At 35.8% G+C, this 111,552-nt stretch overlaps 5 protein-coding genes across 5 annotated transcripts; 3 read left to right on the plus strand and 2 right to left on the minus strand.

The window, feature by feature from the left end:
• Positions 1–5,816: 5,816 nt before the first annotated feature.
• Positions 5,817–17,210, minus strand: LOC133519509 (tyrosine-protein phosphatase non-receptor type 9-like). The gene is made up of 2 exons (XM_061853514.1): positions 16,614–17,210; positions 5,817–6,071 (listed from the first exon to the last, which is right to left on the minus strand). The coding sequence occupies exons 1-2, from the start codon at positions 17,208–17,210 to the stop codon at positions 5,817–5,819; spliced, it is 852 nt and encodes a 283-aa protein (XP_061709498.1).
• A 4,959-nt stretch (positions 17,211–22,169) lies between these two features.
• LOC133519592 (tyrosine-protein phosphatase non-receptor type 9-like) lies at positions 22,170–23,066 on the plus strand. The gene has a single exon (XM_061853618.1). It carries the CDS (start codon positions 22,170–22,172, stop codon positions 23,064–23,066), a length of 897 nt encoding a protein of 298 aa, XP_061709602.1.
• A 4,158-nt stretch (positions 23,067–27,224) lies between these two features.
• LOC133519510 (tyrosine-protein phosphatase non-receptor type 9-like) lies at positions 27,225–28,160 on the plus strand. Its single transcript, XM_061853515.1, has one exon. It carries the CDS (start codon positions 27,225–27,227, stop codon positions 28,158–28,160), a length of 936 nt encoding a protein of 311 aa, XP_061709499.1.
• Positions 28,161–29,191: 1,031 nt separating this feature from the next.
• LOC133519511 (tyrosine-protein phosphatase non-receptor type 9-like) lies at positions 29,192–29,926 on the minus strand. The gene has a single exon (XM_061853516.1). The coding sequence runs from the start codon at positions 29,924–29,926 to the stop codon at positions 29,192–29,194; it is 735 nt and encodes a 244-aa protein (XP_061709500.1).
• Positions 29,927–36,853: 6,927 nt separating this feature from the next.
• On the plus strand, positions 36,854–104,254 carry LOC133519512 (neuromedin-K receptor-like). The gene is made up of 11 exons (XM_061853518.1): positions 36,854–37,053; positions 39,421–39,515; positions 47,433–47,635; positions 53,704–53,852; positions 82,193–82,314; positions 85,456–85,550; positions 86,929–87,054; positions 93,286–93,386; positions 94,353–94,443; positions 98,373–98,444; positions 101,202–104,254. Exons 1-11 carry the CDS (start codon positions 36,854–36,856, stop codon positions 101,553–101,555), a joined length of 1,608 nt encoding a protein of 535 aa, XP_061709502.1. The 3' UTR covers positions 101,556–104,254.
• Positions 104,255–111,552: the final 7,298 nt, after the last annotated feature.

Below are 111,552 nucleotides of genomic sequence, written 5' to 3' on the forward strand. Positions count from 1 at the left end.
AAACGCAGTAATGTTTAATTTTTTTTTTTTTTTGGTTTTCATATTTAGTGGTTTTAAGTAAAGCTAATTTTATCCAAAGTTTAGTATAATTCATTATTTAATCGAAACTGATGAGGGTTAAGTAATTTAAAAATAAATACTTAAAGTAATGCAGTTAATTTATTTTATGTCCATTTTGTATCAATATCATTGTTTTTCAAAAAATATAGTACAAAGATCGCTGTTTCATACATTTTTGTAAAAATTAAGTAACTAACTTTAAGTTGTTTAATTTTATCGTAATATTAAAGGTTTTTTTTTATTATTAATATTCTTCTCTAATTTGGGCCCAAAATGTACAACGAAAAGTAGAATGAACCAATTTGTGTTTTGATTTTAGTAAAGTTTATTCTAAGATCCAATGTATTTTGTTATGTTTAAAGCGTGAGAAGCAACGTTAATTACACAAAGATGATAGCGTACATTGAAGATAATAATTAATTTGTTTTAAAAATAGAAAGTCTAGAAACTTCATCATTTTTAAAATTTGTTATACTAATGTTTTATCGTTTGATGAGTAGTATACACGTGTTTTTTTTTATTTGCGTTAACTTCGAGGGTGCATTCCTGAGCTTAAATTAAGTAACTTTCTCAAAGACACCGATATTCTAATTAACTCCATTTCGGAGATAATCAATAATTAATTTTTATCTTATAAGGCCCTTACGAGCGTGTACACTTGCCCTAGGGCCTGTTTACTTATTGATTAGTGTTAAGTGCGAGTTCATACATTTGCTACTAAACGTAAGTACTATCTCGGACGATCGACGTTCGAAATGACATTGATATGCCACAGTTTTCAATTGTTTGGTTGAGTTAAATGTAATGCCCGTGTTACAACAACGCTATATGCAACATTTAGTTACTTTTTATAAAAATAAAAATAGTAAAAATAAACAAAAAACAATTTTTTTTGAAAATTAACTATGCCATTTAGTTTCCTTAATAGTACTTACCGATACCCCGAAGTTAACGAAATTCAATAAAAACGCGGTGTATATACTACACCGTGTTTTTTTTATTTCCGTTAATATCAAGGGTGCATCCCTGAGCTTAAATAAAGTAACTTTCTCAAAGACACCGATATTCTAATTAACTCCATGTCGGAGATAATCAATCATTCATTTTTATCTTATAAGGCACTTACGAACATGTACACTTGCCTTAGGGCCTGTTTTGATTCGTGTTTAGTTCATACATTTGCTACTAAACGTAAGTGCTATCTCGGACGATCGATGTTCAAAATGACATTGATGTCACAATTGTCAATTGTTTGGTTGAAATAAATGTAATGCTCGTATTACAACACCGCTTTATAATAATAATAAATAATAAATTATTTATTCACGACCAACTTGGATCATTATGTGTTAGTGACAATTTTTATCTTAATGCTAATGTTAATATATACATATGTATTTAATTATAGCAAACTATATACTATATTTGAGTTTCTTATAATTCAAGAAAATCCGCCTAGGTACTCACTTATTCCTGCGCACATGAGTCATGCAGCAGTTATTTAAATATAGGCCATCAACCATCAGGATGCTGTTGGAGCTGGCCCGTACTCTACGCACCAGGGGTGTAGCTCGCTTGCGCATTATGGTGTAAAAGCAGTCTACCCGCGCTTCCGCGAACATCCCTGACGCGCTACAGAATCTAGACAACCCCATCAGCACCCTGTACGCGTTATTATATTGAACGCGCAGAGCATTGTACCGTTTATACGTGTAGTCTGCCCACAGGCTGCTTGTGTAAAAACTAGTACAGTAGGCTCTGAATAAACTGACTTTAACTTCTTTTGAGCAATGAGCAAACCTGCGGGCTATCATATTCGCTCTGACGGACAACGCTCTGCGCTCGCGCTCAATACCCGCATCGTCTTTAAGGTCAGCGCTCACCACATGTCCTAAATATGCAACATTTTATTACTTTAAAAAAGTGAAAATACAAAAAAAAATTTTTTTTTTAATTAACAATGTCATGTAGTTTCTTTGAACGTACATACCGATACCCCGAAGTTAACGGAATTTAATAAAAACACGGTGTATATGCTTAAATTATTTTCGTATGTTTTTTTATTTATTTATTACATACACACAACCATCGTTACAGGCTATCCTAAATCGACAGTATGGAATTTGACACACAGAAGAATAGAATTACATAGGTATGTAAATTGATTATTACTAACTACAGTAACACAATACAGCGTGGCCCTTGTGAATTCGCTGAAGTCGCGCAATGTTACAGGACGCACCCGTTAAAGAAATAATAACTGGACAATGGACATTATTACAATAACTTCTATCTTTAAAATGCCATATATTGTATAATTATTATAAGCGCCAACTGTATTATCTGTACGGTCACGTCTGAAAATATCGATACGAAAAAAAGTGCCAAAAATATGTATTCTTACACGACTTATTGCCCAAGGTAGTGTATACAATTTTTGGCACATTTTTCGTACCTATATTTTCAGACGCTACTGTACCCTTAGTGTAAATTTATTCGATAGCGTGACGTGACGTACCTACGCGTTTGCGTTAAGTCTCATTTTGCATGGGATTTTGAGTCTCCAAAACGTCCCATTTGGCGCGCTGTTTCTAAATCCTATACAAAATGAGACTTAACGCAAACGCGTACGTCGATGAGTTTAACCACAGAACAGAACCCCTAGTGTACATTTATTCACGTCACGCTATCGAATAAATTTACACTAGGGGTTCTGTTCTGTGGTTAAACTCATGGCCTTACCGATGCGTTAATATCAAAACAAACATGACCAACATTTACTTACATTTACATTTTATTTTCACCCAAAATAGAATGTAAATGCATTTCCCTTTCATTTTCAGAAGTGAGTTTAAGAATTTATTTGTGAATCCGGCGGCATTGCTTTATTGATTTGTATTCATTGCCAGAGCCCGGTGTGGAAAAATCAGTATTCAATTTGCATTTGAGGAAGGAGATTACTGAAGGCTACAAATTGTGTTACTTACTTCCTCACAACTTTTTACTGAAATGAATAAAAAACAAACATCGTCACGCCGAATATTCGTTACACTTCACATTTTTTTGTTTAAGTGTCAAAATACATTTTTAAAGAAAGGTTGTATTATTACATTGTCGTATTTTATGTTAGATTTACTAAAATCATAAACAATTAGATAATCACGATAGCCGACGAAACCTTACTTATGGGCAAGTCCCAATAGTCATATTCTAATACACAAAGCAAATACTATTTGTCAATTTAGAACTCAAACGCAAGCGCCAAAAATAAACTATGACTCAAAACTGTTAAAAAAAACAGATTAAGAATAACTGACCAATAAAATAAATAACACTGTTTGAAAGCCACATTTTACTGTATTAGTATTAAATATGGTTTCCTCGAGTACTTTGTACGTCTGTGTATATGAGCAAATAATCTACAACGGCATGAAAAGTTCAAAGGAATGCATTTTGACTTCTTCGCGGTAAATGAAAGCATTCAGACATTCAATTTATTGTATTTTTACAACTTCAGAATTAGCTGTACCATTTAACATGTATAAATGTTCTGAACCTCATTCACATAGGAATTTGAATGTGCTAAAGTAATAACTTATTGCCAGGTAGTGAAGGTAAAGCAACGAGTTAAGATATAGATATGACTTACAACTTTTTCTTTTAATTTAAATTGTATTTTATGTTTATTTCCCCTTGTTCCTCGTACATAACCGAGTTACATTACCAGCAATGTACAAGGAAAAAATATTCTTCGCACAAAACCGGGTAATGTATTAAGAAATATTTTTTCTTTGCACATTACCGATAACATTACCAGTTTTGTACGAGGATGTAAATATTCTTCCTATATTACTTGGTTTTGCTCAAAGAAACCTTTATTCCATATACAAAACCAAGGAGGTTCTGCGAGTAAACAATAAATAAATAAATTGGCCAAGAGCATGTCGGGCCATGCTCAGTGTAGGGTCCTGTAGTTGCCCAATGAACTTAATCTATATATATTATTATTTAAATACATAAAACAAAATCGATCGATTTTTATTGATTTATATATCCATACCAAATTTCAGCTTCCTAGCACTAACAATCACAGAGCAAAGCCTCGGACAGACAGACGGACGGACGGACGGGCGGACAGACATAGCGAAACTATAAGGGTTCCTAGTTGACTACGGAACCCTAATAAAAACCTAGTTACTGCTGCAGTTTAAAAACATTCACAAAACCTGAGTTGTCGATGTGAAACCGTGGACGCACCATACGCTTATATATTGACAAAACTTTCATGGACTGTTAATTTTATGTCCTATTTAGTAACAATTTTTAAAACAATTACATGTACACGGAATAAAGATTTCTTTGAGCAAAACCAAGTAATGTAGGAAGAATATTTACATCCTCGTACAAAACTGGAAATGTTAACGGTAATGTACAAAGCAAAAATATTTCTTAATACATTACCCGGTTTTGTGCGAAGAATATTTTTTCCTTGTACATTGCTGGTAATGTAACTCGGTTATGTACGAGGAACAAGGGTTTATTTCCTATATTTCTATTTGTTCTTAGGATGAGGTTTTTAACAATATGGATATAAAAGTAAAATATAAAAACACATTAAAAAAACAATACAAAACACATATATACATATTGTAAAATATCTAATCTAGGGTGCCGTTTTATGTTTGTTATTATTATATTTATTTATTTTCGATCTCAAGTTAGGTAGGTACTTTATAATATGAATATAAAAATTGAATACAAAAAAATCATTATTATTATTGTTGATGTTGTTTGTCATGTACTTATGGGTTTTACCTAAATTAAACGATTCATGCGAAAACAGAAAAAATTATCTTATTCTTTTATCGACTGGTTAGACATAAAACTGATTGCTGAAGCTATGGAAATTACGAGCTGTTTTTTTTTTGGATTTAGATTGATGCTTTGCTGTAATAATACGAATATTTGTTGAAATAATTATTATTTTATTATAATTAAATTATTTTGAGTTATTTAATGCATCATCAATATATTTGAATACACGGTTTTAAGGCCGTTAATTTGAAACGTGCATTCCTGAGCTTAAATTAAGTAACTTTTTCAAAGACACCGATATTCAAATTAACTCAATTTTGGCGATAATATATGATTTATTTTTATCTGATCAGGCCCCTACAAGCGTGTACACTTGCCTTAGGGCCTGTTTACATGTTGATTATTTGATTAGTGTTTAGTATGAGTTTATACATTTGCCACTAAACGCAAGTACTATCTCGGACGATCGATATGTATTCTAAATGTCGTTGATATATCATAGTTTTCAATTGTTTGGAGGATTTAAGTTTTATGTCCGTATAACAACAACGCTTTTAAACAGTTTTTACGAAAAAAAAGCTTTTTGTAAAGATGCAGGTGGGGTTGGGAGCGACGTGGCATTCAATGAGTCATAGGATTTAATAATTTCATATGGGAAAACACCGTTCCTTATTAGCCTTTCAAAGTCATCTTGGTGCGGAAAGTGCTGTAAGTATACACATACACCCATGTAACAATACCCTCAATCGACAATGGCCACAAGGAGTCAGAGTTTTCTCCTCAACAACAGTAAGATGCCCTTTATTGTACGAGTATTTACCCTGTTGAAGTGTTCTGGAATCACATCATTGATGGCCAAATGCTAACTTGAGGTAGTGACATAAAATTAATTTAACTTGACTTCCCATAAAAGTTCTACTTTCTAGTGTCCATTGTTTGTTTCAGCTTGACAGCAGCTGTTTGTGGAGATGCTGGTGTCCGTTCCGGTGCTGATATTCTTGTTCGCGCTGTGCCTGCTTATCAACTCGTTGATGCTCGTGATGCGCGGCAACACCCCTGAGGCTGCTGAATCTTGGGTTGGCAGCACTCGTCACCAGCGCGATGGTGTGTAGGACTAAGCTATCTTTCTCACACGCCGCTTTCTTGGTTTCGTTACTACTTAAGTTCGTTTTGTCACATTGATGTTGGGTTGAGAGCTGTGAACGGATTTCACAAAAGGTCTGGCGTTGTGCCACAATGATCTAACAGTCGCATTACAACTTAGAACGCAATTTGGTAGAAATCTACATCACGTTTACGGAATTCCAAATATCAGTTTCTATATATACAACTTCCGACCAACTCTCAGTGAGCTTCGGTCCCTAGGCCCTTTCTTTATCATTCCACTAGTCGTATATAGTGCAGCGAATAATAAATAAACAAATAATAAATAAATGATCGTTTTAACCATGGACGCCTGCAGTTTCAGGGGTGTTTACATGCGCGTTGTAGCCGCTTTAAAAACCTGTACATTATTTTTTTGAAGAACCTCAACTGTAGTCCCTCGAGGAAACCTCGGCATAGCACATTAATTATAGTAGCTTTTGCTCGCGACTTTGTGTAGAATAGAAGTTGGTACACGTCCGCACTCTCCCAATTAGTACTTCCTGTAGTATGGAAGTAAAACTTAGTATAACTTTTACCTCCATACACTCACTTCAGAGGATTATTCCTGTAACAAACAATATCCTAAATGGATAATCCGGGTTATAAGCTGTTTTTAAGTAATAAACGCGATAAGAACGAAATAAGTAATCGAAATATCCGTACATACAAACTCACTTTGCACTTTTACGAAGGATCCGTAGAATATGTAGAACTCTTTTGTACAGAACACACGATGACACAAATGTGGCACTATAACGGTATGCTTATATTTATTTAAAAGTGAAAAATTGCCATCTTATTTTATAAAATAAATAAATAAACAATGAATCAGAATGGTGTGCCACGTAAAACATTTAATTATTTTGGTAATTGTTATTCCATAAGTACCTACGCATCATATAACTACTCTATCCTTATAATTACTGTTAGTAATTAGTCAATGTAAAAGGTATTCCACTAAGTCACTCCTTTTATACAAATATTTTAGTAAAAATAATTAACTCTATTTACAAACTTAAATAGATGTCATACATTAAAGAAAAAGTGACGATGCCCTCCATTGGTGAAGCCCGCATTCGAACCGGCATTTTCAGCTATCCAACGCCATGAACCCCTAGGCCACCTTTTCATGGCATGGGTTTAATTTAAAAAACTAAAAAATTACACTTTTTAAGCTCAGCAGAATTCTCTGACACCTCTTTCATTCTACTCTAGTGTGCAGTAATGACTTTCCTCCTGGAGAAATGTTTTGTGAGCACCGATGTTTGCTAGGGTGGGTGTAATATGAAGCGAGCAGCGGCAGTCGCGGCTAGCCAAGCGACGCGGCACATCGCTTGTGCCGTCGACGACGAGCGTCCACAAACTTTCAGCCGCTTCCCGCCCAAACCACATACGATATTACGTTTTCAGTAAATTGTTGGTACTTAGCATATTAAAAAAACTTGGGGAAAAAAGTATATGCAAAACCTTTTTGCAACTTACCTGTTGTTATATAGGTACGAAATATTAGTTAAATTATTTTTAAATGGGGTGAGCTTAGTTAGAAGATAAATGATTTAAATTTCCAATAGCTAGCATGATAATAGTGAAATGTATAAGTGTATAAACACGTCAAACGCTAGGTGTTTTAAGTGTACATATCTGAGTGATAAATAATATCACAGTTTGCAGAAATAATTTCTTTCAGAAGTGGCAAGGTTGAAAAATCTGTGCAATGTCAACTTTGGTTGTGAGTTTAACGGTGTTAATCATAGTGTAAATACCGCGTAGCCTGTGCTCTGTGTGTGTGTTGAGTGTTATCACGGTAGGCCGCGAAAGGCCTCGCTGCAAGAACAAAGGACCTACCTGTTATCAGCAACGATCCAGCTCTCCGCCGTGACCTCTTATCTCAACATGGATTCAAGGCAAGTGATGTTAAACTGTATAAGTTTCCGAAGTTAATATGTTTCCGAAGTTAAAAAGATCAATCTAACAAATACACTCGAAAAGTAACATCCGGAATCGTCTTGGGCACCTGACGGAGGTCACAATCGAAATCATATTTTTGAGGTCGTGAACTTATGAAACTTCATCTGTGGTAGGATAAATAACTCAATATATATTATACATTTATATTTTTTCCAATTATACCTACAAATATTCGAAAGCTTAATTACTTTGCATTAATTACTTTAGAATCTGTCATAAAATTCAACGTTTGCTTTTACTTGCAATTGATGATTTCTCAGTGCCTGTTTGAGCTAAAGTTTGGTAAGCTTCCGTAATTTCGATTACAATACATTAATAATAGCAAAATGGAGTTTATCTAACAATACATACAGTCAAAAGGTGATGATTGATGAAGGCCCTTCCCGACGTCAAAAGAGTAGTTAAGTACGTTAGAGTAATAAGAAAGGTCTATGTGCAATGGGTATGAGGTAGACATCAATAAAAAACATGTATCAGAAAACTTAAAGGTTGCTTGTTGGCTATGGAACCCTTGAAAATAAATTTTTGACAGTAGCTTATTTTACGTAAGGTAAGTTCTGCACTCTGATATAATTCGCTGCTGTATCTTAATGATTATGCATGGCAGTCAGAGTTTTGCGACACTGCGAAATAAAAATGATGTTTAATAAAATGTGCTGAAATCGTTAGTATCATGTAAACAAAACAGTTGTTGTACATGTATATAAGACGAGTCTGAGGACTATTTTCTGGGCTTTTATTTTTTGATACGCAAGAGATAATATACGAGACATTTTAACTAAGCATTCCTGGTAATATTTAGAAACTAAAATGTCATAAAATTTTCTGGATTAGGCCTAGTTTCAGAGATAATTAAATGTTTTTCGAAATCATTCTTTCGCCGTAAGTCGGTACAAAACACATTTTTGACTGCGGTATTGCCACTTTGAGGTCTAGTCTGGACATACCTATTGATTGACATCGAAAAATTAATAAAATGTATTGGAGAGGCTACCCCCAAATAAAAAAAACTTTTTAGCTAATTTTAGGTTATGTGTTTATCAATAAAAATTACGTTTTATATAAAAAATGTTCAAAAAATTTAAAAAAAAAGCGAAAAAATATTTTTTTGTCGAATTTCACAAAAAGTCATATAACATTTTTTGCTTCTGTTGCCATCAGGAATGCACCGTTAAAATCTCTCGCAATGCTCACGGGCACCTTGTATAATGTAAGATGTAGAAAACGACGCGGATAAGTTTTATCTATTCTTTAAAATAAAATATTTCATACATAAATATTTTGTTTAAGAGTCCGTAGCAAGCTCGGTTCTCCATATAAAAGTAGTTATGCTCTCATATTATAACAATAAAGAAATGTGAAGTACAAAGTTTTAAGAGGAGAGGAGGAGGAGGGAGGTTTTTAATTAGTTTATGTCGCTTCAGGTACCAAATTAAACAAATACAGTGAATTTAACTTTTTCATACAAAAATTTGTTCTTGCTCTATTTCGTGTGTTTTATAAGCTGGAGCTATATAAACTAATTACAGGCATAGATATACCTCATGTCATTGTATGTGGAAAGTTTAATTATAATCTGACAGATAGTTTTAAATTGAGAACCAAACTCCATGGTGAAAAAAGGTGAAATTCAGCCGAGCTTGCTGCTGACTCTAAAGCCAATCTACAGAATGAACTTACATAGATTACGTATTTAAGGGACTCATTACTCTTATTAGATTAAAATGTACATAATATTTCATTAATATTCAAATTTAAATTAAAAAATACATATTTTTGTAGTTTTACATGTATATAAAATGTATAATTGTTGGTGCAATAAAGAATATTTACTTATTGTCCACACTCCACACAACAGAACTCCAGGTTCCGTCTCACTTACTCGTACCTACCGTATATTTATTTATGGCGAAAAAAGGTCTTAGGTAAAAAAAATACGTTTCAATTTTGGGGCTTACTAAATTGAAACATAATATCCATTGACAATGGATATTATGTTTCACGTACGTGCTTGGGTAAGAACGTATGCCCACATTCTGTGCAGTTTCAGGGGAATTTCCTTCCGCAAGTGACCCGGACTCGGAATGAACTCCCTGTCGAGGTTTTCTCAACATATTATAGTATGGGGTTCTTCAAAAAAAGAAGTGTACATATACAGGGCACGTGGAATGAATAGGCACTGGGCCATTGGTTTGAAACTTAATATAAAAGAAGCACCGCTACCATATTTGGCTGCTAATAGTGGTAATTAACATTAGAGCTCAATATTAATTGCCACTATTAACAGCCAAATATGGCAGCGGATCACAATTCCAGGCAATGTGTAACTTTTCTCACGTTTTCCTTGTTTGCTTCAACAAAGAATCCTTTAATATGTTACTCTGACAGTTATAATTACTCGGTGAATGTGTGTAAGCAAAATCTAATCTTCTAATCTCATCTACGAAATTTGTACATACATTATTAGGATATGGACTCAGACAGTAAACCATGTAAACAGCAATTAAGTGCATCTATAAATTCAGCTACGTTTATTTTAATTATACTGAAGTAAATAGAAAACGTAGCTAAATCGTGCCGTAAATATTCAAAGATATCGTCTGCCGCGATATCTAAGGTAAACATTAACTGTACATACTCAGTTGTTTCTTTAGCTGTTCCATTTATTTACATTTCTAATGCGTGGTTAGAGGAATCAGGAGATCGATTCAAATTTAACGTTTTTTTATGGTTTTGATCAGGTTTTGTTACGATCTTGACGATCGTCTTGCTGATTGGCGCGCATCTTACGCTTAAATTTCATTTCATTTTTCAAGCGTGAGCGATTTTAAGTCGTATCTAAATTAGACCAAAACCGTGATAAGTTGTTCAATTTGAATCGGGCTCTAGTGCCCAGTATAGAGGTATCAGCTGCTATTACGTAGTTCCTGGCTGACATCCTAATTAGATACATATAAATCGTGTCATTCCCGACGACGTGATGCATTGGCTCGTATTGTCCTGATATTAAAGGTTAGATTTGACAACTCTGCGCGTCATCGTGGATGACACGAACTATATCAATGTACTTGTGAGACCAACGGCTCTTTCATGTAAGCCTTATTCAAACACCACTTTTCTTTATCTTCTACTAAAAGTGTTGTTTATGGAAATCATAACACACAAATACCTATTATTTTTAGGAAAAACCTTCAAATGTTATTTTATTTCTTTTAACGTGTTGCTGTACTTTTTTAATATGTTTTTTTTCATTCTAGTTGACGAGCGTTAACGACCCGCTAACTATAAAAGGTGTAAGAAAAATAGTGGGGATCCATTTAAAGGCGTATTTGCAATCGTGTTTTGATTGAGTAAAAGTAAAAAAAAAAAAAAAAAAACTGTGGAGCAGATCGTCCAAGTTCGCCAACCCTACATACAAAGGTCAAACATCATTCGAGTATAAAAAGACATATAACGAAAATTCACGTGATCATTTCTATACATTAATTCATCTTTCTAACAACGATTGTGACTGAGCTAGGCCATGTGATCGGGAAAAAATTTGGTCTCTCACCATAATTACATTGCATCCGCGAAAGCTTTAGCAAATTTAATCAGCGTTTGAAACATTAGTTTAAGATATATGATAACAGCTCTAATATATATATATATATATAGAATATATATATATTAGAGCTGTTATCATGCTGTTCAAGCTACATCGAGAGATTGGCCGGAAGAAGCTTGCGCATATAACTACTACGTTTATCAGAAATATGGAAGATCGAGCCGTTCTGATTAATGCTTTTATAGCCACCAAAACGTTGTCTCCTGTTAAATCTAACTAGCCGTTGATAATAGTTTGTTCCTATCCTGTGTTAGGTAGAAAGAGATAAAAACAGAGATAGCAAAGTTTTATTAATAATTCATTTGTAACACACTAACACACTCAAAGTTTACTGTAATATGAAAATATTTCCCAATTCGGCTCATAAGTTTGTACCACAGAAACATTTCACTATGTCCTTCTCTCCAAAACCCAGGTTTGATATAGGTATTTGATAGTCATATTCCGTTACGCCACCGCAAATCTATAAATAGGCTATAATTAAATAGCGGCGAACTACCTATCCCTTGTAGGTTTGTTCATTAGGTTATGAGTGTTATGACTTTGCTAGCTTTATGGGGTGCGGTTTTTACCGCGTTTTTATATGCCTGAGGGCGAGCCGCTACTTGAGTTGGCTTTAGCCATATATCAATATCACTTGAAGTACCTACTGAGTACATAATGCGACATCAGTCAAAAGTTTGGCAGACGGGGTTTGTGAAAGCTAGCTAATGAGTTTATTTAGCAGAATGATTAATGTTAACGACCGGTCTGGCCTATAAGTCGGTAGTGATTGTGACGTAGGAAGCAGATGATCCTGGGTTCGAATCCCGGTAAGCGCATTTATTTGTGTGTTGAGCACAGATATTTGTTCCTATGTATGTTATGTTTTCTATGTATTTAAGTATTTGTATATTATATATATATATATATATATATCGTCGTCTAAGTACCCATAATACAAGCCTTCTTGAGCTTACTGTGAGGGGTTAGTCAATTTGTAAAAAAGTAGGGTAAACAATTAATATAAAACAAGGCTATATAATTTTGAAAAAACGGTTTATTTTACTTTGAAATATAGATGAGTAGGTTTTTACTGACTACATACATCACATATCAGTAAAAAGGTGCGGTATACAGTATACTCGTACTTCATAGTTCCCACGCTGTGTTTACATTGCTCTGCCACCGATTGCTGTTTTAAACCCATTATGCCCTAAACCAACGATGTGGAATGGATTCTATTAATTGGGAATCCACAGATTTTTGCTTCTCTGAAATGCAATTTATACATCCATTGTACCTATTTTAATTTATCATATAATTGTGCTTGTTGAAAGTTCATGCATACACATGGAACTTCAAGCGTTTTTTACCGGCTGGTTATACAAATTACTTATTAAACTGAAAGCGTATATCGATGAATACAATATTCAGGTATAAGACGGTGTACTTAATTAGCGTCTGTTTTTTTTTATACCACGACGGTGGCAAACAAGCATACAGCCTTTGGACTGAGTCAAAGGGTCCAAGCTGGCATGCAGGTGCTTCTGCCCAAAGGTGACAGCAATACTCCATATGGGGTCTGACTTGCGATTTATATAGCAGCAGTCTTTGCCCCGGAGTAAAGTTTCGCCTCGCTTTATTGAGCACACCGAGTTTTTGGATGCCAGCGCAGCCTTCCCTTCCAGGTGGCTACGGCTGTCTTTATATAGTATAGATAGGTCCCGAACATTAAGGATTCCACTAATACCAGTTTACTGTATAAACCCAAGCTGCCAAAGTTTATAAAAAAGTAGAGGTGGGTCTGTGTCCTAACGTCACAGTAGGTACTAGAATTAAATATCATAACCTACATAATAATTCAGTACTTACCCGTATGTCTGAACAACAAAACATACCTACGTAATTTGAGTTCTAAGTTTGTATTAGGTACCATAGAACTACGTGCGGAACTACGAAACCTAATGGGCGTTCCCCAGAGCTCGTGCCTTTCCAACACCTTGTTCAGTGTTCTTTTAAACGACTTGCCAAAAGCGATAAAAGGTGCGGAGATATTTATGTACGTTGACGACGTCACGGCAGTCGTAACCGCATCCGCTGAACATGAGTTGGAGGGAGCGATAAATGACATCATGGATCAACTACACCAATGGTTCCAGTCTAGCGGCCTGGCCATGAACAAAGAAAAAACATGCTTCATGAAGTTAAACGGTCACCCGAGCCCCCCTGAAGGTGTATGCGGGCGATGCCCTTATACAGCAAGTTTCCTGCACACGCCTCCGGGGTTTCCAGCTTGAGGCCGGCGCCCCACTGCAGCGCACGCTATGTACACGACCCACGTTCCTATACAAAATTTCGTGGGCTTGCCCACGGTTTGTATTAAAACGTGGGCCGTGGATGTAGCGTGCGCAGCAGTGGGGCGCAGCGAATTAACGTGGGAGTCCCATATCGATGATCTGTGTGGCTGGTGTGGGCGGGCATGCTATGCGCTACGGCACCTAGCGAGCACCGCCGGGCTGTGCACGGTGCGCGAGTGCTATTACGCAACTATGCACTCCTCACCTATGGCGTGGAGTTATGGGCCCGCGCTTCAGACTGGAATCGCGTATTTGTTATGCAGAAGCGTGCCGTCCGCATTATCTTCCGGGATCTCAACATATTGCCCCTACCTTGCCTTTACCTATACCAAGTGGCGGTGTTTACATACGAAAATCTAAACAAGTTCAAACTCAATGGAATGAATGATAACTACCCTCTCCGTAGCAATGTGCACAGACTGATCGCTGAACCGCACAGACTCGCTAAGTCCCAGGACCGTCTGTTTACAATCGCTTACCTGATAGTATCAGAAACGCAGCTAAAAATGTGGCTCATGAGCGAAGTTTTCTACGATTACGCGAAATACTTTAACCTACCTATTACGACATAAATAATATTATTGTTCTGATTATATAAATAATATTGTTGTTACTCTTATACCTAATTTGAACGTTTATACATTGATTTTATAGTTAATAATTAATTAATTTAACACTATCTGTGATTTTATAATCGTAATTATAAGACGAAATGTACAGAATGTACCCACTACCAAGAAACGACTTGTAACTTTTTGTACAGGGAAGACTTTGATCTAGAAAGTTAGTGGACTTAGCAGAAAATCAGCCAGACAAATCGACGACGTCACAACAAATTGATGACTCTCATGGTGTGACGTTTGAAGTTACCATGAAATTATAATGAAAGTGAATTTACTAGGTGAAGGAATTATTTATTACGAGCGTAAAAAGAAAGAATATGATACGAATAATATGTAAAGTATATAGCTTTTAAAAACCGGAATTTAAATTTTGAACAAATCTTCTCATATAGTAACAACCGAAAATTAAGTATTTGGCAATTATTTAAGCTGTGATGTAGGTGAAATTTTTACAAACTAAGAATGGAGAGTTATTCATGATATGATGATTCATAACAATGGTGTAGGCAAGGAAAAAATTATTTTTATAAGGGTTAAAAAAACAGGAAAACTATATCAGCCCTACGACAAAGATAATGCGGAACTATGAGTAACTTTGGATAGGTACTAATTAGAGAAAAAATAGAAACCGCAGTTTTATTTATCAGCAACTTCCGAAAAAAACCATATTTCAATTGGCCACGTGGTTGTACCTGTTCGATTATTTGAAAATTTCTAATTTGAACGAAGGATCTTATGTGATAGTGACTCATGTGACGTAAGAATCCAGCGGGATGAAAATGGTGTATACATTAGCACGGAGTAATATCTGGTGAACTTAAATCTGATAATCGACTTTCGCTGATAAAAATCAGATCATTGGATTCACCATAAAATTTTAAAGTAATGACTAAAGTTTGTGTCCGTTTCGATGTTTCGAGTTGGAAAATCTACTCATGGTATTCTACAGCAGCATCAGATCCTAGATCAGATCTAGCGTTTGCTGTAAACTGAACAATCCTGATCTGATTCAGCGATCGAACATCGTTTCTTTCATTTCTCCACTTGATGATTTTTCAGATTTGGGACGAGAAATAACAACGAAAATAGTTACTGATTACATCCTTAAGTTTATTGAAAGTTTAAAAGTATTTGGATATGTTGTATACACAATTATTAATCTTAATGACTGCTGACAATATAAAAATACTTAATTGATACATCAATATTAGCCTAATTCATTTACAACTAAAAATTTGGTTCATATTGATAATAATTACAATAAAATACATTGGAATTGAATAGAGATCTATTCTAGCTTTAAGTCAATTACAATGGTGGAGATTTACGACTAGTTTCAACAAAATATTTCTGCATGTAGCTTGCATTCATGATGGATTTTTAACATTCCCCTAATAAAATTGAATAATTTTTAAAAATCTTTTTCTTATCAAATATTTTATTTTTTAAAATTTTCTTATTAATCGTCTAAATGTAATTACAACTGCTAAGTAGTGATTGATAATGTTACTTATAAAGATTTACGCGAGCTAAACCCTCATGAATATAAGCAAAATAATTCTGTAAGATTAAAATATGTTGGAACAATTGGTAACTTTGGATAGGTACTGATTGAAGAATTAATTGAAACCGCAGTTTTATTTATCAGCAACTTCCTTGAAAATAATAAAAATTTTAATTGGCAACATGTCTTCAATTAAACATTTGGTACTTATTCATGAGAACTACAATAAATACATTGAAATTTCATTAAGTTTCATCACAGACTTACATCAATTACAATGCTGAAGATCCATTAACAAAATAATTATGCAATGTATAATAGCAGAAAAAGAAATTACGCTTGGTGGACAAGCATTTGAGTCTTTCTTCCCTAAATCGTAACACTGTGGGAAATATTTTCACTTTCTGTGTTTTGAAATATTCTGAAATCGAGACATCAATTGTACAAAAAATCATCGTTCGTTCTAGTCCATCACTGCAGTGGACCAGGATTGGGCTCATTTTTCTGAAATAGCCCTTAGAACGTTCTACCTCTTCAATGCGTTTTCTAACCGTGAACAGGAATCTCAGAAAATCATATGTAGGAGGCAACTCACAGTGAACTGGCCACTTGAAGTACAGAAAGTGATAAACAGTCAACGAATCTCCTTTTTCATTAGAAACCTCAAGCTTTGTGATTTCCAGTGTTGGTAGAAGCGCTTCAATTTCAACAGTGCTGACCTTGAGCTTTCCAAATTGAAGTGATAATCCGGCTCCAGGGCCCCAGTAGCAATAGCCTCTCTCCTCTTTCTCAGGTTTGTTTAGCATCACTATAACCTTGGTTCGATGCTGCCAAACTGTTTCCCAAAAGGCCTGGGCTCCCTTTGCAGACTGTGGCGTCTCGGTGGCAATGTACGCTTTGGGTCGCTCGAAGCCTCTAATGTAACTGGCATTGATGATGGTTGAATCTTCTCCAGATAGCTCAACGCGGCTATGCTTGAAGACAGGCCTTTTTTCGGGTCCAGCGTAAGTGTACGTGCCGCGTGTTAGTGGAACTCCAGTCTCCAAAACTTGCTTATGCTCTTCAAGAAGACGATCGATGAAATAAGGTTTATCTACATCGCTGATGAAGTCTCCAAAGGTCAGTGATTTTGATTTTGGATTCGACATTTTGGTGAATTAGTATAAAGTTTTCGAGACTACTAGACTCAAGCACAATACAGAGCTGACTGAAGTATGAAGTATTTCAGGGGTTTGTACTTATATCATTCTGTTTCCCTTGCAGTATGAATCATAGCTGATAATGAATGCCAAGGAAATGATTCAAGTGGAATAGAACTATTAGAATTATTAGAAAACCTGCTTTCTGATAATAACACAAACGTTCTAGCTTATTTATGAGGTTTTAATGCATAGTATTTATAAATAGACTTATGAAGAATAGTTTGATATTGGCTGCTACGATATAATCATAGGGTATGAGAGTTTCTTATCAATCGTCTAAATGTAATTACTATTGCTGAATAGTGACTGATAGTATTACCTTTAAAGATACGCTCGAGCTCAATCTTAGTACATAGAAACAAAATAATATTGTAGGCATTTTAATAAAAATATGACCGCACGAGTTAATCACCACTAGAAGCTTGATAACACCGGAAACATGTAAACATACATGAAAAACCCATGTAATTAGTTGTTCGAAAAAAGGTCGCGACCTAAAGAAACGATAGCAGCACAAAGATAACGGTCCATTATTCACAAATGAGGTAATTATTTTAATATAAAGCTACAAATGGCTCAAAGGTCATGAGTCATTCTAGTAAAGACTAATTTTACTTGGCAACGTTTTAGGGATTTCTATTTTCTCGTGACCTGACAATCAAGGACTATTTTTGGGCTTCTGCGTATGTAAATGGAGTCGATGCGAGTGTACTACAGCTCATATTCTAGTCACAGTACAGGAATCCTTTCGAAAGTTGAGCATCACTGGTCTTTGGGATCGTTCTTAAAGTTTTTGTCTTCTGGTGCTGGTTTGATCTACTCTCTAGGGTTGTGTAAAGTATATCTACTAGGAATTGTATACTACAAAGCAATTAAAACTAAGACAGAGTAATTTAAGAACACTTTATTTAAAACTTAAAATAATATTACAACCTATGAGTGTACAAATGACTATATTTAAGCCTCAAAGATTTAATCAGTCTAAGTAATTTTGATTGAAACATAACTTAAGAATCTACTGAGGAAGAAAAGCACGATGTAGTAATGGACCGAGATCGTTTCAAACGCTCATAACACTTCAATTCCCATTGGTCATCGGTAATTTTCTTGACTGATACGAAAGGATGCCCCTTAGCCTGAGGCTTGATGAATTTTTGTGGGCCAGGTCTGAAAAATGAAAAGTGTTGAGTTACTGAAAAAGTAATAGACTTTTGCGGGCTTATAATCTTCGACTGAACAAGGTAAAAATTATTTATGCCTCATATCCTCGTGGACTATTTTTATACTTACTCTAAGCCCTTGTGAGTTTTGTAAATGGTCTCTAAGGCATAGTTGTGCATCTCTTCGGGCTTAATGCCATGTGACTTGAAAATTCTGTAAAGAAAAATCATAATTTAAAAATCCGCGCAATTATTCGTAAACTGAAGTAATTGATAAACTGCTTACTCTTTTATATCGGGTACAGCCGTCACAATAATGTGTTTATCAAATCTCAAGTCAAACAGTTCCGAAAATGGATGATCTTGCGTTTGATATATTATCATATCGGATCTGAAAGTATGAGAAGTAAATAATTAGTACAATCGCACGCTTTTCTATTTGATGCATAGTTCAGTCATTTAAATAATTTGGGAATACGTACACTTCTTTACTTTGTGAATAGACAGGCCTGCCATATTTGAGCTTTATTATCGAAGCTCTCTCCGGTAGCAGAAAATCAATGATGTGAGTGTAGTTATCATCTCTGAAAATAGAAAAAAAATATAAAGATCTCAAGATCTAAACAAAACCCTCAATACTACACTAGCAAAAACAAACAGTACTTACATTTCTTCAATCTTCTCAAACGAAAATGATAACTCGTGTTTAACAATCATTGCCGAAGCACCTCTTATAGTTACAACAACTTTATCACCTGCTCGATAATGTTTGACGGCGTTCTTTAACAGGTTGTGGATCATTGTTGAATCTTTTTCCATCCACTCTTCGGGTACGTTGACGATACTACTAAGACGTGCATAGTAACTCATGTTATATAGCTGAAAGTTTATTCTCAGTTGTTAAAACAATACGCAAACTTGGACGCACTGGAATAACTGTGAGTTATTGTCAACAAACAATTAAAACCGCGATACTATTCTTCTCATAAATGTCCAGCTGGAGCGACCAGAGTTCACTGTTACGAGCTTAGGTTTTTACTGATTATATATGGCTCTGGATATTATTATTCCTTCAGAAGAATAACATGAAATGACCTCACGATGATGAAATAACTTGAGGAAAAATTGGAATTTTTTTATCGGTGGATGTAGGTAATAGTGATTCTAGTCCCTTTGAAGTAAGTCATAAAAGCGTAAGTTACTTCTGAAAGTGTGAAGGACATTTTTGATATCCTGTAGAATTACAAAGCCTTCATGAAACTTGTGCTAACTCTAAGTAATGGTTCAGCATCACTCTCAAAAATTGACTTGACTTATGTTTTAACGAGATACAAGCTGTGGACATGTAGATAGTGGTTGCCAAATTCTACGGATGAGTAATACCAATAAGCTTGATAACCTGAAATTGTTAATTTTGAACTCTGGCTTTTAGACTGTAGAACTCTGTTGTTAATAGTTCAAGTATAGAGATCTGTGCAAGGGTGCAATGTAGGTAACAACTAAGAATGGAGAGTTATTAATGATTCATAATGATTCTGTAGGCAAAGAAAAATATTATTTTTATAAGAATTAAAAAAACAGCAAAACCACATCAGTCTTTCTGCTAAAAAGATAAGGGGGAACTATGAGTAACTTTGGATAGGTACTAATTAGAGAAAAAATAGAAACCGCAGTTTTATTTATCAGCAACTTCCGTAAAAAAACCATATTTTAATTGGCCACGTGGTTATACTTGTTCGATTATTTGAAATTTTCTAATTTGAACGAAGGATCTTATGTGATAGTGACTCATGCGACGTAAGAATCCAGCGGGATGAAAATGGCGTATACATTAGCGCGAAGTAATATCTGGTGAACTTAAATCTGATAATCGACTTTCGCTGATAAAAATCAGACCATTGGATTCGCCGTCGCATTTTAACCTAATGACTGCAGTTTGTGTCCGTTTCGATGTTTCGAGTTGGAAAATCTACTCATGGTATTCTACAGCAGCATCAGATCCTAGATCAGATCTAGCGTTTGCTGTAAACTGAACAATCCTGATCTGATTCAGCGATCGAACATCGTTTCTTTCATTTCTCCACTTGATGATTTTTCAGATTTGGGACGAGAAATAACAACAAAAATAGTTACTTATTACATCCTTAAGTTTATTGAAAGTTTAAAAGTATTTGGATATGTTGTATACATGATTATTAATCTTAATGACTGTTGACAATATAAGAATACTTAATTTATACATCAATATTAGCCTAATTTATACACATTCACAAAATCTATAATAAGATACATTGAACTTCCATTGAATTCCATTTCAGACAGCGGGACGACAGTTGTCGCTTTTAGCCCGGAGGTATGAAAAATAATTATATAAAATGGCATAACAAAAAAGGTATGGTTTTCCGTCTAACAAGCAGTTAAAACCTTTTTTTCTCAATCCTAATACTGTGAAAAATATATTTACTTTCTTTGTCCGGACATATTGCTGAAGGATCCTTTCGATTGCGCAGTAGAACATCATTCGATTTAATCCATTACGGCAGTGGACCAGGATTAAGCTCAAATGGCCTTCACAACTCTCTATACTTTCACTGTATTTACTAACCGTGAGCAGCAACTTCCAAAAGTTATCACTAGATGGCAACTTGTAGTGAACTGGCCACTGCAAATACAGAATGTGGTAAACAGTCAACCAATGGCCATTTTCGTCAGTTATCCTGAGGTTCGTGACCTCAATTTCAAGAGTTTGTAGAACTGTCTGAATTTTAACAGTGCTGACTGTTAACCTTCCGAATTTGAGCGATGTCCCGATGGTAGGGCTCCAGTAGCGATAGCTTCTTTCTTCCTCCGGTTCGTTGAGCAACACTACAACTTTGCTTTTATGCTTCCAAACTGTTTCCCATAATGCCTGGGCTTCTTTTGCAGACTGCGGCATTTCGGTGGCAATTCGTGCGTTGGGTTGATCGTTTTCTTGCATGTAGCTGGCATTGATGATGGTTGAGTCTCCGTTTTCAAAAAGATCAACGCTGTGCTCGAAGAGGGGCTTGTCTTCTGATCGATGAGTGAATACGTTGAGTGCTGGTGGTACGTTAGTCTTCATAACTTTCTTATACTCATTGGAAAGACGTTTAACGCAATTCGGATGATTCATCAGCTCGATAAGGTCCTTCGAGCTCAATGATTTTGGGTATAAATTCCACATTACGGTGAATTAGCACAAAGCTAGCAGCTATGGACGTACAGAGATGACTGAAGTACTATGCTTCATATAACATCCTATTTATATTATCCTATTGACAGATGACGTGAATAAATTCCCGTTTGACGTGACGGAAAACCGCAACTATCGTCGAGTAGTGAGATGGGAACATGTATTTTGTTTGTTAAGCAACGAATTGTGCTGTCAATGTCACAGTTAATTAATTAATTTATGCATGCTCAGCGGGACGTCAATTAATTCGGATACTTTCGAAGTAAAACAAAGTCGTAAAAAAATTAACGAGTGCTCAGCGGGTGAGTTTCCCAAAGCACTAAAATTCAGTTAACTTTAATGGTAATAAAAGTCTTACTCATAAAGATGTGAATGCCGCTGCAGGGTCATCATAATTTAAATTAATTAATAAACTACCGGTGTGTCATCACATTCAATGATTATAAAACAGGAGCCACTGAGAGACTTCTTCAAAAAGTAATACTTTGCGTTAGGAAGCGGACCTATTCCTACAGCAGAGATTCGTAAACCAACATGACTACAGAATTCCCATATATTTCGGCCATGGACTTTTTGACCCGTATGGATGATCCATACTGTCTCGACCTCATCCATGAAGAATACAATACCATTGAGCTGACCCGGAGAAGTTTCGCAGAACCTGACAATGGGGCTGGCCGCAGTGGATGCTCAATGGTAGCGCACCAATTTTTTCGCTGCCTGAAGACAGAAGAGAGGTACCACGGCGCCAGTTTTGTAGATGGCTTCGACTCATGCAATGGACAACGGAAGTATATCTGCGTCAGCAACCCGGAAGAAGAAGACTGCGAGAAGTTTTGGCAATTAGCGTGGCGTCATGAAGTCACAACTATCGTTAAGGCATCCCGAAGAGCTGAGGCAGAAAGCTACCAGTATTGGAGTTCAACTGAAGGCAGTGAGATAGAGTGTGGAGGGTTTAGAGTGAAGACTCTGAAGATCTCCGAGAAGCCTCGTTTTACTCTAACAGTGTTGCGCCTGTCAGACCGTGCGGATCGTGAGCGTGAGATTCAGCATTACCAGTACACTGCCTGGCATAATAGCTTTGAAGATGATCCGCTTGTGTTCTTGTCCTTTGTGTGCAGTTTGAACGAAACATATACCATTTCTGAAAAGAAACAACGGGGTGGCAAGAAGCCTGGAGCTGTTATGGTCCACTGCAGTGATGGACTTAGCTGCTCGGCAGTGTACTGTATCCTCGATATTTGTGTTACCCAGTTCAAGAGCACAGGTACGTTGTCTGTGGCCAACACTCTACAGAAACTAAGACGGCAAAAGTATAGTTGCTTGAACCGTATAGAAGATTACACTTTCTGCTATCAAGCCATGCATGTGTTTGTCTTAGGAGAAATGGGATGGAGCCAAAGATATCTAAATGAAAGACAATCTACTTAAATTGACACACTTTGAAATGTATCGAAAGCTCAAACACATGGTTAGTGAGTGTTCAAATTTGTATATTTTGACTATCAAAATTTACCATCTATGACTGTGTAATGTGCTTTTTATAAAGTTGTAAGTTGAAAGGCAAATAAATAAAATATACAATTTTTGTAATACTTTTATTTCAAAATTACAAGTTAGATACTACAAAATTTTGCTTACTCTAAGAACTAAAATGATGAGGGCTATCAATGCAAGCGATAGCGTAGGATAAAATATCCAAGGAAACTTCACTGTCCAGTCGCACCACAAATTTCTGTAACAAAAGTACGACATTACTATTGTTTGTCAGATTAAACATCGGACCTTGACTTCTTTCTCCATATTCTTAAAGCTCCAAATTTCGATAATATAAGAATATAATAAGTGGTTTGAAAGCTTACCGTGAAGGCAATAGGCGGTCGCGACTCGTAATATCCCATTCCCAGGGAGTGACAGGATTCACAAAGACATAAGTGTCTCCCACAGCCGCAGGTGGGATGTATTTTCCGTTGGGTCTGAAAGAAGAGAAAAATTTAAATAACGTGCCAAAATCTTGAATTTCAATTCGCTCAAGAATGAGTGGAATAAATCTGAAGAACGACAATCTGAAGAACTTACATTAAGCCTTCAGGATTTCTGTATACGGTCTCAAGAGACCAACTGTATCTGTCCATGCCTCTTATGCCCTTGGATCTAAGTACCCTGAAAGCAAAGATTTGAGTCAAAAATGAACTTGAAACGATTATTCTAAAATAATAGATGGAATACTTACTTTTTGATGTCCGGCACAGCAATTATAATACTGTGTCTCTCAGGCCTGTCCAAGAAAAATTTTGAAATCGGGTGATCATAACTGAAACTCCCTGGCAGGCATTGTCTGAAAGCAAAAAATGAATTAGTTTTTTGAGCCAAGCACTCAATTAATTGAACTATTTTTTAATACTTACACAGGTTCTTTCTCTACTTCATCAGATCCAGGCCTTGATTTTAAAATCGACGTTCTCAGAGGCAAAAGAACATCAATTTTGTAACCATCTTCATTACAACTGGAACCAAAAAGAGATAAGTCAGTTCGAGGACGAAAGATACAATAAAAAATCCTGAAAAAATAAAAACAGAACTCACATTTCAGTACTTTCCGAAGAATTTTTATCATTGTTGTTTATTACAACCGTTAAAAGTTCTCCGAATGCAACGGTGACTTTTGGGCCCATCCGATGCTTTTTAACCACATTAGTAACTAGTTCCGTGACTAATTTTTGGCCAGCTTCCTCCAGCCAGTTCTGCAGTGCTTGCATGTCTGTAGATTGATTTTGGCTCATTATTGCTATTGATAAATTATAATTATAAGTATCGTCACACGTCAGGTCTGTTCACAACGAGGTTGTGAAGACGACTGATTGATCGAGGGACTTATAAACCAATGACAAGTAGGACCAGGAAGTTGGCCTTTTTATTTCGTTTAAATTTGAGGTTAAACATATGAAGTCTCATTTGAACAGCGCGAAATTCCTTGACCTATATGATAAGCTTTATTATCAAAAACTCTTTGATATTATAACATACCAAGGAATGTAGGCATTTTAATAAAAATATGCTCGCAAAGAAACGATAGCAGAATAAAGATAACGGACCATTATTCATAAATGAGGTAATTATTTTAATATAAAGCTACAAATGGCTCAAAGGTCATGAGTCATTCTAGTAAAGACTAATTTTACTTGGCAACGTTTTAGGGATTTCTATTTTCTCGTGACCTGAAAATCAAGGACTATTTTTGGGCTTCTGCGCATGGGAATGGAGTCGATGCGAGTGTACTACAGCTCATATTCTAGTCACAGTACAGAAATCCTTTCGAAAGTTGAGCATCACTGGTCTTTGGGATCGTTCTTAACGTTTTTGTCTTCTGGTGTTGGTTTGATCTACTCTCTAGGGTTGTGTAAAGTACATCTACTAGGGATTGTATAATACAAAGCAATTAAAACTAAGACAGAGTAATTTAAGAAAACTTTATTTAAAACTTAAAATAATATTACAATCTATAAGTAAACAGATGTCTATAAATAGTGATTTCAATACAAGCACAACCTAAAAGTCTGTTAAAAAGGCACAGCACAATGTGACAGCGAACTGACGTCGTTTCAAACGCTCATAACACTTCAATTCCCATCGGTCATCGGTAATTTTCTCCACTGATACGAAAGGATGCCCCTTAGCCTGAGGCTTGATGAATTTTTGTGGGCCAGGTCTGAAAAATGAAAAGTGTTGAGTTACTGAAAAAGTAATAGACTTTTGCGGGCTTATAATCTTCGACTGAACAAGGTAAAAATTATTTATGCCTCATATCCTCGTGGACTATTTTTATACTTACTCTAAGCCCTTGTGAGTTTTGTAAATGGTCTCTAAGGCATAATTGTACATCTCTTCGGGCTTAATGCCATGTGACTCGAAAATTCTGTAAAGAAGAATCATAATTTAAAAATCCGCGCAATTATTCGTAAACTGAAGTAATTGATAAACTGCTTACTTTTTTATATCGGGTACAGCCGTCACAATAATGTGTTTATCAAATCTCAAGTCAAACAGTTCCGAAAATGGATGATCTTGCGTTTGATATATTATCATATCGGATCTGAAAGTATGAGAAGTAAATAATTAGTACAATCGCACCCTTTTCTATTTGATGCATAGTTCAGTCATTTAAATAATTTGGGAATACGTACACTTCTTTCCTTTGTGAATAGACAGGCCTGCCATTTCTGAGCTTTATTATCGAAGCTCTCTCCGGTAGCAGAACATCAATGATGTGAGTATAGTCATCATCTCTGAAAATAGAAAAAAAATATTAAGATCTCAAGGTCTAAACAAGAACTGAAATATTACACTAGCAAAAACAGTACTTACATTTCTTCAATCTTCTCAAACCAAAACTGTGATCCTAGATCAATAACCTTCGCTGGAACACCTTTGACTGTCATCAGAACCTTATCGCTTAATTTATGTCGGCTGGTAATTTTCTTTAACAACTCTTCTAGAATAGGTTGTGCAGAATCTACCGGCCATTCCTCAGGTACGATAAACTTCAAACTTAAGCGGTAGTACCCTTTCATTTTTGTTAAGTTTGTTTGAACACTCAAACCTGAACTTGGACAAAAGTACGTACACAAATATCTGTGTGATGATCAAATGTAATCAATAGGCTGCGATATTTCTGTTAAGCTCACGACCGTCCAGCTTAAACCACCGAAACTTTTTGTACAAAAATTACTTTATTTATGTATTAAATCTCCTTCCCAAATTCAACATACAATGACTCATCATAATTTTATTAATCATCAATTCAATAAATCATCACAATTTTTTTAGTAGCAAAATTACTATGCCCTTATAAAGTTTGGGCTAACTTTTGGTACTATGATTCAGCATTGTTCCCAATTATCGATTCGACCTTTGCCCTAACAAGATGTAAGCTGTAGGCATGTAGATAATCTTTGCTAGACAGTAACAATAGTTACAATACTTATCTAAATGTAAAAAACTGCGTTCATATATGGTTCAACGACTTTTCTCATGATCTATTTTTAGAATTTTCATTGCAATTTCCCGGAAATCTTTTAGTGCGCACTAAAGTCATACGTTGGCGTGCCAGGTCAGAAGTTGTTACTCTACAAATGATAAAGTGCATAGATGCGTTAGCACTTAGCAACAGACGTAGATGTTACGCAATACGATAAAATAATTACGTGGTAGTCAATAAGATGGGTGCTTATTGAATATGTCAGACAGTGATATGACACACCGATAAAAAAGTCGTAAAATTATTGTTTTGCTAGAATAGTTAATAAAATAATCTTAATAGGGACTATAAAAATTTAATTATCTATTAAATGCTTAATTTTACGACTTGTTTTGACTAATGAACATTATTGCGAGCGCTAGTTGTCATCATATATATTTATTTGCGTTCAAGGTCCAATTTCGCACGTCCATTGTCGTTCGAAGAGATGACATGTCCATCGAGGATACGTTCCATGAAGTTATTAATCCAACTAATAGAACTCAGTCTAATACAATCACTCTATGTGACAACAAGTGTGTTCTGTTCTGAATAAAGTTTAAGTTTTCATAATGACTAATAATATCTTTGAAACTTATGAAGCCCGTGATTATTTACAGCGAGTGGCTGCATCAGAATTAAGATACTTTGGAAGGATTACTCTGGAGCACGAAATCATTCTCAAGAAGAGAATATTTGGTACTTGCAAAGAATCTAAGAAGCAGAAAAATCTCAAGAAGTCTCGGTTCCCGGAGATCAAATGCTGTGACAGCTCCCGAGTGCATTTGTCAACAACAAAAGATAATTCGGACTTTATCCATGCAAACTATGTTAATGGATTCGACTATTTTAAAAAATTCATAGTCACTCAAGAACCAATGGACAGCACGCTTGAAGACTTCTGGAACATGGTCTGGCAGGAGAAGACCAGGGTTATTGTGATGCTCAACGACCTCGATACAATTCCAGTGTCTTCAACCACCGACGATTCAAGATTAATCGGCTTCAAATTAGCTGCCAACAATATAGTTGTTCATCAAAATTTCATCATAACGATCATGAATGTTTACAATAAGAGCACCCGACAATCAAGATTAGTGCAGCACTTAAAGTTTCTGAACTGGCCAAAAGGAGGCATTCCTGATGTAACAAGGTTTCTTCACTTCTTGACATTGGTCAACAGGAAGCAGCAGCACTTCTTCAATGAAGCTTTGGCGAATCTACAACTACCTCCAGGACCGATAATTGTTTACAGCAGCACTGGCACTGGAAGAGCTGCATCTTTTTGTGCCATCGATTTCTGTATCTATCGAATAGTGCAAACGGAATTCGTGTCAGTACCATCAGTGACAATGCAGATCAGACAGCAGAGGCATTCAAGCATTGAGTCGTTAGACCAATATTTTTTCATTAACAATGCAGTTGTTCTCTTTCTTACAATAATACAAACGAATCATAGGTTATACCATGAACTTAAATCTCATTTCAGTATCAAATATGATCATTAGTTTTTAAATCAATCATTTCGTGAAAATGGAATAGTATACAATCACTCATGAAAATGACTCACAATTGATCTACGAATACATTTTTTGCCTTAGTACCGAGTCAGTGGCAGAAGCATTTGTTGCGATTGTTCTTGTGCTGTATTTTCATTCCTAACTCTTGAATTTTGTCGATGATGGCTGTCAACCTTTCAGCAGTTTATAGAGCTATACGAAAAAGACATACGTATGTTAGTAGATTATGCTTGATAATTGTAAGTTTGTTATTAAAAGATTGATAATATAAGTTTGATATCTACTGGCGTTGTACTTATTTCATCCCTAGAAACGAATTTGCAATAATGAATTAGCAAACCTCAAACGGGAGTGATTTACGATAACAAAGCAATTGATAGACTATATCTGTCGTTGACTAAATCAGTTGATAATACCCAATATGAAATAACGTTAATTCATTTTGGAATCAGTTTCTTTGCTATGAATAATCGATGGAACCAAATCCCTAGTTTTTCACCTAGTTGATACTTGTTACATTCAGGTTTGAGTACTCATCCGCTGAATTTTTGAGTATCAAGTGACATAATAGTAATCAATGAATGCTTAGAAGGCTAATCCCAAAGCAAACAAAGTTTTGAATTGAAGACAGGGATAGGCACAAGGTCAAGCAGGTAAAATTAGATCTGATCTAATTTCTTCTATTCTTCTACTTGATGATTTTTTAGATTTGGGACGAAAAATAAGAACGAAAGTAGTTACAAATGATATCCTTAAGTTTATTAAAAGTTAATCAATTAATCTTAATGACTGTTGACATAAAAATACTTAATTTATATAAAAATCAGCCTGATTCATCTATAACTAAATATTTGGTACACACTGATAAAACTACAATAAAAATCGATCGCAATACTGAACAACCATTAACAAGATAGTCTTGCAAAGTATCATAACAAGAAAGGTAACGACTCCTGTTAGACAAGCACTTGGACTTAACTTCACAACCCTAATACTTTCAAAAATATGTTCACTTTATGTTACTGCAGATATTTTGAAATTGACATATCAATTGTGCAGAAAATCATTGTTTCTTCTAGTCCATCACTGCAGTGAACCAGGATTGGGTTCAGATCGCAGCAACACCCTTCAGAAACCATTATTTTTTCACTGTATTTTCTTACTATGAGCGAGAACCTCAAAAAGTCATGTGTAGGAATCAAATTGTCGTAAACTTGCCAGGCGAAGTACAAAAAGTGGTAAATAGTCAACGAATCTCCGTTTTCATCAGTTATCTCAAGCTTCGTGATTTCAAGAGTTGGTAGATACATATCAGTTTCAATAGTACTGACAGTTAGCCTTCCAAATTCCAGCGATGTTTCAGGTTCAGGGCTCCAGTAGCAGTAGCCTTTCGCAGTTTCTTCAGATTTTTGAAGCATCACAACGTTGGCTCGATGCTGCCATACTGTTTCCCACAAGGCCTGAGCTTCCTCTGCAGACTGCGGCGTTTCAGTGGTAAAGTACGCTTTGGGTCGCTTGTATCCTTGGACGTAGCTGTGATTGACTTCGGTGGAAGCTTTTTTTGAAAGCTCAACGCAGCTGTGTTCCAAAAGAGACTTGTCGTCGGATTCAGCAGGAGTGTACGCGTTGCATGTTGGTGTTACTTGAATCTTAAAAGTTTTCTTTTGCTCTTCGGTGAAATGTTGGGTGGAATAAGATTCATTTTTCTTGATAAGATCCACAGGGGTCAGTGATTTTGTATTGTTACCCCCCATTTTGGTTAATTAGTACGAGCTTTTTGGGCCTTGCAGATTTAAGCACGATACAAAGTGGAATGAAGCTTAATACCTCGTAATCTCGAATTTATATGGACATTTTTTTCCTTGTACTCTGAATCATAGTTGATAAGGCGGGTCATTATGAATAAGGGTCAGTATGAAATTTGATAAGTAAGGGTCTAAAGCATATAATTTTGATAGTTTACGTTGTAATTAGAAATAAGGGCACTTCCGGGCGAAAATATTTTCCTCTCAAAGGAAATGCCTAAAAAAAGCTCCTTTTGAAAGCTGAGCTCAAAATTCCAATTTTAAAAGGTCCTTTACGCAAATTGAATTTTGGCATATCCTATTAACCACATATATAACAAAATGCATCAGTACGATATTAATACTTTTTCGATGGTAAACTTTTGAATTCACCATGCAATTTTGGTGAAAGTGAATTTACTACGACAGATAAAGTTTCAAATTGACCGGAAATTCTGGACGTAAAAAAATGTATTTCAAAATTAATGAGTTTTTTTGGATTATAATTTTTAAATTTCTACATGAAAATCATTCCTGTTGTTATTAATAAATATTTGTATTTGTATAGATAAATAAGCAAGTTCACCGTTTATACAGTAAAGTGTAACCCTGTATAATCGGTTAACCCCAAGTTAGGCTAACCCTGGAACGCGTAATTGGCCCTGTGTCGTAGAAATTAACGGGTATTGTCCTAAACAATCATTAAAACCCAGTTTATGGAAGTACAACAGCTATGACCCCGCCAAGTTCGGGAGCAATACAAGCACAAACTATATGCTTATATAGTTTGTGCTTGTATTGCTCCGCGGTCAAGCTAGCGCTTTCATCCAGAAATGCGTACTGTATGTCCCTCTATAATAAGTTACCGGACATGTTTAAGGAATGTAATTTTAATAAATTTAAGAACTTAGTTAAACAATGGCTCATACAAAAATGTTATTACAGTATAAACGATTTTCTAAGTTACATGACAAATTTAATTTAATTTATCTATGTTGTTTATAGAATTTTAAAACGATATTATATAATGTGATTGAGTGTGTCATCCTGAAATATTTGGATGCCTGAAAAGCTAGAGTTTGGTGAGACTACTAGAGTAGCAATTTTAGCTAAATATGTAACCCATTCTCCACATGCATTAATTAATTATTTCATTTATTTATTTATTTTGTTTTTATTAAGGAATTAATTAAAAAATCTCAAACTATTTTTGTAGTATCTTAATATAAAGATACTGTGGTATATAAATGGTAGGTTATTAAATGATGCCAATACAAGTATAGGCAAACTTTCTTCCCTTATATAACAAACAATATCCATGCGTGTATGTCCTAAGACGGAACGTGTTACCAATTTGTCATTCTAAATACGAGAATAATATGATGGATATCGCTTGACCTAAAAAAAGTTGACAATAGACCTTGCAAAATATAAGTGTAGTCGATCTCCAGGACTTTATTTCGATTTCTTTCCAAGTATATAATTGAACCGGCATAAATCTGTACTCAAGCTCCGTAACAATTTTTCATGAAAGGCAACCCCTCTATGGTAAACCTAAAAGCGATCGGTACAATAAAACCAAGCTTTTATAAATTTTCTAAGGCTTTGGCTGGATTGTATTTTGTCATTCTCTTTCCTAGTCTATATTATAAAAATCTCTCTGATAAAGTTGAGCATGAAATCATAATGGCAGCTAAAGCTTTTAGCGAACTGAACAATAGCCGATAATGTATTGGTAAATATCTTGCTAGTCTACCTTAAAGTCTTAAACTTTTTGAAGATTTTTTAGAACCGATGTTGAATGTTATAATAAATATCAATAATATGACTCTTAAGGGTCTATTTAGGTATTGTGTCGAATCTGTCTCACGATGATTTAACTGCCCTGTATGCGTCAAATTAGTATCTAAACACGTTAATTTGAGTGTCGTGTTATACATATAAAGGATACAAGGCGTCAAACATTCGCTGCTGAGTGTTGTTTGAAAATTTCATTAACAGCTGTTCTTTAACTTTGAAAGATACGATGTTATTGTTGGAGTTGTTGATGTGTCATATTCATATACGATATATAGTATTAGAAGTTAAATGGTCTGTTTGAGTTAATTTTATTTTTGAGTATAATTACAGTGAGACGCCTCATTGTTCTCGTATGTTTCTTTTATCCTAATGAATGTTTTAATTATACGGAATTTGGACTCTTAGAGACTCTATACATGTCTAAGAATAATATGATAAAAATCATTTAGTTCTGACATTTAGAGAGAGATATTTACACCACTAACTAATTTTAGATCTGTTTATGTTTTTTATTATTATTATTTTTGGGGTTTTTTGTAATTCAAAATTTAGAGACTGTATACATCTCTAAGTAAAAATAATATTTTGCTTACTTTTTCTTTAAACAACTGTAGTTGCATTAATATTTCCAATGAATTGTATTTTATAATTGTTGTTGTGCTTGTTTTTGCTTGTATGTAAATTCCATGTTCTTTTCCATTCCTATTTGCTGAATAAATGTTGAAGTTGAAAAAGTTGAATGGAAATCTACGAACCATTTTTACAAATATTTGAAATTGTATTTCCTACACGAATTATAATTTCAATTTAAAAAAAGCGAAATTTTAATTGACTTATTTAAAAAAAATATACATATAAGTTGGTACGTATTTAATATAAAGGAAAAAAAGCTACTTACATTCACATTGAAACGCCCGAAACAGTGAAATTAATGAAACACCAATTAAATTTAAGAGTTAAAAAAAAGTGAATTAATAAATTGTGACCGTAGTCAGCGAAACGTCCCACTTGTCATGTTATTCGTGTAAAGATACAAGCAAATCTCGTCCTTATGGCCAGCGACAAAGCGGGACGTTTTGCCAGCCGCGGTCACCATTAATGTTACAGCTACAGTCGGCTTTGTATTATTATACCTATTTAGCATTCAGCATTCAGAGGCCAAGCTCCTGCATAAACAACAGGTCCTGCTTAGCCCCCGAGAGAGTAACATTGTGTGTAAATGTTTTTCATCACACTTGCTAAGAAAAAACTAAATTTTAAGCGAAGTAATTCTTAAATACGGTGACATACCAAATATTCGTCCACCATTTCGTAATTTCTTGACAAGTTAGGCATGGAAGACACAACCTATTCGGCATACAGCCTAAATTGAATATGATGTAAAAGTATTTTAAACGGCTGTTAAATTATACAAATTAAATAATTTTAAACATAAACAAAAACATTAAATTATAAACGTCAGTATTTTAAAAGTAAAACTCATTTATGTTACTTGGTTTGTATAAATAACTGACATAATTAAAAAAAACTAGTTACAGCTTTTTTCACAATCCATAACTCCTGCGGGAACAAAATAGGCCTTTGTCCTTCAGTACACCTGTATGAAATAAGATCTTTTTCGAGCAAGTGAGATGAAAAAAATATAATTTGTCACCAATAGAATCGATTATATGGCTTTTGTTGATTTAACCGAGAATCGTAAAAAAAATCGTTTCTAATTTGTCACAATTCTATAATTTCTTTTTGACATGTGTCAGCCTACCCTTCGAGTCCGAAAAAGAGTAAAGTACGTTAGATGCTATAGTTGCTTTTTATTCGTTTCGGTTCCTGCGCCTCCGTTTTGACTTCCTTCTTGCAGTTACGTTATTAGCGATTCCCGGATTTTCGAAATTTGGGATACCCAGATGAGAGTTGCTTACCCAATTAAATTCATGCCTGTTATTATGTATTTGTAAAAAAAATTAAGTACGATTCCCACCGACCGGGCTGGGCCGGGTCGGCTGACACGGACGCTGCAGCACCTCGCAGTATACGACCGCATCCGGCCCAGCGTTCAAACCCAGAGCGACCTCCTTCAATGTCGTAGTCAGTTTTTTATCGAATTAACTACTTAATAGTAACTCTAAGCTGTAGACTCCGCGACAAACTTCACAAGCTTAGATAAAATAACAAATACTTACTTTTTTGAGTCAATATACATATAGCCAGTAGTAGTCAATATAAAAACACAACAGCAAACACAGCAAACTTACAATGGTCTTAAGAGCCATAGAGGGTCTATGTCTACTGTCAACACAGATTAACACTTATACTCTGTATCTTTAGGTATTTAAATTAAAGTAAACAAACAATTTGTACATTTTCAGGTAATTATAACATTTATTGGTTAACTAACCAAACACAAAACCACCGAGCCAAATATATTCAAATATGGGATCTGCCTACTGTGCCGACGCACTAAATTCCTTTGGCAATTAGTAAAATACGCTTGGTCGCGCTCTACAACTCGGCATATTCGGTGATAATCGTACATTAGAACGTTATATTATACTAACACAATCGTAATTATTTTAGATAGTACATAGATAGTTGTACAGTCAGCCAAGAATGCCAAACTAACGGCCATATTAAATTACAACTCAATCAAATTATTGTAAACATTTTTATTTAGTTATTCAAAGTTTAATATCAATCAAATATTTTTATTTTATTTAACTAATACTAATTTTGTACTTGATATGATTTCTGACTTTGTGTAAAAAATGTAGTTTTTTCCCCAAAGCTAAAACTGAACTACTTAAGCACTTTTTATAAACTCACCAAATCTAAATATAATGTTGCTTACCTCAGGGAAAGCGAGATCGTAAAATATTTAAGAACCGATAAAAGAACGAGTGTATTTTTTGGCACGATTTCCTGTAACAAACAGGCAGTACATATTTGTTTGATTCGGACAAAAATTATGTTTATACTTGCGCCTCGTAATTCTTTAAATGATTGCTACGAAATCGTATCTAGTCTTGTTAAAAATATTAACATGATGATAAATACCGATAAAATGTTTATGGTAGTATTTAATTGTAATTTCACTTTTTAGTACTTATTGATAAAGTACTAAAAAGCGTCTTTTTAAAGTGCAAGAATGCTATGCTTTAACTTCCTAGAGATAAGACGTAATTTCAACTTAATATCTGTTGCATCTTTAAATATATTAAGAGAGTCGGACTGCTTGGACTTGGTGCCGAAGACGACTGCCTTATATGTTCCCGACAACTACTTACGTGGTCGTAGCCATCGTCTCCTAGCGAATGAAACCTCTCACACAATGAATGAATTAATTAATTAATGTTTATTTGAATCAAACAAGCATGTATATCCACACAGGTGTTACATTTTTGTTTTTTGAACGATCCTTGTTTTTGTCATGACTGGCGTACAAATATTGTTTTTAAACTAACTAAATAGAGTATGTCCAAGATATAAACCCACACTTCACACTACGATTAAAGTTTACAATTTCATGCAATTCATGCATGAATTCATGCAATCATATACATAGTTAATTTTTAATTAGATTTTCAATAAAATTAATAAATAAGTAATATAAATGGCGGACATATATTATTTCACAATCACATTCTATTAGCTGTTGTAATCGATAGTTACTTGGTCTAAGAATATTGGAAAGTCTATATTTATGAAGACTAGATATTTGACGTATTCGATGACTTTATTACGTTAGGTTAGGTTTAAAAACTGTGACCACCGTGCAGATAAGCGGCTGTTAGTTGGAAATGTGCACCATTAGTTACCCAATAGGAGAGCGTCATCGACATGGCCAAATTAATGGGTGTAATTAGTAATGAGCATCGTTAATAACTGCAACGAGCAATAGAAGAGCGGCATCTTAAACCAAAACCCCGCCCCCTTGTTAACAACAACCAAGACCTGGGGTCGACGGAGTGGCTGCTAAAATGACATCAACCAAAAGCAGGGCAGTATGACCACTGAAGGCTGAGCCTGAGACTCTTTGTCGGGTTTCCTCAGTAAATCGGCCCTTAAATGAACTCTGTTTTTTTTGTGAGGACATCTTAATGTATTGAAGTGATTTGTTTAAGTAATGTTCTTTATTATTTGCGTCACAAGGAATCATAATGGTTTTTATACATAAGGAAAAAGATGAAGCCAATTTTTTTTCTTATAATATGTTTGTGAAGTACCATCAGATTTTTTTTTTACACAAATACCAAAAATTTCCAGGTCTAACGTCCTATCAAAAATCACCAATAATACCGCGTGGAACAGAATGAAGAACTTTTACAAAAACGGGGTATGGTTCACCCTAAGAGCTTTATTTTTTACCAATAAACTATGTTAATATTCTTTACCGTTTACGAGATAAATCTTGTTAAACTTTAGTGCAAAACCCCGCCTGTTTCAACCCTAGCAAGTTGAGCGGGCAATGACCTCATGAAAATAAGTTCAATGACCTTTAGTATCAAAAATAAAAAAATGACAATTACATGTCACTGCAAAGTAAATGACATATTGCCTATACATGTGTAGGAATTGACAGGACGAGATTGCCGATTATGAATAATAAACAAAAAGGTTAAACCAACCAAATTTTGCAATTATAGTTTGGCAAGGAAGTAACTCATTTCAGCTAAAGACAAACAAAATCATACTGTCTCTTTATTTTCTAGTACCATCATTCTAAAAAAAGATATGTTGTTTAGAATGATGGTATTTTTTACGTTCTTATTAATTACTGACATTTGGTTTGCCGGACTACACTTATACTTGCTACTTAATTTTTGTTACAATTTTATAATTTATTGACAAGTTAATCTAATGTTTAAATTGTAAAATATCTTCGTCAAGAATATTTAAAAGAGTAACAAAGCTATCATGTAGCGACGAACCTTTTTAAGACTTAATAATACTGGCCAGTTTTTTGCTTGACGATTGATTGAATACAGTTGACGTTGTCATTGGCAAAATATCTGATATGGTATTAAAAATATCTCAAAATGCCTCAATTGAATGCTAGAGGTTATTTAAATTTGCTTTTTTTGTACGCGGAGTGCAATTACAATGCCGCCGAAGCCTTACGCCAGTACCGAAACAGGTACCCACCACCCCATCCAACAGGGCATATCCCCACCAATAGGAACATCGTACCACGAACAGGGCAGGACGACCAACGCGGTGGACGCGTTGTGCAGCATGCTGTGCGATTTGAAGAGAGGGTACTGCGATACTTCGATCAAAATCCAAGAGCAAGTTCGAGACAGGTGGGCCGACATTTTGAAACGAATGATACAAAAATACTACGAATATTAAAACGTGCCGGCCGTCACCCGTACAAAATTCAAAAGGTTCAGGCTTTGCTTCCTAGAGACTGTCCTGTCCGGGAAGCATATTGTCGGTGGCTTTTGGAAAGGTTGGCTGACGATGGAGAGTTTCTCAAACGCGTAATTTGGACCGACGAAAGTTTGTTCACACGAAACGGAATGTGGAATCGGCGTAACGAGCATGTCTATGCTGAAGAAAACCCGTTCGAATATCGTTATACAGGACACCAATATCATTGGTCAGTGAACGTTTGGGCGGCAATTCACGGAAACACCATTATAGGGCCTGTGTTTTTACCACCAACTCTCAATAGAGTGGGATACATGAACCTCTTAGATACGGAGCTTTATGATTATCTCGAAGATTTGCCATTGGCCGAAAGACAACTTATCTGGTACCAACAAGATGGAGCACCAGGTCATTCCACAAATGAAGTGCGACGTAAACTAACTGAACTTTTCGGGCGTTAGTGGATTGGTCCACGCCGTTGGCCACCTAGGTCTCCGGACCTAACGCCGCTCGATTTCTTTCTGTGGGGTACTTTAAAAGACATGATGTACAAAGAAGAGTGTAACACCGCAGAAGAGATGAAGCATAGGCTTACGGTCGCCTTTGAAATTCTCCGCAGGAGAAATATCCGCACCCAAATTTTGTCGCAAGTACACCGACATACGCGAGCACGAGCAGCAGCTTTCATAATCAGACATGGCGGTACATTTGAACATCGCCTGTAAATTGTGTAAACTGTTTTAGGTATGTGAAGTGATTGACATGTGTCATGTGCAAATGTAAATAGTAACTTTATAGCGGCAGGGTTGTCACCTATAATAAAACGTTTAATTGTTAATGTCTTTTTGTTTTACTTAACCTAGCTTTAAAATGATAATAATTTGATTCAAAATTAATTAGATAACACTATACTTTCAGCAAATACCATAGTTAAGTGCCACCCTGTATATGTCGGCCATTGTATACGATGGGTATTCTTCAATGGCTCAATAATATATACTTTCATTTCGTATAAAATGACGCACATACGTACTTCATAATGATCTCGAAAAAAACCTAGTAGTTTAATAAGACATTGAATAACATCACACAAATGTTTCTATGGCTCCTCTACACGATGTTCCAGCGCTGGACCAGCGAGATGGCTATGCGATGGTTGAGAGCACGCATTATGGAATGGGTCACGTGTAGATACGTACGCACCATCGCTGGCTCATTACCTTTGATGCAAACGAAGAACCGACACCTTGGCCATCCCATCACCATCCCGCCGCATCATAAGCCATCGGACACCACTGCCCTCTCTACACACTGGTCCGTCTTAGTGGGTCAGTATAATAGGCCATCGTATAGAGGAGCCATTAGAGCATTGATTCTAATTCATTCTTATTACGTAGGTCTCTAGATAAGTTTTGCAATAGACAAATATAAAACAATGAGGTGGCCTATCACATATAATTTTTAAAACTATATTTCCATAGACAATGTTAGGCCACCTGTTTGTTTCATATTTGTCTATTGCAAAACTTATCTAGTGACCTATGTATATAGGAAGCGTGCATGAACTGTAGGAGGCAGCACAGGATCCATCAGATTTTTGGCGCGAGGCGTAAATGTGATGTTTATTGTTCCGATGTAGCCCACAAGATGGCAGAACCTACTATGCACAAGAAAACACGTGACGTGTAAATATACATGTTTATGGTTCCGATTCAAGCCACAAGATGGCAGACCCTCCAACGCGCGCGGTCCCTATACCTCGCGCCTCGCGCGTCCAATCATGATCCCTATGACAGTTCATTATTATATGCAGCAACTGTCACATAAAATGTTTGTAGACATTTTTTGGAAGTATAGTGCATAAATTTATTTTGGAATGTAACATGTATGTAATAAAATATGGTAAAAACATATTTCTTCAAATTATTTTTTAAATGAAGCCTATCGAAAAGCGATTTGGAGGAACTGTCATAGGGATCACCATTTGAAGCGTGAAGTATAGTCAGACTTAATTGCACTGAGTATGACGAGTATCCATTAAAAATATATTTACCAAATACAAAGACAATAAATAAAATAAATGGTTGATAACCGACGGTCATATCGTTCAACGATCTCTTGCAGATAACCTTTGGGTAATTATAATATAATTAATTTGTTTGCAAACATATTACAAACAATCTAATAGATACACAACAGGGGAAAAAATATTCCAAAAGATAAAATAACATTTTTTTTAAATGTAAAATTACAAGTTGAATAATTTTCTAGTTTTTAATTCATGGTTTTTCTTACAGTACAACCAGTTCTTCTCAAGATGACGACGCGGACTGGCCGAGAAGCAGTTTATTCGAAGAGTACTTCAGTCAAAATGGCACAAACACTACACTGGGTTAGTACTTTAGTATTTGCTTAAAATAACTAACTTTATGAGGATGCTATATTTATATAACCTTTAACATGAAAGTCATAAATTTTACAACAATGCCAAGATTGTGTTAATGCGTTTTAATATCGCTTCTCTTGTTCCTTGCATGACAGAGCAAATTTATGACGTCACCTAAGCTGCATACTTGTTTAAGGCACGTATTTAACCGGTTAACTAATTAATCGTTTGCAGTAGCTAAAAAAAAAATAGAAATAGGTACTAAAATTAATAGTTTGGCAACTAAAACGGAACCTTAAAATATTTCAATATGAACAGTATTTTCATTCCGTTACAGCTTTTGTTTATTTTAAGGCAAGTACCAATTATTTATTTGGCGACTGAATTATTATATTGGAGACTATTTGTGAAGCACATTTGAAATAGAAAACGCCTTTCTATTAATTTAAAAATAAAGTTCTTTTAAAAAATATTTACATAGCAAATTAAGGTAAATGCACACTTAAAATTTGTGTATCGACGTCATTTTAATATAAAAAAGCGGCCAAGGGCGAGTCGGACTCGCGCATGAAGGGTTCCGTACCATTTAAGACGTATTAAAAAAAAATCTACTTGCTAGATCTTGTTCAACATTTTACCACTTTGGACACACATTTTACCACTTTGGAACTGTCTCTCGCGCAAACTATTCAGTTTAGAAAAAAATGATGTTAGGAACCTAAATATCATTTTTGAAGACCTATCCATAGATACCCCACACGTATGGGTTTGATGAAAAAAATTTTTTTTTTTAATTTTTATGACGTATTAAAAAAAAACTACTTACTAGATCTCGTTCGAACCAATTTTCGGTGGAAGTTTGCATGGCAATGTATATCATATATTTTTTTTAGATTTTTCATTCTGTTATTTTAGAAGTTACGGGGGGGGGGGGGGGGACACTTTTTACCACTTTGGAAGTGTCTCTCGCGCAAACTTTTCAGTTTAGAAAAAAATTATATTAGAAACCTCAATATCATTTTTAAAGACCTATCCATAGATACCCCACACGTATGAGTTTGATGAAAAAAGATTTTTTGAGTTTCAGTTCTAAGTATGGGGAACCCCCAAAATTTATTGTTTTTTTTCTATTTTTGTGTGAACATCATAATGCGGTTCATAGAATACATCTACTTACCAAGTTTGAACAGTATAGCTTTTATGGTTTCGGAAAAAAGTGGCTGTGACAGAATCGGACAGACAGACGGACATGACGAATCTATAAGGGTTCCGTTTTTTGCCATTTGGCTACGGAACCCTAAAAAGGATCCTTAAAAAGTTATTGTGGTCGTATAAACATGGAACCTACCGGTAGAAAACTTAAGCTGTTTGATTATGTCGTCGTTAAGATAATGTTTGTGGAATAATTGCGGAACGTTAGTGTGTACATAAAAACATCACATTTATAATTGTATAAGTTTGTTAGGCTACTATTAGTGCGCCGCAATAGTGTCAAACGCGTGAGATAGACTAGGTAAAGTCGAGTTCATAAATATCGATGCATAAGTATACATACACGATATCCTTAATATTAACACGACTAATTTCGTCTTTTTCTTACTGTATTAATTCAAAGAGGGAGGAATAGACTAGTATGTCATGCGCAAGATATTGTCTATTCAAGCTTACAAGGACACTTCTTAATATTTTTTATTTATTTTTTGTAAGTGTAGGAATAAAAAAAATCCGCACCAATCATTTCTTGTTAAGTCTACAAAAAGCCTTAATAATATTTTTCGCATGTTATAAATGTAAACAGCTATGTAAAGTAGAACTTTTTCAATAATTGTATTAAAAATCGATTTACCTACTTAATAAATACATATGAATGAATGAATGTTTCTTTATTCAGGCAATAGACCCATTACATAATTTTAAAATACAAATTAAAAAAAAGATACAGAAATACAGTAAAAATAAAAATACATAAAAATAAAATAAATAAACACTAAAAACTACTTACAGTTCGGTTGCTGATGCGCGGACAACCAATGCAGAAAGAACACATTTTGGTAAATGTTCTCATTTACTGTCATAATTAGCCTATTATTAGAAATGCCTACCCTGGTCCAGAACGACGCTATTCGGTTGCTAATAATGGCAAAGAAGTCAGGTACCCTGGCTTCAACAAACATCGCTGACGTACTGCAAAACCGTGGTTGTTTGGTGAGAATTCCCAAAGCGTCATTGTACTGTACTCTAAGGATGTTGTAGGCTTTTCGTGTATATTTTGCCCATAGTTGGCAAGTATAAAAACTTTGGCAATATGCCCGAAATAGCACAAGCTTAACTTCCTTAGAGCACTTAGCGAACCTGCACGCAGCATATTGCTACGTATTGCCAGGGCCCTTCGTTCACGCTCCATGTCTAGGTCGTCCTGCATGTTATCGAAGTATAACATATCACACGAAGTATATCATATGATTGAAGTATAACATTTTAAAAACCTTATGATTATTTTAACTATATTACACCCAATAAACGAATTACCTACCTTCCTAAAATAAATTCGTTATCATAACAACAGGTAAGTACCCTGTATAAATAAACTATGGCGGAAATACTTAATTTTGAAAAGTTTAATGGTCGTTATGCCTGAAAATAACCTAATGAACGAATCACTCACGATCACACCTAACGATCACGGTAGTCGATAACCTAACCTATCCCAGGTCTTAAATTTTTAAAATTTCATATTACTCAGAAATATGAATATTTTAAATTTAGAGTACCTTGAAATATTTATGTGTGACGAAGAGTGCAGCGAGGAGAAACGTTTTCGATTTTACTTAAACTTGAATTAGTACCTTTACCCGTACCTCTAGTGTAACTTTGATCGACATTATAACGTGACGAACGCGTTTGCGTTAAGTCTCATTTTGTATAGGATTTTGAGGTTCCAAAACGTCCCGCTTGGCGCGCTCTTTCGAAATCCAATACAAAATGAGACTAAACGCAAACGCGTACGTCACGTTTGGAAATCGAATTTATTTACACTAGGGGTACCGAACCAGGTGCCAAAACTGTGAAAATAGCTGTAAGTAACCATTTAGTTTTAGGTACGAGTAGATAAGTTGGTGATTAAAAATTTGTTGTTTCTTTCATTAGGTAATAGGTACATAATATATATTCGTTTGATGTTAGGTATATCAGTTTTATAGGTATAATGGATAACAATTCATAACAAACGCGATGGTCGACTTAGCTAGAAACGATTATGAACGATGCATGGCGGTTGCTATTAGCCGATAGCTGTGCCATGAAACTACCCGCGGTTTACGCGCAAATAATGACGTTTGCGTTGTTACCCGTTTACATAAACAAACGATGTATTATTACAAAAATTTCAACCAATATTCATTAAATTTAGCTGCTTCAGCAATTAAAATACTACCTGCAACAATGTGCTCAATACGATTACTTAGGTGTGCACAACTATATGACAACAAATATTAAAAATCATACGCTTTACAATAATAGGTGCCAATTTATTATGTAGTCGCCAAGCTATCATTTCAAGCTCCCTATTATTTTTTTTGTGGCTTGAATTTGCTGCCATTATTTTAATAATATGATACTTATATTTGGAGCTAATATATATTTTTAGGCTCTAAAATATGAATACACGGCCAAAATATTTTATTATATGCCCAATGAAAGTTCCTGGTTAATATTTTAGTTGCCCGAATAATACGAGTAATAAGCCCATGTTTAATATTGCAGTATTGTTCTATTTGGTCGTTAGATTACGATACTAACGGCCGATTCGAACTTGAGAAGTGGCGTTTTTGTTTGTCTGACATATCCGATCCAATATCGTATTTTGAATTGGGCCGATTGTCTGAGTTATTAGTTAGTGCATAATTTGAGTCTCAAAAAAGTTCGAATTTATTGTAGCTTTCAGGCTAATAAATCTACGGGTATATTTCTCTCATAAACCTCGGCATTTTAGTTGCTTCGCAAGGACTTCCTTTTGTGGCATTTCTGCATGTAATGAAATACTTCATTTCCGGAAAGTTTGACAATGGTATAACCTCTATGAGCTTAACCTGTATGAGAATAGTTCGCCTTTGCTCGGTTAATTTCTGTTTAAAAAAAAAAGTAACAGAATTATATAACTGAGTTACCAATAAAACTAAATATATCTAGTTCATAAAATAAATATTTAAAAACTATCCCCCTGCGGCATGGTGCCGTTAGATGCTGGCAGCATTTCCTCGTTGTATCGCAATACTTATTCTTGGTGTGAGGAAGCTGCCAGCTCTACGATCACCGGTGGCGTCTGTTATTATTTTAGCTAATTCTTTTCTTTAAATAGTGTAGACGCGTTCGGACCCCACGGGCCAAGGGTCTCGACGCCAAAAGGTACAAAATCGGATTCGGGGCCGAGACCCGTAGTCTTTAATATTGAAATGTCTTTTTCAGTTAATTTGAGAACTCCAACTTAAGTGTTGAGTAATAGGAGTAGTTTGGATATCCTTCAATTAATGATTAATTTGTTTTTCGTTACCCTGGTCATTTGTTTTTATATTAAATAAATAAAGTCATGTGTCGACTTTTAATTTGTCCAGCGGCGTCTGCATGGCCGCCTTTTTGTCGTCTGTCACCATATCTGTCACATTCTAACAGAGTAAGTAAACTCTAAAACGACGCATGACGTGACACGTGATAAAGAGGCGGCTATGCTAACACCGTAGCAATGGACATTTTTTTCCCAAATACGGGCAAACAGGTCTACTTTATAGTCTAATATGTCTATGTATAATTGTATACATTGATGTATTTAAGTGTATTTACGCTCAGGCTAAGCTTTATTTTTATGGTATAGACTTGTATTTTATTTTTAATTACAAACTAATTTACTTCCATTAACGATGTAGGTAATCACGCACTTTTGAAGTAAAACGTGGTCCTATCGTTTATGTCACTGAGGTATAAGTAGAGTCGGCATCTCTATCAAAATGGTCCCGCACCTCAATGAAGCCGGCTTCATTGCGATTAGTACGTCTCCGACTACCGGCGAAATGCCACGCATGTAACAAATATTAAAAAAAAAAATGCCTTTGTGCGTTATGAAAATGTATTCTAATAATATCAAGAAACACAATAAAAGCTATATAATAACAATACACTGCGAAAAAACTATTGTTTTAAGCTCATTTTGATAATTTCGAAACGTTCTGTGTTTAGGTACTAATGATTACCTACCTTATTGTTTGCTAAATATATACACAATAATGATATATTACTCCTTACATCGTAATGGTTTGTAGTGTTTTTTTTTACATTTATTGAGTGTATTACGCTGTAAGCGCGATTTGAATAAAATTGCTACGAGTACGAGAGTCAAATAGACAGAGTTTTATGACCATTTTTATAAATTTTAATGTCGTCAGTGTCACATATGTAAAAAAAATCAATACACTTGTAAGAAGATAAATACATTTTATCAAGTTTCTTTTATACAGCGCGTATTTAGGCAGAAAATGAACAGTTGTCATAACAGTTTCGCCTCTGGCTTATTCGCTTATTCTTTAACTTGTGACAGACGTCAAACGCCGAAAATGGAAGACACAATTTGTTCCCGATAGCGTGTCTAGTACGTAGTACATTTATGTCAGTGGTTTATGTACTTATCTTAAATTTTGTCGCAATATTTGGTAGCAGTTTACCTAACATTCTCCTCCTCACTTCGCTCGTGGTTGCACCGTCGTTTTAAGGGCTTACCCCTTTGTCGAAAACCTCGGCCAATGGGTATTGTTTGGACTGGCGGTCATCTGATTTGCACGTTACATACAAATAGCCATACATTTGACAAGGTGTCTCCAGTTGTTAAATCCTCCAAGCTGTCCAATGATTAGACGATAATGTATTAAATGCATGAATGAATGAAATGCGTTTCTTTGATTATCATTAAGTTCAGATAAGATTGTATTAATAAATATTAAGCCAATTAAATTATTTGGTGGGTAAAATGTAGGTATTTAAATGGTGTATAACTTAACAATAATTCTACAAATTCAACCCTTGTCACAATATTCAACAAAGTGAAACGTTATCAATATCATAATGAAAATTTGCCAAAGTAAATCATCTGCGAAAAGTTGGTTGACAAGTAAAATTTGAACAATAAAACTTCTGAGAAAAGGCAGATTAATAATACCCTGTTAACTATGAAGTAGGTAGGTACTGCCCATATAAAACAGTATGTAACATTTGTTTCATGCACAGAAAATATATTGCGTACTGTATAATTACAAAAAAAAAATACTATAAAATTAAAAATGTGAATGTATGTTTGTTTGGATAATTGTTCCTCCATCCCGTTGGCGACAGCTAAGAAAACTGAAGTCAATGAAATTTTGACACTCACATAGGTTACCTGGAAAAGGATATAGGACGCTTTTAATCCCGAAATTCATTACCGAAAGAGGTACACCCAAGTGGGAAAATAGTGCGACTAGTAATACTAAGGGAAAGAGGGTGGGCGAAGCTTAACGAATTCTACGCCGCAGATGTCGGGAGCAGAGAGCAAAATATGAAAGTCATATATTACCTTGTTAATAAAATCTGTAATGGCTCCGATTACATTAATTTCATATAAAACTGTTCACCTTTTGGCATTAACAAAACAATATAAAAGGTAATCACGGTTTATATCCCGGTCGATTTAAGTCTACCTTTTGGAATTTTTTAAAACCCGCGGATTTTTTTTACATAACGAAATTTGTGAGAAAATTTAATGAAAATAGTGTCATCAAAATAAAAAAATCTGTTGCCAATTCTGATAAAAAGTACGTATATACCATTGATAGAGATGCAGTTTTACTGTCATGAATGATGGTAATGATGGATGATTGGTAGTGATACTACCTAGAGTGATAACGTCCTGTACAAATAATCCGGTGCATGTAGTTTCTATATAGTACGAGTACCTATTGTATGTCGTGAATACAATTAGTATAATGTTAATTATAAGATGTATACTGTTTTGAAAAAGGCCAACCGAGAAACTCAGTGAAGCGCAGATACCAATCTTCTCTGGTCAGAGCTATAGGGTTAAAACGGTGGTAGACGTTTGACGTCGTTCATAAGCGCATTTTAATACCCCTATGAAGACGCTGCGCAGCCGTACATGAAAAGAGGCTAGATATATTTTTAACCACAACGTAATTAAGATTTATTTATTAATTACACGTCAAAATTAGGTACATTAAATTGAATTACATTAGAGTTGCCTGGGGCATCGTCCCCAGAACGCTTGCTGCATTTCCCCGTTGAATTGCCAGACTTAGCCGCTGAGCGAAGTATTCCCCCGCACGAAGGTCGCCGGACACCCACACAAGTTTGTGAGAAATTTCTTTAACGACTTGTTTGGTGTCCGATGACCACGGCCCAAAGGTTTCAACTGCAAGTGCCGCAAATATGTAATTGTTTTTTAAAATGCATATTTGCGGCACTCGTTAAGTTGGGCGTCTTCTGCAGCCGTCCCCGGTTTTCGGGACGAGCCCTGGACGTGGGACGGAGCCAATGTATCGCCACGCAGGTCACATCCCATGCCAAGGGCCGCCCCAAAAACCAAGGTACAAGCGAGCATCCATCGGGTCTTTTCCCGTCCGCCGCTGACAAGCCAACTGGTTCGAGGGTTGCCGGTATATTGACTGTGCCGAAAGCTCTGCGGATCAAATCATTGAGCGCCGCGTGCCTGAAATTTTGGCCCGCACTTGACTGACAGTATAGTCCATGGCTAGATATATTGCTCTGTAATTCTTTATTATGTACTAGTATATTAAGCGAATCGATTCAATTGTTTAGCGATTCGATTAAATTAATGAAGTGTCCCTAACTCGAAAAATGATTTTAACTTTATCTTTATCGTTTCAGAAACGTTGTACGATGTTCCGACGGGCATGATCGTGCTCCTGTCGTTCCTGTACGGCTCGATATCGGTGCTCGCCGTCGTAGGAAACTTCCTAGTGATGTGGGTGGTCGCCACCTCGAGACGGATGCAGAGTGTCACGAACTGCTACATAGCGAACTTGGCGCTTGCTGACATCGTTATTGGACTCTTTGCTGTACCGTTTCAGGTGCGTCAGTAAATTTTGTGCATGATTGAATTTACTCTAAATATGGTACGGAAGATAATCAGAGTAGCCTCAATATGAAAGCTGCTAGAAATCTCAAATTATTGTTGTTATTATTCAAAAATAAAATTAAGGAATTCAATAAATATCATTCAGATCAACTCTTTCAACGCTACGCGTGTCGTGTGCGGCGCGTTATCGTGAACCTTGTCGGCATGCACGAAGATTGATATTATGTAGGTTAGGTTAGGTTAGAACCGCAACCCGACCTTCACGAAAACGAATTGTTGCCAGAAGTTTTAAATTTAATACATTAAATTGTTTCCTCTTCATTTTTTTAGTACTTCTGATTGATATTTAGGAAATGTATACATTTCCTAGGAAATGTGTGTAATGTATTTATTCCACACTTTTCCGGACGATTTTAGAAATTTTATATGTCGTCGGCATTGACATATATATCTAAGCACGGGCCTTACGGACAATAAGAATGGGGCCAGTACAGCGGTGTCACGCACACGAATTCGAGCCAATTGTGCAGTCTAAGGGCTTCTCTACATGATGTGACACCACAGAACTAGCGCCATTCTTAGTGCCACTTGAAAATCATGTTTGGCGGGTGCCCACATTTGTGCAACGCAATTACTGCAATACGATTCTCTTTTACTAACTACCATCTGGCAAAGTATCAAATGGCAGGCGATGACTGATAAAAAAATTTTTTACTTGTTCATGTGGCTAGCTGGCGGTCTCTCAACCGCGATACAACCGGCTAACGATATTTTTTATTCACAATAGCATCTAAACTACCACCTGACAAAGTTTTGATCGACTCGCCCGCGGTCTAGTACTGAGGTTTCGACCATTTTTAGGGTTCCGTAGTCAACTAGGAACCCTTATAGTTTCGCCATGTCCGTCTGTCTGTCTGTCTGTCCGAGGCTTTGCTCCGTGGTCGTTAGTGCTAGAAAGCTGCAATTTGGCATGGATATGTAAATCAATAAAGCCGACAAAGTCGTACAATAAAATCTAAACATTTAATTTTTTTTAGGGTACCTCCCCTACACGTAAAGTGGGGGTGAAATTTTTTTTTTCGCTTCAACCCTAGAGTGTGGGGTATCGTTGGAAAGGTCTTTCAAAACTAATAGGGGTTTTCAAGAAACATTTTTTGATAAAGTGAATATATTCGGAGATAATCGATCCGAAAGGAAAAAAAATTGTGTCCCCCCCCCTCTAACTTTTGAACCATAGGTCCAAAAAATATGAAAAAAATTGTGGAAGTAGAGCTTAAGAAAGACATTAAATGAAAACTATAGCGGATATGATCAGTTTAGCTGTTTTTGAGTTATCGCAAAAAGTTTTCCCTTCATAGTAAAAAGACTTACTTTAATTAGGTACTGATTATGCAAATTTGTCTATTTGTTTAACTCGGGTGAAAGGTACCGTTTCACCCCTTGGTTAACAATTTACTATACTTTAGGCTCCAGCTTAGCTTATTGTGACGGAAGAGTAACTACGGAACCCTACACTGAGCGTGGCCCGACATGCTCTTGGCCGGTTATTATATTTGTAACGGTTTGTTTAGGGATAGAATACCTGGTGAAACAATATAAAGAAACAAGGGTAGATTTTATAAATTGAGATCAAATTTTGAAACTTCGAATGACGCACGAATAAATGAGCGAAGTAGTTAAAGGAGGAGGGAAGTTTATTGAATTTGACTTGTCCTTCGCCTTGAAAGGTATGGCCAATTTTCTGGGATACAATTTTAACCCGCTTTTCCTTATTGGATTTGGGCGGTTGAGATTTCGGGCACGTGTAAATGTGGCGTAAGGGAATGCCTCCGGCAAAACGCCGCATAGCACAATGGAACACTTTCTGGCTTAGTAGCCACGTCAGAGACCTTAGACACTTAAGTAGGTACCTAAAATACCTAAATCACTTGTTTTCATTAAGCAGTGTATATATACTGTAACTGTATTTAAATAGGCATATAGTTAAGTAGGCACTAACATTAGGAACGTAAGTCTACTAACAAGTTGTATGAGCCCATAGTTACTTGAAAATGAATATTATCATTAATTCAGTAATAACATGAAGATAATCCAGTCATTAGAAAATACTTAGGGCGTCAGCTAGCTGGCGCGGCTGCACGGAGCGGGTGGGAAGTTAACAAAAACAGTTCAACGCTAACTGGTACGGACTGTGGACGCGTGCGACGGATTTAACGTACAATTGGCACCCGCGTAGGTGCGTCCGCTCGATGCAATGGCACTAGCTATCGGACGCCCGTAGAAATGCATTATAATAAAATACGTGTAAGAAAACTGTGTGTTTTTCTGATGTGGATACAGTTTAATTCGGATGGCGACTGCGACAGCGTTGTTGTTGCAGCTTTATTGCAGGGCTGACGCGGACGATGTCACTGCCAATTTCTTTGATAAAATAAGTTTATTTAATCGTATGGCATATATATTTTTTAAACAAAATACAGACAGCTATACTTAAATATAGATGATCAGGTCTTCAGGAGGTCCATTGGCATAGCTCGTTATGGGACAATACTCGATAATGTGCTGGATTGTTTGGGCAGCCTCTTCACAAGTGCAGGCCGGGGATTCCACCCATCCACACCGCAGTTTGTATTGAGCACAGCGGTCATGGCCAGTGCGGAGTCTGTTCAAGTTATAACAGTGCCGTCTTGGGAGATCAGACCTTTTAATAATGGTACCTGGATCGATCCCAGAGCCCAACTTTCCCGCCATCAATGAGTTCCACGAATGTGTCTTCTCACGCTTCAGATTGAAGCAACTGTTGAGAAGATCTTTGGAAATACTGTAGAAAGCATTCCTATATCTTAAACGACGGTTGGCTGGTTCCAGAAACTCCGCGTGAATTAGAAGGGCTGGGTTTTTTTGGAGCTTTGCTATTTTTCGCAACAGGGCTTCCTCTGAGTTTTAGAGGTTATTGTCCTGCTTCACAAGGCAAATTTCATCATAAAATGAGGCCCTGTTAGGATTTTTCTTTATGTATGAATACTAATAGTTTACTTGTAAATTTAAGCTTGTTAGGACTTCAGGAAGTACCCTAAAAATTTTGATGATCATCGTGACGAAATCGTTTTTTTAGATATCAATATAATCTTAAGTGTACAAGTTATGCGAGTGAAACTTTATATGTTTAATAAGTCCACTATTAATATTATATCCCGATAATTTTATCTGGTATAATCCAAACCCAAGTTATGAGGGTTCAAAAAACAACGAAATGCTTCGAGAAAAAGTCCGTACCCGTTCGCTTCGTTCGGCTCGTCTTAGCGGGGGCACGGTAGACTGTGAAATCGAATTATACAATGATTTATTTTTAATTTTCTGTTGTCGTCATAATATTTAATATCGTCTCTGTTTATATATATGAGATTAAACACGTCTATAATGGCTTATACCGTGGATATGTTAGTCTATTAACCAGTCCAGCATTAGAAAATTATACCTCTCTTTTTGCGTTGGAGGTTATTAATAAAAAATCAAAATGAATGACGTTGTGTATTGATACAAAAGATGGTTGCCTTGCAGGCCTAAATCCTTCCTTCATAGAGACCTTCAATTTTGGATAGTCCTGTTACAGTCCTCTCGAGCTACTGCGCCCGAAACGAGGCTACTTTGAAGCCTACGAGTATTATAAGGAATTCAACGGCAATATTTCATTGCATGTTTGAGACAAGGAAATATGTAACATCGTCTTTGTCAACGCTCTAGTAGTAATAACGCTGAAACAATAAGGCTGCCTTTAGCAGGGTATAAAATATAATAATAATAAACTACACAAACTTATTATATTATACCTACATATAATTTTCAAAAAGGAGTGTACAGGTTTTTAAAGGGTCGGCAACGCACATGTAACACCTCTGGAGTTGCAGGCGTCCATAGACTACGGTGACGGCTCACCATCAGGTGAGCAGTATGCTTGCTTGCCACCGACGTGGTATTAAAAAAATACACCTTATAAAACAAAGTCCCCCGCCACGCCTATCTGTCTGTATGTCTGTATGTTCGTGATAAACTCAAAAAAAATTGAGGATCGTTTAGGTGTATAATTTGTTAAGGTTTTGTGACTTTTGCGTAACCCGGGAGAAGTGAGAAGCCGGGGCGGGTCGCTAGTCTATTAATAATACCTATTGCTAAAGCGAGAATCAGTGTTGCCACGGCTTTCCAGGCACAATACAGGCGCGATACAGTTATCGCGGCTGTATTGATGCTGAATCGCGTCTGTATCGCGACTGTAGCGATACGTAGCGTGATAGTAGCGATGCCGAATTGTGTTTATTTGTGTGACCAATGACAGCATCGCGGCCTTTTTGCGACTGCATCGCTATTGCTGCAAAAAGTCGCCGTGTACTACGTCCCTAAGAGACAAAGAGATATGCTAATTATAAGTTTATAGATGTGGGTTTTTAGTGCGGGTCGTTGGATGTAAAGTAGGAACATAAACATTTCTGTTTTTCAAACAATCCACTGTAAGCTGCTGTCATTATTTCCGGAGCAAGATAATCGCATTCCTCCCATTCCGGACACTTTGTTTAATAGATGAGCAAAGCTGATCATGAAGTCAATGCAAATATATAAGGTGTTTAAAACTTCTAAAAGTTTAAAGACTCTATTGAAAGATTGAAGGTCTACAAAATATGAAGCTTTGAGTTTCTTTTAATTATTTTTTCGTTTATTTGGGGCATCAACAGCAACACAAACAAAAAATGCTAAACTTAAAAGTATAATACAGAAAGCCAATTAAAGATGTCCACATGAATAAGTTAAATACTATACTTGGTGGAAGTAAAGAACAAAAAAGCTTAAAACACTAAACACTAATGGTACTTACCATTAGCATCAAGAAGAAGCCGTCTACGTATCAAACACTCAATAAGAGTGCACTATTTTGTTTAAAAATAAAAACATTATTTTTTTTGAGTATGTTGTGATATTTATATCACATTATAGTGAACTATTTCGTTTAGGAATAAAAACACGTATTGTTTGAGTAAGTTGTGAAATTTATATTGCATTATTAGGAAGACCTGTTCCGATTATGTATCTGGCATATGGGCTCCACAGCTCTGATGACAGGCTATTACTCTTTTCATGAAATTTTCGATGACTTTTTGACAAAGATTTGGCAATCTCACTGATAATGCGTTGGGTCTCGGCTTTGACCTCAGGAATTGTTTCTGGTTTATTTGGATAAACCCGAGATTTTACAAAATCCCTAAGAAAGAAACCGCACAGCGTTCATTCGCATGATCTTGGTGGCCAGTTGACATCTGAATTTCGTGAGGTAATTCGTTAAGGTTTCACTCCGCCGTATAATATCTTACGAATCAGGTAAATATAATTCTATTCTATTCTATTCTAAGTCATGAAGTTCAAGAGAGGTATAACCATTGTGAATGTCATCTCGCTTTGTGTGGTAGGGCACAGCACAGCGGATGTCATTCCAAATCTAGAGCAGAGCCCAACTAGGGAAGTACCTCCACCTTACAGAAAACCGCAGGCAAATAACACTAGACCCTACTCATACTGACGTGTTCCTGCCGGTGAGTAAGGTTGCCATAGCTCGCTTACCATCAGGCGCGCCGTATGCTTGTTTGCCACCGACGTAGTATATAAAAAACATATATTTATATTGTTCCCTTATAAATACTAGTGAAAACGGGGTATTCAACTTTATGCAAATTCAACATTTTAATGTTCAACTTTCTGGGAATTAACATTTTGGGAATTCAACATTTTAGGAATTCAACTTTCTGTTCCCGAAGGGTTTATTTTAGCGAGTTCCTGATATTTCGGCACAGTTCCACATGTCATCTTCAAAAAGTAACTTCCATGCTACACACACACCATAGCGATCTACCCTCTTTCGGAGCCTCTGCTATCATAGTCCACATTCAGACTTCTAACTAGATCACGTTTATACAACACAGAATACGTTCAATTCACTATTTATTTGAAGAATAATTTATTTTCTCTTCGTAAACTTTGTTAATAATGATTTCTAATTATTTATTTTGTCTCCAGTTCCAAGCTGCGCTGTTGCAGCGATGGCTGCTACCACACTTCATGTGCCCGTTCTGCCCGTTCGTGCAGGCACTGAACGTCAACGTCAGCGTGTTCACGCTCACAGCGATTGCCATTGATCGGCATCGCGCCATCATCACACCACTGAGGTAAACTAATCACTGTCTTTATCAGTCTTGCCATGACCACGAATGCGTGAATGATAAGTTTTACGACCCCGGCCTAGTCGTCGTCGTGATTACATGCTTTATGTGCTGTGAGGCTGTGACTCATTACTAAATATTGCAGTTATCTGACACCGCATATCTCGTACACATTTTTAGAAAAAGTGAATAAAATAAATTTTCAAAGATAATGTTACATATACCTACTACAGTTTTTGAAACTACAGGAAATTTCACTACGCTTAAATCGACCGGGATATAAACCGTAATTACCTTGTATATTGTTTTTATTGAACTCCCGATATTTAGACGCAGTTACATGCATCTTGTTCACGGGTAACTGGAGATAGCGGGTGGGTGTCAAAGTTGTGTAGTGTAGACCGCGCTCGGTCTACCCTCATTCGTGCGTGTCGGTTGCGTTCGCTTTCAACATTACCATTGGTCGCGTGCACACTTGTTAGTCTATCTACGCAGACTACACTGACAGTGTCACTACGCGTGTTTTTTACACAAACAAATCACAGGATTCCACACATTTGACAATTTAAACCCATCTTCACTATTGACATTTTTGTATTTATTAATTTCAATGGCTTCCCTTACCAATCTTGGTATATAGTGGCGTTCTGTCGAAATGACCTTCGGACTATGCAACTCGATCCAGTGATTTGTATCCGACTCAAGGAGATGCTGAGCAATAGTTGACTTGCGAACGTCATTGCTCTTGACCGCAGCGATGTGTTCTTTGATTCTACAGGCAATAGTGCGCTTGGTCTGCCCAATGTACGAACTGCCACAGCTGCATTCAACCTTGTACATACTAGGTTTTTCCAGAGGAAAATTGTATTTAGGCGACCGCAAAACATGTGCAATTTTCCTGTGCGGGGTGATCTTTGAGATCTTATCTGTCAACCCCCTGACGTACGGCATAAATGCTGGCTGTCTCTCAACGCGTTGAGTGAGACGCTTGGTTTTTATGTCCCGCTTGTTAATGTTAACTCGGTAACCATTCATCCTCAGGACTCTCTGAACGTGGTTCAGCTCCTGTTTTAGATGTAGCGAGTCACACAGAGCGTGTGCTCGATTGGTCAGTGATGCCACAACTGTGTTTAACTGTCTGGCATGAGGTTGTGAGCTCGCGTTTAAATAGCGGTCTGTGTGAGGCGGTTTCCTATAGACTAAGTGTCGCAACATTTCACAATCCTTAACATTAAGTCTCACATCAAGAAACGCAATACTCCTTTCTTGTTCCATTTCCAATGTAAAAGACATGGATGGTAATCACGGTTTATATCCCGGTTGATTTAAGTGTAGTGAAACTAACCATGCTGAAAAAAAACTGTTATAGGAAATTTACATGGTTGTATTGACTGTCACCATTATTAACATACCTCGTGAATATTTTAACTTATTGCATTTATTACCGTCATTACAAAATACGCATAAATTACAATGATTCACATTATTCCAAAAAACAATGCATCGATTGGGCATATTCAATAGCTCAACGTGTTAATACCGTTGTGGTAACCTCACTTTACAACATTGATATGTACATCAATGCTTTACAAAAGGTTAATAAAATCAACCATTATTGGTATTGCATATTAATTCACCGATACTGATGTAATGTTTTGTCCATTACAACAACTACATAACAGCTACTTATTTAAAGTCAAAATATGTCTAATATCTATGATTTGCATTTTGCAACGAAGTAAAATAAAATAACTATATAGCTAAGTCTGACTAGAGATCTAAAATAACACCACCAGTATGGTGGAGCCTAGCCAAGGTGACACTCGTTCGTAGACAACGAAACGAAGCACTAAGATTTTTTTAATTTTATTTATTGCAAACATAATTTATACAGAATTACATCTGAAACACTGGTACTGGTAAAGGCACTGTACAATTCAGGTTATATTATAAAACACATAATTCACTATAAAAAATTAGATCACAATCAACTTTCTTCCATCCTCTCACAGTACCGCAGACAAGTCCGATACACAACATCCATCGATTTGCAAACATATCTAAATCATAGCGTTTTGTTACATTTTCTGCAAACGATTGCCACCTTGACTAGGCCCTCAAAGCGCAGTTTGACAACGTTAAATATTGTAATTCATCGCAACTTTTAGTGACCCCAAAAAGAACTTTTTTTTAGCGGCAAATTGTAGATTTGGTAGTATTTAAAGCTGCGGGTTGAGTATTATGGAGAAGGAGAAAACTTTCAGTGATATGCGTCAAATAAGTGTTAGTAATATGCAAGGAGTCTGTCCTTCTTAGAAGTTGTAAAATGAAGCAACCACCCCACAGACATAACAGGTGGAAGCGTGGTGCCAGACATATTACCTGCAGAAGTGGAAAAAGCAATAAAAACACAAAGAAGAGATAAGGCCCCCGGAGCGGATGGTATTAGCAACGAATTTCTGACTGTTAACATAGATATCCTTGTACCACCTCTCACCAACATATTCAATGATGTGCTACATAGTGAAAATATCCCCAATCAATGGACTACTTCGACAATCACACTACTACACAAAAAAGGTGACAAAAACAACATTAACAACTACCGCCCCATTAGCCTGATGTCAAATATATACAAAATCTTCGCCAAAATTATCCTCAATAGAATGACCAAGACCCTAGACGAAAGTCAGCCGAGGGAACAAGCAGGATTTAGGAGCGGATATTCAACCCTGGACCATATATATGTAGTTAAACAACTCTTTGAAAAAGCAAAGGAATTCAATATCACCCTTTACTGCTGTTTTGTGGATTATAGCAAAGCCTTCGTCGACTCACTTAAACATGACAAAATCTGGCAAGCCCTAATAAACCAAGGAGTTGAAATCAAGTACACCAGAATCCTAAAAAACGTCTATGAAAACAGCAAGGCCAAAATTAAGTTGGACAGAGAGGGCGAAGAAATTAAAATAGGAAGAGGAGTTCGTCAAGGCGATCCAGTGTCACCAAAACTCTTCACGGCTGTCCTAGAAGAGGTATTCCGTAGATTAGATTGGGATGAATGCGGATTATCAATCAATGGCGAAAACCTCTCTCATTTAAGATTTGCAGATGATCTGATAATAATCTCACCATCCAAAGACAAACTGAACAAAATGATATGTGACCTAGACACAGAAAGCCAAAAAATAGGGTTGGGTATGAACACTCTGAAGACCAAAGCCATGACCAATGGAAAACAAGAACCCATTTACGTCAATAACCACAGGATCGAATATGTAAACGAATACTTATACCTAGGTCAAATTATATCCCCACGCGACTTGACTACGAAAGAACTAGACAGACGTATTGGAAACGGGTGGAAGCAATATTGGAACCTGAAAGAAGTTATGAAAAATAAGGAAATGAGTATGACCATAAAAAGGAAATTGTTTGATACCTGTATACTTCCTGTTCTAACTTATGGTTGCCAAACATGGGCACTTAACAAATCCCACTACAAAAAGTTAGAAATTTGTCAAAACGCTATGAGAGAAGTATGATGGGTAAGCGACTATCTGATAAAGTTAGAAATATAGATATAAAGAAATGTACTAAAACAAAAGATATTACTACAACAATTAAGAAGTTAAAATGGAAATGGGCAGGTCACACAATTAGAGGGAGAGAAAAGTGGTCTAAAGCAATAATGTACTGGTTTACTAGAGACAAAAAGAGGAAGCGTGGCAGGCCAACAAGAAGATGGGAAGATGAGATTAAGAGTGCAGCAGGAGGTTGCTGGACTACAATAGCAAGGGATAGGGATAAATGGAAAGAGTTAGGGGAGGCCTTTGCCTACAAAAGGCATACAGATGGATATTAGATATATATATGTATGTTAACAACAAAATGTACTTACAAAATACTTGTCTGAAATAAAGGCTATTTCATTTCATTTTCATTTCATTTCAATATGCAAGGAGTGGAAATATCATAGGAAAAACTCAAACTTCAAAGGGAGAGACCAAATTAATTTCTTGTAAAAAATGTAGATTCTCTCCTATACTGTTTTACTTCAACTGCGAAGCAAAGACCCGGTTTTGATTTGATGCGTAGGTGCATACTTTAGTCCATCTAATATTTACGTGTAACTTGCGTGCGTTTATTTTCAACTGCAAAATTACGAGATAGGTGCCTGATAGACACGTCACAATCGATAGGTATTGTTTTTATAAAATACTAAATACGGGAATCTAAAAACATGTCAGTGATGAAGAAATATTTTGGAGATCACCAAAAATAGAATAAGTGTACCTACAGGTGCCTAAATGCGAAGGCCGAAGGTCGAGGTCCATGTAGGGTCGAAGGAGCTTTTATAGCTTGTTATAATCTCACATACAGCACGATTTGAAAAATGATTAAGACACGTTTAAGATCTTGGAAAGATCTTTAAAAGATCGATAATTAAACGACACATAAATTGACGTTTATTTCGATTCCGCTGTGATCCCATTAAGCTCTACCTACGATATTTCTAACGTCAAAGTGACATTGGTTGCCCAAATCGAGCTGCTTCTGTCAATTATACGACATACAAACGATATCTTAATGAGAACTTATCTAAACCAGAACTTATCGTTATCATATCTCATTCTTCGAATCGGGCCGATAGTTTGTTTGTAAAATTAACTTCAATCGCAGTATCAAATAAGCATAAACTTTTGCGTTTGCTGTTTATGACCCTGACCTGACTGAACACTTATATTTTAGTTAACAATCATTAAATTGCGTAACTAAACTGACTAACAGTCCGCCGGACGGTATCGGCCTATCAGTAGTTCGGAACTGTCAACTTTTTGTTCTAACTGACAGGCCGATACCGACCGGCGGACTGTTAATCAGTGGGCCCCTTAAGTGGGGCCCCCGTGGTGCAGTCATGTTTTTAAATGTTTAATTAATTTATTTTATTAATAGTATAAATAGTAGGTATAGGTAAAATATTTTTATTGTAACAGTTGTGTGATACTTCTTATTTGTAACAGTTATATATTTATGGCGTTATTCATAAACGTCTGTTTAAGGTAAAATGCCGTTTATCCCTGTCTGCAATATTGACATTTGTGTTTGTTAGAAAGTGGGAATAAGTTTTATGAATAAGGGGGTTAGTTTGCAAATTGTCAATAAATGATATGATTTGGAAAAATGAGATATTCTATTTTTTCATCCACTTATTTGCAAACTGTCACACTTCTCGTATGGGCATAGACTAAAGTTGATAGCACTTTTGATTTTTAATGTACAGTTGCACAAACATCCATTACAGGCGGTATTACATCGGAAGGAAGGAATATTTTCCACAAACTATCACACTTCTCGTATGGGCATAGACTGAAGTGCCAATTACATCAACACTTTATCAGGTCTGATATCAGATCCGATTTCGGGCTCGAGCAAGGATGTTTTTCTGTTTCACCAAATATCAGCACATCGTTTACAATTTTTGAAATGCAAAAAAATTGTTAATATGTAAAAATATCTAACATTGAACATTTTTGGCACGTAAAGTATTTTTTTACATTTCAAATATTGTTAACGGTGTGCTGGTATTCCGTAAAACGGAAAACGATTATCAGGCCCGAAATCAGGACTAATTTTGGACCAGATATCGGGAAGTGTGGATGTAATTGGCGCTTAAGGTTGATAGCACTTTTGATTTTTAATTTCACTTCGAGTTAAAAACACCGATTAAATTGCATACCAACTTGACAAACATACTTTATTTTTACATTATAAGTCCTATATTTTGGTCATAAAATCTATTTATATTGTTATTTGAAACAAAAGGGCGTGTATGTAACAAACGTCATTTGTGAGAATCGTGACGTCACGGATCTGTTTCATACACTGGAAAAAACGTTGAATTAATTTACGTTTGAGCATAGACAACAGTGCGAGTGACATAACCTCAAACGTTAAAAATAAAATCACAAATTAACAAGTGTCACAAACGTCAAAACTCAAGTCAAACGATGGTTTTCATCCCGTTTTCAATGGCAATGACAATGTCAACCCAATCGGAAGTCATTTTTTTGCTTGTAGTGGCAGAACTGAAGGAGCTGGGTGACGTCAATTTCCGTTTTAACTATTTTTAGAGATTTTGAATACAAAAAAAATATATAAATATAATTCGTAAAAAATATATAAAATTTATTTTTTTGTAATCTACAGGAGCCCCTCTCGAAATGGTTGTCGATTTAGGGATATTGAAAATTTTGAAATGTGGTCAATTGTGTCGCTTAACTTCAAACTCAGATAAATCCATTCGACCCTCTCAGCAAATATCTACCTTATTGCCTTTTCATAATACCAAAATCGTATAATCTGGCACATGGATTTACCTGAGTATGAAGCTAAGCTACTCAATTTTGATATTAAATTTTACTTCGAGTAAAAAAACACGGATATAACAGCATACCTACATGACGAACATAATTTGGACTAAGTACTTAAACTTTGTAGATGTGAAACCACCGAAAGTTGCCGAAAATAGCCGATCGTCGTAAAATGAAGATTTTTGTGAAAATTTTTTTAGCTGATTGTGAAGTAAATACACCGCGAAAACGGTAGTTATTATGCTCTTGTTCTATTCTCATATTAAAACAATAGATTTGCATAGTCTTTTCTCATGAAACGTGTCACCTAATTCTTAAAGTTTTGTAAGGCGCCAGCGCCTCGCTCCGTCCTTCGTTTTATTCCCTTTCTGGCATTTTCAATTTTATACAATAGGCTTGTATGAAAAATAGGGAGTCTAAAAGACTTCATAATTTTTTAAAAAGTTATTGAATAAAAGTGTAAACTAGCCAAATAGTTCAGTACACCATACTCAATATATGCTGACTGTACCACATTACAATCTATAAATTGTAAATACAGATGTCAATCACAAGGAAAAAATCAACTCTGGTCTGGAACGTGGGACTCGAACCCACATCTTTGATTGCCGGTCCAATGCGATCATCATCATCAAATTGATCTTTGTTGATTTTTTCATTGTGATTAACATCTGTATATATAATCTATGTTAAAGTTAATTTTCTCGTGTTTACAGGCCTCATCCGTATAATCTAGTACTTCATTTTAATTAAAACCTGAATACGCCTCTAGTTCTAGATTATACTACGTCGTATTTCGTTCCACAAATTAAATTTAATACTACAGATAGACCGACGAAAGCTTTACGGCTCAATTACATTACAGCATTTACGCGTGGAATATCGGTCTAGGTGTGTCTTGACGTAGCAGCCCACGTGGACTGTGTAAATGTAAACCATTGATTTAATATGTAAACACACGTTTCTTTATTGTGGATTTGAATTCCTTCGATGCCGTATACTGGGTGTCCAAGAATTAATGGAATAACCTTCTAACCACTGACAGAGCACTTTAGGCTGGTCCAGAAAATGGAATTAATAGGTCTATTAAAAGTTTCATGGTCTACGAAGTAATCGCACCATACTTTTCTTTACTTAATCACCATCTAAGCCATATCTTTATTTGTAAAGATATAAATATCAGTATTAAGTAAACTATTGTTTAGAATTTTTTTGTGGCAATCAAATATACGGAGACCAATGTGGTCAACTTCGAGAAATAGTTTACCTCATACTGATTCTAAGATGTTAGAAAACATGCTATTTACATTTTTACAAAAAAAAATGCTTAGATGGTGATAAAAGCAAAGTATGGTGCTTTAAGAACAAAGAAAGAAAACTTCGACTATCGCGAAAACCATGAAACTTTTACTAGACCTATAAGTCTATTTTCTGAACAAGCTTAAGGTGCCTTGTCAGTGGTTAGAAGGTTATCCATTAATTACTGGACACCCAGTATATATATAAAATGTTTTATTAAGAAATCTAAATTTTCTTTAGTCATCTTAAAGTTTTTGTTAAGATTAAATTTCCTAGAGGGCCGTATGCGCCTTTTGCAATCTGTGGCACAAAACCTAGACAATCCTAGTTGGAATAATATGTTTTTATGTTCCTGAATAAGATGTGTAAATTCTGTAATGCGGCTGATAAAATTCACCGTGGGACCATAGTCTTAAAAAAAAAATAGCCACAACTGAATACAGAATCCTTCTATGAAATTGAAGTCGGTTAAAAATTCGGTTAACAGACATAATTTGGAAATTTTATTTGTTCATGCTCGTTCGTGGTTTGATTGCTATTTGTTGGGGTGTATTTTTTTTTTTGATGTAAGGATGTTTCGGAATTCAAACTGAATGTTCAAACGGAATTGAAACAGAGTATTGTTTAATAAATACACCAAGATATGGAAAAAGTAATTAACTTTTCGCTGGTCTGGCTTGCCCGCCCGCAAGCCGAGGCTAATTTCGACTTTGAGATTCATTTTTATTTCACGTCGGCGGTAAGCGGTTTTAAAAGCTTTTATTTGACTTGCCTTGTTAGTATGTATGTTATTTTGTTAGTGTCAAATCTTGGAAGTTAAATTTGATCGACTTCCCAATTTCTGATTGAGCTAAAAATTTGCATACATATGCAAGTCGGGTGACAATGCAATACTATCGAGCTGATCTGATGATGGAGACAGGAGATGGCCATAGGAACTCCGTGATGAAACACGGCAACTTAATTGTGTTTGGGGTTTTAAGAATTTTATCAATGAGTATTAGTTGTCCATGGTAAGAAAAGTACAGTCAGCGACAAAAGCTTGTACCAAAAGCGGCCAACTGCGAGTTGGACTCGCCCATTTTTTTTTTATACTACGTCGGTGGCAAACAAGCATACGGCCCGCCTGATGGTAAGCAGTCTCCGTAGCCTATGTACGCCTGCAACTCCAGAGGATTTACATGCGCGTTGCCGACCCTAAACCCGCCCCCCCTCGTTGAGCTCTGGCAACCTTACTCACCGGCAGGAACACAACACTATGAGTAGGGTCTAGTGTTATTTGGCTGCTTTTTTCTGTAAGGTACTTCCCCAGTTGGGCTCTGCTCTAGATCTGGAATGTGAGTAGTTTTTTTTTAATACGTCATAAAATTAAAAAAAAAATTTTTTTTCATCAAACCCATACGTGTGGGGTATCTGTATCTGTGGGGGATAGGTATTCAAAAATAATATTTAGGTTCCTAATTTTTTTTTCTTAACTGAATAGTTTGCGCGAGAGACACTTCCAAAGTGAAAAAAATGTGTGTCCCCTCCCCTGTAACTTCTAAGATAACAGAATGAAAAATCTAAAAAAAATATATGATATACATTACGATGCAAACTTCCACCGAAAATTGGTTTGAACGAGATCTAGTAAGTAGTTTTTTTTTAATACGTCATAAAATTTAAAAAAAAAAATTTTTCATCAAACGCATACGTGTGGGGTATCTATGGATAGGTCTTCAAAAATGATATTTAGGTTCCTAATATCATTTTTTTCTAAACTGAATAGTTTGCGCGAGAGACACTTCCAAAGTAGTAAAATGTGTGTCCAAAGTGGTAAAATGTTGAACAAGATCTAGTTTTTAGGATTATCATTCTCTTATTTTAGAAGTTACGGGGGGACGGACGGACACATTTTACCACTTTGGAAGTGTCTCTCGCGCAAACTATTCAGTTTAGAAAAAAATGATATTAGAAGACCTATCCACACATTATACCCCACACGTATGGGTTTGATGAAAAAAAATAATAATTTTATGACGTATTAACAAAAAACTACGTACTTACTAGATCTCGTTCAAACCAATTTTCGGTGGAAGTTTGAATGGTAATGTACATCATATATTTTTTTTAGGTTTATCATTCTCTTATTTTAGAAGTTACAGGAGGGGTGGGGGGGGGACACATTTTACCACTTTGGAAGTGTCTCTCGCGCAAACTATTCATACCCCACACGTATGGGTTTGATGAAGAAAAAATATTTGAGTTTCAGTTCTAAGTATGGGGAACCCCCAAAATGTATTGTTTATTTTTTCTATTTTTGTGTCAAAATCTTAATGCGATTCATAGAATACATCTACTTACCAAGTTTGAACAGTATAGTTCTTATAGTTTCGGAAAAAAGTGGCTGTGACATAAACGGACAGACAGACGGACATGACGAATCTATAAGGGTTCCGTTTTTTGCCATTTGGCTACGGAACCCTAAAAATGATATTTTTGCCAATTTTTTTTTTTTGAGCCTGTTGACGCTCTCAAAATCAGGTAATCAATAAGGGGGCTGTTGATTATTTAGAAACATTCCTTATATGTAGTTTCATCATGTCGGTCTGTGAGTCCGTTCGTATGTCACAGCGATTTTATTTTTCAAAAATATGATATATTTTAATGAAATTTAGAAAAAAGTGGTATTTCGTGAGCTGCTACTTTTTTGAGCTAGGCTAGAAAATGATTCAGAAAATAAATACTTTCTAAGAAAATGGTTTGGAAAATGATCGATTTAGCTATTAATGAGTAAGTGGTAGTAAAACAAAACAATAAAATATGTTTACAAAGGCAAACTTATGTATTCTTTTAAGGGATCTCTTCCAGATAACCTTTAAGCAACTGAGGGAGATAAATAGGAGAGGATTAAGAGGTGTTTTTTTTTTCAAAAACTTTTCTCGATATTAAAAGGACGTAGGTGCCACTCAGATAAGCCTTTTTCCTTGTACGCCTTTATTATACCGTATGAAGGTACGGAACGCTACATTATGCCTGGCTGACTTTTTTAATAAACTGTATTCAGATAAAAAATATCTCGACGTAAGTATACCGTAGATTTCATTCACACGAAATTAATGTAGGTAAATAAACTACGAGTACTGTCACTGTCAAAATGGCACTTGCAGTCAAGTCAGGGGTTCTTACAGTAAGGGCTCGCAGAAAAACTTAAAAATAAATGTAAGAAATTAATCAACTCAGAAACTATTTATGAATAATCACACTATTACATATTTGTAACATTCACGGTCGACATAAAGGCGGACAATGACGGACTTTCGTGGTAGCATACCTACATGCTTCCAAAAAACGATCAAATTGATAACCTCTACCTTTTTTGAAGTCGGTTTAAATTAAAGTCATTAAAAGCGATTACGGGAGCACTCAATCTCGAAAGTTGAAAAAAATGTTTAGCAGCCCGCAACTTGGTCATCAGCTTTTTCTTTTCCATTAATGTACCAAAATGTTTATGATAAAAATTTACAAAGTTTCCTTTTGACAAAGTCATTTGTAGTAGAATATAAAAAGATTTCTAATAAATATGGGAAATATGGACAGTTTAAGTACCTTGATTTCTGCAAAACTTTTTTTATCATAGGTCACTGCTTTGTTTATATTAATTATGTGTGGAAGAAGTCTACGATATAGGTACAAATACCTATAAGTACTAGGTTTAACGAAATGGGTATCCAGAAAGTGTTTGTCATGTTCGCAATTAAATGCTTATTATTTACTTGGCAATGTTCATTAATACGGGTGTGTTTAATACCGTAAACAACCAAATTAGCTTGAACTCCAAATGGTTCAACAATTAAAGAACGTGACTGTACCTATAATTATGCAAATGTTAAGTTAGACTTTTGTAAATCTTGCAGGTTAATATAGGTAATTAGTTATATTATTATATACCTATCAGTATCTTTCTTTCTGTCTAAGTCCATCTAATATTGGGGTTTGGCTTTCTCGTTTCGTTTCTAAACTTGTTCACACTTCAGGTTGCGTAGCCAACGTGCCCATCGTTCACGCTCCGTAGCGAACGAAACGCAACTGTCACTGTCACACTAATATGGAAGATATGGAGTGTGAAATTAAAAGGAGTTAAATCTCTTATGGTAGAACTGTTGCAAAAGTGTCCAGCTATCAGCTATAAATAATAGTTCCAAATCTCTCCAGAGTAGCGCTAGAGTAGCTAAGAACCTAGGCGTTATTAACGGAGTGACGTGCGCTGTCTATGATTTGATATTTTTTTCAAGTATTTCAGGTATTGTAGCGCCACCTATTTAATGTTTTTTGATGTAATTTTTTGGTACATGGAGATTTAATTCCTTACCTCCACCTTTCATAATGGAAGAGTTCTGGCGACCGGTCTATGAGCACAGATATTTGTTCCTGAGTCATGGGTGTTTTCTATGTATTTATATATTGTGTATATCGTTGTCTGAGTACCCTCAACACAAGCCTTCTTGAGCTTACGAGTACTGTGGGGCTTAGTCGGTTTGTGTAAGAATATCCAATATTTATTTAATTATTATTTATTTATATTTATTTAAGAGTGATAGCTACGTAACGGAGCGTTAACGATTGGCACGTTGGCTAAGCATCCAGGCCTCCCAACCCCGATCTTGATCCCTAAATATAAATACTAGGTGGTTCACGGTGAAAAAGATATTGAAAACGTGACAACACGACGTGACGCTCAAATATTGGTTCGGCTTTATATTGAATTTTACGTACGGTACAATATGAATATCTACACATTTAAGATTTTGCAGAAGTAGAAAAGTGAGATATTGTTATTAGTACTACGAGTATATATATAGCCATTGCCACATGACCTCTGCCGGCCTATTAACTAAATTATCAAGCAATCTTCATAACTTCGTTATCGTCACTCAATTTTCTTTATGAATTTAACGATTCGTAACAAAACATAGATCGCGTGCGTGATGTCGTTAATTAATTTTGTGAATGTTCCGTAAGCTGGGGATACACTAGGGGACAAATGTCCCGCGACGCGTGTCGGCGACATGTCAAGCAAAGTCGAGCGTTCGCTTGACATACGCTGCGTAGCCAACGTGCCAATCGTTTATGCGTCCGTCATAGCGAAGGGAACGCAAACTGTCACTTGTATTGTAGCCAGCAAACTAGAGGGCTAAATGAAAACTTGGTCCTTATAGTAAAATCAATTTTATAATAATAAAAATTATACAGTGAAATAAACTAATATAAAGAAAGGGCTGCATTAGCAGTAGGCAGCCCACATATGAAGAATTACCTTTTAATAAAATTATATCATAAACACCGAATAATATTTAATTAAATAAAATCAGAGTTATGCTATTTGCAGTAAAATTCCGAGAGTACATTAATTAGAAAAAACAAAAGACGGGCTATGGCTTAGTTTTTATTTTACCACCGGCCAGTGCGCTCGGTGGCTGCATGATGCAGGTTTGCCATATTACACACTGTCGCACTAATATGGAAAAGTGATAGAGAGAGATTACTACGCTACGCTGCGGAGCGTTAAAGATTGGCACGTTGGCTAGGCACCTTAGTGACATCGAGCAACTTATGTCCGATATACTGGCGACATAACATAACTTATGACACACACTGGCGAGATGTGTCGCGCGATGTTGCCAGACAGGTCGAGCGAAGTCCGGCAACGTCCCTCGTTGACTCGACATCGAATACTAGTGTATCTCTGGCTTTAAGTACATATCGATTACAAACCTCGTTAATATACTCCTTCTCACTGATGCCATCTATAATTAAATATACGTTATCAACAATAACAATTGACCTATTTAATACCTAAAATAAATATTTAAATGGTTTTGAAATGTAGAAAGTGGGAAAAACTTGACGCTGAAAACTTTACAATTTCACATTAGTTAATTAGATTTTACTTTAAATAAGTATATTATATTATATTACACTTTAAACCTTATATACTTACAACAACGTTCAGTTTGTTATAGTCATAGTCATGCGCAGAAATATGTAGTCATATATACATCCCTTCTAAACATTTACAATTACAGCAAGACACAACAACAGTGGAACTAGATGAATTAATTATATGGTATTCCGTTTTTAGGGTTCCGTACCCGAAGGGACCTTATTACTAAGACTCCACTGTCCGTCTGTCTGTCTGTCTGTCACCAGGCTGTATGTACAGTTGAAATTTTCACATGTTTTTCTGTTGCCGCTATAACAATAAATAATAAAATAAATATTTAATGCAGCTGGGTTCCCATACAACAAACGTGTTTTTGCGCAATGGTACGGAACGCTTCGTGCACGAGTCTGACTCGCTTTTGGCCAGTTTTTCTGCATGCATTTTTATCGTAAGAAATTAAATCAGTTGAAAATACAAGTATTTGAAAGCTAGTTTGTCATTGACCGACTATTTCGAGACAAATGAAATATAGTATTTTTTATTTATTAGAGGGAGAAATATTTTGTATTGAAGAAGGCGAAGAAGAAAAACCATTTATTAGGACAATAAATAACCTTATAAACTAGCTAAAAATAATTACACAAAATAAAGAGTTGCGCTAAATGGTCCTTACTCAGCTTTATGTCGTGGTATGAGCGGCATGGCACACTCCGCGACGCTGATTTTCAGTAAGGCCATGTTTGTGGGTATGTACGTAAATGTCTATGCGATTGGTGTGTGTGTGTATGTGTGTGTATTGGAGGGCTACCAATATTGTCCTAGCTGACAAAGAATGTAGTAAGTAATATAAAGTTTAATAACAACGTCGAAACATAATAAAATGCCTTTGTAAATCTGATAAATGCGTATAAAGAGAAGGGTGACATATTGAAAAGTTTTATTTATCGTATTTTCTTTTGAAATGTAATTGCTCGTATAAATGTGGTGAATGCGAACGTTTTATCTTCTTACTGACAGAATTTAAGAGTAGACTGAGTATACTTACTTCATACAATTATAGCAAGACGATAAAAACGAATGGGTGTACGAATAAAAAAAGGATGGTTTCTCTAAGAGGATTTGATCATTTACGTTATAAGAAATTTGGTTTATACTTAGTATTTCAATATATTCAAGCGTTACCTACTACTTCTGAAGTCCATGCGAAAATATACTTTGTCATCACACTTGCTTGAAAAAGATCTTTTTTCATGCAGGTGTACTGAAGGACAAAGGCCTATATTGTTCCCGAGGGAGTTACGGATTGTGAAAAAAGCTATAACTCCCTAAGGAGTTATAACTTTTTTTTTAATTTTGACACTACTTTATACAAACTAAGCCAACCAAGTAGCGTAAATAAGTTTTATTTTAAAAATACTGCCGTTGATAATTTAATATGTTTGTGTTGGTATAAAAATATTAAATTTGATTAATTTAATCAATCAATCAATCAATAAGAATTTATTTCGAACAATGTCCATATTGTGTTAGTAACATACAAATACTTAAATCTAGTATTTGTAGGTTAGTATGACAAGATATTACTACAAATTCCTACATAATAGCCGTTTAAAAGATTTTTCCATAATTTTCAATCGTGGCTGAATGCCGAATAGATCTGTACCCCTAGTGTAAATTTGATCGACATCATAACGTGACGAACGCGTTTGCGTTAAGTCTCATTTTGTATAGGATGTTGAGTTTCCAAAACGTCCCGCTTGGCGCGCTCTTTCTAAATCCAATACAAAATGAGACTAAACGCAAACGCGTCACGTCACGTACTGTACCTTCGATGTCTAACCTGTCAACAAATGACAATATGGAGGACGAATGTTTGGTATGTCACCGTATGGTCACCGTATTTAAGAATAATTACGCTTAAAATTTAGTTTTTTCTTCGCATGTATGATGAAAAACATTGTAACTCCGTGGGTAATAATATTGCTAACTTGAGTCTTTAATTCCCACCCTCGTTTCCAAAATTTCACTTACCCCCCCTCGTTGCACATTGTACTATTTTTTCGTTGACATGCTGGACCCCGGAAAAGCATACTATCGCTGTGGAGTTCGTGCAATTCATATATTCGCCCCATTATTATTTTTTTATTTAAATTTTCCCGTGTGCTTGAACAATCTAGCAAGTTGTAATATGCAAAAATCCCATAGGGAGATACGCTACTCGAAATTGTCCGATGGACAAAAGTTCGTAATAGTCTTTTATTTCAATTTTTCAATGGCATGAAAATTATGTGAGTAAAAGCTTACGCCGCTCTGATGAAGAGAAGTGAAAGGCAGTTTGCGAAAATTTTCCGCTATAACAGCTGATTGCCAAAACCTGTGAACTAGATGGCATTGGAGAACGTTACAAACGACTAGTTATTTATCTTTAAGCTTTTGGCAGTAACATCGAGCGCGGCGTTGTCGCAGGTGTCTGCGAGACCCATTAGGAATCATATTATGTCACACGAATTTCATGATTTCTTTGACCCCTTCCCCCTCCTTGTCATAGCTGGTCACATTTGCCAATGCACTCCCGCCTAGTTTCACGTCACATATTTGGCAAATTTTGAACTGTACACGAATACAAAAAACCTGTTAACGACCTGTCTGCCCTAGTAGGTAGTGTCCCTGCCTATGAAGCCGATGGTCCCGGGCTCAAATCCTGGTAAGGGCATTTATTTGTGTGATGAGTAGGTACGGATATTTGCTGGGTCTTGGGTGTTTTCTATGTATTTAAGTATTTGTATAGGTATATCGTTGTCTAAGTACCCACAACACAAGCCTTATTAAGCTTACTGTGGAACTTGATCAATTTGTGTAATAATGTAAAAAAAAAAAACAAAAAAAATCGGTTACAGGTGAAGTTAAGGTGACGTCCCAAAGTTTGTGACTTCCCTAAACGTGTGACGTAATTAATGGATGACCCCTTATTGCTCTGCACAGTGGTGTACTCGTAGGTAGATGCAGGTGGAGGAAAAACGGTTATACCAGAACGGTTTCTTTGTATTAACACACACTTTGTATGATGATGTCGGTCAGCCAGATTATGGATCTTGTACAAAGATATAGATGTCTTCCGATACTTTATACGGGACCTTTTGATTAGCTACGTCTAACATTTTTTGGACGCCCTAGGGATAATAGTAGATGTTGTTAATTCTTAAAATAAGTCTCTAGCTAGTCTTATTTTATTTTAAGTCCAGGAATTTTTTTAATATAGCTCATTAAATTTGCAAAATTATTGCTACTCAGTTGATATACACGTTTATTTATTTATGTTTGTAGTGGAATCTTAGGACAAGTAGTACAATATTCAAGGAATATCTCAATTAAGCGTTTTTTTATGTCGTCTATATTTAAAAAGAAGGTAATAATCTTTTGAACACACATAGTCTGCGTATACCAGAAATATCACAGAAAATATGTATATAGTAGGTTCGGGTAATTTTCTATATTCAAAATGATTCCATTGTTTTTATTTTGCTTTCCGAAATGATTATCGACCAGAAGAATCAGCGAAAATTTTATTTGATTGAAAAAAGTGGTTTTACCTAATATGCGTCCTTATACTAATAAATATAAAGTACCTGAGCGACCGAGTTTTGCTCGGTTATAACTATTTATTGTAATATGGTGGTGTATAGGTGATAATCTTAACTACATTTTTTACTAAATTAAACTTGTCTAAAACAATAAAAAATAAAAAAAATATATATAAACTTGAACATATAAAATAAAAAACAAAAGTTAGCCACCAGGCGAGATTCGAACCCGTAACACTCGTTTCTAGCCATCCGCGTCTTAACCCGCTGGACCAGACGGACAGTGGCCGGTAACACGAAATTAGCGACCATATTTTGCGTCGAAATAACAACGCATGAAAACTCGAAAATACGCGTTTTCCCAAACATAAGACTAATCTAAATCGATTGTATACCCCCAAAAACCCCCATATACCAAATTTCAGCGAAATCGTTAGAGCCGTTTCCGAGATCACTGAAATATATATATATATATATATATATATATATATATATATATATATAATTGCTCGTTTAAAGGTATAAGATATGCGCTTTTAAATGCTTGTATCGTTCATTGTACCATTCTCAAATTATACTAATGAAATATGCAAACCACAGACCATTTCTAGTCGAGATATGCAAATAACCTACTTCGAAATGTTCAAAAGCGACCTTTTTAGCTTCTCGATAATACTACAAAAATAAATTCTCAATGCAAGGGAACTTAGTTAAGACATTTTCAACGTCGGGTGAGCAATGTAAAAAGTAATCCGGGTTTTCTGTAGTTTATGCGTAGGTTTGGGTAAATTGAGCGGCCTGCTAGGGGCTTTTACTGACCAATGACGTCCCAGGAGGATACCCGGATGGGGCAATAGGAAATTTTCGGTGTACTGGCCCCCTTAGAAACGTTATACTTATAGCTTAATATGGTGAAACATAGTTACCTATAGGTCTAACTCTTCACTGATAAAATTGCATCCTCGTCGTTTTTGTAAACAGGAGTAAAATTACTAATTAATAATAGTAAAACCCTGTATTAAGACTATTCATGAACATATCCAAAAACGTGAAATGTCGAAATACTGTGTACTTCGAATAAAAATATTATGGTTTGCAGATATTTATTTTAACGTATATTCGTTATGACCTTTATATTATTACTCATCTTCTATAAAGACCATATCCGACCGAAAATGCACACAGCAAGCACTTTGCCAACATGAACTTTATATCGTGGTAGATATTTAGCGCTCTTGGGGCTTTACGTGATTACGATCAGAGAGCGATGTTATGGACACCTTATTTAAGCAATTCAATATGCAGGCTTACGTAAATAGGTCATACACATTGTTTAGTAATAACTAATATTTATGAAATGGTTGGTTAACTTACAGAAATGGGTCGTCACAATTATTGACACAAGTGGTTAACATACCAGAGCCCTGATCTTTTGATCGCACCTTGTACCCATTCCATTGTTTAATCAGTTTAATTACATATCGTATGGTTTTTGTGTTTTGTCATGTCAAGGTAACCCATAAATAGAATGATGGAAAATAAAGTAAATCTATTCACGTGAATTGGTAATAGAATCATATATTTAGGTAGGTATAGCAAACGCGATATATAAATTCACTGAGTACGATAATAAAAAGTAAAGTAAATCTAGCGAAGAGGTTTTTTGAAGCAGAACAATATTGGTTCTTAAAAATAATTTCGTTCATAGTTATATATAATTATAACATTATTTTTATGTGACTATTTATGTACGAGCTTTTATTTTATTTAAACATAGCAGTTCCAGAAGCTAACAATTAGGTATAATTCGCAGAGCAGCTAGTGGCGAGCTGTTGGGGAGTAACGACCATACGGACCCGAGTGCTCCTGAGAGTCGATTAGGGTTTCCGTGTCCGACGTGTCTTCGTCGGTCGGAGTGGACCCCAAGGGGACCCGCAGGACTCTCAACTCTGACTTGCCTTCATTGGCCGTCCAAAGACGAGTTGTTAGAGCTATATGATCCAGGGGTGGAAGTGAAATATGCATTAAGGCGCAAGTTGGCACAGTGGCTGTTATCAGCCACTGGGTAGAAAGCGGCGTACACGTCTCGACACCCCTGAGCCGCTCACACCAGTGTTGCTCCTGGTCGTCTTTACGACGGCAGTGTCTGGGGCCCATCTAGTGGGCGGCAAGTCACTTCATGCCCCGATAACTAGGGAAAACATTGTTATGGCAGGTGTCCGGACGACTTTGCAATAATCCAGTCTCATTATTCACCCAAACTTCATTCCATAGACTGTTATAGTGTTCACTCTTTCTACAATAGTCCTGCTTCGACTGGTTCATGGGTGTCTATTGTTGCGCCTGTGAACGGGTTCCAGCAGGTGTTCTACATAACATTAAAGCTCTCCAAGGGGTCTCTAAGTGTTGGATCTATATCCCCATGCAAGCCTATCAAAAGACCGGGAATTATAGGCCCGTGAAATCCAAGGTATAATCCAAATTAGTAGCCGTTTTCAGTTTTATTAACATTCCCTATAAAGCTAGGTATCAATGTTCATGTTTGAAATAAAGTTACTATTTATTCTAAACAAATATAATTAGCTTTTTTAAACTCATGCCTTAAGTAAAATCCAGTTTACAAATATCTTTACAAGTCAACGTTCTGAAAATAATATAATACGCTTCTATGATACTGAACATAAGCTCATGTAAATATATTTTCGGAAAAATCGACCGTACTTAGTTACTAAGCAAGCTTCGTGGCCTTCACGCGCTCCTTCGTTGACAACACCTGTAATTAAGTCACGATTAATATACAATAGTATAATAATATTATTTCAAATTTCCGTCAGTTTACAGTTCACGCCACGAAAACCGCGCGGAGATAGGAAGATAGATGCCTGGAAGCCAATTTAAACTTACATTTTGATGTCAAAATGATATCTAAATGATGTCATTTTGTTATCATTTGCTCGTGCGTCTTGCTCGCACCAATACATGTACAGTTGTGTGCAATGTAATAGCAATCAATGAAAATGAAAATTAGGGGAAAACTTATACTTTAGATCAATTATATCGGATCTTTGTTATAAACAAAGAAATTCTTCTGCATTACTTGACATTATTTCAAAATAAACTGTACCTTTTACAGCCTTTACTTAAATACTTTAAAAATAATCATGATAACCGTCTTTTTTACTTGTTAAGTACGTTGTGTATTTTTTACGTACCTAAGGTTTTACGTTTTTTTTACTTCCAATATTATTTATTTTGAAACAACATCAAGTAATTCAGAATAATTATAAAAAAAATATCCAAAATAACTGATTGAAAGTTAGTTTTCCCCTAATTTTCATTTTCTTGTGTATTGCTATTATATTGCACACAACTACGTACATACGATACGAGAATGATAACAAATTGACATTTTGACATTAAATTGTAAGTCCGAATTGGCCTCCCTGGCTTCATCTTCCACAAGTCGGTATTAATATATTAATTAACAACATACCAATTAGAACGTGTAATTCAACCAAACCGATATTAGAATTATACTGGAATCATAATTATCATAGACCGCGAGCCAGGAACAGATTTCCATGACCAATCGCCTCCCGGCTGAAAACTCGTGTAGCGGTTAACAGCTAGGTATGATGAATCCTCGTGGACGTCAGCTGCCGCTCCGTTGGTGGATTGAGGAATGGCAGCCACCAAAATACGTAAAACAAAACAGAAATTGTCATCGCCTTCCGTTTGATACTTTGTCAAATGATAGTTCAGATACTATTGTTAATAAAAAAAATCGTCAGCCAGTTATATCGCGGTGGTAAGAACATCAGCTGGTCGCATGAACATGTAAAAAATAAGCGCTATACCTTTTTATGATAGCAATAACAAATCGTGAACCTTTGCATGTAGCATTCCATCAGGCGTAACGCCTGAAAAGTCATCAACGGATTACGTAATTTACATACTATGCATACTTTGCCGTACATAAAGTGGTAAGGCGCATATTTTTTACATGTTAATTTTACAGCTGACCGTCTTTCCACCGCGATACAACCGGCTGACGGTTTAAAAAAATGAAAATAGCATCTAAACTATCATCTGACAAAGTATCAGCTGAGAGGCGATGACTGACGAAATATGCTCGTGGCCCGCGGTCTATTAGTTAACTGTCATTCACGCGTTCATTTCGCTCAGATTTGTCCGCACAAGTATTAGTGCAGGGCAGCTCGTGGCGAGCTGTTAGGCACTAGCAACCCCGCGTACCCGAGTGCTCCTGGGGAGTTCTGTTACCCGAAGGTAGGTGGGTGTTAGAGGATTCTCTGCCTCTGGCGTGCCTTTGCCGGTCGTCCAGAGTAGAGAGCTGCGTTATCAAGGGTTGTGTGGAAACATAAGTAGCGACTTGGCTATATGTTTAAGTCCAGTGACAACTCTCTACCCTCAGCTCTTACACCGGTGTTGCCTTTGAACCATCTTAGATGTCGCTTTATGTGGGGCAATCGCAATAGCCCAGTTAATTTTAGATTTCATTAACTCTAAATAGTCTTTACACTCTGGCGGGTGCTGCCTCTGCGTGCGTTCCATGACACGGGCAAGGGCAGCATCCGCTCGGTGTAGTTACATTTCATTAAAGTGTAAAAATGGTCTCTACGTGTTGGCTTCGGCTTCCCGCACGCCTCCCAAAGGTCCGGAACACCATTGTTCCGTGAGGGGAAAGACAAATACAACAGTACATTTTACATGCAAAAATACAAAGAAATTTAAAAAGAAAATAGAACTAGGTAAAACAGGCGGTCTTATCGCTAAAAAGCGGTCTCTTCCAGACAACCGCGGCCCCTACGCCGGAGAAGACTATTCGCCATGGGTAGGGTGCGTTGCGTACGCGTCAGACCAACAATGCTCCCACTAATCGGGCACTCTCACTCCTAAACGCATTATCTATCCAAAGTCCCGATGTTGATGTTTATTATGACTCACCAGGCTCATTTTCCACAGCTCTATATATGTTTTTAAGTCATTGTACCTAGTTTGTAATGTTAAACTATTTGTGTATATTGTAAATAATTCTGAATATTATTATGTAACATGTAAGCGCTTTGGTATCTGAACTGTGAGCTTGTGTGTTGTATGAATAAACAAACAACAACAACCTTTGGGTAGCGGGAAATAACAACATTTCAAAATTTGTAAAGTGGGCTAAATCGAAAACATTTCGGTGAATAGCCCGTGTATGTATAGGTAGTAAGTTATTTTTTTACCCATTATTTTCATAGAAAGTCGCGGTAAAGTATAAACAGTATCCCTAGTGTAAATTTAATCGACATCATAACGTGACGAACGCGTTTGCGTTAAGTCTCATTTTGTATAGGATTTAGTTTCCAAAACGTCCCGCTTGGCGCGCTCTTTCTAAATCACATACAAAATGAGACTAAACGCAAACGCGTACGTCACGTTTCGAAATCGAATTTATTTACACTAGGGGTACTGAAAGTGTGATGTTATTACTACATATATGACTGATTAAGATAAAATATTTTATGTATAAAATTTGGTTGGTCCGGTCACACGACTGTCATAAATTTCAAATGCCATTGTCAGTTGTCACGTTTTATGATCTACGTGGGCTCCTTTCAGTAAAATATTGGCAGATATGTTAATTAATTAACTATACAGAAAAAAACAATCACATTTTTTCCTTTGAATTTTTTTACATGTTTGCTGTATTTTGTTAACCAACACTAAATACCACACTATAGAATCACAGTAATGATAATCAAAAAATAGTGACCTATGCAGGTTAATGTGCTCATATTCATCACACCTATATCTAAAGCACACAGATAACAGTTACATGATAAAGGTTGTTTAGCAATATTATTATATTCAACTATTCAAGTAGCTTCTAGTGCATGGGTACTTCCAAAACTACATATAGGCCATGCGATAAATAGCTGATAAGCTTTGGCATTTGGTACACGGAACTTCAAGCACTAAGAGTAAACGACAATATTACATACATACACAATCTCACAATCACTATCACGCACACACAGACGCACCCAACTACAGGTTGTTATTTATAGTATTTATGCCGTAAGGCTATTATTACTACAACTGCTCTGTCGTCGTAATGAGTAATAAGTACTTCTAGTTTTTAAGTTATAGATAAGTAATTATATAGGTAGTTACAATTGTTACAAACAACCACTGTTTATTATGGAGGAGCGGGACTTCCTGACACAGGTATTTCTTACCTACTAGGAAGACCCAACCTTGTTGTTATATGTGTACCTAACATTTATGAAATAAATCATTTTCATTTCCATTCCACTAGAATGTCGCTTACGTAACGCTTATGTTTTGTGTGGCTGCTACCTCAATCAAATCCATAAAGCTTGTGAATATACTGCCAGTTTATTAGCCAACTCATTAAATATTACCAGATCCAATATCGGTTTCTCAGCATTTTTGGAAGTATTAGAAGAATAGCGTTACGTAAGCGACATTCTCATCGAATGCCCCTATTAAATATTAAATTCATTAGGATAGGTAAGGATTGTACATAATCAAAACAGGCACAACTATGTTACTTGAGAAACATTCGCATTACCGTCCAATGTCAAAAGTATGAGAAACAGAATAAATAAGTACTTAAATAAATATTCGGGGACAATTTCATATCGATCACATATAGTCGATATACTTAAATAGACACATACATACTTATATTATTATAAACACCAATAACTTTAACATAATAACCAATATTTGTTAGAGCTACTCTCCGGCCACGAATTACACCTCTGTTCGTAATTCCCAATACCAGCACAATGACATTAGTCAGTAGTCCTCTATATGTTGCACTCAACCATATTAATAATATTGTTTTCCATAATCCCACTCTTGACATATTCTCACAGACAGAACCGAGATTCCTAGCCACAGCAGCCCGCTACCTAGAGTTGATATCTACACCCACAACTATTAATATTAATTAAATCTAGTGATAAGCTTAGTCTAATTAGTTTTAAGTATGTATGTAACCCATAACTTGCATGTCTGGTTTAACTGTAAATGTAAGTTGGTGAATAAATAAAATAAAATAAAATAAATAAATATTCGTGATGAACACACAAACTTTAAGCTATTTCGCTTACTCAACGTCAAAAGGAAGTCACCAAACAAAAACAATATACAATTAACCACCATTAACTATGTACGTTTTTAGCAGCATTAAAAATATTACCATATACTCGTATTATTCAAATACAATATGATTGATGTTCGAATCCAACTTATCAAATAAATAATGTATGAGATTCTTATTATAAGGAGTGTATTTTACCCATAGGAGTTTATTAAAGAGTCGACTACGCTACGCTCCCGGGAATTGCAAGGTACTCGTACAGTCGGCTACGGTAACCGCGTACCAACGTGGAAAATTGATTATATTTTCAAGTGTTATTTTAGCCTGCGTCTCCACCAATCATAATCATAATACTTTATTGCGACCATGGTAATATAGATGTTACACAACATTATAAATAGTTTCACATGGGCTCAAACCAAACCAAAGCCAAACCACCACCAAATAACCAACCAACCAAATCTAAGCTAACCAATCCAACCAGCCAAACCAACCAAAGCTAAGCGGTGCGAGTATGTGTAGCAAAACTGTGTAGCGGGCCCTTTTCAAATAAGCAAGTAGAGGTGCGGTGAGGTGTGAGCGTACCTCGCTCACATCCTTCACTTGTTTTGTATTTCTTTATATCACGTCAGTGGCAAACAAGCATACGGTCCGCCTGATGGTAAGCAGTCACCGTAGGCTATGGACGCCTGCAACTTAAGGGGTATTATATCCGCGTTGCCGACCCTTTAAAACGACCTGTTCACTCCTTGTTTTAAAGAACCTCATATTATACTCAGACCGCCTGTTGTCTGCCTCTATCATCAATCAATTGTTTTTCTTTAAGCTGTATCTTTTACTGAGGTTTTTCAATAACGAGTATTCTATCTATCTATCTGGAGCCTCTCGGGAAAACCTCGACATGAGCCCATTCTACAGCCGAAGCGTCCACGGGAGGAAATTCCTGTAACGCAGCGGCTTACGCGAGCGATGACTCGCGAATTCGACGCGGCGCGGCGCGGTGCAGAGGCCCAACGGCATTCGGAGATTGCCCACGTAGGACACTTCCATAGGTATCAAAGGATTGAATTTACCCGCGTCGCGCCGCTTCGCGTTCACGAGTTATTCGCTCAAGTAAGACACTGCCTAAAACCGCAAACTGCGCGACTGGGAATTCACCGAGGAAGGACACCTTTCCAACGAAGAGCGGTGCGGTGATAAAAAGCGGCCGTTGGCATCATGTACAAAAACCTCGCTCCGCTGAACTTCTTTCACTAGAGCTGCGCTGAGCAAGGATATGTAAATGAAGTGTTTCTATTGCACAGCTCTGGTCAGAACGCAGCATTAAGACCCCGTCGGTTCAAGTTCTTCTCTCACTTCCACTAAGCGTAAGCGTGAGCGAGATGTAATGTTTTTTTTTTTTTGGCTGCTTAAAAAAATATTATCGATGAGTTCGATCAAAAATAAAATTGCGCCTTTTTAGAAGCAATGTTCATATAAGTCCCTACCCTAAGCGCACACCCCGGTGTATTACTAATTGCCCATTGATTAGCATGTTGACTATGTTGCGTTTGGATATTTGCCGCAGCCATGAGCTGGTTGAAGGGTTGGGGATGCATCGGGCTTGGCCTAATTGCTGTCTGATCCTCTTCTAGCCAGCTCGTCTGTATGTAGGAATGAACAAGTTTTTTGTATACACTCGCTGTTAGAAATACAAAATAAAATTAAGAATGACACTACACAGACCATCCCATAGACGTATCGTTAGGTGACAAGCAAAACTCACTAATTACCACCACAAGTTCAGAGCCATAATGAACCTTATTACTACTAAAATAAAGTTGATGTTTGTTTAATTATTTTTTAGGTACAGCTTGTTTACATACAAATAAAATTAAGCTGATCATATAATTACTTACCTGCTTTAGTTACTTTGGGTTTATGTTTATACCTACAATAATCTTAGCTTAATAACAGTTCGTATAGTATCTGTCTCTAATTACAGTAATGTAACGTTGATTCCCAAATAACATAATATACTCGTATAAATACTACTTAATACCTATACAAGTAGTTACTTACACAAAAGTAATCACGAAACTTCCCGAGTCGGGGCCAATTTGCCTGTTCTATTTCAAAGAAAATCGCTGTAGTAGTCGGTGCAGAGAAAAGATTTCCTTTAGCAGGATTGGTCCCTAAAATCCAAGGATGGATTTAAGAAGTGGAGTCACCAAGATTTTCGATGTAAATTTTTACGAGGAGGGTCTCAAATGTATCTTGATATCTATATCGGGGATGCCGAGTTCATTAATATTATGTAATCATATTGGCAAGATTCTGAACGTATAAAATATGAAAAAAAAAACTTATTATAATTTCGGTTCACGCTTAACCGCTAAATCAATTTGGTTAAAAGAAATAGAGATAGTTTGAGTTTTGGAAAAGAAGATAGGATAGGTTTCATTCCAAAAACTATACCTTAAAGGTGTGAAAAACTCGTATGGGGCATCAATTATCGCTGAACCGATTTAGATGAAATTAAGGATGAAGATAGTTTGAGTCCCGGAAAAGAACATAGGATAGTTTTTATCCCAAAAATTATCCTTTTAAAGTGAAGAGGGAGGTTTTTATGAGGAATCGATAACCGTTGAACCGATTTAGATGAAATCTACGTCTACATCTTTTAGTTCAAAATTACAGCAAACTTGACTAGGTAGAACCTAAGCTTAAACAATTATTAACCTCAGACGTCGCCGAACTCATTGGTATGAGCCGGGGTTTGAAGTGTGTGAACCCGCGACCTCTGAATTATAAATCGTACGCACTTACGGTTACCGCTTGGCCATCAGCGCTTCTCAAAATGACTCACCACACTTATATTATCTGGAGCCCGATTCAAATATAACATTTTGTTATTGTTTTAAACTGGTTTTGACACGACCTTGAAGATCGCTCACACTGATTGGTGCATGCGAAATTAAGTGGAAGTCGTGCGTGAGATGCGCACGAAACATGATCATGGTCATGTCAAAACCAGTTCATAACCATACAATTTGAATCGGACTTCTGAAGATGGCTACAATGACTTGTTTTTATTTCTTTTCGAAGCTCTTTTACGAGCTTATTTCATCCAAACGAAAAAACGTGTCCCAAAACTGTGTGTATACATTTGTTAATAGACACATATTTATAAGCTTTCATTTGTTTTAGGTAAAGTTAGCACAATTGTAAAAAGCTTAGGGACACTTTTTAGGGTTCCGTAGCCAAATGGCAAAAAACGGAACCCTTATAGATTCGTCATGTCCGTCTGTCTGTCCGTTTATGTCACAGCCACTTTTTTCCGAGACTATAAGAGCTATACTGTTCAAACTTGGTAAGTAGATGTATTCTATGAACCGCATTAAGATTTTCACACAAAAATAGAAAAAAAAAAACTATAAATAAACCATAAATTTTGATGTCTAGTTTTTATTTTAATTTTTTGTTAATACTTTTTATAAATGTTATATGTATATGGATCAATGTTGTCTGCAATAAATGATTTTATTTTTATTTATAAATTTTGGGGGTTCCCCATACTTAGAACTGAAACTCAAAAAATAGGTCGTCAAAAATGATATTGAGGTTTCTAATATAATTTTTTTCTAAACTGAATAGTTTGCGCGAGAGACACTTCCAAATTGGTAAAATGTGGATCCCCCCCCCCCCCCCTGTAACTTCTAAAATAACAGAAGGATAAAACTAAAAAAAATATATGGTATACATTACCATGCAAACTTCCACCGAAAATTGGTTTGAATGAGATCTAGTAAGTAGTTTTTTTTAATACGTCATAAATGGTACGGAACACTTTACGGGCGAGTCCGACTCGCACTTGGCCGCTTTTTTTATATTAGGATTGAAAGAGCTCGTGATTCTGTAGTAAAAAGTGGTATTTAAAAAAAATCCCATAGTAGTTTTCATTTCAGACACCTTGCCCGCCTAGCAACTTCTATTTACTGTACTATATTAATACGAGTATGTACTTAATTATGTATTTTATTTGTTTGTTACAGTGCTCACACATCCAAGAGGGTGGCTAAAGTAACAATAGTTTTGATATGGGTGTTGGCATTCCTGTTAGCGGCTCCCATGGCCATGTCGTGGGAGGTGACCATTGTACCAGAACTGGACCCAGGTATTACTACAAGCATTTTTTAGCTACTTTACCCCTACCGTCAAAACATGGGTCCTAATCCACGAAAAGATCAGTGCTGAAACCAGTTCAGTTGTCGGACGTCAGACCTTAATGTACTTATCTTATAGTAAATACCACATTAAGGGAACAATACAAATTATTTTTATTAAATACTTTGATATCTGTTTTTAAGTAGTCACACTACCATATATAAATCATAAACTGCAACAGATATCATATACTAAAGAAAAAGTGACCGACCAAATGGCCGAGATCGGAATTGAACCGACGTCTTCAGCTTACGCGACTAACGACCTAGACCTCTAAGCCATCCGGCCACAGCGTGCAGCGCTACCCGCCTTTGACTAAAGGGCGAGCAGTGGCTTTGCATGGCAAATATGACGTATTTAGAAATTTTAGAATACCGTCAGTCAAAGGCATATAGCCATTTGCTAGCTTACCTAACAAAACGAGATATGTCGCTGTATGTAAGTAGCACTATTCGAATGTTACAGACACTGTTGAACGCAAACTGTGGAAATATGTTGGTATTTAGAAAAGTATTCCAGGTTGGCAAGGACTCTTGGCGCGTCGTTTTATCTGCTATTAGTGACCCGCCCGCCCGCACGGGATAGCAAATTATACATCTAAACATTCCTCAAGATTAAGTATACAGATAAGTGAAAACCGCATGGAAATCCGTTCAGTAATTTTTGGGTTTATCGGGAACATACAGACATGCAGATGCAGCGGGAACTTGGTTTTATGAGGTCTAGTGACCATTGGTGCTGACTGTACTTAATTCCAGTATTATTCTTTAGTTCTTAAAATTCGAGCGAAGAATACGATGAAAATCTGTTGAATCTCAAAAAGACGTTATACCTATTGCCTAGAAAAATGCTGTGCACATTATGCTGATACAACTACTCGGCGACAGATGTGTGGAGCATAATAAAAACGACAGCTGGACTAAGCAAGGTGTATAAAAAAAATTGAATATATTAAAAAAAACCGAGTAATTGCACTTCACCAAGTGGTGTTCCCAGAAAATGAATGCATAGAATACTCTTTAAAATACCACTGTACTCAAGTCACGTCACTACAGGTCCACCCATAATATTTTCAAGAGCTCTCTCGATTTTTCCAGGGTAGATACTATAAAAAAAAAGTCATTTCTTCTTTTTCGTCTTAAATACACGGTAAAAGTAAGTAAATATGAAAGATCTTTATTTGCTTCCAAGAATAAGTACGTATTTTTACTTAGTAGCTGTTCAAATAAAAGTATAAGACCTGAAAGGGTTATCAATAACGTTTAAATCGAACCTCGGCCTCGATACTTTCAACTGTTAAATTCCCTTTTTATTAACCCTTTCACAGACTCATTGACAATAAGGGGATTCTAAAAAAGACTTTATTGAAGTTGGTGCGTCGTTTAGTTTTACTGAGAACATCTCAAGGAAACCACAAAATAAATAATGGCAATAAATAAATAACAAGTAATACATGGGCAACACTGAAAGTTATAGGAATGAGTCACTTGGAGATAAGGCAGTAAAATAAAAGGTTCATTGTTTGAAAATCTATTCTAGAAAGTTTTTGAGGTACCTACAATTTATTTTGGTATGATGTGTATTTTAGGAATCCTGGAAGTTTGTTATTCTTAAACTTTGATTTTTTAAATTAAAAATAAACAGGAAATTCCTAATTTAAATTTATAACTTGAGTTATTTATTTTTAGTGATGGAATTTTATATGATTGTCAATGTGCCCTCAGTCGAAAACAAGTTTATACCGGGCTTCGATATAATAATGACTATAATATTTGACGACCGGTTTGGCCTAGTGGGTAGTGACCCTGCCTACGAAGCTGATGGTCCCGGGTTCAAATCCTGGTAAGGGCATGTATTTGTGTGATGAGCATGGATATTTGTTCCTGAGTCATGGGTGTTTTCTATGTATTTAAGTATTTATAAATATTTATATATTATATATATCGTTGTTTAAGTACCCTCAACACAAGCCTTATTGAGCTTACTGTGGGTCTTAGTCAATTTGTGTAATAATGTCCTATAATATTTATTTATTTATTTAATGAAGCCTAGTTTTTGCGCGACTATTTGTGGTTTTATAAACTGAGTTGCTTTCATAATAATCTTACGGACGATGCGTTTTCTGAAACGCTGAAACGCTATACAAAATCACTAAGGTCCCATTTTTGCATACAAAAAGTGTCTAAGGAAAAATGGGTAGTCAACTTTTAAGGATGATCCTATTGTTCGAGAATTTTTTTACGCATTGTGAGAACACACAGCATATATACATATCTACAGCAGTTTTTGAGATTCTAGGAAATTTCAGAATGACCTAAGTAAGTATTAGGAAGCTAAAAAAACTGGACAAGAGCGAGTCGGATTCGCACCAAGGGTTCCGTACTTTTAGTATTTGTTGTTTTAGCAGCAACAGAAACACATCATCTGCAAATAAATATATCACGGTTCATGAGATACAGCCTGGTGACGGACAGACGGACGGACAGCGTAGTCTTAGTAATAGGGTCCTGTTTTATCCTTTGGGTACGGTACCCTACCTACCCGGTAACAGTGGATTCCATCTACGCACCGAAGGGAAAACTAAAAAATACACGCGATACAATATAACTTTTTGTTGCGGAAATAGAGAGGATTGATTCAGGCTATAAGTAAACTAATACAGTGAGATCGGTTGCCAAGGGGAGAGAAGGGTTATCATACATCGCGTTATTTTTTTCTTTGACTAATAACATATTGCTACTAATGTATCGGCGCTCACAGTAACAAAAATAATAATTCCCTGCATAGCTAGGAGTGAGTATGAAGATATCCAAAGATGACGGATTCATGGTAAAACTCCGTTCCACTCTGTTTTAATTCAATTTTCTCAGTTCGTACATTTCGCAAACTGCATGTCTGTATAAAACAAATAAAAAAGGCGTTGGACTTATGAACATGAATATTTTAACGTACTTAAATACGTCATTTTATCTTGTTTTAGACGGTACTATAACTTCATTTCATACCTCATATCACGCTTCACGATTCACACTTTCAGCCATTCATATATAATAAATAATCTAAAATTCATAACACTAATGTTTTGTTACAGTTACCAAGCTGCTGTACAAGAAACCATTTTGTGCTCCTAGTGAATTTGGATTACATTCCTTGGCAATTTATCGACTAATATTATACATTTGTCAGGTAAGTTATGTTTATATTTTATTGATATATGCGAGTTTACTACTTACTTTTAGTTGCTGCCCAGGACCGGAGTCAGTGGAAGAAAATGGTTCGAGCCCTACACCCCAGCAGGGGGTAACAGGATGAAAAGAAGAAGAAGATGCGAGTTTATTTTTTATTATTTAATACTAAGCTAATTATACAGCTTAACTTTTTTTTTATACTACGTCGGTGGCAAACAAGCATACGGCCCGCCTGATGGTAAGCAGTCTCTGTAGCCTATGTACGCTTGCAACTCCAGAGGAGTTACATGCGCGTTGCCGACCCTAACACTCCACACCCTCGTTGAGCTTTGGCAACCTTACTCACCGGCAGGAACACAACACTACGAGTAGAGTCTAGTGTTATTTGGCTGCGGTTTTCTGTAAGGTGGAGGTACTTCCCCAGTTGGGCTCTGCTCTAGATCTGTAATAACATCCGCTGTGCTGTGCCCTACCACACAAAGCGAGATGATATTCACAATGCCCATACCTCTCTTTTGGACGTAATTTAAGAGGTAGTTTGCTGTAGCCCATGATGCCGATGGTCAATGATGTGCGGGTCGTGTGCAATAGAGATAGCAACGGGCGGGTCAATGTGCGAAAATCTATCACTGCTTTATCAAACTATAGGCGAAATGTGTACCTATATATGTAGAGGGCTATTTTTAAGCATATTGTATAAACATAGTATATATTATATCGTATATTATGGAATGTCATTACCTTCTCTATATATAACTATATGTAGATGATTCTGATGAATACAAACAGTGTGTTTACTTAGGCATTCGATGTAAACAGATGTGATTGATGACATCGACTTATATTATAAATCATTTGTCTGACAACCGCCGGGAGGCATAGGAGACCGTCGATTTTGTTCAGAAATTCGGCCCAAAACATATTGGAGCAGTGAAATGGCACTCAAATTAACCGTCATAATTATGATGCTAAAAACAGAATCACGAAATACTCGTATAAAGGGAGTTTTGAGAAATCCTGCAATGAAAACTTGAATCTGACAACATAAACTTTTATAGACAAAAGCGCATTTCGTATAATTATTGCGGCTTTTTAAAATAAAATATACAAAATATGACGTGGATGGAAATGAAACTGGAATCATGTTCAGATTTAATACATAATATATATTTTGATCTTGATCACATTTAATAAATAATTTATGTTTTTTTGTTTAAGGAGTGTTGGATAATTGACTATTTGTAATACTTGTTTAAAGAATTCTAGATGGAATATGTAGCTAGGCCGTATTTTAAGTCCCTAGATTACTTTTTTATATCTTTTAAACATTACATAAAAATAAATATAAGAAGAATAATGTCAAATTTTTCCCCTAGTACATTATCCCTCTGTGCGTGATAACGTTCGCATACGCTCACATGTCCTTGAAGCTGTGGGGTGCACGAGCGCCAGGGAATGCACTGGAAATACGGGACGCGAATCACATGAAAAACAAGAAAAAGGTAAGTCATATGATACTGTCATGTATGTTATTTGACGAAAACTTATACATAAAATGAACTAATCTTTCAGGCTTATAATAGAAGTTAAGAAAAACACATGCGGTATGTTACGTTACGAGTATAAAAGTACCCTTTTATTTTGGATAATTAGAAGATAAATCTTTAAATTTATTGGAGCTTTTTTTTATTTCTGAACCCCGGAATGTAACTTTATTTTACTTTAGCGCCTTGAAGGAATAAAAAGTCAGTCTGAAATATACACACCTAGACCTGTAAGGCAACCTTTTGTTTTTAAGCGTTAAAACTATAAACAAAATTCTACCATTATGTTTTTTGTTTTTTTTTGGTCCTTTTCATTTTTGTGTTTGTCAAATATTATTCCAAGGTTCTCTAAAGGGGAACGAAAATTTGATTATTTTTGCGCTACGACGCACGATTTAGGAGATACAGCCCTATAAAGTTTTTTTTTTTTCAATCATGCAGAAATATTTTTTATTATTATTTCATTGCAAGTTTGAGAAAAGCATTATACAAATCTCGGCGAGAAACGGGGTTGCCGGCCGCGTATCCCTAGCTGACCTCGCTACGCTCGGCCGTCTATATCTACTTGACCTGCAACGCTTCGTTTCCCGTCCTCTATAGTAATGTACTATATATAAACTTCAATTTCAACATTTATTCAGCAAATAGGCCACAAGAGCACTTTTACACGTCAACATGGAATTTACATACAAGCAAAAACAAGCATATCAACCATTAAGTATAAAATAAAATTCATTGAAAATATTAATGCAAAGTATTATTGTTTAAAGAAAAAGTAAATGAATTATTATTATTACTTAGATATGTATAAAGTCTCTAAATGTCGAATTACAAAAAAATAACTAAAATAATAATAATACTAATAGAAACAAACGGATACAAAAATAAATTCTAAAATTGTTTAGAGGTGTAAATATCTCTAAAACATTCTAGATTAGTTAAGTACTACAGGTATTTAGTCTGGATACTACACGTTACAACGCGTGTCTCGTGGAACCACTAAATCGGTGGTTACAAAGAACTTTAAATCTTAATATCAAGGACCTACTGAAAATCTTTATATTATCGATGCCTCAGCGTCAACATATTTAGATTTTCAAAGAAATGCTATGTAAAATATATGTAAATCAAATGGATTCCCCCAATTATTGGAAAAAATATATTACAAAATTCCCACGCTTCTCGGTAAAGCGTGAAGCTTTTTATGAAGTTATTTTTTGTTCTCGGCAAAATCTTACCACTTCCCCCCTGATTTGATTGTTATTTCAACGAGCAAGGGACAGTGCTAATATTGTTTCTATTCTGTCTTCAAATATTGGCTTTATACAAGGGACCTTCTACAATATGCAAAAAGGCTAGGGTTTTGTCTGTTAATCGGCTGTACAATAATTTTAATAACATTAATAATAATAATAATAGTTTATGTGACTGCTACATAATAAAAGGCATTAAAATACACGAAATGCAAGAGTGTGGGTTTAAGAAACGAACGAAGTGAGTTTCTTAATAAGATCACACGAGTGTTTTAATGCCTATTATGTACAGTTACATACACTATTTTATCTACACACATATTATAAACTTTCTATGAAATATTCACTAACCCAAATTACAGCCTCCCTTAGGGCATCGTTGCCAATTGCCAAATCGTTGCTCTCTGGGCGGAACTGGTGGATATGTGGTGGCGTCACCGAAATATTTTTATCGCATATTTTACACGAAATTTTTGTTACCTTAAAAACAACAAAACATATTCATTTTTTACTTAAAACTAATTAAAAGATAAACTGTACGTCAAATGGCGGTAAATGAAAACTTTTTTTACTCATGTAGTTTTTATTTTTAAATTCGAAGACAAACAGCTAGAGTCGGGTACCTATTTCCGTATCATTCAATACAACCTAACATGCGAGATATGTCAAAATTGTATGCAATTAACATTTCATTTCGAACAAAAAGGCATCTCGACTGATATTAGAATAGAGGTCAAATCGAATTGCTTTTTGTTTTTCAGAGATGTTCCAGATTTGAATGCATAACCAAATCGATTTTGATGTAGTTAACTATATTATCACAGATAAGAAATTTGTTTTGATAATTGATAACCACGCACTTCTGAGGCCAAACAAAGGACAAAATGTTACGAGTTTCAGTAAATTTCGCCAAAAAAAAAATTTTGAACGTATTTGTACATAAAAAGTTAATGTTATGGTAAAACTGGCACTGAAAATATTTTTTTACGATTTTTTTTTGTAAAAACTAGTTCTTGCAAAGGTTACTTGTCACTTTTTGACATCTATCAATAAGGATATTTAGACAACGCCCCATAATCATCGTGATCAAAAAGGTGTTTTGCACTAATTTACGATAAGATGTTTTTTTTTTACATTGGTATTAACTCTGAAACTAGGCGAAATCCAGAAAAGTTTATATGACATTTTAGTCTTTAAATGTGATCAGTAATACACTGTCAAAATCTTTTGGTTTCCTCATGTAGCACCATGTATAGATTGTATGTAGTATATAATCCTTTCCCATTGTATTTTTACGGAAACGTACGAACGTGTCATACTATTTCAGCCTCACCTCTGTGCTTTTTGTACTGAGTCTGACTGAAGTAGCATGACAAATACGAACGATTCCGAGAAAATACGATGGGGAATGATTATTCACTACATCTGTACAGTACTAGAAGGTAAATATCCCCACTCATCGAATACATATAATATGATGCAAAAAAAACATACACATAATATGATTTTTTTGTACGGTTGTACGGTTTCCTGGTATATTACTGAAAAACATCCCTTCTGATGCAAGATAAGGTCACATTCGAATTATTAGGCGTACAATTTTCGGCTTTCTGTAAGCCATCAAACGTCAAGTACTCTCAGGATTGACCGATGACCACATGACATGTCAATGTCATTTCGAACATCAATCGTCCAAGATACTATTTACGTTTAGTAGCAAATGTACACACTCGTACTAAATACTAATCAATATGTAAACAGACAAGTGTATACGCTCGTGAGGGCCTTATACGATAAAAATAAATTATTGATTATCTCCGAAATGGAGTTTACTAGAATACCGGTGTCTTTGAGAAAGTTACTTAATTTAAGCTCAAGGCACACATGCACCCCTGAAATTGACGAAAAAAAAAAAAACAAGGTGTATTGTAAAATAATCTGTATTTGTGTGTCAATTTTACATAAAAAAGTAGGTAAATTGAGATAAATCACTGCTAAACTATTAAATCCTCAGAAATTTACCGCAGCCATCGCCGTAATATGACACTAAAGTGGCTATCGGTATTTTCATCACATTTTTAACACATTTACTGCCAGCGAAAAGCGGTAAAAACTTGCTATCGGCTACAAGCGTAGCACGTAGCCCGTGCTGCACGCTGGCAGTGAATGTTAAAAATCTAAATTGATCTCTAGCTAAATTCGCCGATATCGTTTTGCTAAGCTTTTTCGTGAATGATTCGTTTTATTTCGGTAAATGTTGTTTTCTGTAGATAAAATTTTCATCTTGACGGATTGACGGATGTTATCTTTAGCGATACCTAATATAGATAAGTATGGTAACCACGCACTTGAGTTCCTAGGATTTTTGGGCTCAATAAGCGGGAAGGTTAGCGTTTCACTGTGTTCGGAACGCGTATATAATAAACTGAGATATTTCAGCAAAACATTGAATATCCTTCACTATGTAGTGAATCTTTGCAGTCCTTTGAACACTTCTTAACGTGCTTCATATACGTCGTTAATGACTGCATGCGGAGTAAATTTCACATGAGCTTGTTAACGGCTGGTAGGTACATTATGAATACTGTTAGATTTAAAAAGACGTATACAATTTTGAGTCGTATCGCACAGACATTAATGTACTTATTACAAAACATGTTTTCGTACTAATAGACGTACTGAACATCGGCAACTGTAGTGGATGATGCTTTTCAGCACGAACAATATTAAAACATACAATGCTTCCTAGTTAAGCGCATCGGCAGAATCTGTGTAACCGAGAACTTCAATAACGCATAGTTATAGGTCTCCTGGTATATACCAGTTATAGGTCAGTAACAAAACAACTTTGCTTTATACAACTATAGTGGTGAGTAGTATAGTGGTGAGCTCCAAATGCAGTGAGAATGTATTTGCAAATTATTTAATAGCATTCCCGAAAATTAATTCGATTTTCAACTAATCGGTGGGTATCCATCCATTATTCGCATACTCCACGTCAATGGAGGGAAATAATAATAAGAAATAATTACCTATTATGCTGTCCTACTGCTGGACAAATGCTTCTTCCCTAGTCTTCCACGACCCGGGGGTTTAATGCCTCGTCCGGCCAGTTGTTGAGAAAGATATCTAGGTCGTCCCGCCATTTCCGTCTGGGCCTGCCGCGTACGTCGCGTTAAAAAGAAATGTTTAAGCGTAAAAAGATATCTCTCAAAAGTAATGTGATGAAATGATGGTGATTTAATTAACGAGTACCTAATTTTCAATGACACCACTTCCAAATTTGCTTACTTTTCCTTAATACCCTTTATTGTTAAAAGCTGAACAATGCCAAGACAACTTTCTCCGTCTAATCTTTTGTTGTAGAGTCACAATCTTGTAAGGTGCTGGGAAACTTTTTACAAGTACCTCGGCTTCCTTGTGTTCTAATTAAGGCCCCCCTTAAAGGGCGTAAAGCCAAATAAATAGACGTGGGCAAAAGATATGGCGCGCCGCGAGATACTTGCGACGGAAAAATTGGCCATTGCGCGGGCTTTTATCTCAATTATTATGAAAATATACTTCTGTTGAAAATTTTGCTAGACAGGATCCTCGGTTACGTCAGTTAGTTTATATACTAAAATTATTCTACACTGCTAAAATAAAATAAAATTAGATATTTTTTCGTGTTTTTTTCTATGGAACTTACTTCAACCTTTTAAGGTTTTGATTAGCGTCTGCCCTTGCAAATATAGTCTTGTTTCCGTGTGATTTTTTCCATGGCATTTGGCTTTGATTAAAAGGTGGAAACATTCAATATAAAAACTACAAATTTGCGTTAACCCCCTCTTAAGTGAAAGTTTGTATTTTGTGTTTGTACTAAAAGCTTTGGGTTAATTAAGCGAATGGAGTTTCAGGATTTCCGTTCATGAGTTCATGACTGTCTGTAAAAAGTAGTAAGTTCATCGCCTTCTGAGCATTTTATCTACTTACTTAGTAACAAATAAGTCAGTTCATGAATTAAAAGTTTGAGTGGATACATTTTGAAATTCATGACTTTAATCTTCCCTCCATAATGTTTGCAAGTGTCAAGTAGTAGGACATAACTAAATCAGGCTTAGAAAATAGGGTATTCTTCTACTAGTCAAATAAGTTTCTTTTTTAGAACTGTTAAAACGATTTGCCAATAGAATTTATATGATAACAGAACTGCTATTAGTGACGTCACGGTAAATCACCTACTTTTTAGGGTTCCGTAGTCAACTAGGAATCCATATAGTTTTGCCATGTCGATGTTCGTGGTGTGGGGTATCGTTGGATACATGAATATTGGTCTCGAACAAATATTTTGAAAAAAGTGTTTATTTTCGGAAATAATCGCTAGGAAAAAAAATGCACCCCCCTTCACAATTGAACCATATCGTTCCAAAAAAATATCGTAGAACAAAAGCTTAGTACTTAAATACTTTTAATGAAAACTATAGTCCAGCCATTTTTGAGTTATTACAAAAGTCTCCTCTTCGTAGTAAAAAGACGCGCTGTGAAGGTACTCCCTTATGCTTGTAATGTACATGATACTTAGTAATCTTAGTACACAGTCCCAGTTTAGCCTATTCTGAGAGAAAGATAACTGGAACCCTGCACTGAAAATGGCCCGACATGCTATTGGCCGATTATTTTAGTTCTATCACATTTATTAAATTGAAATTGTCGTGAATGGTGTGAAATAATTTATTTTAAATTACAGGAAACATCCCTATTGTCAATTTTCTTAAATCTGTAGATAAATCATGAGAAAAACACGTACAGTCTAAATGATATTGTATGCGTAATTTCATTTGGAATAACTATTATGAGCATTATAAGGCAAATAAAGTTGCGGGCGTTAGCAATATATATGTATGTAAATAAATCATATTTTACCGCTTGTAAATCATGTTTTATATTTCTTGTTCAGGTTATAAAAATGCTGGTGTTGGTCGTGGCGCTGTTTGCGCTCTGCTGGCTTCCTTTGCAGAGCTATTTATTGCTTCAATCGTTTTTCCCTTCAATAAACGAGTAAGTTTATGAAATACATTATTTTATATTTACCTAAGGAAACATACAACTCATATTCGGCTCGATTCCAAGAATAAGATACGATAACGATAAGTTCTGGTTTAGATGAGTTCTCATTTAGATATGGTTTGTATGACGTATAACTGACAGAAGCAGCTCGATTCGGGCAACCAATGTCACTTTGACATTAGAAATATCGTAGATAGATCTTACTGGGATCACAGCGGAATCAAAATAAACGTCAATTTTGACATGTCGTTTAGTTATCGATCTTTTAATGATCGTTCCAAGATCTTAAGCGTGTCTTAATCATTCTTCGAATCGGGCCCATTATCGTTATTGATTGGGGTTACGTAAATACCTAGATCATTTTAAAATATAACTATAACTTTTTTATCTTAGACTTTGATGCGTAAAATAATGAGTAAAAAAATTGATTTGTAAAAAAGGCAGGTTGGATCAAACATACCGAATTGTTGACAGAGTACCGCCAAAAACAATCAAAGTTAAAAAGTTTATGTCCTGGAATACAGTCGACCTCTTATTTTCCTCGCGTTGTTCGGGCTTTTTGCTACGGCTGATGGAAGCCAACTAATCAGCCAGCCTAGCCAAGGTGACAATCGATATCGCTTCGACAACGAATCCCTTTGTGTCTCTCTACTCTATCACTCTTCCATATTAGTGGGACAGTGACAGTTGCGTTTCGATCGCTACGGAGCGTAAGCGATTTGCACGTTGGCTACGCGGCCTGGCAGGGCTCGATTCCACTCGCTAAATTGAGCTGTTTTCACTATGGGACCAACCCCGAAATCTCTTAAATTTTTTTTGGCTTTTCCTTAGAAAACATCGATATCTCATCAGCCAAATATTATTTTTCTGATTACGGGGTTGGTCCCACAATAAAAGTAGTTCAGTATAGCAAGCAGTACGATCAAGCCTTGCATTGTATGACTTGTTTCTTTCCAGATACAGATACATAAACGTAATATTCTTCTGCTTTGACTGGCTGGCCATGAGCAACTCGTGCTACAACCCCTTTATCTACGCTATTTACAATGTAAGTAACCTACTGTACAATTTTATTTTAAATAACAAAACTTCAGTGAGACAGACATAATAAACAGCGAATTATGTGAGCAATTTTTAACGTAAAATACGTAAGTGATCCGCTTTAATGTAAACTCGAAGACTGCTCAACATATTTCGCCCCATAACGAATAGGTTCAACGGGAACATGCGTTGGCGGACTGAAGCAGACTGCGGGCTGCAGCTCTCCGCGACCGAGTTTTCGGTATTATTGCCCAATGATCGATGGGTTGCATACAATACTCACAACATTATTTGCTAAAGGAACGTCCCTTTGTAAACCTACAGTGTGGACGACCACACTGATCACCGATGTAGTACCCAAAACAGTTTTCCAGCTAGGAGCCGCACTAACCAACCACAGTCATCACGGTTAAAATTCGAATGACGATTATTTCAATAGCCTCCAATATCTTCGAAGTACAAGTAAAAAATACCTACGCCCTACGCGAGTGATCTGTTTTAATATATCAAAATATGTTACTTTTTGTTTTTGTGTAAGAAAGATGTAGGTAGGTTATTCACCATCATTATACCAAGTTCTACTGCTTCATACTATGTAAAATTAATCACTGCCGGTGCGCAGATTACACTTTCTTATTAATCGAAGCACGGCGTCTTGAGATTCATTTACAAATTAATTTCGCTGGCATCGATATTTATCGCACGTAATTTGTGCTCGTTTATCGCACGTGGGCTGGCGTAACGGAGCACTGACTAACGGCCCGATTCGAATAATGCTTATAAGATGTCATAGCGATACGATATCGATTTCATTTCTTCTACCAATACGTCATTTCTGACACTGCACACTGACAGATCGGTATCGTATCACTGTGGAATCTTATAAGCATTGTTCGAATTGAGCCGTAAGATAGATTAATGTTGTAGTTAAGGTAGGTATCCCTGTTTAATAGAATTAAATTTTGCGATGATTATTTCGCTGGCCTATTTCCATTTGGGTGACGATACCCGTTAGTCTCCATCGTGTGGTAGTCAGCGGTGAGTAAAGAATCTCAGTGGTGGTAAAAACACGTATTATGACACTTCCTATCTACTTAACCCTTTACCTATTTGACATTCCTTTCTAACATTAATGTCATTTTCAAACCGTAATTCTTATAATAGAGATGTGTTTTTTGTTTTAAGTATGATGGCAAGTATGTTGCCGCTACGGACTAAAGGGTTAACTTGTTCCAACTAGTAGCCAGGTACAAATAATAGGAGTTAGGTACTTAATATCAACAGGTTCAACAATTAAAAAAATAATAATATCACCGAAAAACAAAAATCGGTAAAATAGAATTCTGTGCAATATGACCATTTTGCGACATTGGTCTATGAAATGGAAGGACGCCGTAAAAAAACATAGAAAGTTTTTTTATACTACGTCGGTGGCAAACAAAAATACGGCCCGCCTGATGGTAAGCAGTCTCCGTAGCCTATGAACGCCTGAAACCCCAGAAGAGTTACATGCGCGTTGCCGACCCTAACACTCCGCACCCTCGTTGAGCTCTGCAACCTTATTCACCGACAGGAACACAACACTATGAGTAGGGTCTAGTGTTATTTGGCTGCGGTTTTCTGTCAGGTACTTCCCCAGTTGGGCTCTGCTTTATATCTGGAATGACATCCGCTGTGTTGTGCCCTACGTCACAAAGCGAGATAATATTCACAATGCCCATACCATACCTCCCCTTTGGACGTAGTTTAAGGACGTACCCGGGTCCCGGGAAGTTTGTTTCTTTTGCCCTTAATGTCAGCTTCAATCCTAGAGGCACATAAAATTTTATATAAAGCCCCATCCAGACTCCAGAACATCCTGATCGCCTTTGTCACGCTCGTGTTTTAAATGAGTAATTAAACAGTTTTCTGGTTTACTTACACCCTAATATAATACGTTCAGTACCCCTAGTGTAAATATATTCCATAGCGAAACGTGACGTACGCGTTTGCGTTAAGTCCCATTTTGTATGGGATTTAGAAACAGCGCGCCAAGCGGGACGTTTTGGAAACTCAAAATCCCAAACAAAATGATACTTAACGCAAACGCGTACGTCACGTTTCGCTATGGAATAAATTTACACTAGGGGCTCAGATAACTGGTAAAGTTAAATTGGTGACTAATTGTTCCGTTTAACAATTTAATCAATTTCCCCTTGCATTGTTTCCGCTTCGGAAATCAAATGAAAGTTAAATTGATCCTGATTTGATTTAAATCCAATATCTTGATTGATGGCCAAACTTTTTCGATAGATAGGAGACAAATCATTTTAAATTATTTTATTTGCGACATGTTTATTCATTTGTAAACAATTTAAACCATAATAACCGATATTAACCGAGTGCTTTGCAGTTATTATACGCAAGAAAGCGGCCTTATTACTGCGTAGAACCAGGGATAACACAAACAGCATTCTAAAGATGATCGCTGATGACGTTAGTTGTTACATAATGATAAGTTTAATTACATTAATAGAAGCTTCCTCGCACAACGTATCAGCATTGCGATACAACGAGCATCCTTGGTACATTGCCTCAATATATCTATCAAGTAAATATCATAATATCTATTATGTAAATAAAGATTTTATATGATGGAATAAAAATAAGTCTAATATAACTTTTAAGTATCTATTAACATAGTACACTATATATTATGCACTTTGCCAATCTATAGCATCTTACTGTATCACTGCGTGGGGAGGAGCTGCTAGGACTCGAATAATGACGCTTGAACGTGCCCAACGCGCTGTTCTGAAAGTAATGATATTCAAGAATTTCAGATATCCTACTAGAACATTTTATAGTAGTACATCAGTGCTCACAATAAGGCAACTTTATATAAGAGCTCTCATATTAATGCAGCATCAAAAACAGCCTGACTATTCTCCAATGCGTCGCAGATGTGATTTTGTATATTCTCTCCCTAAATGCAAGTCTGCATATTCTCGCAAATTTCATAAAGTGCTTGCACCTAAAGTATATAATCGTGTTAGTAAACATGTACAATTACGTTACCTGAGTTATTATGAATGTAGAAAAGTGTTAGATACATTTTTGAAAACCCTCAGTTATGACGACACGGAACAGTTAATAAAATAAATGGCTAACGAAACATTCATTCATATATACAAACACAAACACACACACACACACATACACACACACACACACACACACAACAGTGGATAATATAGATACATAAATAAAATACATTTTTTTGTCAATATTAGTTTGACCATTTTTCACTTTTCATCTGCATCTTGTGCATATACTACTTGTTTACGTTTAAGTTTAGCTTATGGCAACCATCGTAGAATTTAGTGTTAAATTACTTAACTGGTAAAATGTAACATAACTGATAAAATATTTAGTATTTAATACATTTTTGTAGAATAATTGTAACACTCCAACTTCCATATTGTGTTGTTCATATCACATGCAGATGGATGACGATTCTTACCTCACCGTGATACAGTTTATAACTAGTACGGGAGGTAAAGGACAGCATTCAGTGCAAAGGATGTTAATGACAACTTAACTGATGAATCACAAATCAGGTTGTTAAGTATGATAAATCATTAGTTACCTAATTATAAGGTTATTCAATTCATGTTGATACATTCGATGTCGCGATAGTAATCTATTACTTAATACCTACGCATAAGAATATATTTATAGTATTGACGGCAACGAATGTAGCAACCTAAAGTAATAAGTATTGTAAAATTCTATTATATATACCTACCTACTCATGTAACATACTTATGTCTTTACGAAATAAAGATTTATTTATTATTATAGTTCTTAAGTCTTGTCTTATGTAATAATAACAACAATGGGATCACTGTTATCTTGAAATAAATGATTGAAATTGAATTGTGTTCTTTTTTACAGGAAAAGTTCAAAAAGGAGTTTAAGCAGCGATTCACATTTGGAAAAAAACCGATGCGATTTGACAGTTACGAGGTAGGTATTTGTGAATATTAAAATATAAGATTCTGTCTGGCCTAGTGGGTAGTGAATGCCTATGAAGCCGAAGGTCCCGGGTTCAAATCCTGCTAAGGGCATTTATTCCTGTGATGAGCATGGAAACTTGTTCCTATTTATTTAAGTATTTATAAATATGTATATATTATACATACCGTTGTCTAGGTACCCACAATACAAGCCTTAGTGAGCTTACTGTGGGCCTTAGTCAATATGTGTAATAATATCCTATAATATTTATTTAAGATTAATATTTTTTTATTGCTTTTTAAGTAAATATTTTTTACAATTTACATGAAAGTTCGATTTGTGCCAAAGAAGAGAGCTACGAGCGTTTGTTTTATGCGATATACGCAAAATTAAATGAGATGCACATCATTTTACATCAGATATACCTAATTAAAGAATATTTTTTGACGCGGGGAACACAGCGGCAACCGCAGCGTGAGACGCAATGTGTCGAATACATAGCACATAAAAATATTTTATTTTCTTTCTATGTACCCTTGTTTAAGGCACATGGCACACTGCATCCGATTCACACGTCGGTATAGCGTCAATCTCATAGCGAGATGATTGTAATAGTTATGTACGATACAAGTGCGAAAAATAGGAAATTCGTAACGAGTGGCGATAAATTAAAACACGACCAAAGGGAGTGTTTTAAATCGACCCGAGTTGCGAATTACCTATTCGCACATGTCTCGTACAACGTTTTACAGTACATATGACCCTTTAAATTTTAGACATACAGTAGAATCCGGATATAACGACCTTCAAGGGACCGGCGATATTATGTCGTACTAACCGGATGACGTATAAAACGGATACTATTTACATATGTATGTAATTATGTATTAAACCGAACTTGAGTAAATAATATCGACGCTAAAAACGGTTAGTCGTTATAAGCGACGTTGTTATAAATGAATTCTACTGTAGTTACATAATGTGCTAATTTACGCACTAGTGCGGAAAAGTAGCACCATATGTACTGTAAAGATAAATAACACACTTCTTCTTGTTCTACTAACAATAGTACTACTTATTAATATTTAATTTCCTTGCTGCCATTTATTTTTCTTCACACACATTCACCTACCTACTTGAAGGACACTCTTCTGTGTAACCGGTACATTTTAAAAGTACATTACGATACAAGTGCGAAAAATAGGAAATTCGAAACGAGTGGCGATAAATTAAAACACGACCGAAGGGAGTGTTTTAAATCGACACGAGTACATATGGCTCTTTAAATGTTCGACACAGTAACGTAATATGTTAATTTTCGCACTAGTGCGGTAAAGTAGCACAATATGTACTATAAATTGCATTACACGTTGTACACATAAAACAAAGTTTCACTATGTAGTTAATGTAGTTTTAACGGAACGAAGGTTTAACGCCGCGCCGCGAAATTACCGCGTGCGTTTTGCCGCAAAATCGAATGGCGTGTTTTCGTGACGCAGACACTGCAAACGCATTCCATTGATTGATCGCACGCAAACCAATCGATCGCTTTAGTATTTAGAAAAGTAGAAAAGAACTGAGATGTTTGTAATTTTGTTCCAATTTTCGAACTCTCACCTTACTAGCTTATGGTTTAAGCAGCAATATGGAATTCCAGGGTGTAGGCGACAGATGCCAACCCCATATCAGGCAAGCTGTCGTCATCAATCTGTGCCTTAAAAGGGGCACTTTTGCACACGTCGTACATGATACGACATATCTTTCTGAATTACGAGTATGCAAATGCTGGTTATCCAACCCGTCAATTGGCATACGTAATTTTTGAGTTGTAGGAATTTCGATTTAATTTTAAAATTTTAATTGACGTAACTGTCCAGGACTTTTCTGCCAGTTGAAAATACTTATTTTCAATAATGAAACAAAATAAGTTGTATGAAAGCAACAATACGACGTAGAGATTATATTATAAATAAACCATATGAAATAATTTATATGACAATCTACGGAAAATCTTAGGTACTCTTCGACTGGGGCTGCCATTATTTTTATGAAGTTTCGGCTGTTTACTCATCGGACGCCGTATGGTAGATATATATTTATGGAACAGTAATAAAAGAATACATGATGCATCTTTATACAAAACAACATGTACCTAAAACATATATAATGGAGAGACAAAAATTGTGACATATAGATATTTTTCAAAGGTTTCAATACCTACGCCGATGGCTGAAATATGTTATAAAAAGCGAAAATGTTATAAACATGACTCCTTAATAAATTGTCACAGCTTCTATTGTGACACATAGAAGCTATGACAATTCATCATTATTTAATTGTAGCTAGGTAACATTTGCCCTTTATATTGTCCGATCCGATGTCCGATGTAGAATCCTACATCCGCGTAGTCAGGCCGCGGGGGCGCCGTCTTTAGCGGTCACGCACTGTACAACAAACATTATGCCTACACAAACACACATATACTATCGGGCCGACAGCTGACATAGCTGAAGTTATCGAAAGCGCCTTTCCGATATTGGATTTCGAAAGGCGCCTATGAGAAAAACAGCTGCAAGAGTGCCACATGGCATCAAGTCCGCATTTTGTTGCGTTATCTATATTTTTAGTAATCATGATTTATAAATCAATAAACACACATTTTACTTTCATCCGGCATCCGATATCGGATCGGGTAATCTGAAAACGCTTCCTATAAGATTTATTTTACCGAGAAAAGTATATTAACAATCTTTTATTTTCTCCTAGGATGGTCAGTCGTATCGCACGCGTGTTTTATCATTCCGCTCGACGAATGAACGCAGTGTTTACTCGGCGAGAAAATCGGTCAACCTAGCGCCCGTTGACGGCACGCGCTCCACCCGTTCCTCCTGCCACTGTATCCGAAACCAGGACCCACAGAGGGAAAATGGTTTCCGATCAATGAAGGACCTTGACGCTCACAATTTAAATCAAACGTTCAATGGCACTAAAAGGCGGCTCGAAACGAAAATATCCAGAAACGACTTACCCGTAGGCGACGAGAGAGTCAGCGAGTTGTACATCTTCCCTAACAGCAATATTGTCGAGTTCACAGACATATCCTATGATGATAAAGTGTAAATGAACTTTCTATAAAATAAATGTGATTTTTGTCATAAAATAAGTAAAGTACCTGGGCATTTTTAGAAAAAAATGTACCATTGACATTTTCGAAAAAACCATCAACTTTTGGGTTATTTCTACTCAGGATCACGAGAACCATCGATTTAAAAAGGAAAAAAGTGTCCGCAAAAATTTGACAGCTTTATGACGCATTTTCATATTTTGTATTGACCGTGACAAAATTGACACCCAAAATTTGTAAGAAAAACTGGGGACACTTTTTTATTTGTTTAAAACTTTAAATCAATAGTTTTTGTAATTCTGAGTGGAAATAAGTATATGGTTTTTCTGAAAACCCCTGTATAGTTAGTCGGTAAGAAAATGTGATTTGTTACACTAATTGTAATTGTAACCGACACCAAGTGTCACAACGTAGAAAGTAACGATAATCTAATCAATATGTAAATTGTGTACAGTAAAAATGTACTTAGACTTTACGTTATTGTAACTGTTAGTGTTATTTTTAAATTAAGCTAAACATTTAAAAGATCGTTTGCAAAAGACTGTACAATTCCAGATTATTGTAAACCGTGTAGAAAATAAGAATTTAGGTTAAATCCATGTTTTCTGATAAAGTCAAGCTAGGCGTAAAGAACACAAGAATAGAATGCTGTGAATTATTCCGCCATAAATCTAACTTAACGATGTGGATAACCATTAATTCATTCGCGCTGCATTAGGGTATTTCGTCTGAACTGACGGCACGCTACAATGTTGTTTGTTTTACATGACTTGATATCGTTTTATCATAGATCAGCTATGCGCCCCTTAGTCTTAGTCAAGTAAACATTTTCAAACATCCAATGCTTAGAGCACAGAAGGACTACCGCGAATAATGAAAATCGATTTTTTGTTATCTGTCTTTCTATCATTCTTTCATATTCGAGCGGAAGAGGCAGATAAAGAAAATTTAGATTTACGTTTTTCTCGGCAGGGCCCAGATGTTAATGTTACCGCACCGAAAATGTTAATTAAGATTTATCAAGCTAACCTCCTATTAGAATTTCCATAGATAAGAAAGCTTTGTATCAAAGGTGACGTTAAATCTCAGGAACTAAAATCTGGCAACTTGCCACACCACTTCTAGTAAGTAGCCAGTTATTCTATCTTAGATATCGCTATCGAATTTCGGAACTACGCTATGGACAATATAACTGTTTTCATAGATACAGTTTCGACACAATTGCAAAAGTTTGGTGAATGGAAAAGTGACTTCGATATGTAAAAATAGCAGTAACAATAAACACCGCGATTACTGGGAATCATCCAGAGCACATCGGCTATTTTTGTGGTAGCTGTAAATATTTTGATGGTTTTAGTTGGAAACGAATATTAACCGAGAAATCATAGAAATTGGTAAAAGTTGCATTGTCTATAAATATAATACGAGTATACCTCTGTTACTTAATATGTTATCCGTCTCCATAGAAGATAGAATTTTTAAATATGGCGTATGTCCAATGCTTAGTTACTCCTGTCATTCAAATATATTAAATATATGACAAGCACAGATATAAACTAGAAAATACGTAGTATTTATGATTCCCGTCGTATGATAAATGTTTATTGGTTTATTTGTCAGAATTCCTTACATCAATATATTATGTCAGTTTAATTTACCACCACGTCGACGAGCCTGATTTGACTTACAAATTGACGTCGAGTTGGTCTCATTTTGTTATTGTTCCCTCCTGCATATTGCTCGTACTTATTATGTGATAGCGACATGCCCTATACACCGTGGGTCAATTAAACCCGACAGATTTAACCACGCATTCTGAGGTCATAAGGAGCAAACAATGTTAATGTGAGTATTGGCCAAATTCGCCAAAAAAAATTTTTATATTGCATTTTCTGCAAATGATGATACTTTATTTATTTTGACACCTTAGTGAAAAAAGAAATATTAGTCTTGAAATACAGCGAGGAAATGCTGCCAGCATCTACGGCACTATGCCGCAGGGGGATATGTTTTAGTATTTTATTTTAAGTTTAGTATTATTTATTTTTAGATTTAGGTTTTTAAGTTTACAAAATACAAAAATACAAGAAACAAGTACAAAAATACAAAGATACAAGTTTTATAGTTTAATTATGTTTTATCTGATGTAATCAATATTTATTTTTACTCGCACAAAAAGAAATATTACAGGAAACAGGAATAAGTAAAGTTTTTTATTTATTTACAGAAAAAAATTTTGGAGTTTCACTTTAAAATTTTACTTATTTGCCCACGGTGTATATTAGTAATTACAAATCAAAAATAGATTTTTAAAAGTTCGAATTTCCATGAATCACATCACTGACATCAAACATTTCATATATTATATTTAATATATGAACGAAGTATTACATTGTCCCTTGGTCTTATGAAATATACATGCATTGATCCCATGAGGGTCTCGGAACTTGTTAATTGTATTATTATTATTTGATTCATGAACGTATATGAACGAACCAGGGATGAAACTATGTTGACGATTTTACGAACACTTATTACCTACAGACAAGTTTCTTATTGTACAAAAAAATGGTTTTATGACAACTAACAGTAGTTATTTCGCCATGTGAAATTATGGAACTAACAAGATTTAGTAGATATGTTATGCTTAGCCAAGAAAATATACTTCACGTGAAAATAAAAGTTCTCAACTCTGCTCGTCGTTTTTTATTGATATTTTGTTACTTTAGTAGGTAACAGTTGGAGGAAAAATCACGGCAAATGCACATACCTTGTGATTTTATAGACAGCAATAAAACTTTTTCACGGAAAATCAAACAGACGTTAACTAGAAAAATTCATTTCAACGAAATGAATTTGGATTTACGATGAATGAGTTTTTTGTCTCTTTGTTAAAAATAGGTGATCAAGGAATAAAAGCATTTGAGACTCGAGTGTTCGATTGGCAGCTGCCACTCTTGGGATATTTTTTATACTAAATTCAGTTTTATGTTTATGACTACCATAGAAATAGGATAGTATAGAACGACTGTCAAACTTCGAAAGAGTGACCAAAAATGAAATGCAAGTGTGTGCGTAAATTGTCTATGTGCGAACAAAAATAGTGATGTCATGTTACAACATATTAATAATCTATCGATGTTTAACTGCTTTATCGACTACTTTTTCAAATGTGTTTGAAAAAGTTGAAAATGATAAAGATGAAGTTGTTTGAAAATGTGTTCGCAAAGAGTTGACTTACCAAAGAAAATTTGAATTTCGCCTTTTCCTGCTGACAAGTTGGGTTGGGTGTGTATACGCTGTGTACAAGTATACGCTGTCTTGTGTTTCCTTGTGTTGGCGGCAAAGCCGTGGAAAAGTGGTTAAAATGTAAGTACTGTGTTGGAAAGTGAAGTTTTAATTTATCGCTAAACATGTGCACCTTCAAAAAAGGTATTATAACAATCGTTATTATTTTAAGTCGGTTATAAAGGTAATATCTTAATGATATCTTGTGAACAACTAATTCCATACCTACTAATATACCGACAAGTTATCGATACAGTCATATGAACATTTTGTCAAGCCCTAGCGTAAAGTAACAGTTTAGGTTTTTACACAAAATATTCTAAATTATTGACTAATATGATGAAATATTAACAGACAATTGAAGAAAAACTTATAATGAACTGTATAAATTGGTTTTTTACACTTTTTATGCTGTTAATTTGATAAAATATCGTTACGAAAATTTCGCTAGTAATATCATAATTACCTGTGAAATGAGTATTTTCCTGGGTTTTTTGGCCCTGAAACACTACAACCCGGCACACAACATGACACCATCGTCACTAAATTACTAAATATATATTTTCCTTTTTGATTCTCTTATATTTTTCACGTTAAAAAATACGGCAATATGATTTTGGCCGCCTCGGCCGCCTTCGAACTCAAAATTGGTTACGTTTTCTCATATGTAGTCTGCCTCTTTCGCACTTATGGCTTGTTCATATACGTCATGGCTTCCCTTTCGCGTCAAGCGAAGCGACTGACATGTCTCTGATGACTACGACACTTTCCTTGTTTTAAGTGGCCAGCATTAGACGATATTAAAAACTTTCAGGCCAATTCGAAGGTCAGTGGATATTTGAGTCGTCAATGTTCTTTTAGTTCGTTCTTTTCCGTACACGTATAGGGACCGTGCGCATTGGAGGGTCTGCCATCTTGTGGCCTTAAACGGAACCATAAATATGTACATTTACACGTCACGTGTTTTCTCGTGCATAGTAAGTGCTGCCATCTTGTGGGCTACATCGGAACAACAAACATCACATTTACGCCTCGCGCCAAAAATCTGACGGCTCCTGTGCTGCCTCCTACAGTTCATGCACGCTCCCTATTAACGTTAACGAGACGCACGATATCGAAATAACATGATTCAAGCTTGCAAAATGTTATTTTAACTCGATGTTTCCGACTTTCAATCCGGAGATTGCGGGGTCAAGTCCTGAGTATTAATATCATTTGATATTTACCACTAGCTTTTTAGGGAAGGAAAAAATAGACTAAGTAGATAGCAAAGGCTATTTGCTCAAACGAAAATATTATTGTAAAACACCTAAACCCAGAGTAAATATTGAAGAAAAAATATTTGGCTGATTTTGACAAGGATGTTAGTCTTCGTCAACCATATCAGAAGTTAGAGATAATTTCATCACTGTCTTAGAGATAAGTCATCAACTGTGCGCCCGCCCCTCCGTGGGCGGGTACAGTTTCAAAATAATTTATCACACATTTGCTACAGCCAAATCCAAACCACTGGATTGAGTTCCATAAGGTTTATTTTCCAAAAAAATTTAAATTTCAAGTGTGATAACTCTCAAAAGTTGCCTGTTTAAACATAAATACGATCTGTATTCAAAGTTTTGATGTCACTTTCAGCTCGCTCAACGGCCTTGAAGTTTTGAAGCTTTGGTCTCATTTAACCTTAATTTCATTTTACTATTTACCAAAATTCCTAGATTTCAAAGGGAATAGTTTCAAACTGCCTGAATCTCAGAATGCCTAACTTTTTTTCTCAAATTACTACATTCCTAAAATGCCTAAACTTCAAATTGACGTGGTGTCATAATATCTAAATGTCAACTTACCTACATTCATGAGTGCTATTTTATCCAATATTATCCGTCTTTAGCTCCGGCAGATTGTTAAAAAATATTGTAAATACGACAAAGTATATTTGAAAAGAATCCATCAGATTATTCGGTACTTGATGAAACATACTTTTTGACATTTAGGTATTTTGAGACTTGGACGATATGAATGAAAGTCATTATGACATTCGGCCATTTTAAGAAGGAAACAAATTGATATTTAGGCATTTTGGGACTGAGTTGTTATGAAATTTAGGAAATATAAATACAATGGAAATATAAATATAAAACCAAAGCGTTTTGAAAACTTGAGTCAAAGTCAAACACGACAAACTGACCATACTTATAGGCCAAGCAATAAGAAGGTATAGAGGGAAATGCTTGGAACACAATATTTGACTCCGTAACTTTGTTTGGACTAGTTACGAAGTGGAGGTGAATATATCAAGTCCCGCCCCCGGCCCTTATCCCGGGGGGGGGGGGGGGAGCATTCATCGGGAGCTCAATAAAAACAATATAAAAGGTAATTACGGTTTAACGGGTGCCTGGCCTAATAAAAAGAACGTCCCTAAAGTGTATCTAATATACATAAATATTGATAGGTAGTATATCCTACAATTAATCCTACAAATATTCGATATTTCATAAAGATGTGCGCGGATGCAGATTAATAACCCTTGAAATTTATTGAACATCACGAATACCAAAATCACCCAAAATCCATTATGAAAATAGGTGTTGCCAAATGAGGTCCGTAACGAAGTTATTTTGATCCTGCAATGGGCACTATAAATAATAACAAATTGTATAATAGAGGGATTTTCGCGAGGTTATAGCCGTATTTTTTCTACCTTGATTTCTCTCTCCCTCTAAATAATGTTTCTACCAAATAGTACAAAAATAAATAACTTCGTTTTAGCATTAATTAAAATAACATAAAACAAGTATCACAATTTAAATATTTGGGTACCATTATTAGAAACGACTCTTCAGGGTTGGCAAAATTGTAACAAGAATAGCTATAACAACGGAAGCTTTCACTGTAAAGAAATGCCTATTCAAAGGCAAAATATCTTGAGAATATCAAGTCATTTAAAAAAAAGGCTCATTAAAGTGTACATCTGGAGTATAGCATTATATGGAAGCGAAACGTAGACCACGCATCGAGTGGATTGAGAGCGACTGGAAGCCTTCGAAATTAGGTGCTGGTGATGGATGGAAAAGATTAGAGATGTAGTGCATAATCCTTTGCCGTCGTATTTTCTTGGAAACGTTCGTATTTGTCATGCTACTTCAGTCAACCTCAGTACTTGTTGTAACTGAAATAGCAAAAAACGTTCGTGCGTTTCCGTGAAAATACGATGGTAAAAGATTATGCACTACATCTGTAACTGGAAGGACAAATAATCCAAAAAAGTGGTTCTGTATATGGTGCAATTTACTGTAAAAAAACGTATGTTTTATTTTGTATTTCTCATATGTATTTCTATAAAATACTTCTCGAGACCTTTGTAATGAGCCTAAACTCGATGTATTTATGTTCATCTAGCAACGAGTTCCTTTAGTTACCTTCTGACTGCGTCATCAGATCAGCGCCATTAAAGCACATTATTGTATTGTCATCGGAATTACGGAAGAACTTCAAATTTCAACAGAATCAGAAATGGTTTATATTTAAGCTACAAGATTTGAACATAAAAAGAAGAAAAGAAAGAGAGAGAGAGTTCCACGACTCTTCTCTTTCCGCATGCAAAGAAAACAAACAAATGTACGCAATCAAGCTAAAGAAAAATGTATAAAAAGAGAAGAGGCGCCCTTAGAATTCCATTCAGAATAGAAAAGGAAAGACATTGAGACACCTTTTACGACAAGATGAAATTATCGTATCGTAAAAGACCACTGTAGAAGGGAAACTTGAAGCAAGGAGGAAAAGAAGGAAGCCATGAAAAACTTATAGTAACTAAGTAAAAGAAAAATTAAACGTCGTGTCATATCATAAAGTCATAGATATGGCACAGGATAGGAATAAATGGTGCTCCATCGGCAATAGGACTAAAACACATGATGAGAATGAGGATGCAACTAGACTAAACTCATTTAACGACTGCCAGCTTACTTTTCCGACGCAAAAGGGAAACTAAGTCTTATTGAATTTAGTACGGATTGCTCACACGATGTTTTCCGTCATCGAAAAACAACCGGTAAATCTAAAATGATATTTCCTTCATACCTTCCAAGAAACTTATTGGCGAGGACATTAAATGATATTAAGATGAAACATTAGTCGTATTTTTTCCGTAAAAAGTTCCCGTAATTTTCTTTGGATTTTGGCCCTAGATGAATATTTTTTTATATGACTTCAATATTACCAGTATCTGTGTGTGCGTTTTGCTTTTTTGATGTTTTTGTTTTTATAAGAACTAGGTTACTTCAAACATTGCTAAAAACGGCCAAATAAATGCACCATAAACCCCAATCACAAAATTTCATTACGATAGGTTATGTTTTGGAGAAGAAAAATGTTAAGAACGAACCCTAAATTTCTGAGATATTTTGGACGGAGCTGCAATTGTCCTTATCGCACATTTTGAGGCTCCGACCGCGGCTGCGAGACAGCAACATTGTTTTTTTTTTAATCTGAAAAGGGGCTCGGCTAATATTTCCCAGTCTTTTTTCTTCATCTTTATCTTCAATAACTGATGAGAAAGTTACATTTTATCCACATGTAAGGCAAAGTAATCTGATGCAAATTGTGAATGTTTCCTTATATTAGCTAGTAGAATTGACTTTTAAATGATAAATTTCAATAATAAATATTTACTAAACGTTCCTTTTGGATTTGATTTGGTTTTGTTGGATACGGTTAGTATTATCCTCCTATTTCACTCGGTGCAACCCTCGCAACGCTCAATATTCCACTCGGGTATCAATATTAGCACGAAAAATTAAACATCTTTGCACCTTTGTAAAACAAATAACTATGATATAACTATCGTACTCATAGTCGGCATTATATTAGGTAGGTATGGAAATAACTATGTATATACCTACCTTGCTTGTTTACCTCTCGTGCTTGTTTTGAGACCTAAGTAAGCAAAAGACTTCAAAATGCAACGTAGCGAACGGTTCAAAAAGTGGAACCTTAAGCGTTGTGAGGGTTTCAAAGTAAGACAAAGAACGTTGCTGGGAGTGTAATACAACATTTTAATACCGAAACTGTAAGGAAAAAAACAGCTATAATATTAAGCAAATAATGTAAATAATAGTGTTAAAATTATTTTTAATTAAATAAGCGCTTAAATGTCATTCCTACCGTAATGTGAATCAGCAATTCAAAATTTGTATCAAATTACTTTGCGCTCTAAAGGATAAACTTAAACTATATAAGTGCACACCGATTTCAAAGAATAAAGAGAGTCTTTGCAAGCAAGCAAAATTATGCTTGTTCTAATTTAACGTAAAACATGCCATCACTTTATTATTAAAGAAAATAGAAAAACATTTTGTTCATTTCCTCTATATATTTTTTTCCACAATAACATGCCAAAGAAAAGTATGCAAACAAATTGAGAAAAACCGCATTATACAATGAACCAACCAACAAATCAATGAACAAACATAATATGAAACAATGAAATACAGTAAATACCTGCAGTATGTTACGGTAATCTGATTGTGACAAAGAGAGGCAGAGATTACCTACAGTAGGTACGGAATTGATGGTCGTTGTTGTCTACGGGACAGCGGGATAAAAACAGTGTCCGTCACTTTCAATCACGCGGTGTTAAAAAGAGACGGTAAGTTTACCACGTGGATAAACTCATCCATGATACGCCCATCGATTTAGGCCTTTATAAACGCGTTCACTCAACCAGCGTTCGGCAAATTAGCTTTCGTTTGAATCAAAGTTATTCAAAACTTTTCATAATTCTTGACAGCTCTTAGATGTGGTATTAGCAATTAAGACTTCGTGAAATTTTTTAGATTCGTGAGGATATCGTCAATTTATAAAATGATTTAGTAGGATTTGATTTTCGGTTCTAATGGATCAAGTAATGGAGGTAAATAAGAAAGAAAAAATTAGGAAGATAGCCTCACATGTTGTAAAGCCATGTACTGATGTGCTATCAGAAAGTTTCCAAAATTTTGAAATTTGCACATAGGGTTTTTTCAATTTCCATAATGAGATTCCCTTGTTTTATATGATATTTTCCCGTAAATTCCTAGAATTCTTCTCAACTTTTCGAAAAATTTCGCCACTTGCACATTTCTAGCCACCTGTGTTAGTGAGGCTACTCATCCATGACGCAAGTCCTGAGCATAATGTTGATGACGCGGTAAGGGTCCGCGTTGGCGGCAGGCCGCCGGTCTTCCAGGTACCCTTTCTTGTCCTCCGCCACCTGGCGAGGGATTCTGATGCTGCAGCTTCGATTGGCGACACCTTGAACAAACATTCGGAGTTACAAATCAACCGCTATTTTAACGTGGAAACACCACGAAACATTATAAATATAATTTTTAATAGTTTTGGAAATATTACTGGTAACATTGGACGCTTATTGGTTATATTTTATATGTAGGTATTTCCAAATGGAAAACTCCGCCATCCGTTCTGGATCGAGCAAAGTGACGTGCTCTTGTGTTAGAGGCCAAGAGTAATTGTGGGTCATCGCACTAGTCAAGTAAGTAAATGGAAAAATACTGGTAATGAGGATATTACCAACGACCCACCTCTGGTTGGGGAGACACATTATTTTGGAGTTCTGAAGCGATTATTTCTAAAAGTATTCGAAACGCTCTTAACCTTAACAATATTTTTAAAGACCAATTGATTTTTTCCTTTAGATAAAAATCCCCTTAT

The sequence above is a fragment of the Cydia pomonella genome, chromosome 7 (genome assembly GCF_033807575.1).
Source record: "Cydia pomonella isolate Wapato2018A chromosome 7, ilCydPomo1, whole genome shotgun sequence".
Classification (NCBI taxonomy): Eukaryota; Metazoa; Arthropoda; class Insecta; order Lepidoptera; family Tortricidae; genus Cydia; species Cydia pomonella.

What these genes read in the sequence shown, in the direction of transcription:
- LOC133519509 (XM_061853514.1), bottom strand. Translation starts at nt 17,210, where the DNA reads ATGTCGAATCCAAAATCAAAATCACTGACCTTTGGAGACTTCATCAGC. An exon ending in TTCTGAGATTCCTGTTCACG is followed by an intron (nt 6,072 to 16,613) that starts GTTAGAAAACGC and finishes ATCCGTTCACAG; the next exon opens with CTCTCAACCCAACATCAATG.
- LOC133519592 (XM_061853618.1), top strand. Translation starts at nt 22,170, where the DNA reads ATGACTACAGAATTCCCATATATTTCGGCCATGGACTTTTTGACCCGT.
- LOC133519510 (XM_061853515.1), top strand. Translation starts at nt 27,225, where the DNA reads ATGACTAATAATATCTTTGAAACTTATGAAGCCCGTGATTATTTACAG.
- LOC133519511 (XM_061853516.1), bottom strand. Translation starts at nt 29,926, where the DNA reads ATGGGGGGTAACAATACAAAATCACTGACCCCTGTGGATCTTATCAAG.
- LOC133519512 (XM_061853518.1), top strand. Translation starts at nt 36,854, where the DNA reads ATGCCGCCGAAGCCTTACGCCAGTACCGAAACAGGTACCCACCACCCC. An exon ending in CAAGAGCAAGTTCGAGACAG is followed by an intron (nt 37,054 to 39,420) that starts GTGGGCCGACAT and finishes TTTTTCTTACAG; the next exon opens with TACAACCAGTTCTTCTCAAG. An exon ending in ACATGAAAAACAAGAAAAAG is followed by an intron (nt 87,055 to 93,285) that starts GTAAGTCATATG and finishes TTTCTTGTTCAG; the next exon opens with GTTATAAAAATGCTGGTGTT.